Source organism: Haliotis rubra, unplaced genomic scaffold (assembly GCF_003918875.1).
Source record: "Haliotis rubra isolate DU_JTF1 unplaced genomic scaffold, ASM391887v1 Scf205, whole genome shotgun sequence".
Taxonomy (NCBI): Eukaryota; Metazoa; Mollusca; class Gastropoda; order Lepetellida; family Haliotidae; genus Haliotis; species Haliotis rubra.
The window spans coordinates 293,884-416,914 of NW_025766059.1; the positions used below are offsets into that span (position 1 = coordinate 293,884).

Sequence of the window (123,031 nt, forward strand, 5' to 3'; positions counted from 1 at the left end):
AATTTATGTAGCAATGAATTAAAACGTGATTCATTTTACAAAAGGTTTTGCTCTGTTTATGAGTCCTATGGTGTTTATGTTTTGAAACATCACAACAAAACGCACCATCCGTAAAATACCCGTATTTAACAGCATGATTTTCAATTTCGGCGTGTAGTGTCACAGAATACGCAATTCACATGCAATGCACGTGAAAGTTGGGGATCAGATAGTCTCAATGATGGGTATAAATGGTTGATCGCTGTCTGTCGATTATTCACTGTATTTGGAATATTGTTGACGAACGCAAAATGCCACGTCTAAGTGAAGCCAACCGTCATATCGCCATTGGTTTGCTTGAAGCTGGCCAGTCTCAACGTGCAGTTGCCCGACGCATGAATGTTCACCAAAGCACCATTTCACGGCTCTGGGAGAGATATCGCCGGCAGAATGCGGTAGCAGATGCCCCTCGTAGTGGGCGACCTCGAGCGACCACTGTGGCGCAGGATCGCTACATCCGGGTACATCACCTGCGTCATCGAACAGCTACGGCGACCAGTACCGCTCGACAAATACCCGGATTGAGGAGGCTTTCTGCAGAGACCGTCAGGAACAGGTTGAGAGGGGCTGGTTGACGTGCCAGAAGACCGTATTTTGGCCCTGTGCTTCGACAACAACATCGTCGACATCGAATTCAATGGTGCACCAACGTTCAGGCCTGGAACCTACCGAATTGGCGTAGAATCTGGTTCAGTGATGAATCACGATTTCTATTGGAACGACGCGATGGAAGAATGCGGGTGTACAGACGTCGACGTGAACGTTTCGCCGACGCTTGCGTTCCCTAGGTGGACAGATTCGGCCGGGGATGTGTTATGATGTGGTGGGCGATCACCTGCCGTAGGAGAAGTGATTTGGTGATGATCCAGGGCAACCTGACAGCTCAACGGTACTGTGACGAAATCCTACGCCCACACCTCCTTCCAATCATTGATCGCCAGAGGGAGTTGTTTCAACAGGACAATGCCAGGCCCCACACAGCACGTCACACTAGAGACTTCCTCCAGAACCACAACATCAATGTGCTCCCCTGGCCCTCAAGATCACCGGACTTAAACCCGATCGAACATCTGTGGGATGCCCTGGACAGACGGGTGCGACGCCGTAACCCTCAGCCCCAGACACTTCAGCAACTCGCACAGGCACTACAGGTAGAGTGGGCTGCGATTGGGCAACACGAGATTCTGAGACTTATTCGTTCGATGCCGAGGCGATGCCGTGCAGTTCTGGATGCCCACGGTGGTCACACGAGGTATTGACTTCAGCGCCACCACACGTCTCCATGTGACACTCAAACTGACTTTCCTCGAGTTGGTGCCAAAGACGGATAAGTCTGCATTCCCAGTGTGCAATTTCGCTATATTTCATTGACTCATAAAGATGTTTCAAAATAAACATAAAAATACAGTTGAAATTCCTATATGCGTTTCTTTTTTGGGAGAGTATATATTTATTCAATCATTAAGCCATACAATGTAGCAACAGAACAGAAAGTCGTGGATAAATGAATGAAGAAAATACTACAGCTATCTGTTTGAAAAGGATTCCCCGTATAAAATACCTGGTAAAAGAAAGTACACACACGTATTTCATTCAACAAAAGATACATGTCGATTCGATTTTGATGAATTTGATAGGGATTTTTAACATAAAGGTTGCTGTGTTTAGGCGAGTATTTTCAATGCTGTGTTTTGATAATGCCTGTAATGTCTTGTCAAAATACAACGTTCAAGAGTTTACCTTCTTTTGCCAAGTAGTTTATATTAAGTTCATATTCCTTATATAGAAGCTGTTGAAAATAATGTCTTTTGAAGACTTGGTGGCTATTTTCTGGAAGGAGTAAAGGCGTTGTGTTTGGGGTAAAAACAATGAGGTGAAGCCAATTTAGGTCAATAATTAATTAATCTTACTCTACTTACTGTTGGATACCAAGCTATTACGCCGATATGTAATGTGCATTTCCTGTAAGCTTGCAATGTGTTTTGAATGTAATGTAAAACTAAGGTTTTATAAACTATCAAGTCATGGGCCTTTCTGACAAAACTATAAGTTAAAAGTTGTTATCCATAAAAAGTGTTATGTATTAACATTTCTTTAGGGGGAAAATGTGATGAACACTACCACCACAACCACTTGTGACAAAGTTTTAACGCTATAAATATATAAATTGGATCTTTTCAAGTTCATTTAGTGTTCTAATGTCACACAGTCAACACTGACTCTGGACGGTGTTGGTTATTCAGATTTAAGAAGTGCTGACTCCCTCTGGCGTAGCTTTGGCTTGCCCTGTTTCTGAAGGATATGGTGGTCCAGGAGGTTAGGATGGTGGAGGTTGTGCCGTCCCTGCAAGTTGAGTGTAGTGTGTACCTGGAGCAGGCTGAGGCGGGTAGACGTACCCCGCATTGTATGCACCAGGGGTAGTGTTTGAACCTAGACAGAAATAGACACGATCAGCTGAACATGTAGTGTAGTAATCCTATCAGTTGGTTAGTAAGTCAAGGATATACGACATGTCTGTCCGACTGGCACAGTTCTGGTAACTAATAGTCTACAAGACTGCTTTGCACTGCGCATCAGAGGTTTGTTAAAACACATTCCTAGACTTTTATGGACAGATAATACTTACTTTCACACAAACTAATATTTTATTGTTCATGATCTATGGTCGCGGGTATGGTACTGACACATGTAAACAGGACAAATCGTGAAGTCGGACCTGCAGTCAGAGGACTGAAGCAAACCTGAGGAAGGCAATTCTGAAGACAAACTTCAGATCTTTGGACGAGGATGTAAGTGTGTGATGGTATTACAGTTTTCTGCTTTTCGATCTACCATTTATGGTTCTGCAGTAAAACCAATTATCAGTTACAAGCGAATATCGTGAAGATCATAACACTACCACATAGTTTTCAGTAACTTCACTAAGTGTTTAAACATTTTAAAGAAGATGTGATTTTTAATGAGTGCCCCAAATGAAATCTGTGAAACATTATAGTTATTAGATGGATGTTGTTTTTGTGGGAATTCTGTTTCTTTTCTTTAGCGATTAGTACCTGGCACTTGATTGATGGCGATGATTGCGATCTCACATGTTTAATACGTTCTTTACATTAAGACCTCAATGAGGAGGTTTCAATCGTGACGTGTAAGATATGATTAAAATAGTCGATGTCGTGAAAAAGGTATTTAATAAATATAAAAGGTCGTACTACTGCATTTGGGACCTTACGTATTGAACTCGAAGGAGATGTCATAGTAGGAGGGAAACAACTGGTTCTCGTTGTTTCCCTAATACCATGACATTTTCTCATTCAATACAAAGGGTCCCAATGCACTGTTATGACATAATCTGTATGTCTGTCTGCCTGCCTATCTATCTACCCGTGCTAAAGATGCTAACAATGAGATATGTAAATTACCAGTAGTTATTACTGCAAGTGGTTGACCGGTGGTTACAAGTTGACCTTGGTGACCTTTAGATGGTCGGCAGCAGCAGCGTACACAGCATATGACTATTCCAACAATCACGACGATCGTCAACCCAACACTGCACACGATCCCGAGAATCAGTGCAACCGTTGCAGTCTCTGCGACACTGAATCTGCAAGAAACAAGTTGGGCAATATGTGATCACCACCTACCCTTTGTCATTATCGCAGAAAACATATTAATGGAACATTGCCACCATCAGTTCCAACCATACTAGCTCACTCTACAGAATTGGTTGTTCATGTATATCAATGAATGACAGAAATAGGAATAAAAAGAATGTTCGATATTGCCTGAGTGGATGTGAGCGGTTTGGTTTGTTAACTGTGATACTAATCACCGACAAAAAGATGGAAGTTCGGTTTGAACTGGGTATGCTCACGTTAGCCAGACGTAATCAAATAATCAATTTCCCATTTCTTCAACATATGTTGTTGTTTCTTTGTTATTTTAAGGAAATGTAGACATGTAGACATGCTTGGTTTATGTTACAATAACACTTTAGTAGATTGTGATTTGAATAAATCGTTACCTAGAATCATATTCTTTGGTAAAGTTTAACTTTAAAACATGAACATATAGATGTGTTCTCCCAGTACCAATGTTCCATGTTGTGGGTAAACACATCATTTTTCGAACACATGTACCTGCACTGTTTGATAGTGATTCAGAAGCAGATGCTTATGATGTGGTTGGACTCGTGGACCATTGATAAAGATATGTAATGGTTTAGGTTTCTTCGGCTATTTTCACAACGAAATGAAATAGTCGTAGAAGCGGAGCTAGAACGTACCTGCTGCAGCAGTATTGGTTGTTGTAGTCACCGCAACATCCATAGTTGCAGTAAATACCGTGGTTGCAATATGAATAGCCATGTGCTGAAAAGATAACCATCTTTGTCAGTCTTTTGGAATGATGATATTTTGGCATGAACATAAATTATAAATGATGATATTTTGGCATGAACATGATGAGGATATTTTGGCATGAACACTGACAAAAGGGAAGGATGGTTTGCGTTACCTTGTACTCATGTGCCGGATTATGAGGCAGTACATCCAATAAGATAATGTCCTTGGATCGGTTCATGATCTGGATGTGACCTGAACATGTTCTTGTCAATGTTAGTACTCAATCGTTGTTAGTACTATACATATCTCATCAACAAGCTACCCTTGACGATCCTGGTTAGAATTCATCTTCAGCAACCCATACTTGTCGCCAGAGACGCCTGAAGGGATCGGATGATACATGTCATTGTACCCCAATTGCCCCATAATCCAGTCGATTATTTACATACCGCCGCCATACAGCTGGAATATTGCTGAATGCGGCGTTAAACAACCAACAAACATACTGAAGAAGTTGGGATATAAATAAGTTCACGGCATGATAATACAGGCCTGGGATGTTTGGGGAGTTTTGACGATGACAGAACAGTGCACATAAGGTAGGTTTAGTTTAATTCCATTTCCACCCGTTACATTTGACCTGGTGATGTTTCCAAATGGCATAATGCTTTACAAATGGTAGACGTATACTCACAAACACGAGCCAGTACAAGAATGATAAACACAACGGTTGGAGAGAGCATTCTGTTGATTCGAGTCTCCGGGAGTCAGAACTTAATGCAGATGTAGCTCCTGGATACGTATACTAGTGTACGACTGACAACTAACAACATTCAGTAAGTGTTATCTCCCTAAACTACCTTTTATGTTGTTCTCCATGTCCATTGGCTACTTTTACAATAGACGAACTGTCTGTCGTGACTACATTTCTATATAAATACTTCCTATATTGTGGCATTGCGTCAGACTCGTAACTTTTCGACCATGCTATACATCTGTGCATACACAGGCTTATGTAACACCCCTGTACAAAGCGTTCAATAGACGATAAAGCTGTTCAAAACGAGGAAAATATTCAAGAACATTTGTACAGTGTATTGAACAGTCTACCAGGTGGCGTCACAGACACACAAAAACCGAAAGACATGCGCTCATAGCTCGCTCCACATTCAACACACAACATACATGGTACACAACAACCATACGACACACACCACTGTTCTCAAAGGTGTCACAATTCTGCATAGATACGCCGCTTGGACACGTAAAACCTATAATGGTGGCTTGAATTTAGATTCATTACAATATGCATTCAGTGTCTGAATAATATATCTAGCAATTTATTGATGCATACTTTTTCCAGTTTTCTTCGTTTCAACATCCTGTGCATTGATATAATGTCTAAATATTCATAATATTTGTAATAATTCATTCATTCATTTAAACATCAAATTACACAAACACACAGAAACAAAGACACCCTGCACATTGCACACACAACCCACATTATTTCCTTACTTACACACAAACAAACAAACACACACACACACACACACACTTAACGCAGACCCTACACCGAAGAATAAACATACATTACACAACATAATTAACAGCAACATTACACATACATATCTATACGACGTTCATACCGCCGTCAGTGCAACCAATATGTAGCATAACATGTTGTAAAGGTAACAATCTTTGAAGGCTTTTGGAACGTTACACATAATGATGATAGTTTGGCATGAACACTGACAAAACGAAACGGTGGTTTGTGTTACCCGGAACTCAAGGGCTGGATAATGAAGCAGAACATCCAATAATATGATGTCTTTGGATCGGTTCATGTGATTGATAATGTCAAGATGTTCATCTAAACGTTAGTATTTAATCTCATCGACAAGCCTTCCATGAAGATCCGGGTTAGAACTGATCTTCAGCAACCCATGCTTGTCATACATAAGAGGCGACAAACTGGATCGGTGGTCAGGCTTGGGTGACACGTGTAATCCTATCCCAATTGGGTAGATCGATGCTCACGATGTTGATCACTCGATTGTCTGGTCTAGGCTCGATTATTCAAAGACCGACGCCATATAACTGGAGTGTTGCTGAGTAAGTTGGTTCAACAACCAAATAATATAACAAACACATCGCATCACTAACCAAATTAAAGAAGTTCGGCGGGGCGACACCAGACATGGGCTTCACATATCGTACCCATGTGGGGAATTAAACCCGGGTCGTGATAAGCGAACGCTTTAACCACTAGGCTACCCCCATCGCCCCTGTGATATATAGAAGTTGACGGTGTAGTGATACAGGCCTTTGACGTGTTGAGGGGTTTGACGATGACGAGAATACTGCACAAAAGGTAGGTTTAGTTTGATTTCATTCCCATCCGTTACATTTGACCCGGTGATGTTTACAAATGGCATAATGGCACACAAATGGTAGAAGAATGCCCACAAGCAACAGCCAGTACAAGAATAATAAACACAACGGTTGGAGAGAGCATCATATTGATTCGGGTCTCCGGGAGTCAGAACGTAATGCAGATATAGCTCCGGGATACAAGAGATGCTGAGTGGTATAACATTATTAAATGGTGGGAAATCATCAGGTTTAGATATGGTATTACCGGAAATGTTCAAATCATCATGTGACCTAGCTATGCCTTACGTGCAGGTTTTATTTAATAGAATATATTCCACAGGCGAATTTCCCTCCTCCTGGAGCAAAGGCATCATAGTACCTATCTACAACAATGGTCCTCGAGATGATCCTAATAACTACAGGGGTATCACTGGAAATAGTATATTCGGAAAGATATTTGCAACTATAATTAACCGCAGATTAAAAACATGGGCAGAAGATAATAACAAGATATGCGAAGAATAAGCAGGCTTTAGGCCTGGATACGCAATAACGGACAACTTGTTCACACAAACTGCTTGTATACAGAAATATTTAAGTAAACGTAGAGGTCGATTCTATGTTGCCTTTGTAGACTTTAAAAAAACGTTTGACTCTATAGATAGAAATGAACTTATGTATGTCCTCCAAAAATGTGGTCTACCTGTTACAATGTGGACTATGATCAAGTCTATGTATTCGTCTGTAACAGCATGCGTACAGTGTAACGCTGGTTTTACTGAGTGTTTTGATTGTCCTATCGGACTAAAACAGGGCTGTGTATTAAGCCCAATTCTTTTTACTCTTTTTATTAATGAGTTGGCTGCCGATATTCTTGATACTTGTCGTAGGGGAGTACAATTATAGTATTACCCTGATTTACATGAACTGTTTCTACTGATGTTTGTCGATGATGTTATTTTCATGTCTGATAGAGTTAGTGGGCTACAAGAGCAACTGAATATTCTAAATGATTACTGTTCAACATGGAAGTTAAATGCCAACCTTTCAAAAACAAAATTATTATTTTTCGAAAGGGTGGAAATCTTTTAAAAAAGTGAAAAATGGTATTATCGCAATGAAATTGTAGAATTTTGTTCCAGAATATAAGTACCTTAAAGAGCACTAATGAATGTTTTAAAATTAGTTTGGACATATGGAAAAGTCCCACTCGGAACATTTTTGAAAATGTTTGATTCAAAACTTAAACCCATCCTTCTTTACCGATGCGAAATACGGGGACATCAAAGACTAGAGGTGGTAGAGAGGGTCCAGTTTCTCTCATGTAAACATTATCTGGTACAGGCATTAACAGTCCTAATGTATGGGTCTCAGTAGAATGCGAACCATACCCATTGTTGTAGATAGTTGGGTTAAGTTATTAACTCCTGGCTAAAACTACTTCACATCCTATCCGAGTAAACTTCCGAGTAAGGCGTACGAAATGTTAGTTAATCCTGATTCAGTAGGTAGACATAATTGGGCAAGACATATCTTACTTAGTTAAGGTCTTGGTTATGCTTTGGACTATCAACTACTTTTCTCAGCATTTTCCAACCCAGATTAAAAGATATGTACTCCCAAGAATCGACAAATATAATAGCATCTAGCACCAGATATGAATGTTATGCAAGTTTTAAGATTAGCCTTGAAGAAGAGAAATATGTAATAGTTTCGACCTTGTGTACATTTGCAACCGACTTTGCTCGTGCTCGAGTTGGATGTACACGGTTAAATATTGATACCGGGAGACATAATAAAATTGCAAAGTCTGAAAGGGTATGTTTATATTGTAACTTAAAACAATCGAAGATCTGTACATTTCACCCTCATATGTCCATCCTTAAAGAACATTAGAAAGAAATACATACCAATTAAATAATATGGGCCTATGGCCTTCATACAATAAACATTTGATTGATTTAAACGTATACTTGTGTCCGTAGGGCAACTAACAACTTTCAGTGAGTGTAACCTCAAGGAAAGTCCCTTTTATCTAAATGCCTTACCTCTCACTGTACATTGGCTGGCTGTTCTGACCACATTTCGAAATTTTCTTATTGTATTGTGTCATTATGTGTAGAGACTGGTAACTCGCTCCACACTCAATACACACGGTACAAGATAACCATACAACAGGCACTACTATATCCGGGGGCACGGCTCGCCCAGGTGTCAAAGGTGTCATAGATACTTAGATTCTGTATACTTTCTTTGCACGCCTAAAATCTATAATGGTGTTTTGGATTTAGATTCAGTACAATATACATTCGGTGTGAATAATATATCTAGTAATATATTGACGCATCCTGTCTTTGCTTTTCTTCCAATATCCTGTTAATTGACATAATCCCTATATATTTATAATACTTGCAACAATTGTAAAGCAATGAACGAAACAAACATTCTTTAATCTATATTCATTCATTCATTCATTCAGACATAAATCCATCCAGACATTCAGACATCCATCAAGACATCCATCAAGACATCCATCTATCCAGACATCTAGACAACCATCCAGACATCCATCTAACCATCCAGACAGATATCAATACATCCAGACATGCATCCATCCATGCATCCAGACATCAAGAGATCCAGACATCTATCCAGACATCCAGAAATACATCCCGACACCCCGACATCCATCCACCCATCAGGACATCCAGACATCTAGACATTCATCCAGACATCAAGACATCCATCCAGACAGACATCTACCCATCGCATTACACAAAACCCACCTTACTTACACGTAAGACATCACACATTAAATGCAAACTCTACACCCTAAAATATAAATACATTCCTAAATGCAAACACTTATATACGCTACACAACTGAATACATATAACTTTGAAAAGAACAAATAAATCCACTGAACTTGAAAAAGAGCCCAAGTGAGATGGGAGGTTCAGACCAGAGGAAATCTGGACTTGCTACATTTAGGGATTGCGCATTCCAGGGAGGTTATAACGTACTCCAGGGAACACTGTTCGACGAAACTATACAGCCAACGGTAGAAGTAAATAGAACCCGTTATATACGTCAGTTCAGTACAAACGTAGTTTACATCAGATACGCTAAACATGTAGGGAATCGTATTATATAAATGTTAATCACAAGTACAACAAAGGTAAGAGTAGCAAGTCGTGATGAGTCTGTGGATTTTTGCCTTGATGAAACTGGTATGCGTGCATTGGTCAATAATTCAATTTTTGCATACACTTTGGTTAGTTTTGTAAACAACAACAATAACCAAAAAATACAAATTGTGGACGATTGACAACATTGAAAGTGTTCCAGATCAGTATCACGAGTACATAATCGATTAATCCGAGAACGAGGTTCCGCGAAATCCATCTCAAGCAGTTTGCTACATACTTTCAACAGGCTACTGGACTGTCCAGATCATTAGAAAGTGTTTCCTTTTTTTTTGGCCAAACAGTTTACATTAAGTTGATATTCCTCATAAATAAGCTGTTGAGACAACGTTTGTGGAAGACTTGGTGGCTATTTTCTGGAGCCAGTAGTGCTGTGAAGCTAATTTCAATAATCAATTAACATTAGTTTACTTCCTTTTGGACACCATGATATTACGTTAATATTTAATGTTCGTGTCCTGTAAACTTGCAATGTGTTTTAAATGCAATATCTAAAACTAACGTCTCCTTACAAATGACATACACTGGTTATATTTACCATTTATTGATTGTTACGTTTCATGAAATCCCAAAACAACCAAGCACTCGTGGAGTTGTCTGACAAAGAATATGTTAAGTATTATCCATAAATAGAGACATGGATCAACATTTATTTGGAGACAAAATGTGCTGAACACAACCACCACAACCACGTGTGACAAGGTTCTGAGGCTATAATTATAATGTATAGGGCCGTTTCAATGCTTGTTTAGTGTTCTAATGCTGGTTGCACACAGTCTACCCCACCTCCTGGGGGGGGTGTTGGTTAATCAGATTTAAGAAGTCCTGGCTCTCTCTGACGTAGCTTTGGCTTGTCCTGTTTCTGTAGGGTATGCTGGAACTGGTCCATGAGGGTAAGATGGTGGAGGTTGTGCCGTCCCTGCAGGTTGAGTGTAGTGTGTACCTGGAGCAGGCTGAGGTGGGTAGACGTACCCTGCATTGTATGCACCAGGGGTAGTGTTTGAACCTAGACAGAAATAGACACGATCAGCCGAACATGTAGTGTAGTAATGCTATCAGTTGGTTAGCAAGCAAAGGATAAACGACATGTCTGTTCCCGACTCGCACAGTTCTGACAACTAATAGCCTACAAGGCTGCTTTGACACTGTACATCAGATGTTTGTTGAAACACATTCCTAGACTTTTAGGGACAGTCAGATAATCATTTCCATCATATATTTCCATCAACCTTCTCCTCACTTTCACAAACACATATTTTATCGTTCATAACTACACTAGCAAAATCCATGGCATCCTCGATAATCTCCAGGGTATACGTTACGATCAATCTCCACTATACCCTGGATACATCCACGGCTTGGCCCGATAATTTTATTACCTCCCTTTGCAGGCTCCGCATTCTCACAGTAGCCAATCAGCTAAGCAGCCGTTACATCCGAGCTTGCCAGTGTCAACAAAGATAGCGGTCGCAGTCGCGAAGGTTTGTTCGCAGTGACACTGAGATTTTGGGGAAATAATACAGACAAATTGACAGATCTGAAACTTAAAAAAATATATGAAAGAACTCCTTCTACCTCTTTCAGGGTAGCTCTGCGTCAATTGTGTTGCCAAGTTTAAACGGTTAGATAATTTAAGAAGCGAAAGTGGTTTGTGATTGGTTCGCTCAACTTCCCAGCGTAGACACCTGATTGGATAAAAAGCCAGCTAAGGGAGGTAATAAAATCATAGGGATGCATCAAGGGTATAGTGGAGATTGATCGTAACGTATACCCTGGAGATTTTCGAGGATGAATCCATGGTTGCGAGTATGTTACTGAGACATTTAATCAGGACAAATCGGGAAGTCTAAGCATTTTAGCAAACTTGATGAAGGCAATTCTGAAAGCAGCCTGTAGATCTTTGGACGAGGATGCTAGTGTGTGTGGGTATTACCATTTTGTTTTACTGTCATTTATGATTCTGCAGCAAAACTGATTACCATTAATTTTACAACCGGAAAACATAGTGTCGTGTAAACATGCAACGCATCAAAAGTTAAAATATGCTGATAGTCCTTTATTCTGCTCGTGTCCATGCTATACTTCATTTATTAAACTTCATTTTAAACTACATTTGAAAGATAGTGTGATTTTAAAGATAGAGTCCCAAATGAAATCTTTGACACATTATGGTTATGGATGGAAGTTGTTGTTTTTTAAATTCTGTTTTGTTTTCTTGGCGTCCAGAACCTGGCACTTGATTGATGGCGAGGAATGCGATCTCACGTGTGTAATAGGTTCCTAGCGCGGAGTGATACTCGTGTCCTAGTGGCCTCAATGAGGAATTTACAATAGTGACATGTAGGGTTAGTTTAGGAGTCTGTGTCGTGAGAAAGGCATGTAATAAATATAGAACGTCATACTAATGAATAAGCACGTATGGTATGGATTTACAACTTCTTTATGTATCTTATCTACAACACGCCGTTTCTGGGCGACTGTCTTGCCCCTTCATAGTGTTGTAAATAATATAGAGGTTGTATATCAATACCATACGTTATTCTGTTAACTTCTGAGTGAGTGAGGGAGTTTAGTTTTACGCCGCACTCAGCAATATTCCAGCTATATGGTAGAGGTCTGTACATTATCGAGTCAGAACGAGACAATCCAGTGATCAACAGCATGAACATCGATCTGCGCAATTGGGAACCGATGACAATGTGTCAACGAAGCCGGCGAACCTGACCACCCGATCCCGTTAGTCGCCTCTTACGACACGCATGGGTTACTGAAGATCAATTCTAACCTGGACCTGCACGGTTAATGTTAACTTTTAAATGCCCATCAAGGATCCGTCGTACTAGTGCATCTGGACTTTATGTATTGAACTCGAAGATGTCATAGTTGGAGAGAAACAACTGGTTCTCGTTGTTTCTCTAATACCATGACATCTCATCGTTCAATACACAAGGTCCCAATGTACTGGTATGGCGCTGTCTTTCTATCTGTTTACCCATTACAAAGATGGTCATAACGATTCATGTACAGTACCAGTAGTAGGTAATACAGCAAGCAGTTGACCGGTGGTAACAACTTGACCTTGGTGACCTTGGTGACCTGTAGAAGACTTGCAGCAACGGACACAACACATGACGAATCCAACAATCACGACGATCGTCAACACAGCACTGCACACGATCCCGATAATAAGTGCAACCGTTGCAGTCGTTTCGACATTGTTTCCGCTGCAAGAAACATGTTGGGCAATATGAGAACACCACCTCGGCATTATCAGGGACCATTGCTACCTTCAGTTCCAACCATACTACCTCACTCCACAAGAATAATCCACACTAATTAGTTTTTAAGATTTTCTAGCATCCCGATTCATCGCCAAGATGAAAAAATATAAGATGCTGAGTGTCAAGGGCCAAATTTGTCATGAAATCTTAGTTGACACTGGCTTCACGCCCACTTCCGTTCCTAGACACGATTATGCATCTCAAGAGGATTGGTTCCGTGATTTTTATTGAACTATATCAGATCAAAGATATACCTGATGCTCTAGTTACACTGATGTGACTTGTTCATGTATATCAATGAATGATTGTCAAAAAGTGAAATTAAAAGAATGTTCGATTTTGCCTGAGTGGATGTGAGCAGTTTGGTTTGTCAACTGTGATAGTAGTCAACGACAAATAGATGGAAGTTTGCGTTGAATTGGGTATAGGTCACGTGAGCCCAAACGTAATCAAATAATCAATTTCCCATTTCGTCAACATACGTTGTTGTTTCTTTGTTATTTTAAGGAAACGTAGACATGCAGCCATGCTTGGTTTATGTTACAATAAGATTTTTGTAGATTGTGATTTCAATACATCTTAACATACAATAATTTTTCTCCCAGTTCTAATCAAATAGTGCACATGTGATAGGTACATTCGAACACATGCATTTCCACTGTTTGGTAGTGATTCTGACGCATGCTTATGATATGGTTGGAATAGTGGACCTTTCGTAGAGATAGGTTATGGTTTAGGAATGTTTTCTACGGTTATTTTCACATCGAAATGAAATAGTCATGGATGAGGATCTAGAACTGACCTGCTACAGCAGTATTGCTGGCTAGAGTCCCCGCAACATCCATAGCTGCACATAAAGGTCATACCGTCATTGTGGCAATATGAAACGCCATGTGCTGAAAAGACACATTCAGGTAACCTGTATGAAACGTACGTGTAACTAATACATTGGATAAGTTAACATAGCAAGGTCATTTGAGGTGGTTTTCTTAGATTTACATGCCGGGCCTGTTTGAACGTGTTGGAAATGATGTCATGTTAGATAATTGTACATAGGTTACAAAGAATACGTGCCCCACCTACCTGAGACCAGATGTCCAAACAGCAGCACACTTACTCCAACAAAACAATGTATGTTCATAATGGCTTCTTCTGGTATGCTACAACAAATATCAACAAATCCCTGATATGTTACAGCCTAATGCACCAATAGCACTATTGTAACTGTAAGCTGTGTGTGCGAGGTGGTCGTCTAACTCCACTGTGACAGGGGAAGGACGCGTGATCTTATCAACTGCACGTACAGTCAATACATACATAATTTATGATGACATGAGTAAGGGTCTGTTGGGCGCAACTACATGCATTGGGCCCAATGTTTCTCGTAAGAAAACAACGTCACTGATTGAAACATCTACTTGTTTCAAAATTCCTAAAGTTTATGATAAATGCAGACACAAACAGATTTGTTTGTTATTTACAAATAGACGACATGCCCTTCCGGCCGCATGACAGAGCAACTATACCTCCAGTCAACGTTTAAAATGCGTTGTCTGCTTGACATAAACACTTCCCGACATTTATTTGACTGGGTTTAATACTGTAGTGCGACAGTCGCATAAGGGGGACCAAGTGGTTAAGCGTTCGCTAGTCATGCCGAAGGCCCGGGTTCGATTCCCCACATGGGTACAATGTGTGAAGCCGATGTCTGTTGCCCCCCTGATTTGCTGGAATATTGCTAAAAGCGACGTAAAACCTTACTCACTCACACACCAAGTCACCTAAGGTGTAGTGCAGAGTTACGTAGAGTTTACCAAATTCCCCGTGGTAATTGATACCAGTCCTAAATATACAAAATAATACACCAACAGTCTTTCACCTATAACTTTGACATAGAGTGATGCAGTCTTCATTTTAATTGTACTAACTCTGTTCAAGACAGTAAGTGAAATAGACAAATGAAGAATTGTGAATTCTTTGAACATGTCATACATGTCGAAAGTAGACTGCTGAATAATCTTAAATAACCATACGTAAATGTCTTAAAAGTTCTGAGTGACAATCTGGCACATTACCAGTCAGTCTGAGCAGTATGCACGGTGCTTAATGAAATGAGTCACAAGTGAACGCTTCATATCGAGTATTTCAGGACGACGATTTTAGACTGCTCGAAAAGATGAACTGCGTAACACATATAATCATGAATTTCAACTTGAAATAAAACAGGAGTCACTCTCTAATTTGTTCAGCACTATATAGGGTTTTTTGATGAGAGATGGTTAATATATGTGTACGTTATTATAAACATCCTTTTGGCCCACAAGAGATATAGGTGAGTAAGGATGAATATATAACATGACATCTCCAGGAGCTTAGGATCAATGGGACTTATGAGTATGACTTATGAGGCCAAGACACCGGGTATGAATGATGTAGCTTCAACGTCAGAAGACGCTTTCCTGAGCCAAAGATAAAATGACGGAAAGGCTTTATGCAGAGTCAGTTGAGGCTAACAAGAATGGTTATTGTATTCTATATAGACAAATCATACTTTGCTTTGAACATAGGACCTAAACCCTATATCAAGGATGTCAAATGTTACAAAATCCATCAACATTTAGAAGACTTGCATCAGTTCAGTTCAAACACTATTGTAATATCTTGAACAAGATATTTACTGACAACATTTTATCAGAGATAGTGAACAGTTTTCGAACGAATGCTAAGCATCACCGGTCTGAAAGCTTGATGATAGAATAACTGAAATATTCGATAAATATACATGAGTTTCTTTCTTTTTGTCGAACAGGGCTTAAGAAAATCTATAATATTCTCTCTACGTCTTTGCCCGGCCTTCTGTTCGTTACTGTTTTTGTCGATCCATCATTCAAGATACTCTAGTCTATTCCTTGTCCTCAACTCTTTTCTCTGTATACATAAATACTTTGATGGAAGAAGTAATTGTTATTACGTCTGGAATTTCTATAGACCTTCCTCTTCTGCTTTTGCAGATATTTTTCACCTGCCAACGATAGTACAGGCATTGCCACTGATGTTTGGTACAGTTGCTATTTGAAAAGCTTTTGTAAGTAAAGAACTAATAAATCTTTCTAATTTCAGGAACACACATATTTGTGTGATGGTCATTTTGAGCTCCTAGACCCCCCAGAGATAGAAATCAACAAATATTTATCAATATAAGAGAATCTTGCTTTGTTAACATTTGGATCTATAGTTTTCAGCAAAGCAAACATATCAACAGGCATATATTTTCCGGATTACAGTAAAATGCACTGAAGCAGGTGGGATGACCTATAACCCTGTAAACAAGATTGTATGATACCCATCTTCAACCAATCTTCCCTCGTTATACCAAAGGTCCGGGTTCAGTTTTTCGCATGGGGACTCACTCATTCACTTCTCTAGCTTTGCTTCTGTTTCTGCCTACATTGCACACAAATGATTCATGGATTTTTAGGATTTTATGAAACACAAGTAATATTCTTGGGAGCACATTGATTATGCAAATAAAAATATTTAAACCCTTTCCACGACCTCATCACACCACAATTCTACAATTCCGACTGTAACATGAGGTGTTCACCTGAAGAAGAAAAACAACTACACGGGAAAGCATGGATCAAGTCCTGCCTGTATCGCCCAATATGGGGGTAACGACACATAATCAGATATTTATTTATTTGATACACTTTCCGAAGAAAGGTTGCTCATTAAGATTTTTACCTACATGTTGAAAATAGTAAAACCCTTTTCAGAGTTTACATTAAGAACAGAGCATCTCCAGTTACTGTATCAAATATTGCAAACCTTGAGTACCAGGCAACGTAACTATATCATCAGCTAAATGCCACACATATACTCATGGAAACGAATAAGGGATCACATGAAAGTACAAGTGTTCCCTTATTCTTTTCCAGGTTTCTTCACAAGGTATGTATTGCACTATGGGTGAAATTCTGGAAATAAATAAAGGAACACTTGTACTTTCACGTGTTCCCTAATTCGTTACCATGAGTATATCTTACCAATATTTACATAAAGCTGCAATTATCATAAATATATGCATAAAGTTAATGAAAAATGTAATTAAGATTACAGCTGTAGCATATATTTTGGTATATAAATACAAGAACATATTTCATGGGTTGTCACAAGTCACAGTTCATTATTACCACGGGTAATTTAAAAGTTAAACGAGACTTACCTGTAAGTTGATGTTTGACTGGGATTCTATCAGCTTATCTTAAGTAATGAAAGGATTACGTGAGATTGCTCTGCGCATGTGCGAGTCAGACAGTTAAACACTTGTGAGGGAGAATCAGAAAACCAATAAGTATTGGAAATAAGACAACCAACAAACAAACCAAATAATGATATTAATGGGTGTGCTTAGTTCTGGGAGGGCACGTAATCCCTCCATTACTTAAGATTAGCTGATAGAATCCCAGTCAAACATCAACTTACAGGTAAGTCTCGTTTAACTTTTAAATTCTATCAGCTAATCACGTAATGTTCGGTATTACGTGAGACTTTAAAGACTGATACTGACTCACAACAGATTAGAATTTATAACAACATCATAAAGGCAAGTCACAAGTTTACTGAAATGTTGGGTTATCCAGACAATAACATAATTATGTCAACGTACACAGTAAGTCATGGACTTAGAACAAAGGCTTCTCCAAGAGTCTGTAACTGACTACATATTGTGAAATACTTGAGAACTGCTTCAGCAAATCTTTTACCTTTATCAATAGGTTTATTGTAAAATCGTGCAAATGTAGTCTCTGAAGACCAATGTTCAGAATCTCTGATAGTGGCACTGATGCAGCCAGTGCTGCTGGGGGTGCTGCAGCTCTAGTACTGTGAGCTTTTAATGACAAGTCCTTGACAGGTGACAAAGTTGCCAGGAAACAGAGGACATCCTTCATAATCCATTGTATTTTGGTTTTGGTAGGTTTAACTGAAATGCTCCCTTTAAGAAACGGCAAACAGTTGGGTGGTTTCCATATGGGATGTTATCCAGTCGAATGAATGTTGAGAGAGCACATTTCGCTGTATCAATAGAGCTATAGCCCAGTTCTTGTTTCATCAAATTGAGAAGAAACTCAAGAACATGACCTATAGATGGTTCATAAAACTTAATCTGCCCTTGACAACAAAAGTTTCTCCATTTTGCGATATAGCAGGAATACTGACGTCTTGTTTTGCTGCGCCATGATCCAACAATGACTTCTGTTGGTTCACTAGAAATGCCTCTCTGTCTGTAGGATGTCCCGATAGCATAAAAGCAGTCAGTTTCAGTTTACTGAGAAAGGGATGTCTGTTTCCGTTGGAAGATGTTAGCAGGATCTGATTCACAGGTAATTTGAGGAGCCTGCAACACAAGAGGGATAACAAGTGTGAGAACCAGGCTTGTGTAGGCCACAGTGGTGCAATCAAGAGAACTCATAAATAAGATCTTTATGCCATGCCTGGTAGAATGAATTGATTGCGAAAGCCTCAGGATCTGGGCGCCAGCTTACAAATTTGTTAACTTTCTTATTCAGTCGTGATGCTAACATGTCAATAACAGGACTAATGTCAAAATGCCTAATGATAGCTGTGTAGACTTGAGCATTTAGAGACCATTCAGTTCTATCTGAAAACTTTCTTGATGCCCTGTCTGCATCTATATTGTTTACACCTGCTATATGTGAAACTGTCAGCCATATAGATTGCTCTTTACACCAGGTCCATATTTCTTTCACCAGAGTATTGCATATTTCAGATTTTGAACCACCCATAGCTTGTATATATGCCACTGCAGAAGTGTTGTCAGACAGAATATGAATGTGTGTTCCACTATAATCATGTGTCAGAGCAAATGCCTGTAAAACCAACAATATAGCTTTAGTTTCGACCACATGGTACTTTTCCTCAATATTTGACCATCTACCACCTATACGTTGATCTAGCTTAGCACCCCAGCCATTTGAGCTGGCATCTGTATGTATTTGAAGGTGGAAGGATACTTTTTTCTGATCCTACAATATTTGTAGCCCGCCATGATATTTCACTTCTACAAGTGGAATTGATTTCCATCAGAGACTTAAAACTTCCTGCATTTTTCATCAAAGCTTTAGATTTGTCAGTGTCAAGGTACCGATAATACAGAGGACCAAATGTGACTGCTGGAAAGCTTGATACCATAAGACCAAGTAATTGGCAAATAGTTCATATTGTATGGTCTTGTTTCTTAAGAAGTGATAAGCATTGTTCCTGAAAATAACATGCCTTTTCATCTGGTAGTCTGACTGGCATCTTCAGAGAGTCGATAATGAATCCAAGAAATCTGATATTTGTAGCTGGCTCAATACAGAATTTTTCTATATTAATTTGAAGCCAAGCAATGCAAACAATTTTGTCATAGCTTTGACCGAGACTGTGCCATCAGCATAATTGTCATCCTGAGTATATGTATCACCAATTTAGCCAAGACATTGAAATCCGTCTGTTCCTAATTGTGCAAAGACTGGCTTCAGCAGCTTTGTGAATATCCTTGGGGAACATGCCCCATGCACATGTACATGCACAAGTAAACTGAAATATTTCACCATTCCATCTAAACCAAAGATATTTTCTACTGGTTTCATCAACATTCACTGAGTAGTATGCATTGGTCAAGTCAACCGAAGATATTTTCTACTGGTTTCATGCACATTTCACCATTCCATCTAAACCGAAGATATTTTTTTACTGGTTTCATGCACATTTCACCATTCCATCTAAGCCGAAGATATTTTCTGCTGGTTTCACGCACATTTCACCATTCCATCTAAACCGAAGATATTTTCTACTGGTTTCATGCACATTTCACCATTCCATCTAAACCGAAGATATTTTCTGCTGGTTTCATTCTCTGAGTAGTATGCATTGGTCAAGTCAACTGAAGTCATGTACATATTTGGTTTGAGCATATTTAAGATTGACTGCAAGCTTTCTTAAAAGGATGATATTTGAACATTCAATTTTTTTTTAGAATGAGTCTGTTTTTTTCATTCTTCTTCAGTCTCACAAATATGTTTGAAATAAACTGACCTTCACATTCAATTGCCTTTTCAATTACACTACATTTTCACAATTGATCTATTTCTAGTCCAATGATTTCTACTTCATTTGGATTGAATACGATTTGTTTTGGTTCAACCACTTGAATTGGAGTAGATGAAATCTCAATTTTCAGACCTTTTACAATATTCAAGATGTATTTGTCTGAAGTCATGTCAGTCCAGTCAGTTGGATAAACACAAAGCTGTGCTGCCAGCTGTGAAATCTGCACCATCATCTAACCCATGCGTGTGGTCTGGTAACATCAACTGATACTGACCTACCTGGTCCCATGCCTGGGGTCTGGTAACATCAACTGTTACTGACCTACCTGGTCCCATGCGTGTGGTCTGGTAACATCAACTGTTACTGACCTACCTGGTCCCATGCGTGTGGTCTGGTAACATCAACTGATACTGACCTACCTGGTCCCATGCCTGTGGTCTGGTAACATCAACTGATACTGACCTACCTGGTCCCATGCCTGTGGTCTGGTAACATCAACTGATACTGACCTACCTGGTCCCATGCCTGTGGTCTGGTAACATCAACTGATACTGACCTACCTGGTCCCATGCCTGTGGTCTGGTAACATCAACTGATACTGACCTACCTGGTCCCATGCCTGGGGTCTGGTAACATCAACTGATACTGACCTACCTGGTCCCATGCCTGGGGTCTGGTAACATCAACTGATACTGACCTACCTGGTCCCATGCCTGGGGTCTGGTAACATCAACTGATACTGACCTACCTGGTCCCATGCCTGTGGTCTGGTAACATCAACTGATACTGACCTACCTGGTCCCATGCCTGTGGTCTGGTAACATCAACTGATACTGACCTACCTGGTCCCATGCCTGGGTCTGGTAACATCAACTGATACTGACCTACCTGGTCCCATGCCTGTGGTCTGGTAACATCAACTGATACTGACCTACCTGGTCCCATGCCTGGGGTCTGGTAACATCAACTGATACTGACCTACCTGGTCCCATGCCTGTGGTCTGGTAACATCAACTGATACTGACCTACCTGGTCCCATGCCTGCCTGGGTCTGGTAACATCAACTGATACTGACCTACCTGGTCCCATGCCTGTGGTCGGGTAACATCAACTGATACTGACCTACCTGGTCCCATGCCTGGGGTCTGGTAACATCAACTGATACTGACCTACCTGGTCCCATGCCTGTGGTCTGGTAACATCAACTGATACTGACCTACCTGGTCCCATGCCTGTGGTCTGGTAACATCAACTGATACTGACCTACCTGGTCCCATGCCTGTGGTCGGGTAACAACAACTGATACTGACCTACCTGGTCCCATGCCTGTGGTCTGGTAACATCAACTGATACTGACCTACCTGGTCCCATGCCTGTGGTCTGGTAACATCAACTGATACTGACCTACCTGGTCCCATGCCTGTGGTGATACTGACCTACCTGGTCCCTTGCCTGTGGTCTGGTAACAACAGCTGATACCTACCTACCTGGTCCCTTGCCTGTCGTCTGGTAACAACAACTGATACTGACCTACCTGGTCCCAGGCCTGTGGTCTGGTAACAACAGCTGATACTGACCTACCTGGTCCCTTGCCTTTGGTCTGGTAACAACAACTGATACTGACCTACCTGGTCCCATGCCTGTGGTCTGGTAACAACAGCTGATACTGACCTACCTGGTCTCTTGCATGTGGTCTGGTAACAACAACTGACACTGATCTACCTGGCCCCATGCCTGTGATCTGGTAACAACAACTGATACTGACCTACATGGTCCCATGCCTGTGGCCTGGTAACATCAACTGATACTGACCTACCTGGTCCCTTGCCTGTGGTCTGGTAACAACAACTGATGCTGACCTACCTGGTCCCTTGCCTGTGGTCTGGTAACAACAGCTGATACTGACCTACCTGGTCCCTTGCCTTTGGTCTGGTAACAACAACTCATACTGACCTACCTGGTCCCATGCCTGCGGTCTGGTAACAACAACTGATACCTACCTACCTGGTCCCTTGCCTGTCGTCTGGTAACAACAACTGATCCTGACCTCCCTGGTTCCCTGCCTGCCGTCTGGTAACAACAACTGATATTGACCTACCTGGTCCCTTGCATGTGGTCTTGTAACAACAGCTCATACTGACCTACCTGGTCTCTTGCGTGTGGTCTGGTAACAACAACTGACACTGATCTACCTGGCCCCATGCCTGTGATCTGGTAACAACAACTGATACTGACCTACCTGGTCCCATGCCTGTGGTCTGGTAACATCAACTGATACTGACCTACCTGGTCCCTTGCCTGTGGTCTGGTAACAACAACTGATACTGACCTACCTGGTCCCTTGCCTGTGGTCTGGTAACAACAGCTGATACTGACCTACCTGGTCCCTTGCCTTTGGTCTGGTAACAACAACTCATACTGACCTACCTGGTCCCATGCCTGCGGTCTGGTAACAACAACTGATACCTACGTACCTGGTCCCTTGCCTGTCGTCTGGTAACAACAACTGATCCTGACCTCCCTGGTCCCCTGCCTGCGGTCTGGTAACAACAACTGATACTGACCTACCTGGTCCCAGGCCTGCGGTCTGGTAACAACAGCTGATACTGACCTACCTGGTCCCTTGCCTGTGGTCTGGTAACAACAGCTGATACTGACCTACCTGGTCCCTTGCCTGTGGTCTGGTAACAACAACTGATACTGACCTACCTGGTCCCATGCCTGTGGTCTGGTAACATCAGCTGATACTGACCTACCTGGTCCCATGCCTGTGGTCGGGTAACATCAACTGATACTGACCTACCTGGTCCCATGCCTGGGGTCTGGTAACATCAACTGATACTGACCTACCTGGTCCCAGGCCTGTGGTCTGGTAACATCAACCGATACTGACCTACCTGGTCCCTTGCCTGTGTTGGGCCTTGCTGGGGTCTACTGCTGCTTCCCCCTCCTTTCTTTCGTGGCCCCTTTGGGTGTGCCATCTGCTGCCGCGTCATAAAAAAGACGCTCATTGGTAGCCATAGTAACCTCTAGATCTACCACGACTTCTGCCACGATAACCGTTGTGTCCATATGAATCAGGGTTGTATCTGTAACCACGTCCCTGGCCTTTTGTCCAATACGGCAGGCCACTGACATGTCTTTAAGATGTTTTGAAATGTCGTCGCCAAACAGGTAGTTTGGGGCCACATGTGCTGAAGGAATACACAGTGCTCGAAACTATTCTTTTAGATGTGGCTTCATAAGTTCCTTTCTCCTCAGAATGATTTCTCTGTTTGCATGCGACGACACAGTGAGGGCGTCACTGAGGTTATTTACGATGTTCTGATACAGTTCAGTTGACACATCACGTTTCTTGTTAACGAGTGAGTCTAAAGTATTCACTATGGAAGTAGCAGTCTTGATGATTGCAGTTTGAGTTCTCTGCATTTTGCAATCGGAAGATCTCACATCAGGGGGCAAAGAGTCCCAAAATCAATTTGTTTACCTCGGGCGTGTTGAGGTCCTTGCAGTTACCGAGTTGTTTTATCGCTTTTTATTTTGACGCAATGGAGGCATCGTACATTCTGGTAACAAGTTCTGCCAACCTCGATGGAATCTCCATCTGTGTTTTCAAGGAGCAAGTTTGTTTTGATTGCATTGAAAAGACCATCGTCAACTGACATGTCTTGTGAGGAAGAGGAAGTTGCATTCACTGGCGCATGCTCAGTGTGGTCATTCAATAACTGACTAGCAAAGTCAATCGAACCTTTATTCCTTAGTTGCGTATCGGCGCCATCAGAGTAAATTGACTCCACCTCATAGGGACGATAGTCTTCGTCATACATCTCGCAATCATAGGGCTCATCGTAAGAACTCATTGTTTCAAGTTTGTTTACGAAACCTGACATGCGTTTGCTCAACTTTTGAATTTCCGACATCATCGTGGCAAAGCCACCTGCGTAGGAATCAAGATCTTCATTCCTTGTACCGTCTTTGGAACACCCTGGCTGTTCGACAGACTTTTTATCAGTCATTTTACCACCTTTGTGGTGTCTTGAACTAGCACGTCATTTGTGTCGGCTTTATCGGACATATTGTCAGTTCTGGGGATTTTCAAATTCAATGCCACCTCGGACATGCCTATGGAAACGGTTTATGGTTTATGGTTTATATCGAATTCAATTTATGATACATGACTTTCGAACGGTCTATCCACTTATGCATATATCACAATTACCGGTATGTGAGTTTTAAATTTCAGCAACGTAATTATACATAATTAAACCAGAGACAAGAAATTATTCTTTCTCTACGAAGAGCATGTCTGACGAGATCGCTCTGAGCACTGACTCGCACATGCGCAGATCAATCTCACGTGATACCGAACAGTACGTGATTAGCTGATAGAATTTACGGTGAAACCTTGCATTACATGTGCTTCGTTCCGGGGCAGGACTGAAGTCCTCGAAACTCTCAGGAGTCAAGCTGCCAAACACCCATCCAAGGACTCTCAGCACCCAACGTTGCTAAACTTCAACTGATTTGTGACCTGAGCTCAAGGCACATGCCAACACACCACCACTTTACATTCTGATATAAGTGTTCTTTAATAATTCATGTTATGTTTCTCACCATTTACATGAGTAAATGGCCACATTGTATTCTTGTTAACAGGATACATTTATTGTGTAAAAGTAAAAATATATATCTGTGGTTGTATAGCCTTGTGTTCTTTTTCCAAAACGTATTTCCTTACTTCTAAGCAGTGGAATCCCTGCGCTAATTGAGAATAAACAATTTATTCATCACTTAATTGTCTGGTTCGTTTAGTGACCGCCGTCTCAATGTGTCAAAATGTCACTAATTGGTGAACATGTTTCACTTTGCAATTTGTGTCATGACCTGAGATGTTCACTAAATTGGTGAATATGAAAATAATTAAATGAAAGAATTAGTATATTTAATTGTTCAATGGTGATTAGTTATCATATGACACTATATAAAGGGTTGAATGACAAAATGCTTCATTGCAAAATGGCAAATGCACAGGTTGACATCGAGCTCATTCCAAACAGTCGTGATAGCAGAAGCCGTGTGTGTCATATAATAAAAAATAACCGATAACGATTACGAGCACGCCCGCGAGGTGATAAGGGGGTTGTAAGAATTTAGGCGACTATAACGATCTGTACTAGAAAACCGACGTACTTCTGCTCGCCGATGCATTCGAGATATTTAAAATCGTGGAAATAGCGACATAAACATAATACCTCGGTACTGAAACAGTAAAAAAGGCAACTTTAAATCGCTAAAACTGCATAAGAAAACGAAGAGCCTGCAACTTCGATTTTGCGCATGCGCACATGGAAGAGGAGTCTCGATCGCATGTTGACATTTTCCAGCTTGGACAAAAGTTACATTCCTCTTTAAGTATTTCTGTTATGTTATTTGGCATTTATCATCATCATATTTGTGTGCACACTTGTTTAGTTTACTTTCCATTCGTATGAAACGACTGACAGCAATTATTTCGACATATTTAATACTTTTTCTACCCGAGGCGATTCGTGGTTGCTCGGAAATTGGAAAGAACCACGGATCGTAATGCGAATGTGCACTAGAGGTCAAAGTTCGCTGATATGAAAATGTTGCAGTTTCATAGTTTTTCGTTACCGTTTTTACTGTTTCAGTAGCAAGGTATTATGTTTATGTTGCTATTTCCACGATTAATGGGCTTTTTCTGCGTTTTTCTGCACAGTGGGAACGTTTTCTTTTGTAGGCCTGCTGTTTATCGAGAAAGGTCCGCGTGGTGGAATTTCGATGGCTGCGAAGCGATACGCTAAAGCCAACAATAAATACATGGAAGGTTATGACTCGAGTAATCCAGCCTCGCTTATACTCTATCTTGACGCTAATAATCCATACGGCTGGTATGAGTCAACCTTTACCCACTGGGGTAATCAAATGGATTCCCCCGATGTAGACATCAACGGTATCACGCCAGACTCGAACAAAGGTTACATACTCGAAGTCGACCTGGAATACCCCACAGAGTAACACGAGTCACACAACAGTTATCCGCTCGCTCCCGAACGATTAATGGTTGACAAAGACTAGATGTCAGGATATCAACGAAACCTGTTAGGAAACAATAAACTGGCTAGCGCGGCAATATTCGCATCAAACTTGATGGATAAAATGAAAAACATTGTGCACTATCGTAACCTGCAGCTGTACTTGTTGTTGGGTATGAAGCTAAAGAAAATACATAGGGTACTCGAGTTGGATCAAAGTCCTTGGATGGAACCTTACATAAGAGTGAACGCGGATTTACGAAAACGGGCCACCAGTGATTTCAAACAGAATCTATTTAAGCTCATGAACAACTCGGTATTAGGTAAAACGATGGAGAATTTAAGAAAGCGCGTGAATGTGAAGTTAGATCTCACGAGCAGGATAGACTTAGCTAGCCCGGCCTTCAACAGATGTAAAATATTCAACGATGACAGTAGCGTTGCGCATGGCCAAGAGTCATCTCATATTCAACAGACCAGTGTACGTTGGTTTGCGTATTCTCGATCTCTCCAAACACTTAATGTACGACTTTTACTACAACGAACTCAAGAAGCAATACGGTAATAGATGCGAGGTGTTTTACCGACACAGATTCGTTGTTGATGCATATGGAACTTCAAACCGCGGACGTGTACGAGGGCATGACGGACAAAATAGACATGTACAATATGAGTGACTACCCAAAAGACCACGCCCTACACAGTATGATGAATGAAAAGGTACTCGGGAAAGTGAAAGACGAATGTACCGGGCCCGCGATCGTCGAGTACGTAGGATTAAGACCTAAAATGTATTCCATCAAGAAAGCCGACAGGGGCGAGATAAGAAAGGCTAAGGGTGTGAAGAAATACGTTGTGTAAGCAAATCAAACACGAACAATTCAAAGAGGCAGTGACAAGAGAAGTGACAAGCACAGGATATACGGTTTAAGGTTGAACAAAACCTTAAAATCGTTCAAGGTCAATGTCACTAGTACATGATCGATTAATTTGAGAAAGAGGTTTTTCAAAATCCAGCTCAAACAGCGCATTAGATATACCTTCAATGAATACCGATATCATCAGGCCACTGGACTATCCGGACCATTAGACTAACGCTTAGTCTCTGATTATATATAACTTTGATATTAACAAACAAGCCCATTTAAATTGAAAAGGAGCCCCAGGGAGACCAGAGATTCAGACTGATGAAATCTAGACTTGCTTCATTTGGGGCTTTAGCACTACAGAGAGGGCTCGGCAGTAGGGAAAATAATGTGGTTCAGGGACTGTGAGACAGACTATCCAGACCATTAGAATTCGTCTTTACGCGGTCCGTGCCCAGGCTCAGAGGTCAACTGATCCCATTTCACTTTGCACAAGGTGTGGTCGTGTCTGGGGACGTTGCAATGAACGTCTAGCCAATGTCAGTCTGAGACTCATTTGGCTGCAGATCAGATTTTGTGTGGCATCAATTAGGCTGAGTGAATTCAATTCCACATTATGCACGGACACGGGCACCGGACACCATACTGACGCAAGTCGTGTGAGTTGACGTTATGTCTTTCAGAGCTACAGAACTCGGGCTCACATTAAGTTTGCAGTGTTTCGGCGAGTATTTTCAGCGTTTTGTTTTGATAATGTCTGCAATGTCAAACTTTCAAAAGTTTACTTTCTTTTGCCAAGCAGTTTACATGAAGTTCATATTCCTTATAATAAACTTTTGAAAATAACATGTGTAGAAGACTTGGTGGCTATTTTCTGGGACGAGTAAAAGCAATGCTGTAAAGACAATTTATTTCAATAAGCAATCGATCTCATTCATTTTACTTGGATACCATGTTATTACGTTGATATTTAATGTTCGGTTTCTATCTTAACTTGTTCGGTTTAAATACAATCTAAAACTAACGTCTCCTTACAAATGACATACACGGGTTATATTTACCATTTATTGATAGTTACGCTTCATGAAATCCCAAAACAGCCAAGCACTCATGGGTTTGCCTGAGAAAGAATAAAATAAGTTGTTATCCCGAAAAAGTGTCATGTATTAACATTTCTTTTGGGTGAATATGTGCTGAACACTACCACCACAACCACGTGTTCTAACGCTATAAATATACATATATATGTATAGGACCTTTTCAAGTTCAAGAGGCTTATTTAGTGTTCTTATGTTAGTTATGTTGGTTATTCATAAGTGCTTGTTCCGTCTGTCGTAACTTTGGCTTGTCCTGTTTCTGTAGGATATGCTGGAACTGGTCCAGGAGGGTAAGATGGTGGAGGCTGTGCCGTCCCTGCAGGTTGAGTGTAGTGTGTACCTGGAGCAGGCTGAGGCGGGTAGACGTATCCTGCATTGTATGCACCGGAGGTAGTGTTTGAACCTAGACAGAAATAGACACGATTAGCCGAACATGTAGTGTAGTAATCAGTTGGTTAGCAAGCCAAGGACATACGACATGTCTGTGTCCGACTGGCACAGTTCTGGGTGTCCTTGTACAAAGCAACCCCCTAGCGCTAATAATGTCGTATATCTATATTAAGTTATGAGAGTTAAGGTCACCTTAGCTCTAGGATCGCTTTGTACAACGACACCCTGGTAACTAGTAGCCTACAAAGGCACTGTGCAGCAGAGGTTTGTTAAACACTTTCCTAGAATTTTATGGACAGTCAGATAATCTTTTCCTTAATCATTATCAATATTTATCATCCAAAGCAGTGTTCCACAGGAGATATTGCTTGTGTGAGATTAAACGATATCTCCTGTGAGATTTTGAACAATGCTATGGCGTCATGAACTTGATGACGTCACAATTCTATGACATCGCTGCACTGCAAGTCTAATGGCAGTACTGCATGTTCAGAGATGTGCAGTTTTCATTCAAAACTAAAGAAAATGATTTTTGATGATAAAGATAATCTCACCCTCGTGATATTCAATACATCAACACTCATTGATTAAAGTAAAAATATCCTCGGCAAGTCTCGGATATTTGTAACTTTAATCAATTCGTGTTGATATATTTGATATCAGAAGACACTTGGGTGAGATTGATGTATCCATCTACTGTCTTCTCACTTTCACACAAACACATGGTTCTGCAGTAAAACTAACTATCAGTTACAAGCGGAAATCGTGAAGATCATAACACTACAACATAATGTAGTTGAAGCATGCTGATGCTCATCCATTATACGCGTGCCCATAATATACTTTAAACTTCACTAAGTGTTTTGTTATGAGAGTGGGTTTTTTTGTAATTTGCATTATCATTGATTAGGTGATAGTTATTATGGGTCACAATGTTTAACGTTTTGAGTGTGGGTTTTGGCTCGCATCATGTATGTTCAATGGCAATAGGATTTGTAGCGGCACGTCTTTTTGATAGCGCTTCAGAGTTGCTTCCCTTGGCAACTTGTTGGCTCGTCATGCCGTGTATTCCACATGATTCCCTAACGTTTTGAGAAAATAATGATGGAGCCACTCTTTGCTAGAATGCTCGAGAACTGTGTAATAGCGATATAAAGCCTGGTTGTTGCGTTGTGCGACAGGACTTATAACATCACTGGAGTTATACACAGCTGTCTGCCATCGTCGAGTTTGCCCAACATCGTCAAGACTGACCGTGCTTGCCTATTCAACTGTTGTCACTGTAAACAACTTTCAATCAGTATATCTGTTCTCACTGTGAATGTCAAGAATCTGGGGAGTTAATATCTTATATTTGTGACCCAATATTTTAGATTAGTGATTCAACTGAATTGTACTAGAAATCTGTATTGTCATTCATGGTAGCTTGCTCATTCTTTGTTGAATATATTATTGAATATATTGGACTTATTTGTGTTCTATTTTGCTGGTTCAAAGGGGACTCTTCAGCCTTTTGTTACGACATATTATTAGCGGTAACAGTCTAAACACTTTAAAGAAGGTGTGATCTTTAATGATTGTCCCAAATGAAATATTTGAAAGATTATAGTTATTGAATGGAAGTTATTTTTTGTGGGAATTCTGTTTTGTTTCTTTCGCGATCAGAACCTAGCACTTGATTGATGGCGAGGAATGCGATCTCACACGAGTACTGTGTTCCTTGCGCGGAGAGATACGGTGACCTCAGTGGGGAACTTTCAATAGTGACGTGTAAGATTTGATTAAAACAGTCTATGTTGTGAAAAAGGTATGCAATAAATACAGAACGTCGTACTAGTGCATTAGGACCTTCCGTATTGAACTCGAAAATGTCATATAGGACAGAAACAACTGGTTCTCTTTATTTCTCTAATACCATGACATCTTCTCATGCAGTACACAAGGTCCCAATGCACTGTTATGGCGTTATATGTCTGTCTCTTTGTCTGTGTGTCTGTCTGTCTACCCGTGCTAAAGCTGCTAACAATGGTATATGTAAATTACCAGTGGTTATTACTGTAAGCGGTTGACCGGTGGTAACAACTTGACCTTGACCTTGAGATGATCGACAGCAGCAGCGTACACAGCACATGACTAATCCAACAATCACGACGATCGTCAACACAACAGTGCAGACGATCCCGAGAATCAGTGCAATTGCTGCAGTCCGTGTTTCCGCTGCAAGAAAAAAGTTGGGCAATATGTGAATACCACCTGCGTTTTGGCTTTATCGCAGAGAACATATTAATGGAGCATTGCTACCATCAGTTCCAACCATACTAGCTCACTTCACACAACCCACAATAATTAGTTCTTAAGATTTTCTAGCACCCAGATCCATCGCCGAGATGAAGAATAGAACATGCTAAGTGTCAAGAGCCAAATCTGTCATGAAATCTTAGGCCTACACCGGCTTCATGCCCACTTCCACGTTACCAGACACAATAATGTCTCTCAAGGGGATTGACTCTTGGATGGCTATTGAACATTGTGTCAATATCCGATCAAAGATATACCTGATGCTCTAGTTAAAGTTCTACTTTATCTTGATTTGTAAGTCCGAGCAGAAATTCTGATTGATAGTGTGCATAAAGAAACACTCCGAGAGGGGTGTGGGGTGGGGGAGGGGTGTGTGGTGGTGCTTCTTTTTGTGTCAATCAAGGAAATCACAATTGTGTCATGAGCAGAATCAATAAGATTGACAGAAATATAGACCGAAAGAGATCGAAGTAAATCGACCTTGAAAGTTGGAAAATGAAGTCGAAAATGTGGTATCAAGTTTTGTAGAAATACACTTAATGATCTTGCTTACAATGTTTGTCGACAACATCTTTCTCTCTTGTGTTGACGATTGTATATCTTGATCCTCTTCTATTGCAAAGTACACATTATGATCAAACGATAGCAACTTTAATAAAAGCATGCATGTCCTTTTATAGAGACTGGTTTACGAGAAAGTTAGTTTAAGTTCTTCAGTTGAGGAATCTAGCAAACGGTCACACTGATGTGGCTTGTTCATGTACATCAATGAATGATTGGAAGAAATAGGAATAAAAAGAATGTTCAAGTGGATCGGAGCGGTTTGGTTTGTCAACTGTGATGCTTATCAATGACAAATAGATGGAAAGTGTGGTTTGAATTGGTTATAGCTCACGTTAGCCAGATGTAATCAAATAATCAATTTCCCATTTCTTCAACATATGCTGTTGTTTCTTTGCTATTTTAAGGACACCTTGACATGCAGACATGCTTGGTTTCTGTTACAATAAGACTTTGGTAAATTGTGATTTAAATAAATTTTAACCTAGAATCATTTTTGGGGTAAAGTTTAACTTTAAAACATCAAGATATCAATAAGTTCTCCCAGTACCAATCAAGTAGCGCACTTGTGATGGATACACTCGCTATTTTAAGAATACATGTATCTTCACTGTTTGATAGTGATTCTGAAGTACATGTTTATGATATTGTTGGCTTCGTGGACCAACAGTAGAGATATGTTATGGTTTAGGAAAGTTTTCTTCGGCTATTTTCACATCGAAATGAAATGGTCAAGGATGAGGATCTAGAACTGACCTGCTACAGCAGTAGTCCCCGTAGCATGCACAAATAACATCCATAGCCGCACCACAAGTTCGAACCACCATTGTGCTGAAAAATATATTCAGGTAATTACGATTGGGTGAGGTGAGGTGAGGTGAAAGATATAACGTCGTCGCGGTAACCTGTATCGATTGTATCGATTGGACGTGTAACTAATACATTTAATAAGTTAACATAGTAACGTTATTTGACCTAAAAAACAAAATCGTTTTAGTGTCATTAGTGACATACTAGGCCTGTTTAAACGTGTGGGAAATGATGTCATTTTAGATAATTGTACATAGGGTACAAAGAATACGTGCCCCACCTACCTGAGACCAGATGTCAAACAGCAGCACACTTACTCCAACGAAACAATGTATGTTTATAATGTCTTCTTCTGGTATGCTACAACAAATATCAACAAATCCTTGATATGAAACAGCCTAATGCACCTATAACACTATTGTAATTGTAAGCTGTGTCTGCGAGGCGGGTGTCAGGGTGTCCACTGTGACAGGGAAAGGACGCATGATCTTATCAGCTGGCAGAAAAAAACGTTCCAGTGTGATAAACGTAGGTTGAATCAATGCATACCTATGATACCATGAGTAAGTGTATGTTGGGCGCAACTGCAGACTAGTGCAAAAGGTATTCGGCAAAATTGCCGCCGCGGTATCGGGTAAGTTTTCAGTACGTTGTGATCTCCGTTCTCGCATTGGTGATTTTCGAATAAAATATCACAAGTAGGTAAGTATACTTACTGAATATTGTATAAGGTGTCCTTTGAGTCGAATTACTGTCATCACACGTCTTGGTAGAGTTGTACAGGGACTGAATATATTCAGGTGGAATAGTTTCCCAAATTCGCTGAGTTTCCATGAAAAGTTCAACGTTCGATGTGATCAATTGAACTCGAGACTGAACCTTTCTTTTGATGTATAACCAAATATTTTCGATCACATTAATGTCAGGTGATCGAGCTGGCCAGCACATGCATCTGATTTGATTATTTTCTTTGTAGTCATTGATGACCAGCGCACGATGCACTGGGACATTGTCATCTTGGAAAATATACCCATTTGGGAAATGTCTTGCAATAACCGGCCATAATTTTTTTCTAGGATGTCTTGGTACTTGTTGGCATTCATATGACCATCTACAACCGTTAGTGTCCCCACGCCATTCCAGCAAATACAAGCCCATATCATAACCTGATATTTTCTGTTGGTTTCTGCCTCCATACGTATACACGTGTATCTTGTCCAATAACAATATTACTTTCATAAAAAAATATAACTTTTTTCCACTGTTCATTCACTGTCCACTTTCTCTTTTCACGACACCACGGAATTCGCTTTTTACGATTGATCTCTCGAACAACAACTTTCTTCTTTGAAACCTGACGTTTGAAGCCATGTGAATGAAATTGATACTGAATTGTTCGTTTGCTGATAGGAACTTGCCTGTTTTCATTGAAGTTTGAAGATAATTCACCAAGAATGTCCCGTCTATTAAGTTTCACAAGTCTCTCTAACACACGGTAATCACGATCACGGTGTTTGCCCCTCCACTTCGTGGTTTGTTCTCCGTCGAACCCTTTGTTAAAAACTTCTTTATCACATTGTTTATTGTACTACGTGGTTTCTGCAATATTCTACTGATAGAACTGATAGAACTGCCAACCTGATACAACCTTACCGAAGTATTCTTAACACCGAGCGACAATTCGGCGCTTTTTCGACCCATGTCGTCTGCATCAGGTAAACCGGAAGTATTCATAGCAGACGATAACATAACTAATCCTAATCTATCTATATGCGCGTTTGCAACCGGATGCGTAAGCTTGAAGCGGAGATATAGTCATCCAAATATCAGCGTAGATATGTCATAAAGACTGAATTTGTCAATTTGCCGAATACTTTTTACACTACTCTCTAGATGCATTGTGTTTAAAATTCGTGTCTCAGAAGTTGTGCCCAACGTTGCTCGTCATAAAACAGCATCACTGACATTTTTTCCGTTTAGAACAGTTTCCTTTGGACAGAATATTTTTATTTTGCAACCTCACGCTCCGACGTCGGGGCTTCAAATGAAATTTAGAAACTATCCGTTCTGTCTAACATTCATCTAATGTCCAAACACAGTACGTTTATCTCCTAATTATTCAAAGTGCGACAATGCGACAAATGGTCCAAATGTCGCGTGTTTGCACTGTCGCATTATAGTTAATTTAGCCACTTTTTGCTTATTTTTGTAAGGGCGACAACGCGACAATGTCCCCTCTATGAATCCATAACAGAAGGCTTACAATTTGGTTTATTAGACCAGTGCAAAGTAATACACAGTCGTGACTATCCTTAGAAATAGATTTCGGTTGGTGTGGAGGGCACATTAGCTGTGAAATTCAGTGATGAATACGCTAAGCATGTCACCCCCACCGGTTGCACCCGTCATTCACACAATTTACCTGGGGTCACTTGCACAAAGTGATCTAAGTGCTACAGTTATTGTAACTCCCATTCTCCAACATAGGCTTAAGATAGCCGTAGCGCTAAGATCGCTTTGTGCAAGAGTATTTACAGTAGTTTCATCCACATAACGCTGTGCAGTCAGATTACCTTGGATGACAAGCAGATCACTCCTGAAACGTGCGTTGATGGACCCGCCAAACCATTACACTATCACCACCAAATCGATTTCTCTGTCTGACAGATGGGCCTGCATAACGTTCCCCACGACGTCTGTAAACACGCTGTCTTCCATCCACAAATTACATCCACATTGGGCTGAAGCACAGGGCCACGGTATTGACGTCGACAGTTCAGTCCGGCCTGTCTCAGGCATCGAATGGCTGTCGATGGGTGGATCCTGCTTCCATGGCTACCAATCGTTGCTGCTGCTGTTGTTGTTGCCGTTCTGAAGCGATCTCGAAGGTGCGCCAGTCGCATCTGTCGATCTTGTCTGACCGTCGTAACCGGAAGTCGTCCTAGTCGAGGGCGGTCGGCAACGCTCCCTGTCATCTGGTGACGACTGACAAGAAGGCTAATGGTGGACTGGTTGACATTAAGGCGCCTAGCAACAACATTTTGTGAAATACTGGCTTCAAGGAGTCCCAGAGAGTGTGCACGTTGCTGCAGATTCAGTCGCGGCGTTTTAAAGACTGTGAGCTCTATATAGCTATACACGTGTATTATATGGGAAAGGCCTCACGAAGTGCACGTGCATTTTCTTTATCAGGATTGCCTTGCTGTGTTTCAACGAATGATAAAAAATGCGTTTTCACGAATGTTTCTGTTTCCGAAAGCATGAAGTGGATTTGAACTTGAACAACTGTTCCTAATCAAGTCTTGAACATTCATTTAAAATATCCAGTGCATCAATAGTACTTCTCACTTATGTTTCAAAAAATGATCTGAAAAAAAAACTTATGCGTTTTCATTGCGGTCAGTATATAAATGTTAATCACAAATAGAACAAATGTAAGCGTTGCAACTGGTGATGAGTCTGTGGGGGTTTCCCTGGAGGAAACTGGTATGCATGCATTGGTCAATAATTCAATATTTCATACACTTTGGTTAGTTTTGTATATGTTATGAGAGTGTGTTTTTTCTTGTAATTTGTAATATCACATTGATTAAGACTTAGTGGTAGTTATTATGGGTCACAATGTTTAAAGTTTTGAGTGTGGGTTTTGGTTCGCATCTCACATCATATATGTTCAGTGGCATTAGTATTTGTAACGGCACGCCCTTTTTATAGCGCTTCAGAGTTGCCTCCCTTGGGGCAATCTCTTTGTATTTGTTTTGGCTTCCTTCCATGTGTTTACGATGGCTTTCGTGAACGTTCCGAGAGAATAAATGATGGAGCCCAGCTTTGCTAGAGTGCTCGAGAACTGTGTAACAGTTATATAAAGGCCAGTTGTTGTGTTGTGCGACGGGACATGACTGGTTATGACTGGATTTATACACATTTGTCTGCCATCGTCAAGCTGACCAATATTTCAAGACTGACCGTGCTCGTCTATATTCAACTGCTGTCATTGTAAACAACCTTCAATCAGTATATCTGTGCTCACTGTGAATGTCAAGAATCTGGTGAGTTAATATCTTATATTTTCGACCCAATATTTTGGATTTGTGACTCAACTGCATTGTACTAGAAATCTGTATTGTCATTCATGGTAGCTTGCTCATTCTTTGTTGAATATATTATTGAATATTTTAGACTTGTCTGGGTTCTACTTTGCTGGTTCAAAGGGGATTCTTAAACCTTTTGTCACGGCAAATTATTAACCGTAACAAAATTTGGGGCTCGTCCCGGATAGAATTCATTTGACATTTGAGACCTATAGAGGGCTTCGGGCTTTTCTACATTTCCCACAATGCATTCCCGGCGGCCATTTTGGAAGGCTTTGTTTACGCAGCTCATTGTTGTTGATCATTCATCCAGAGATAATGCCGACTACGTGTGCTATTGTTAACTGCAAATGTCGGGGTGGGAGAGATAAAAAGAGCTTTTATCGCATTCCTAAAGTTATTTCTGGACAGGGGGAAGCAGCGGAGAAGAAGATTGAACGGCGAAGGAGAGCATGGATTGCTGCAATCAACCGATCCGATGTGACGTGTTACGAACAGCTTCGTGTTTGTTCGGATCATTTCATTTCAGGTAAGCTATATAATTAACATTTTGTAGGTACATACGAATCTAAAATCTTCACAATTCAAAGCCCCATTTCATATTGAATTGATGTGCTAGGTCTAGGTCGAGGTCGAGGGTCAGTCTTGGTAGTAGGAAGCCATGAACACTAAATGTTCATAGGGTATGCAGTATCTCATGTAAAGTTGATATTAGTACGAAAGTATTTATTATGAATTCAGTGTCTATTGTTGTTTTATCAGAAAAATAGTAACATATTTGTTATGGTTTATTTAAACTTAAGTACAAAAGAAACGCTACAAACAAAAAAATTATAAAATATGAATTACTAAAAAAAAAGTTTTAGTTTCCAGGTACAGGAACTATATCACCCGAACACATCTTAGGTGTTTACAAACAAAAATTGGAACAGAATCCTTGCTTTGTACACTTCCAAACAAAAACATGAAATGCACGTTTTTAGTCATTAAAATACAATTTTCGTTCGACTGGGGTATAAATTCGATGCAGAAGGCAAGCACAGCATCATTCCAAACTCAAAACGGCACCATAAGAATGCCGAGATTGACAGCAGCAGCAGAGAAAGAGCATTGAGAATGTTGGGAGATGGTCGCCACTCACGACCACGTCGCCAAACCCTCGGCTGTCACCCGCGTAACAGTGTCCAGACTCGTCCAGCGATATCGACAGACTGGCCAGACTACTGATAGACCCAGAACTGGCCGACCCAGGGTTACAACACCACGCGAGGACCGGTACCCGCGCACATTGCACTTATGCATAACCGTTTCCCTGACGGTGACGCGCTAATCCTCATCGGCAGCCGGCGTTGGCGTTAGGTCGTCGTGTCAGTCGACACACAGTGACCAGGGCGGCTTAGAGCTTTTGGCATCAGGGCTTACAGACCGTTCCGGGGACAGGGGGCTGACCCAGGCACATCGACAGAGACGACTGGAGTGGAGATTTTGCAACCTCCGGCGAAGTACGACGATGGCAGGAACGTCAATGGCAGCGAGTGCTCTTTAGCTGACGGATAGAGCAGATTTCTCTTGTACCGAAACGATGGCAGGGCACGGGTTTATCGTCGTACTGGAGAACGACAGGCCGCCTCGTTGCGTTCAGGAGGTCGTTCTCTATGGAATGGGAAGTGTGATGGTGTGGGGAGGCATTTGTGGAGAACAAAAGACGCCACTGGTCATCGTCAATGGCAACCTGACGGCCAGACGGTATATCGATGACATTCTTAAGCCCACAGTACTGCCATTTTATGCGCAATCGCCAACAGGGCATCCTGCTTCAGCATGACAATGCAAGACCCCATGTGGCAAGAATTACACAGAACTTCCTTCAAGCAAACAACGTTAATGTTCTTCCGTGGCCAGCATGCTCCCCTGACATGTCACCAATCGAGCACTTGTGGGACGCTCTTGATCGCCGCACCGTGTTAGGCTCCGTCAACATCCCCAACAAACCGCCAAGAACTCGCTGACACCCTCGAAGAAGAATGGCGGAACATTCCACCTGCTGACGTCAGACGACTGACGTCATCAATGCGTAGAAGGGTCTATGCATGTCTTGAGGCGCGAGGAGGCCATACTCGCTACTAGAGTTCACCATAGTCATTGCTATAGACTTTTCTTTAGCAGAAGTTTATGTGTAAAAAAATGAAAATGAAATTGCTGAAGTGTCGTTAAAAGAATCCTCTGTAACACTGGTACCATATCGTTATTTATAATTGTTGACAATCATCAAAAAACTTTTTATGTCAGTCGTCTCAATAAACTTTATTGCATGTTTCTAGTGTTTGTGGTTTCTTCACAGGGTAATTTTGAAAAGTTGGTAGCGTTTCTTTTGTACTTGAGTTTAGTATCCTGTTTCAAAGCACAATGTGGAAACAGTATAAATTGATATTGAATCATGAGTTAACTTGTCTTCTTTTACAGACAGATGAACTGTAAGTAATGACATTGTGTAATGAATAATTCATATATTTTCAGGAAAACCACATCAATATGATGAATCACATCCAGACTTGGCTCCTAGCAAGCATCTAGGCTATGAAGGGACAAAGTCACCAAGTAAAGCAGCTGTACGCCATGAAAGACTGCAAAACAGAAAGGAAGCTGCTAAGAAAACAGAAGCTGCTCTTAGTTTACTTGAACTTAGTGCATACATGGAAAATGAATCTGACAGAGATTTGGCTGAGCCCACCCCTGAGTCACCTACTGTTGAAGAGGAACCAACCGTCACAGAGAAGCTGGAGCTAGCTAATCAAGAAATAAGTGAATTAAAACAGGAAAATAAGCAGCTGAGAGAACAAAACGAGTGTTTAAAGAACATTGTACACAAAATGAAGGCCAATTCACCAGAGGACTTTGAAGATGACAATGAAAAGGTGAAGTATTATACTGGATTGCCAAGTTATGGCACTTAATCATCTTTTGGCCCCTGAAATGACAGAAAACAGAAATTCATCTCTCAGCAAATTTCAGAAGATAATCATAACCCTAATGAGACTTAGACTAAATTTGCCCGTCAAAGACTTGAGTTATCGTTTTGGTGTATCTAAATCTACATTATCCAAGGCTTTCTTAGATATTTTGAACTTAATGTATGTGGCATTACAACCTTTAGTGCGTTGGCCTGATCGTGATGAACTTAGGGAAACAATGCCGATGGTGTTTCGTAAATACTTTGGAAGGAGAGTCACCTGCATTATCGACTTCTTTGAGATTTTCACTGATCGACCATCCAACATGACTGCAAGGGCACAGACCTGGTCCAACTACAAGCACCACAACACAGCAAAGTATTTGATAGGAATTACTCCTCAGGGAAGTGTAAGCTTCATATCGGAGGGCTGGGGAGGACGAGTAAGTGACAAACATCTAACAACCAATTGCAAATATCTAGACAATCTAATGAATGGAGATTTGATACCAGCAGATCAGGGATTTGACGTCCAGGAAGTGGTTGGCGCCGAAGTGAAACTTCCATCTTTTATGAGAGGAAAGCAACAGCTGAGTGCTACAGAAGTTGAGTCAACAAGAAAAATTGCTATGTGAGGATTCATGTGGAAAGGGTCATTGGAACTGTGCGTCAGAAGTTCATGATTCTTGGAGCGACGAGTCCGATTGATTACCTCATTTCGAAAGCTGGTGACAAGTGTGCAATTCTTGATAAAATTGTGTTTGTATGCTGTGCTCTTACCAACATGTGCCCCTCTGTTGTGCCATTTGACTGACATTAACAGCTATCAACATGTGTCCTGTTGTGCCATTTCTCAAACATTAACATTCACATATTAAATTTCCTTTAACTTTTACCTTGAGTTATTATGAGTTACTATTCATTGGCTACTGGTATGTTAAGCCATTAAAAAAATGAAGAAAAAACAAAAAACCAAAACAAAACAAAAAAAAAGATAAAAAACATGTCTGCAGTTTATCCATTCTGTGTTAGGTTTAATCACAGTATTGGATAACCCAAGCTGCACTGATGAGCCCTGGGAGGGCGAAACATGTTAAATTTTCTGATTGAATCATATGATTTTAGACTACAGAAAATCTTTTTGTGAACACATTTGTGAGAGAGACAGGTATGTTTAATATTGTAACTGTTTTCCAAAATGACGACATATTTCACATATTTAGTCAATTTGATGTTGTCTATTTGTTGTTGTTGTGAGGACAAATAAATTGCCCAGAAAAAGAAACCTTTCTAAACAAAGTTTGAGTGCAATGCAAACATGTTTCGCCTTCCCAAGGCTCATCAGTGCAGCTAGGGTTTCCCAATAAAATAACTGAGAAAACTGCAGACATGTTTTGGGTTTTTGATGATTTTTGTGTCAGAACAAACACATTATATCAACAGTGATCAGTGAAGTCAGGTAGGGAATGTGGATTCCAGGTATTTTCTTTTATTTCCTTTTTATACTCCTCAAGAAGTTACGCTCCAAGCAGTCCGGACAAAACCAATCTCCCTCAGGTTCAGCTTTCAGGTTCACACATGACAAATGAAACCACTCAAAGGGCTTGTTGGGACAGTCTTCAGAGTCACAGCCAATCATAATACCGCCTTTTGCACCATCACAAACACAGAACAGTTCCAGGTTTTCCTCAGATGCGTCCAGTCCAGGTGAGGGTTTGGAGGACTTTGATACAGCTGCTGTCGTAGCCTTGGACTTGGATGTCTTCTCTTTTGTAGCTGGTTTTTGCTTGGTCGCCTTTCTATTTGTAGACTCTGGCTGTCTAAGGGGCTTCTTCTTCGTTGATTTCTTTCCCGCAGATGAGATTGTCTCCTCTTCACTTAATCTGTATAATTTACCAACAAGTTCCGGAAGAATGACTGTGGCAAAACATCTTGACGATCGATCCAGTAACTTGTTCCACACTTCGCTGTTGGGCTCAATCCGTTGAAGGAAAATGTCTTTTGGAGTCCATACAACAAAATCACAGTAGTCTACATCAGCAACATGGATATGAGTCTGAACTTGGGAATAATATGCATGGGTTTCCTTCAATTTAAGTCCTGCATTGGTATTCTCAAGACAAGATCCTTTCTGAGCTCTGACATTCTCATCTCTCATGCAATATAGACACTTCACTTCAACACATCCTCTTCCACAACAGTCACATTCAACTATGCCATCTGGAGAAGCGCCGAGGTGAGGATAGTCTTTGTTGAGAAACAGTCCACAAGGTTGGGTCTTGAAATTAACATGATTTTCCAAGGAAATACCAGTGTAGTGTCTCCTTGCAACATCTTCATGATCACAACCCCATTGCATAGCAGCATTTGTAAATCTGTGTTCATGTGGATAACAAATTTGTTTCACTAAGCTGTATGATGGTTTGTCACATGATGTCGCACAAGCAGCTTTTATCCTTGAAGATGTTATTCGTCCTGTCCAGAACCGAAACCACAAGTTACAGTCAGCTTGTTGCCTGGTAGCTGCCTCAACATTGATGGCTTCTTCCTCTGTAAAGGCAATACTGGGAAGTAGTGTACCGCAATGTTCCACTAGTTCGTCACGAGACATTCCTTCACACTTGTCATCCCTCAGTTCAGATAACACCTTGGGGTACTTGGCCTGAAGACTAGTTGGCACATAGTCTGCGCTATACTCTTTCTTCACTGCCAAACAAACTGGTTTGTCTTCCTTCAGTGTCTTGAAAAAAGTGTCATACCTTGCCTGGGAAATGTTCACTGATAGCTTCTTCGCTGAGGTCTCATCCCTAATTACTTCAGTGTGGGTGGAATCAATTTGTTTATCAAGTTGTTTTTTAAGTGTTTTTGCTGATGTAAAATCAATGTCACGTAGTGGAGCATACTGAACACTTGTCTTTGAAGCAGGTAACATCCAGTAGGCAGGTTTCTGAGTCACTGTACTGGCCTCTCATCCTGACTGTTGCCTCTACATAAAACAAAACTGATGCCACGTGAGAAAAACTCTCTCCCAATTCTGCCTTACAGTCACAGTGAGCTGGCGTTACCTTAGTTTGCTTATCCGTGATTATCCAGGGTGTCAAACTTGGGTCAGATAATTTCTGAGAATGCATGACTCTTGCCTTGATAACACGATGTCCACTGGGCTGATGCAGATAAACAGAAACGTCACGAACCCATCCACAAACAAACCGGTCATAGCTGTCAAGACTCGTGAAATTCTGAAAGTCTTTCAATGTGTAAAATGGGCTGGGTTGAAAAATCAAGCAATTCACCAAGTCCGGGTATGAAACTTCTGGGAAGCTGTCGTGATCTTTACTCCACTCAGACGTGTCGATCTGGTAAGGATCTTCACCACCAATTACACATATTTTCTCCTTGTAACGGGTAAAAGCCTTCTTGTCTAATGACTCGGAATACTTCTTCATGCTACAAAATCAGGTGAACAGTTATTTTCCACTGAATACTTCGGAAATATCACGTCTGTACTGGTAAGCGCTATAATGTGAGAATGACTCTGCAATGAAGCCTTCCAAAATGGCCGACCGTAAGGCCTTGTGGGATACTGTTGCTATTTTTAGTAAAAATGACGAAGCCCTCTATTGTGAAATTAATTTCAAATTTCTGCAATTTTGCAATTTTGTGAAACCAGCAAAATGGTGTTTGAACTTTAGAAGTTTCTTGAATCCCCTATGCCAGAGACTGACTGACTGAGTTTAGTTTTACGCCGCTTTTAGCAATATTCCAGCAACATCACGGCGGGGGACACCAGAAATGGGGCCTTCGGTGTGACGAGCCAACGCTTTTAACCACTAGGCTACCCCACCGCCCCCTATGCCAGAGACAGTTGGGGATTTGCTCATATCAGATTTATTGCAAACTCTTCACATTTCAAACTTGAGGCCAAACCTGCTATGAGGAAATTTCAGATTTTGAAAATTTTGTTGAATCACTGTATTGATGAGGAGTTTTTGAACATGAAGTTTTGGAAATGGTGAAAGAAGAAAATTCAGAAAATTTGGAGATGAAAAAACTTGAAATTCAAATGCAAATTCAGAAAGAAGGAATAGATTATAGAAAAGGAAAAGAAGAATGGGGATTCTTAAACCTTTTGTCATGGCAAATTTTTAACCGTAACATATGCAACAGAGACCAAAACACCAAATTGTCGACGATTGATAACACTGAAAGCGTTCCGGGCGACTCGCGACAGCTGAGAAGAACCAGGCGCTAGGAAGACTTGAAGCTGGCCACACTGCACAAGCCGTTGCCAATCACTTCCAGCAGTCTAAGTAAGCTTAGGCTCAGTATTATTTGGTACACTGCTATACTGAGTCTTACAAAACCTAGTAGAAGGTCGCGTCAGCTAACCTTTTGGGAGCTATGACCGTCAATCAAACCTAGTCTGCTGACACTGATCTATCAACAAAAATGAAAATCGCTGACACTGATCTATCAACAAATGAAAATCCGCAGAAAACACAGATATTTGACCTGCAGTATTTTCGCTTATTGGTTTATAATGACATGGTTACAGATTTGCTTATATTTTCGCAAGATGACATCCTTGAATATTGACAAAAACGCTATTTACAGCGACTGTTTACTCATTACGTGTATCAGTCGGAAGCGATCGTGCGGAAAAATAGCATTCGGAATCGTTCGAGTTTTTGAGGTAAAGGTTCAAACGGTATGTGCGAATGTTACTTTCGCGATTTGGTAAACTGATTGGTCAGTCCAAAGGTTAGCTGGCGCGACCTTCTACTAGGTTTTGTTAGACTCAGTATAGCAGTGTAACGAATAATACTGAGCCTAAGTTTACTTAGGCTGTCACTTCCAGGTCAGCGTTCGGACCATCTACAGGCTGCAACACCGTTTCCGGGCCACCAACACCACGAAAGATCGCCCCCGTACTGGCAGACCAAGAGTGACCACAAGACGACAAGACTTCAACTTCTTTATTTCTCCTACAACCATCCAGCGGTGGTACAAGAGTACAAAAAGCATCGGATTACTTTTAAAAATGACGAGATGGGGCACAGTTAGCATTTAAAGTGTGATAGTATACTATTAATAAACATCGATAGCATTTTCAGTTCTGCTGTTTTCTCTGTACACATTAGTTGTTTGAATGTAACCAGATTTTTCCAGTTAAGGTATTGCGAAGGAATATACTTTCGTCTACTATCATTAAAGTAACTACATCTCAGTAAATAATGAAGTTCATCAGCTATTGCGGGGAGTTGTATAACTTACATGTTCTATTTTCTCTGGTTATGCCCTCCCAGCTGCCGGTCTCGATGGGTAGAAGGTGGTTAGTTGTTCTGAATTTCAGCATGGGGATATAAACATTGGCTTGAAGAAAAAAGTAACGTTCAAATATTAAAGAGTCTTTTATAGTCCTATAATAAAGAGCCTTGGGGCTATTATTCATTAAAGACCACCAGCTCTGAGTAAATTGGTCTTTTAAAACTAGTTCTACCTTTAAGGCCAGCCAATCAGTGTTAACACATTCTGGATTTCTGAAAATATTACTAAGACCTAAATGATTTAACGTACATTCAATAAAATTTAACCATTTATCTTGATAGCCATAGTGCTGTTTGTGTAGTGTAACGAAGTTGTGTAAAGTGTGAGATAATTTAAAGTTTGATATTTTAGGTACAGCAAGAGTGTGCCAATATTTAATCAATCGCTTTACAATCTTAATGTTGTGCGACAGCATGTACTGCGTATCAACTGCAGATGGCAGAATAAGAATATGGCGACGACGTGGCCAGCGTCACTCAAACCAATGTGTTATGGAAAGAGACTCATGGGGAGGTGCAACCATCTTGGTATGGGGTGGAATAGGCTTGAACCAGAGAGTGGGTCCTGTGGTGTTCCAGAACCTTGGTCCAGGGAGAGGAGGCGGCATCACAGCGGTGCGCTACATCGACCAAGCTCTCAGACCCCACGCCATACCACATTTAGCACGTCACCGGAACAACATTTTCTAGCATGATAGCGCCCGGGCCCATACTGCCAGAGCTACACGGAACTTCCTACAACAGAACGGTGTCAACATTATGCAGAAGCCAGCCCTTAGACCTGATTTAAACCCAATGGAACATCTTCGGGATGAAATTCAGAGGAGACTGAATAATGTCATGCCAAGGCCGAACACAGCCGATTTATTGCGCCAGGCCTTCCTCAGAGTGTGGTTCCAGGTGCCAATGGCCTTCGTCAATCGAATCAATGAAGTCAAGGGTCTGAATGTACTGCAAACGTTCACGTAATGTCTTGAAATTGTTATTCATTGATGTGTCAAGATATTGTACACAAAAAATGTTTTTGATCCGCTTGTTATGCCCATTTCTGTAATGATTTGATTACAGTGCCTATCTAATTTTGAATTCGTACTGACGTGTTGTTTTGCTGCTGAGTATATATGTATAGGACCGTTACAAGGCTTGTTTAAGGTTCTAATGCTGCTTGCACACAGTCTACCCCGCCTCTGGGGGTGTTGGTTAAGTCCTGGCTCCCTCTGGCGTAGCTTTGGCTTGTCCTGTTTCTGTAGGGTATGCTGGAACTGGTCCAGGAGGGTAAGATGGTGGAGGTTGTGCCGTCCCTGCAGGTTGAGTGTAGTGTGTACCTGGAGCAGGCTGAGGCGCGTAGACGTATCCGGCAGCGTATGCCCCGGGGGTAGTGTTTGGACCTAGATAGAAATAGACACGATCAGCTGAACATGTAGTGTAGTAATCCTATCAGTTGGTTAGCAAGCCAAGGATATACGACATGTCTGTTCCCGACTGGCACAGTTCTGGTAACAAATAGTCGACAAAGGCTGCTTTGCACTGGTTTGTTAAAACACATTCCTAGAATTTTATGGACAGTCAGATGATCATTTCCATTATCATTATGAATATATTTCCATCTACTGTCTTCTCACTTTCACACAAACACATATTTTATCGTTCGTGATCACACTTAAGTCTAGTAGAATCCATCGTTGACAGTATGGTACTGAGACATGTAACCAGGAAAAATCGGGGAGTCTTAGCTTTTTAGCAAACTTGATGAAGGCAATTCTGAAAGCAGCCTGCAGATGCAGTGTGTTGGGGTATTACAATCTACTGTTTTACTATCGTTTATGATTCTGCAGCAAAACTAATTACCAATTACAACCGGATAACATAATGTAGTCTTAACATGCCACGAATCAAATGTTCAAATACGCTGATGGTCAGTTACTATGCACCTGTCCATAATATACTTTAAACTTCATTTTATACTACATTTGAAAGACGGTGTAATCTTTAATCAGTGTCCCAAATGAAATCTTTGAAACATTATGGTTATTGAATGGATGTTGTATTGTGGGAATTCTGCTTTGTTTCTTTCTCTATCAGAAGCTGCCACTTGATTGATGGCAAGGAATGCAAAATCACGCATACATGTGTGTAATACGTTCCTTGCGCTGAGTAATACTCATGTCACAGCGGCCTCAATGAGTAAGTTTCAATAGTGACGTGTAGGGTTAGAGTACGAGTCGTCTGAATGTTATGTAATAAATACAGAACATCACACTAGTGACATACACTGTAACAACGTATGGATTTACAACTTCTTTATGTATTTTATCTACAACACGCCGTTTCTGGGCTACGTCTTGCCCCTTCATTGTGTTGTAAATAATAGAGAGGTTGTAAATCAATACCATACATTGTTCTGTTAACTTCTGAGTGAGTGAGGGAGGGAGTTTAGGTTTACGCTGCACTCAGCAATATTCCAGCTATATGGTAGCGGTCTGTAAATAATCGAGTCTGGACGAGGCAATCCAGTGATCAACAGCATGAGCATCGATCTGCGCAATTGGGAACCGATGACATGTGTCAACCAAGCAAGCGAGCCTGACCACCCGATCCCGTTAGTCGCCTCTTACGACAAGCATGGGTTACTGAAGATCAATTCTAACCCGGACCTTCACGGGTAATGTTAACTTTTCAAATGCCCATCAAGTATCTGTCATACTCGATATTGAACTCGAAGATGTCATAGTAGGAGAGAAACAACTGGTTCTCGTTGTTTCTCTAATACCATGACATTCATTCAATACACAAGGTCCCAATGTCCCGGTATGGTCCCGGTATTTACCCATTACAAAGATGATTATAGTGATATATGTACAGTACCATTTGTAGGTAATACAGCAAGCAGATGACCGGTGGTAACAAGTTGACCTTGGTGACCTTTAGATGCTCGGCAGCAGCAGCGTACACAACACATGACTAATCCAACAATCACGACGACCGTCAACACAGCACTGCAGACGATCCCGATAATTAGTGCAACCGTCGCAGTCGTTTCGGCATTGTTTCCGCTGCAAGAAACATGTTGGGCAATATGTAAAACCGCCTTGCCATTATCGCAGAGAACATACTAAGGGAGCATTGCTACCATCAGTTCCAACCATGCTACCTCATTCTACAAAACAACACACAATAATTAGTTTTTAAGATTTTCTAGCATCCCGATTCATCGCCAAGATAAAAAATATAAGATGCTGAGTGCCAACAACCACATTTGTCATGAAATCTTAGGTTGACACCGACTTCATGCCCATTTCCGTTCCTACGATTATGCATCTCAAGAAGACTGGTATACCTGATGCTCTTGTAACACTGGTACTGATGTGGCTTGTTCACGTATATCATTGAATGATTGACAGAAATAATGCCATCGCTTGGATTGGTGACTAGGGAACTAGCTCATAATTTAGCCGAACGTTGACAAAGACGAAGTAAAGCTTGAGTTCAAACTTCTTTAGTTGGTTCCACAACACATGACAAACAAGTATACATGAATGAGGTGAACGAATTCCAGCTCAACCCCAGGACGTTTCCTACGAGCGGCATCATCCTGTTCGCGGTCGTCCCTACACAGACAGTCGGTGAGGTGAGGTGAAATTAGGTTTAACGTCGTACTTGAGAATATTTCGCTCATATGACGACGTGCATGCGTGTGTACGTGTATGTGCGGCTGCTTGTACTAGCCCAGACTGAAGCCGGTTTTATAGTGCTAGCCCACTGAGATACAATGCGGCAGTGAAGCATGAATACCCCACTCAGACGCATTATACTGACTCCGAGCCGACCAGTCCTTGTTGAACCCATTAATGCCGAGCGCCAGGCGGGGACCACAGACAGTCGGAATACCAGACTCCTTGACAATATGGATGTGAGGGAATGTGAAATGTGAAACTGTGTTTGTTCAGTAAAGGGGCCACCGGCCCATTATACACGTACATGTACATACAACATGATGTATAAGATGTGATGAAGCGCCGTAACATATCACATTGCATCAATTCAGTTGAAAAAATGTAAACGTTTCTTAAAAGCTAGAAATACATATTTAGCTAAATTATTAATAAGAGGAGCATTATAAGACGACAACAATTGAAAAAAATTATGGAGAGATTGAGAAGAGTAACAATATTTAGGGAGCATGTCTTGACGAAGATGATTATAAACATTACATTCTAAGCAAAAGTGATATTCATACTCAATAATGGGTACAGTACAAAAAGGGCATAATCTTTCGCTCGGTGCTAGGCCGATCTTTGGTCCTTAACTCGATTAGGAGTTGATGATTAGCGCATCGGAGCTTACAGACTGCATACAGTAAACTGGTACAGTAATCAGCAATAAATAATCCTCACATTTAATTTCACTTTTAAAAAATTTATATAACCGAAGTTTGGAATAACTTGATATGCTTTCAAAGAAACACTGGTTATCAATAGCAACACACCTTTCCTTTAAACTTGAAATGAAACTGTTAATACAGCCTACATCTTGATTCACCCATACATAGCCGAATCCGTAACTAAACAATAATTTTTTAGCATCTAATGCCCAACACTTCGTTCCAGCTTCTGCCAAACTATATTGAAACTGATAAGCTTTGTTTAAAATAACATTTTCTTCTTGGAACAACAACCTTACCCAGTATTTAATAATCTTAACGTACTGATGAACACGAAGAGAATACCTACCAAGTTCACCACGAGCTACGAAATTAGGTGTTGTTCTACCCAACTGTAAAACGTCTTTACAATAGTTATCATTAACCCGCGCAACGTCACTTGATGGATGAAACCCCCAGATTCCTGTGCCATACAGAAGAATAGGTAGAATTATAAAATCGACAATCCTGTGAGGGAAATTAAGATATATATGAAAGTTAGAGCGGATAATTCTTAGAACTTTTAAGGCCTTTTCGTCTTTTGGTAAATTGTGGAAAGGACCTTCTGAGAGATGTACTATGAACCTGAACTTGAAAAATGTACCCCGAGATATTTATAACTACTAACAACCTCTAACCGTTCACCATGAAAGAGAAACTTATCATATTCTCTAAGCTTACCAGCCTTCCTAAATACCATTACGTTAGTTTCTATATTTACCTTGAACTGCCATTTATCACAATAATTACTTATCGAGCCTTTTTGTAATCCTATAACTGTACTGTCCACAACAGCCATGTCGTCAGCAAACAATAACATAAATATCTGCAAAACTCTATACTCCTCTGATCATCATCACCAAAAAAGTCAATAATTTACATACTGAGAAAATAGGAAGGGTAACAACTGACAGCCCTGTCGAACGCCATACACACACTCAAAGAAATCAGTAAAGCCTTCATATAGTGAAACTCAAGACTTTACATTAAAATACATAATCTTTAATCAATCGAAAAACTCTACCCTTAATATTAGCCTGGCACAACTTCAATAGAAGACCATCCCTAAAGACTGAATCAAATGCCGCCTTTAGGTCTATAAATGCACAATATACTCTACCCTTATGAAGTGTTAAATATTTAGAGATGACAGTGCCCAACACAAAAATATTGTCAGTAGTTTGGAAGCCTTTCCTAAAACCCGCCTGCTCTGGAATAAGATTTCATAACCTGCCCATATAACCAATCTATTACAGATAACTTTTGAAAAGATTTTACCGGATACCTCCAGTAAAGTAATAGGTCTATGGTTGGAGGGTAAGTGCTTATCGACCTTTTTGTGGATAGGTATAATAACGCTTTTAGACCAAGCCTTGGGGTAAATACCTGTAACCAAAATGGAAGTTTGGGAGCATTTTTGAAGAATTCGATTGGTAAACCACTATAACTTGGCGCCTTACCACATGCCATGTCGGCAATTGCATTACTGATTTCTCCACAAGAGATGTCACGATCAACAAGAGATGTCACGATCAACAAGAGATGTCACGATCAAGGAAGTCTACAAAAAGGGTATCATCAATTGATTGAACAAAGACTATTACAGAGAGATAAAAAACGTTCTCTTCCTGGGAAACATTAGGTCCATTGAATAATTTTTTAAGTTTTCAGTCCAAGCACTATTAGTATTTTTATTGGATATAGGGTCTGTTCTTTTTCTCACAATAGACCAGAAGTATTATTATCATTTAGAGTAAGGGAATTCAGCAGAGATTGCGTAACAGAGTCAAACACCGCAGTGTGCTTGGTTGCGCAGAGCTGCTTGTACTCAATCAATCTTTATTTACTCTAAGTTACCACCATGAGTAGTTACACAGAATAAACATAATATTTACAACAAGATGGCAAATAATTTCTTCAGAAAATGTGATAAATTCGTAATGATCTTAATATTCCCATTACACATTAGTTTCTTACAATTTACTAAAGATGGACATTGGTAATAATACTCATTAATCAAACTTTTACGTTGAGTTGATAAAGCAGTAAAATCAAATAGATAGTGGAATTCATCACCGATAAGTTACACTTAGTACATAATCTATCTTGACGAGTAATGTTATAATATCGTCCCTTTTCTACTGGTAAATTGTGGTTGCTTGTTCTAAAATATAATATTGGTTTATAAACGTTTTCATTCAATAAAAGATATTGCTCATTACATGCATGTGGAATCCTTAATGATAGAACAATAAAAACCTTTAGATGAATTGTTAACATCACTTCGCCATGACTGTAAAAATTGATATTTTAACATGTCACAAACTGTTGCAATTATCCATTTTTGCAGTAATTCTGAGGAATATCGAAAATGAGTGGTAGACTACATGTTACAAATATAGTTTTGACGTACTTCAACCAAGGATATGATATACTCTTGTTTATATATATAATTAAGCAGAAGTGGCGCAATTTTATTGTTTGGTTGGGGACATAATAATTTAGACCAATATGAGATCACACGTTTAGCCACTTCTTAGCGCAGTGGGGATCTGCCGAATTCACCGTAAACCATAAAATTTGGTGTAGACATCTTTAAACCTGCTGCCAATTTTAAGAACTTCAAATGAACACGCTCGATAATAATAATGTTTTCAAACCCCAAAATTTTGCAACCATAAAAGCAGAATCGGAAGTACAAGAAATGAGACAACCCAAAGGTAGATTTAAGTTTCTCGCACGCTTTAATAAGGACATTGAAGCTTGTTACCCATATCGGCCAATAGCCATTATCATCCTATGAAATGTAATTCCAAGGTATTTTAAAGTATCTACAATATCAAGCGGTTCCTGTTTATAAAAAAAAAAATAGTTTATTTTTGGTTTGCAGGCCCAGATCCAAAAATAAGAATTTTAGTCTTTTCATGGTTAACTTCCAGTTTCCATAAATCACAGTAACGTGAAAACCAATTAAGTTGGGTTTTTGTAGTTCGTAACTACTATCCGCTAGTAGTACCGTGTCATCAGCATACTATAAAACTAATGGTTTAATGTACATATTTACAACATCATTATCTAACTCGAGACTCAAACCATCACACTGACTAGTAAGGTAATCTTCAAGATCATTCAAATACAATGAAAACAATATAGGCGAGAGATTTTCGCCTTGGCGTACCCTGAAAGACACGGAAAGAAATTGGATTGTATACGATTCACCGCTACACAAGATTTGATATCGCAATACATATTTTGAATAATTTCCCATTGACACCATGACGTAGTAACTTTATCCAAAGACCGGTTCGCCACACTTTGTCAAACGCCTTGGAAAAATCGACAAAGGCACAGAACAGCTTTTTATGTCGATTTTTCAGAGAATTGATAAGATTTTGTATAACGAACACATTGTCCGTTGTTGAAAAGCCTTTTCGAAAGCCCGACTGTGTATGAGAAATTATATGAAACATTTCGCAAAAACTTGTTAGGCGTTCATTAATAATCGAGGTAAATAATTTGCCAAAGCAGCTGAGAACAGAAATCGGCCGGTATGAATTTGGGTCAGAAACTTTTCCCTTTTTCTTGTTTACTGGTTTAATCACACCTGTGAGCCATGCCTCGGGAAAAATTCCAGAATTTAATATCAAATTTATGAAATCTGTGTAAACTGTTAATAACCAAGGCGACACTGCAGTAAGACGTTCATTTCTTACTAGGTCTAATCCGGGAGCTTTATATGATTCTTTGATCGTTTTAATACCAACATGACTTCATTTTCTGATATCTCGTCATTTAATATATCTCGTCAGTCTGGAGTATTTTCAACTTCAAAATCGTCTCCATTTCCCATCACTTCAGTTTCATTTATCAGTTTAAACTGATCGTATAAAACTTCAAGTGAGATATTTTCCGGAGCAGCTTGTCCTTCAGTCTCATCAGTCGATTCTCTGTCTCTCTGTAGACACGTTTTCTTGTGGGTGGGGCTGCTCCAAATTTAAGTTGAACAATCTTTGCCTTGTCTGCAGTGTCAATCTTCCTAATGACTTCAGTGAATCTGAAGATATTTGGATGGCGATGGGGCTAGGTCTGGTTGAGTCTGCTGTGAATCCCACCAAGTTGTTGGTGCGGGGTCCGACTGTTGATAGTATTCCTTTGCGTGTGGACTTCACACACTTCCAGTGTATGCAAGTGTGTCGGACAACATTCTTGTTGTAGACATACCCGTCTAACAAGACTTGTGAGGTTCCTTTCTGCGAGGTTACAAACTCTACTTTTCTTATGCCAGCCATTTTGCATATTCCTACTACAGGTTGACATTGGTTATATACTACAGTTTTAATCTCTAATAAAGTGAGAAGACTCAATTTGTAATATCAACTACATTTTTGACTGAATTTTAAGTGTTTATTATCTAATTAATATTTATTAAATGTTTAAAATTATAACTGTTGCATGTCTCCACTGAATTGGCGATCTTGCATTATGTTGTTACTGCATTCACATACAACTCTTTCGTCTTACCAGGGATACTCTACAACAGAGTCTCCTTGATCTTACTTAGTAAGTAATAAGTTGTGACTGAACCTGTTTATTGGATATTTACACAGCGCACATATCCACCCAACTAATACATGCTAAAGGCGCTGGTATTGTTTCCCTCAATCATTGGATGTCAATCTCAACTGCCTAGGGAACATAGAACTCTTGCTGCCACAAGGCACACCGAGTTATTGCTGCTTCCCTATCCTTACGAGGTGCCCATTCACAGCTGGGTGGTCATATACCTCTACGCCCAACTACTCCCTCTATAATCCCACCCCTAGGCTGTTCCATGATATCCATAGGTACGTGCATAATTCTGCCTTGACCTTTTGTAGAAGTTTTGGCATGTAGAAGTTTTGGCAGATAACCATGGTAGGCGCGGAGCCGACACTGGGCTACGAGTTGCGCCGACTTACATTCACTGGCATACCAGTTGCCTCCCTTTGTCAAGTCATGTCACCTACACTTAACTTGCTTGAAGTGAAGCGCTTGCACAGTTTAATAGGTTGGCATGAAGAGAGTCATGTGCATTGTTAACTTCGTTTTTGTTTAATAATTCTTTGAAGTTGTCTATGAGCTGATCTGTTATAGAGTCCCACCTATCCATAAATAAGGACTGGTTTTCAGCATTCCATCTGTATCTATCTAACAATTAAAATTTTGTTCAAAGTTTTCGCTGCAATCAAAATTATTCAGAGATAGAGAGAATACAATTGGGAAGTGTGATGATTCGACTTGATCGCACACTGAAAAATCACAGAAAATTTTGAATGTTTTTTCTGGGCAGATCACATAATCGACGACACTCATTGGCTACACAAGTAATTTTACCCACATGTTTGTCGCTGAAAAGACGACCATTGCAAATCCGGAAACCAGTTCTTTTACAGAAATCTAGCAGTGCACGACCTCTACTATTAACACCAGCATCCTGGGAACTGCGAGCTGGTATAGTATCATCATTTATATAATGAACATCATCCACAGCAATGTAGCGAGCATCGTCATTTTCAATGTAGTCTGGTAAGGTCCCCGTTCTGGCTTTAAAGTCACCCTTTAAGATAACTGACAATATGGGTATGCTTCTCTAAATGATAAAATGTCTGTTTCTATAACGTCTAAAAGGTTTTCATGAGAGTCACTTGAGCCACTAGGGGAGTAGTAAACAATGCCTAATATTAGTAGCAAGTTGCTGGTGATGATTTCTAATTTTAACCATAAAACGTTCACCGAGATACTTTTCAAAACTGTTGCTACTGTTGATATATTTTGTTTTATCAATGCTACAATTCCACCCAAATTCCGAATTTGCTCCAGGCTTAGCTGTGAGCACATAGAGTATACAGTTTTTGACAACAATGGACAGGCGACGACTCAGCAATGGACAGATAGAGAAACAATAGCACTTCCTTGACCAGTTGATGTGATGGCAGGCACGACCAAGGGGGATGACCAATTAACGCAATAAATGTCACATACAATAATCAATGACAGTGACAGAGTGGTACAGGGTGGCTGACAAGACGATGTACACTGCGGTAGTGATAAGGATGAAGATTGCAGATTGAATAATTACAATTAAGTCACACATTTCTTGGCTACCTAGTTTTTGGTCTTAAGAAATATTTGGACTATGGCTGTCCTGTATTAGACACTATGACAATAGGAATAAAAAGAATGTTCGATTTCGGCTGAGTGGATGTGAGCAGTTTGGTTTGTCAACTGTGATACTAATCAACGACAAATAGATGGAAGTTTCGTTTGAATTGGGTATAGCTCACGTTAGCCAAACGTAAATAAATAAGCAATTTCCCATTTCTTCAACATATGTTCTTGTTTCTTTGTTATTTTAAGGACACGTAGACATGCAGGCATGATTGGTATATGTTACAATAAGCCTTTGGTAGATTGTGATTTGAATAAATCTTTACCTAAAATAATTTTTGGGGTAAAGTTTAACTCTCCCAGTACCAATCAAATCGTGCACACGTGATGGGTACACTCATCATTTTTCAAACACATGTATCTTCACTGTTGGATAGTGATTCAGAATCACATGCTTATGATATGGTTGGAATCATGGACCTTTCGTAGAGATAGGTTATGGTTTAGGAACGTTTTCTTCGGCTATTTTCACATCGAAATGAAATAGTCATGGATGAGGATCTAGAACTGACCTGCTACAGCAGTATTGATGGCTGGAGTCCCCGCAACATCCATAGCTGCACATAAAGGTCGTACCATTACTGTTGCAATGTGAACCGTCATGTGCTGAAAAGACATATTCAGGTAACCTGGCTTTTCAGGTACGTGTAACTAATACATTTAATACAATTAACTTATTAACGTAATTTGAGCTCAAAAACGATATCGTTTTCTTGAATTTACGTATACATGCCAGGCCTGTTTAAATGTGTTGGAATGATGTCATGTTAGATAATTGTACATAGGTTACAAAGAATACGTGTCACACCTACCTGAGACCAGATGTCGAAACAGCAGCACACTTACTCCAACAAAACAATGTATGTTCATAATGGCTTCTTCTGGTATGCTACAACAAATATCAACAAATCCTTGATATGTTACAGCCTGATGCACTAATAACACTATTGTAACTGTAAGCTGTGTGTGTGAGGTGGTCGTCTAACTCCACTGTGACAGGGAAAGGACGCGTGATCTTATCAGCTAGCGTTCAGTCAATACATACATAATTTATGATGACATAAGTAAGTGTCTGTTGGGCACAACTACATTCATTGGGCCCAATGTCTCTCGTAAGAAAACAATGTCACTGATTGAAACATTTACTTGTTTCAAAATTTCCAAAGTTTATTATAAATGCAGACACAAACAGATTTTATAATTTTAAAAGAAATTTCTGAAGTATTTGTTTGTTATTTACAAATAGACAACATGCCCTTCCGGACGCATAACAGAGCAACTATACTGTACTATATACAGTCAACGTTTAAAATGCGTTGTCTGCATGACATAAACACTTATCTCCTTAGCAGTTTAGGTCCTAAGGTGTTCCACAAATATTTATATTTTGTCTTGTCTTCCCAACATTTATTTGACTTGGCCCAGTGGTTTAAGCTTTCGCTCGTCGTGCCGAAGGCCTGGGTTCGATTCCTCACATGGGTACAATGTGTGAAGCCCATGTCTGGTGTCCCCCTGATTTTGCTGGAATATAGCTAAAAGCGTAAAACCATACTCACTCACACACCCAGTCGCCTAAGGTGCACTGCTGTGTTGCGTTTCTTTGGTTTGTGGAGTCTACTAAAGCCCCATGTGGTAACTGCTACCAATCCTGAATAAACAAAATAATGCACCAACAAATCTCTTAATTACTACCTTTAACTTTGGCATAGAGTAATACAGTCCTGTTTGTTCATATTAATTACGTGAAGCCCATTTCTGGTGTCCCCCGCTGTGATGGTGGAATATTGCTAAAAGCGGCGTAAAACCAAACTCAGTCAGTCAGTCGTATTAATTACACTAACTCTGTTCAAGACAGTAAATGAAAATATATAATAGACAAACGAAGAAGTATGATGAATTCTTTGAACATCGAGAGCTGGTTAGTGGACTGTTACTAATCTAAAGTGACCATCCGTAAATGTCTTAAACAATCTGAAGGACAATCTGACAGCGCATTGCCAGACAGTCTGAGCAGTGTCTACAGTGATTAATGAAAATGAGCCACAAGTGAACGCTTCATCTTAAAAAGAGTATTTTAGGACAACGAAAAGATGTTGATGAACTGCATAACATATATAAACGTGAGTTTCAACTTGAAATAAGACAAGAGTCACTCTCTAATTTGTTCAGCACCACAGTGTACAGGTTTTTCATTTGAGATGGGTAATATATGTATAAGTATTGATAAGCAGCCTTATAGAGCCCATTGAGGTGAGCAGTGTTTACGGGATATATCGCTTTTAAATTAAAAAAAAAGTACATAAGCATAGTGTAAAAGTAAAAAATACAATATCTGTGGTTGTATAGCCTTCTGTTGTATTTCCAAAACGTATTTCTTTACTTCTAAGCAGTGGTGTCGCTGCTCTGCTACACAGCAGTACTAATTCAGAATAAACAACCAGGTTCTGATTTCTTCATCACTTGATTGTCTGGTTCGTTCACAGGCCGCCATCTCAAGGCAGCAGTAATGCTGTGTGGAGTCACGCTGTAAATACACATGAGGTAAATTGCGTGAATGACGGGTGCAACCGGTAGGGGTGACATGCAAACCCTTTTCACGAACACCGATTTTCAGTGGTCCATTCGCATGATTTTCACAGCTAATGTGACCTCCACATCAAACGAAATATATTTCTAAGGATAGTCACGACTGGGTATTGCTTTGTACCAGTTTATATATTGTCTTAAACCTGCTTGTTCTTCCACATTATGTTGAGTCAACCTGCCCAAATTGTAAGCCTTCTGTTATGGATAGTTTTCAAGGTAAAAATGTTAAAATATAAACGAAATCATTTAAAATCTAAACGAATATCCATAACTGATGTCATCATCGTTATATAGGACTGAATAAAGTGCACGTAATGTCATTTTTATTAAAAAAATTAGTTGTACATATTTTTAAATGTTACATGTTACATATCACATGTAATCAATAGGATACTAGTAGATTGACAACTGTATGCTTTTAACACTTTTAGAGAATATTTATATAAAGATGCTAATATCAGAGTCTATACAGCTATGGAAATACATGTATATTGGTCTACAGTCTTTGCTTACATTCCACGTTAAATTTGGACTTATCCGAAGCAAGTAATTATTAATATATTACGAGGCAAATAAAGTGTGTAGCGATGACAAATATTTTGTAAATCTATCACATGAACAGGTTGTAAAAACAATACATTTTATGGCATGATTGTATTGGCAGCAGATTCTAAAAATGTTCTTTTGATCAGGAACTATTCCATACTTTCGTTGTGAAAATTTGTCTGTTTAAATAGAAGCAAAATTATATTCAAAGGATCATTTCGATTTTCCTTTAATCAAAATACAATGTAGTATGATTGGTGGAGTGAGTTTAATCCTTATTCCAGCATCAGACATGAGCCACTCTTCAATTTTCTTTCAAAATCTATTTATCAAATTACAATCCCCAGGTGAAGAAGGTGAAGAATGGTTTCATTTGAAATATTACAATAGCTGTACAGTGATGAGTCACTGACTTTTATTTTATGTAAATAATAATTTGTGCCTAAAATATTGTTAATAATTTTCATTTGGAACCATCTTAATTCCGTACTCTGTGTTCATCTAAATGGTATAATGTTATACATTCTCCAATCTGATTCATCAATGTTAGATTCAAGTATGGTTTCCCATTTTAAATTTGAGGCTGATTTCTTGGCTATTAACGGAAGAAGAGTGATACAAAACAACTTGCTACCCTTATCAGAGTCTAACAGTTTATTAATGTAGTAAGGCACTATAGGCAATTCTAATGATAAGTGATCTGAGATTAGGGTAGCAAAATTACAATTTTTTTGTAGGTGTTTCACACAGCTGAGCAAGATAAGAAGTTGGCATTGCACTGAAATTTAGCTACAAATTCCTTAAAATCAAAATATTTTCCATCATTATCCAGTAGGTCTTTAACCGACCTTACTCCTTTCTTGTACCAATCTGAGTAAAAAGGTGTTTCATCACCAATAATTAGTTTGTTGTTGAACCACAAAGGAAATGTCAGAAATTCCTGTACACATGGTGATAGCTGCAACAAGGTTTCAATGTAATCTGCCCAAGCCATAAGTACATCGCTCCAAAAAGGATTATTCATGTTGTCAGCATATTCTCTTATTTGACTTGGGCCAATTTCAAAGAAACTTACTGGTAACGGGGGTAGATTTACAAACAAAAGATTTTGGAGGTTTGAGTCTTTTGTCAAGAATCTTTTCACCCAAGACAGTTTTTGTGACTGGATTGTTTTAAAGATATGTGGTACTTTAATTCCTCCATCTTTATGTGTACAGTACATTTTCTCTCTTTATTTTGTCAGTCTTTCCACCCCAAATAAATTGAAAACAGTTCCGTTGTAGTTCGCCGAAAATGTTCTGAGTTGGATTAGGTAACATTGAGAAGAGATGGTACAATTTAGGCAAGACAAGTGATTTCAGTATTGTATTTCTTCCCAATGCAGTTAATGTCCGGAATGACCAGATTTTCATTAAATTTAACATGTTTTGTAGTTTATCATTATATTTTTTTCCTACCATCACATCCAAATCTACATCAAAGTCTATTCCAAGCAACTTAAAACTCTCTACCCATTCAAGATTCCATTTGTTACATAGTTTATGTTTTGATCTCTTTTTAGATCCAATCCATATAATTTTGCTTTTTTCAAATAAGTCCTGAAAACCTAGCAAGAAAGTTAGTTCATATATTGCTGTATATAAAGATTTTTCAGTTCCATCCAGAATAATAGTTGTGTCATCAGCAAATTGTGAGAGCATATATTCAATATTTCCAATTCTTACACCCTTAATATTTTTTGTTATTTCTCAGCATAATGGCAAGGATTTCTACACACAGTAAGAAAATGTATGGTGATAATGGGTCGCCTTGTCGACAGCCACGTGATATTGGAAAGAAGAGAGTAGCAAATCCATTCACAAGGATACAAGATTTTATATCTTTGTAGAGTAGTTTTATCCATTTGTATATTACTGGGCCAAAATTGAAAAAACTTAGTACTTTATCAATATATTTCCAGTCAACTGAATCAGAGGCTTTTTCAAAGTCTACTTGAAGAAGCAAGCCTGGAATTTGATAGTTTTCAGTGTAATGCATGATGTCATAGATAAGCTGGCCGGCTTCGCCAATATAACGACCTGCCATAAATCCTTTTTGATCTTCATTGATCAAGTGTGGCAAGACAGATTTTATTCTTTGAGCAATAACAGCTGAAGCTAACTTATAGGAAACATTAAAGAGTGAGATTGGTCTCCAATTTTAAATAAATTGTTTCGGTCTATTTCCCTTAGGGATACAAGTTATAAGTCCTTGTTATTTCGAAAGGTATCTTGGATTTATGTGAAGCTTTTTATTCAGGAAGTCTCTTGATTCCAAATTTAAAAAAATATTTTGTAGGTTTTTCTCCTTCTTCAACCCATCATGCTTTAGCTCTTATGAGGATACCTTTAGTTTTTTCTTTATTTATATCATCAAGTTGTTGGTTGATTGTTTTTTTTAATCCTAGGTCTGTAGTCTCATCCATTTTTTCTTGAACAGAGTCTATTTCTGATAGCAAGTCCTTCTCTAGAGTTTCTCTCTCTTTTTCCTTAATGAATTTTGTATGGTTCCCCCCCACCCCACCCCACCCCGTTTTTCCAAAAGAAGCGTTTCCCAAAGAAGGCTGTCATTAATTGTATAATCATCCTGGTTATTTGAATATAGTAATCTATATTCTTTGTCACTTAAGAGGCTGTTATTGAATTTCCAAAATCCTTTTCCCCTAGTTAATTCTGTTATTAGTGTTAACTTAAATACCATTTCTACAGGTGAATGATCTGATTTGAAAGCTGCGGTGATGTAACATGATTGTACTGATGCAATTAGATAATGAGATATTAGAAAAAAGCCAAGTCTGGACTGTTTAATTGGAGTTTTTTTGTCTCCATGTAAATCTTGTTTTATACAGATTAGCTTCAAGCCAAGGATCCTTTAAATCAAGAGTATCTATAATCTTTAATACTGTTTTTTTGCCCCTGGGTTATTAATGTGCTTGTAATTATAGGTATCCATTTGTTGATCTTGTACTAAATTCCAATCGCCATTTAGGATTGTGTAAGGGTTATCAAACTCCAAAATGATATTGTAACATATGTTATATTTGGGATTACACTTTCTTAGTAAAGTACAAATTCTAGTACTTTTGTTTGGTTGAGCCCCATCCGGGATTCGAACTCACACCCTCAGAGTCAGGCACCTAATCGCCAGGACACAAAGTCAGCCGCCTAACCCGCTCAGCTACCGCGACTTCCACAAAAATGGAAGTCAGGCAATTGGCAGTCTAGACTGTGGACTTTGTGTACCCCTCTGATAAGTGTTAATTGGCGTGACTCCCACGGCCGAAAGCTATGATTACACACTGCCATCCTGGCGATTAGGTGCCTGACTCTGAGGGTGTGAGTTCAAATCCCGGATGGGGCTCAACTAAAAAAAAAAAAAAAAAAAAAGTACTAGAATTTGTACTTTACTAAGAAAGTGTAATCCCAAATATAACATGTTACATTTGATCACTTTCTTAATGGCAGTGTGTAATCAAAATGACATTGTTTATTTTCTTAAAGAAATCTGGATTGTCCCCATTTGGTCCATAGAATGTCAACAGAGTAATCAGAGGCCCAGATAAGCTGCGTATCCGGGTAAAATAGCGCATGGAATTACACATTGAAAAATAATTGTTGCGTACCAATTAGGCATTTAAAATGTTAGATACGCAGAAAGTTTAAAACAAATGCGTACGGAATATATTTATTAAAATCGCTTGAGTAATGTAAAAGACATCGATTGCTATCAAGTTGTACTGTTAGTATAGGACAAGTGTTGTACTGTCAGCATAGGATGAGTGATTTTTAATGAAATCATTTCCATTATATTTAAGTTGGTTTTGATTAACCGCCTCGTTTTCCATTGACTGCTAGTTTACAGTAACATCGGTAAAAATGTGTGAATTTAAATGGCTTCCGTATTTTACCCCATTCCATGTGCATACAACTTCTGCTTACCACGTTCATGAGGGTCCGTATAACCTTAGTGTTTATTATATATATTTTACATAAAAACTGTAATAAAAATTACACAATGCTAGGTTATATTTCTTTGGGTTAAATAATAGTACTCTGTATTATATTTTACTGATGACTGCGTCAGAATTTGTCCCGTTATATTATTGTGCATGTTTGAACTTGATCGCCAGGAAACGTGCACAGCTGATTGCTATTTCCGGCTTAGATACACATGGTAATCTTAATCCCTGCAAATAATACAATGCCCAGCAAAAACAACTTAGAACTTAAAAGGTAAATAAGCTTGTCTAGTGATGTTTAATTGCAAATTTGACATCTCTACTGACAAAGTCGTCTTCTGTCGTTTGTTCACGCTAAGTGATACGATGTTGTTTTCTTACCCCTGGAGAAAAGTTTGACGAAAGCGTAACCCATGGATAAGACAACCGACCCCCTTCTACAGACTGCTTTTTTTGGTCCTCAATATTCGGCTTATAGACGGTAATATACGGTAGGTATGACATAAGGCAGAACATACCTGCTTAGTAAACTTACTCAATGGCACATACTTAGGTGAGTAAACAGACTGAAATACGCACATATTTGAAAGCAGTGGGTAACAGAAAAAGAAATACCCACTCAACATTCATAATACCCACTCCAAAAAAAATACAGTGAGTACAGTACTCACATGAGCTTAATCTTATCTGGAGCTCTGGAGTAACTTTCTTTTCCATTAATAAGTATATCTAAACCCAAGAAATTTCCACTATCATCAGATCTAGAATTTAGTATATCTACATCAATGGTGTCAGAAAACAGGATAGCAACATCCCGGGCATTACTTCTAAAGGAGCTGAAATAACATTTATTGGAACCCCATTCTAATTTCTGACTCATTTTCTGTTCAATATCTTTGGTATCCTGTAAACAACATATTGATGGGTTCCTATTCCTAAGATGTCTGAAAATTTGTCTTCTCTTAAATGAGTCATTGAGGCCTCTACAATTTGCAGTTATTATTTTTAACGTTTCAGCCATAATGATCTAAGTTATAATGAAACTCAATCGTTGAAAGTACGAGTAGAACATGAAGTATCGGTATATACAGAACTGTAACCTAAATTCCTGGATAACCTTGACTCGTGGATAGCGGAAATTATCATGCTAGCTCATAAATTGTCTCGACTGACGTCACAAAGCGGTATTTTTGATGTACACACAGTGCCACGCCTCACTGACCAAAAAGTTCCGAAATTTACATGCAAGTACATTTTAAATATAATTGTCCAGCATTGAGATAAATAGACCCAGATCACCAATACCACCATTAACAAGTTGTGTGTTTACAAAATGTCAAGTAAAAAAAGATACCGTTAGCTGCAACATTCTCACTTCTCGTTGTCTGCTTTCCTTGGTGTCAATACTTACTGCAGTGGGATGTCGTACACAGTGGTATATAAAGTAACTGACTACGTAATCCACGAAACAAGGCGACGTCACATTTTGTGGGCACAGGAATGGGTGATGATTGCAAATGGCTTCCGTAAACAAACGTTTCATTCACGAGTGGAATATTAGGCATTTCCAATTTGCTGAATCAATGAATAAAATAATCAGTGCGTATACAAAATAAAATCATGCATCTAAAATATGAATTTCGCCGTACTTCCCTTATATCCACGAATCAAGGTTACGCGAGTGTAATAATAACAGTCAAGTGCACAAAGCAACTAAGAAAGACATGTGTGTCTCGGTGTTTTCACCATACACCAAAAATGAGGAAAAGGGCAAAGCAACATAATATAGACCTTGACGAACATAGGTCTTGCTTGTCTGGCAGTGATAACTACCATACTGGCGTCAACTCCGAGTTGGTCTCAGAGAAGAGAATGAGATCACATTCTCCCAAAAAGGATAAAACATAAGAAACGCAGGGTAGACGAGTATAACGAAGAATAAATGCCTGATAATAGATATATGTTGTTGTTGTTAATTCTCACCTTCATAACCATATTTACTTGTGACTTCCATAAATCGGCCAGTTGTACTGTAAATAACAGGGGAGGTTACTCCAACTCCTTGACCCTCTGGCTAACCGCTAGTGATATTTTTTCTAAATTGATGTATTTCACGTTATATAAATTAGTGTACATTTCTTATGCGTGAAATATTTTACGATGATGCAATTATGTTTCTAGGTGTATATATAATGATATAAATAAATGTTCAATAATGTGTCGACAGCTCCAGTGTAGAGCAGGCAATGTATTTCTCGCAAAGGTGGGTCACATATTTAACAGTCTACACGGTATACATAAATGTTCAATAATGTGTCAACAGTTCCAAACTTGAGCAGGGAGTATGTATCACGCAAAGGTGCGTCACATATTGAACAGCCTAACGGTATAGCGGTATACATTTTACGGTATACATACATTTTCAATAATGCGTCGACAGCTCTAACATAGAGCAGGGAGTATATATAGCGCAAAGGTGGGTCACATATGTAACAGTCTACACGGTGTATACAAATGTTCAGCAATGTGTCTACAGCTCAAACCTAAAGCGGACAATATATATCACGCAAAAGTGGGTCACATATTTTGCAGTCCACATGATGTAAATAAATGTTCAGTAATGTGTCGACAGCTCCAACATAGAGCAGACAACATATATCACGCATCCGTCGGACGTAGTATTTGTGCCAGTTTGTAAGTCAGTTCAGATGTTAGTCTAGGTAGACCTTGATTGTAGAGATAAATGGTAGTTGTGAGATAGGTAGACCTTGATTGTAGAGATAAATGGTAGTTGTGAGATAGGTAGACCTTGGTTGTAGAGATAAATGGTAGTTGTGAGATAGGTAGACCTTGATTGTAGAGATAAATGGTAGTTGTGAGATAGGTAGACCTTGGTTGTAGAGATAAATGGTAGTTGTGAGATAGGTAGACCTTGGTTGTAGAGATAAATGGTAGTTGTGAGATAGGTAGACCTTGGTTGTAGAGATAAATGGTAGTTGTGAGATAGGTAGACCTTGATTGTAGAGATAAATGGTAGTTGTGAGATATGGGTAGACCTTGGATTGTAGAGATAAATAGGTAGTTGTGAGATAAAGGTGTGATTGTAGAGATAAATGGTAGTTGTGAGATAGGTAGACCTTGATTGTAGAGATAAATGGTAGTTGTGAGATAGGTAGACCTTGGTTGTAGAGATAAATGGTAGTTGTGAGATAGGTAGACCTTGGTTGTAGAGATAAATGGTAGTTGTGAGATAGGTAGACCTTGGTTGTAGAGATAAATGGTAGTTGTGAGATAGGTAGACCTTGGTTGTAGAGATAAATGGTAGTTGTGAGATAGGTAGACCTTGATTGTAGAGATAAATGGTAGTTGTGAGATAGGTAGACCTTGATTGTAGAGATAAATGGTAGTTGTGAGATAGGTAGACCTTGGTTGTAGAGATAAATGGTATTAAAGTTCTTGCGGAGTTCATATGCCTTATTTGCAAGCTTGCCGCTGAAGTTTTTCAGGACAACAGGTAGGTCGCTTCGGATTGTTATTTTCCGTTCGCGAAGAGTAGAAGTGTTTTTATAGACAGCATTCATCACTCACTGTCCATCAAACATGCTGACGAATTTTACCACAATCGGTTTCGGCATTTGTGAGGTTCTAGGATTAGTACTCTGCCTTGGCAGACGATGCACATTCACCAACTGCTTCTTGTCAACACCCGATAAGCCGATAGGAGACCTCTATTCATATCCTCACGCAGATTTAGTGAATTCCTTGCGGAGGTTGATCGTTTTCAGAACTGTTTACATTTATAGCGTCCGAGTTATAATCTACTGTGCGAACAATTTCATCAGTTTTGACTTTTAAATTGTTCACTTCACATTTAATAGAGTCGAGTTTGTCGGTTAGCTCGTTTGTTGGTTGGTTCAGCGAGTCTGTCATAAATTGTTTTAACTCACATGCGAGGGTCGCCATATTCACTTCAATCACCTGGCCTTGAGTCGATTCACTCTCGATTCAGCGGTTTCGCTCCTAGTTTGTAAAAATTCGGCGTACTTTGACTTTTGAGGAGAAAACAGACTACTTTGGTTGACTTTCGATTTGCTATTTTTCTTCTCACCCGCAAGTAATGTCATTGTTGAGTGATTAAGCTGCGACTCGATGTTGAAGGCTCCACAATGACCATACCTCCCTCTATTAGACTTGTTTCTATCAGAGATCGGTGCTCGTTTCGAAAATACGGTACTCTAGTCTCCAGTATTTGACAGACAGACAGACAGATATTTTATTAAAGTCTCACCTCGTATTTACAATATAAAACAATTGATAAGTCATTAAAACAAACTATCCTTTACGAGCCACCCATTGGGGGTTACGACAGACTATATGTACAATGTAAAATACGGCTTAATTAATACAAGGTATTAAGAAGCAATATTTGTTAAATACACACTACACATTCCAAAAGAAAAACTACCCATCATAATATAAAATACTTTGCCGTTTTTCCAATAAAAGTTTGCAGGTTTCGGCCTCGGACATGATAAAACTAAACTTGTCACTATCACTCAAACATTTAAAATCATAACATATTTCTTCACATTTGACTAAAAGACTGTTTGTAACATCAAAATAAAATGGACATTGGAATAAAACATGTCATTCATCCTCAACGCACTCGTTACAATTAAAACACACACGTTGGTTCAGGGGCACGTAGGTGTATCGCCCGTCTCAACACGTAGCGGGGCGACTCCACAGCGGAACATGGGTAGCTCTCGGCGATACGACCAAGAGAGAGGCTACTCTGTAGATACGGCTCAACTCCGTAGGACTGTTTAAGGTTTCAACTTGTTCTTGCCATCTCCCCACCCCATATCACCAGCTACAGCATTGTTCGGCGTATACTTCCTCACGCCCACAAAGTACCTCATAGCTCGGTTGTGAACAGCATTTATGGCTGGGATATGATACGTTCCCCATATTGCAGCACCGTAGTCTATACTAGCCCTTACCTAGTCGTAAAGCTTTGTAAAAGTCCTGTGCTGCATGCCTCCAAGGATTTTACACTTTGATATGAGGAGTCCTAGTGCCCCGCTGGCTACGCCTGCCACCGCATTGCCCATCCAGGTGTAGTTCATATGCTCTGTCAAGAGCAGGCAGAGGTAGTGGTAGTTTTCTACTATCTCTAGGGTCTTGTTTCCACACTGAAAAATCACAACTGTTCTTTCTACTCCGGCTTCTAAAATGTATGACCTTTGTCTTCTCTGGGTTGACACACATCTTGTTTACTTGGCACCACTGACTGAGTCCCTCTAGAAGTATATTCAAGTCAGCTTCGGTCTCGGCAAGCAGAATGTTATCGTCGGCGTAGGCAAGGACGCTTATGCTCTTGTCATCAACTGGTATGCCGATGTCAAAGGCGTTGAGGGTTGATATCAGGTCGCTGATGTACAGGTTAAATTGTAAGGGTGAAAGCAGACATCCTTGACGTAGACCACTGTTGACCCGAAACCACGGCGTCCTTGACCCGTTTATCCGCACACATGACTTTACATTATGGTAAAGCGATACGATGGCATTGAATATTTTCCCTTCAATACCAATATTCTGCGACCTTTCTATAAAATACCTATATCTATACAATCGTACGCTTTCCGAAAGTCCACGAAAGCTGCGAAAGTCTGTTTGCCCATACTTTTCCTGGTCTCTATAATTGACGTCACAGCTGATGCATGTTCTATGGTTGATCTTCCTCTTCTAAAGCCGTTCTGCTCATCACCTAGTATATCACAGTTCTCCACATGTTCAGCGAGTGAGTGAGTTAATATTTAACGTCACATCGGCAATATTGCAGCCATATCGTGACGAAAACAAGCCATACAAGAAAAAGTAGAAACATTTTGAAGATTAAAACCTGTCGACGATGGACAGTAAAAAGACTAGAAAATCACAGGTATAAATATAAAACTAGCCACATGTTCAGAAAGCCTGTTGTTTAGTGTTGCTAGTGTTATTCCTCTGTATGACAACGGGTTGCGAGGATCATCTGTATTCGACTTTGGTATGGGGTTAATAATTCCCTTCGACCATCCAGTTGGAACTTTCCCATTTCTAAAACACAGATTAAAAGAATTGTGTAGAAACATGAGGGCTTCTTCATTCTTTAGCACTTCCACTGGTATGCCATCACACCCTGGAAACTTACCTTTCTTGGGTTGGAGTAGAGCATGACGTATCTCCTGAAGTGTTGTTGCGTCATTAAGGAGGGCGACGTCACTGTGGCGACTGTTTTCCTCTCCATCGATGTTATTGTTAAGAAGGGTGGAGAATGCTGTAGCCCATGTGTCCAAAACAACAGTCTTATCTCTTGATATCGATCCATCTTCAGTAACCACCTCCATAGGAATCTGTTTTCTTCTTGCACTTCCAACACCAACCTTGCCGATCTTCTTCCAAAACTCACTTGATCCTGATTCACATATATCTTCTAAATCTTGCAGGGTCATTTCATATCAAAGGTCGTTGTCATGTCTAACCATGTCCGGAAATGAGGTACATGTACTCAGCGAAATGCACGCTCAACGCTCGCGGTACTGTTACTGAACACGCCTCCCGAACCGATTCAAGGAAACCAGTCTGACCTTTGCTAAATTCCAAGAAAAGCTAATGAGTGCTTCTAAAATGGAATGGATTTTCAGTTTCTGCAATTTGAAATTATGCTCTGAACTAGTACAAGTGTTCTGTATTATGTGTAAATTGTTTTGAATTGAAAGTGTATCAGTTTCTTAACACTTCGGATCAGTAAAAGCACAGCGTGTGTTTGAATTAGAGATTTATAGCATTTCTGCATTAACTATGAAGTAAAGCAGGACAATTATTTTGGATTACCCACATGGTAGCGTGGCTCCTTATTTGCTACAGCTTTGTTCATTGGTCATTTGGGAATTGCCAAAATACAAAGAGATTAAGTATAATTGGGTGACAGTTCATTTTGAATAATCCAAGTGTATATTATAGAGAGAAATATCACTTGCGAGACAAATTCAGGCACAATAAAAAATCTTCACTATGTTAGATGCTTGATGAGCATTTCGAAGCTGGAAGGTAACATAACAACGTATGGTATGGTTTACAACTTCTATGTTATTTACAACACGACGTTTCTGGGCCATTTCATGCCCCTTCATTATGTCAATGAAAGAAAATGATTAACAAGCAAAATATATAGTACGTAAGGGGCACGTAAGGGCCAAAAAATAGCCCAGAAACGCCATGTTGTAAATAATACAGAAATTGTAAATCCATACGATACCTTATGTTCACTACATTACATGAAAAGTCACCGGTCTGATTTGAAATATCCAGGAGCTCCACCTCTACTTGTGCAATATTTAGACACAGCTATAAAATGTACAACGAGCCTTACCCTGACCCAGCCAGTATTGAAAGTTCCAGTTGCATTTTCTTGGGTGTTCAAGGGGAGATCACTCTTGCCTCTCATCTCACATTCAGTCTCAAGTGTCAGTCCTGATTTATTCTTTAAAGTAATAAGAGTTCTGTCGTGTTGTGTATATTATTTTACAGAAAAACTGTATTCTCTGTGAACCTTTAGAGTGTTTTATCTCCTTCAATCTCTGATTCCCGAAATATAGAATGAATGAAAACTCTCAAGGAACATATTTTATTTTATGAAATAACAGCAAACAAGAAAACTGAAAAAAAACTTAACAATATGTACTGAACGTCGTGCACCACTGATGACACTAAGGGTAGTCCTTACAGTTAGTGGTTCCACATCAGGGCGTGACGTACTGAAAAACCGGTCGTACACCAGTTACAGTTTACATTTACACTGGGAAAAGATGGTCTCCTTGCATGATGCCTTCATCCTCTCTGTCCTGATCACAGTGTGTGAGTAGCATAGTTACATACCATATACATGTACCGTATATCAATATTGATCAGATGAAGATGTGTTGAAGTGTTACCGTGCTACATTAAAAAAATCAAGCAATCCGGACTTTTTTATGTTTGACGTACTTGATAATATTTCGCTCATATGACGACATGCATGCGTGTGTATGTGTATGTGCGGCTGCTTGTACTAGCCCAGACTAAAGCTGGTTTTGTAGTGCTAGCCCACTGAGATACATTATACTTACTCCGAGCCGACCAGTCCTTGTTGTACACACACACAGAGAGAGAGAGAGAGAGAGAGAGAGAGAGAGAGAGAGAGAGAGAGAGAGAGAGAGAGAGAGAGAGAGAGAGAGAGAGAGAGAGAGAGAGAGAGAGAGAGAGGTCTATATGACCTTTTCAAGTTCACTAGACTTATTTAGTGTTCTAATGTTGGTTGCACACAGTCTACCCCGCCTCGGGAGGGTGTTGGTTAATCGGAGTTAAGAAGTCGGGGCTCCCTCAGACGTAGCTTTGGCTTGTCCTGTTTCTGTAGGGTATGCTGGAACTGGTCCAGGAGGGTAAGATGGTGGAGGCTGTGCCGTCCCTGCAGGTTGAGTGTAGTGTGTACCTGGAGCAGGCTGAGGCGGGTAGACGTATCCTGCAGCGTATGCACCAGTGGTAGTGTTTGAACCTAGACAGAAATAGACACGATCAGCTGAACATGTAGTGTAGTAATGCTATCAGTTGGTTAGCAAGCCAAGGATATACGACATGCCTGTGTCCGACTGGCACAGTTCTGGTTACTAATAGTCTACAAGGCTGCTTTGCACTGCGCATCAGAGGTTTGTTGAAACACATTCCTAGACCTTTATGGACAGTCAGATAATCATTTCAATTATCATTACCAATGTATATCCATCTACTTACTTCTTACTTTCACACAAACACATATTTTATCGTTCATAATTACACTAGTAATGGTTGCGAGTATGTTGCTGAGACATGTATTTAGGACAAATCGGGAAGTCGAGCCTACAGTCTTAGCATTTTTGCAAACTTGATGAAGACAATTCTGAAAGCAAACTTCAGATCTTTGGACGAGGATGATAGCGGGTGTAGGTATTTCGATGTGTTACATAACTGGTTTTTTTATTTCTGTTTTACTATCATTTAGGGTTCTGCAGTAAAACTAATTATCATGTACAACCGGATAACATCATGTAGTTTAAACATGCGACGAAACAAATGTTCAAACATGTTGATGCATTTATGATGAACGTGACCTATATATACGATTAGGTAACTGACTCTGAGAGTGTGGAATGTCTTTGAATGCAGACTTGATCTCGTCACTATATGGCTGGAATAATGCCGATGTATCGTAAAGCCAAACTCAACTGAGAGTGTGGGTTCGAATCCCGGATGGACTCAACCTAACAAAAGTACTAGAATCTGTGTTTTACTGGGCAAGTGTAGTCCCAAATATATCATAGGCTACATTTGACCACTTTCTAAATGGTGTATTCGTAGTTAGAGTTGTATCTCTGCATCAGACAAGTACAAGTGCAGTACAAGTATTTCCCATTTGACACTGAAAGAATATAAAATAAGAATGGTCCCGCAACAATGCCAGTTGCAACGGGCGACTTTGGTAAAATTAAGAAAGAACAGTTTGTTCATTGAGCTCGCACGTTTGAACCATTACATGCATAACTGAATGTGAATTTAAAAAACGGTTGTGCATATATTGGTAAATGAATATATTATGGAGAAATATATGTTGTTAGAATGAGATGAGTAACTTTGTAAGCATTTGCATTTTTTTAGTTTTACGCTGCTTTTAGCAATATTCCAGCAATATCACGACGGGGGACACCAGAAATGGGCTTCACACATTGTACCCATGTGGGGAATCGAACCCGGGTCCTCGGCGTGACGAGCGAACGCTTTAACCACTAGGCTACCCCACCGCCCCAAGTTTGTAAGCAATCAACTTTATTCCCATAAGAACCACCTTCAAGAGCACATTTGACGTGTTGGTTATTTAACACAAACATAAAAATGTATAAAACACGACAATAATATGACTGTAAACATGCAGAAGTATACCTAACTGGAGGTACTGAAATTTATTATGCTAATTCCAGTGAGATTTCCATATTTCACGACTGACTGATCTTGAACTTGACTTTGAACTTCACTAAGTTTCAAAACATTTGAAAGACCATGTGATCTTTAATCATTGTCCTAAATGAAATCTTTGAAACATTATGGTTGTTGAATTGACATTGTTTTTGTGGGTATTCTGCTTTGTTTCTTTAGCGATCAGAACCTGGCACTTGATTGATGTCGAGGTATGCAACTTCACGCATACGTGTGTAATACGTTCCTTGTGCGGAGTGATACCGTGACCTCAATGAGGACGTTTCAATAGTGACGTGTAAGATTAGATTAAAACAGTTTATGTCGTTAAAAAGTATGTAATAAATATAGAACGTCGTGCGAGTGCATTTGGACCTTACGTATTTAACTCGATGATGTCGTAGTAGGAGGGAAACAACTGGTTCTCGTTGTTTCTCTAATACCATGACATTTTCTCATTCAATACACAGGGTCCAAATGCACTGTTATGGCGTTATCTGTCTGTCTACCCGTTCTAAAGGTGGTAATAATGGTATATGTACAGTACCAGTAGTAGCTATTACAGCCATCGGTTGACCGGTTGCAATAACTTGACCTTGGTGACCTTTAGATGATCGGCAGCAGCAGCGTACACAGCATATGACTAATCCAACAATCACGACGATCGTCAACACAGCACTGCACACGATCCCGATAATTAGTGCAACCGTTGCAGTTGTTTCGGCATTGTTTCCGCTGCAAGAAACATGTTGGGCAATATGTGAACACCACCTACCTTTTGGCTTTATCGTAGAAAACATATTAATGGAGCATTGCTACCATTAAATAAAACAACGATACTAGCTCACTCCACAAAATAATCCACAATAATTAGTTTTAAAGATTTTCTGGCATCCAGATTCATCGCCATGATGAAGACTACAACATGCTAAGTGTCAAGGACCAAATCTGTCATGAAATCTTAGGTTGACACCGCTTCATGCCCATTTCCACCTTTCCAGACACGATTATGCCTCTCAAGGGTATTGACTCTTGGATGGCTACTGAACAATATCCGATCAAATATATAACTGATGCTCCAGTTAAACTTCCAGACCAAAGTACCTTGTCTTGACTTGCCAGAAATTCTGATTCATAGTATGTATGGAGAAACACCGAGAGAGGGAGGAGAAAAGCAGTAAAGCTTGTACAATTGTATAATGAGCAGAATCAATTAATAGGATTGACCGAAATAACCCCCCACAGAGAGTAAATCACAAGTAAATCGACCTTGAAAGTTGCAAGATCGAGTCAAACATGTGGTTCGGTGTCAAGATTTATAGAAATACACCTAACGTTCCTCCTAGGCTGTTTGTCGACAACATCTTTCTCCCTTCCAATATTTGGTGTTAACGATTCTATGTCTTGATCCTCTGCAGTTGCAAAGTACACATTATGACCAAACGATAAAAACTTTAATGCAAGCATGCATTTTATTTTATAGAGACTGGTCTACGAGAAGGTTGGTTGAAGTTCTTCAGCTGAGGAATGCAGCAAACGGCTACACTGATGTGGCTTGTTCACGTGTATCAATGAATGATTGACAGAGATAGGAATAAAAAGAATGTTCAGTTATGCCTGGTTATGTTTGGTTTGTCATCTGTGGTGCTAATGAACGACAAATAGATGGAAGTTTGGTTTGAACAGGGTATAGCTAACGTAAACCAGACGAAATCAAATAACCAATTTCACATTTTTATAGCATATGTTCTTGTTTCTTTGTTAGTTTAATGAAAAGTAGACATGTAGACAAGACTTTGGTAGATTTAATTAAATCTTTACCAAGAATCATTTTTGTGTCAAATTTAACTTTTAAACATTAACATGTAGATGTGTTCTCCCAGTACCAATGAAATAGTGCACACGTGATGGGTACACTCGTCATTTTTCAAACACATGTATCTTCACTGTTGGATAGTGATTCAGAATCACATGCTTATGATATGGTTGGAATCGTGGACCATTCGTAGAGATATGTTACGGTTTGGGAAAGTAACATCTCTAACTGAAGTGAGCAGCGGAAATGTTTTCTGTATACAAGCTAACGACCTCAGTGACATGGTAGTCAGTAACCTCACTGACATTCTTCAAAGCACTGCTGTGTTGTGTGGTTTGGGAAGGAGACCTAAATGTGATAACTCTCATAACTCTACTGTATGGTACGACAGAGAATGTGAAATCCTGCAATCATAGAAATTCAGATTATTAGAAAATTTTAGACTAACTGGAAGTAAAGAGTAATGTTCATGCAAGAAATAATTACAGATACATATGCAGATAGAAGAAGAGAAAATACGAAGAGTTCCAAATTCACTATTAATAGACAGTTCCAGGGAAAGCAAATTATTTGGGCAAAACCTAAATAGATGACAAGCAACAGGTAACACAGTGAATATAACAGAACTAGAAGAAGCTGACCATTGCACTAGACATCCACTGTGAATGTGTGTGTGATGATGACAGGATAAAACAGAACTAGAAGAAGCTGACCATGGCACTAGACATCCACTGTGACTGTGTGTGTGATAATGACAGGATAAAACAGAACTAGAAGAAGCTGACCATGGCACTAGACATCCACTGTGACTGTGTGTGTGATAATGACATCATGTATCTACTGAATAGAGACGTGATGCTCCAAGAAGTTGAAGCAGCCATAAAAGGCATGACATCGGGTAAAGCAGCTGATCCGGACGATATTAAAGCAGAGATGGTGAAATCATGTGCTGATCTTTTAAGTCCACATGTAGTCATTGTATATAATATCATCCTAACCAAAGGAGAATATCCTACTGAATGGGCTAAGGGATTAATCGTACCACTCCACAAGAAAGGCGCCATTAACTTAGTCAACAACTATAGAGGTATCTCACTCATGGACATTTTCGGAAAGATATTTTGTTCCATTCTAAACAACCGTCAACAAACATTTGCAGCACTTAATGACTAGAGTCCTAAAGCTAAAGCAGGATTTAGGAACAACTACAACACAACTGATGATATTTTTACTACGCTACAATGTTTCATACAGAAATACCAATCAAGGCGAGCGGGACGATTTTATTGTTTATTTGTTGACTTTGATTCAATAAATAGAAAACTTATCTTCATTCACTATTAAAGAATGATATCCATGGACGAACTCTTACTGTGCTAAGGAATATGTACTCCTAAAACCACGTGTGCTGTCCGAATAACCAACACCCCAATCTTAGAATACTTTGACTGTCTTAGCGGAGTTAGACAAGGATGTGTCTTGAGCCCCATTTTGCCCATGATGTTTATATCAGAATTGCATTAATGCAAGAAAACGCGGAAATTAGAGGAATATTTGTTGGATCTGAATTTTTAGAATTATTACTTTTGCTTTGAGATGGTGATTTATGTATTTTCGATTACTCTGTTTTTGGACTGCAAGGAAACATTGACATTCTAAACGACTACTGTACAACGTTGGGATTACAGGTTAGCATGGATAAAACAGAGATACTGGTCTTTCGAAACCGAGTTTTACGTCACTATGAAAAATGGTTTCTTCAAGGAGCACAGTTAAAAACTTTTTGTTTTGTTTAAGGATATTTCTAAACGATATCATATTTACTTGCAAATTCTTAGGCAAAAATCTACCCCGAAGGTCTTTATAATAAGCTGGACATTTTAACAAAAAGTGATATTCATCTTCTAAATCTACTTTACATGCAGGACAATTTCTTTGAGATACATCAATATTCTGCCACCTTCCTACGTTATTTTTTAAACGTAAGACACCAGCTCTGAATTTGACCAATACTTTACGGAATTAATATTCCAAATTTGAAGACAGATACCCCTTAGGCTCAAGAAGACTCTTATATTCTGCATATCACGTATAACGTGAACTGTTTTCAAGAGTAGATGTCCAATTGTGGTAAAACATATTGATCAAGCGTTCTTTAAAATCAAGCGTTCATTAATCTACAAGTATCCAAATATTCCAGTTAATATTCTTTTTAAGCTCTTTGATACCAAAGTGAAGCCAATTCTACTTTATGGTGCAGAAGTGTGGGGTATTCAAGAGCGACAGTTGATAAACAAATTTCATACAACTTTCTGTAAATATTGCTCTTGGCCTTTGTAAACATGTTTCTAGCAATGTTATGTTATCAGATTGTGGTAGATATTGTACAAGTGTTGATTATTATGTTAAATGTGAATGTTACGCGTGTAAATGATTTTATATGTCTGAAGACAGGTATCCTAAACAATGTTATATTTTGATGAATTATCTCGACTCATTTGGTAGATATACTTCGGCATCATACGTACAAAGTTTGTTAAATACCAACGGGTTTGGATTTGTGTGGTTTAGTCATGGTGTTTGCAATATTGATAATTTTATATCCATGTTCAAACAGAGGCTTACTGATGTAAAGGGGCAAAGCATATTGATAAGAATTAATTAATCATCGCATTTAGTATATTAAAAAAACCATTAAGTCTTTATTAAATGTAGAGTTTTATGTTACAATTGTACATTTTAAAGAATATAGACGATATTTACGTTTCTTTAGACTTTATCACCTACCCCGTCTTTATAATGTAAGACGTACAGAAGATTATTATGCCCCAACAATATGTAACATGTGTAACAATTACATCCCAGAGGATGAATTACATTTTCTTTTTGTCTGTGATGCATATGTAATTTTACGAAGTTTATATTTACCCAATTTTGATCAATGTCAAGATATCATTAAATTTAAAAAAAATAATGCAATGTAATTATACCAGTATTCTTTTAAAAACTGTGCATTATTAAGTATGCCCTCGTGATCAAATCAAAAGTGTGTAAATAATGTATAACTTCTACATTGCTTTGTCAAGAATAAAATTTGTATCCTACGATTGTACATGGGCCGATGGCCTACTTACAGAAATACACACAGTCGTGGATGAGGATCCAGAACTTACCTGCTGCAACAGTATTGGTTGCTCAAGTCCCCGCAACATTCATAGCCGCAGTAAAAGGTCATACCACCGTTGTTGCAATATGAACCGCCATGTGCTGAAAAGGTAAAACCATCTTTGTCAGTCTTTGTTAGAATGATGATATTTTGGCATGAACATAACGATGATGTTTTGGCATGAATATAATCACGATTTTTGGCATGAACATAATGATGATATATTTTGGCATGAACATAATGAGGTGAGGTGAGGTGAAATTGGGTTTAACGTCGTGCTTGAGAATATTTCGCTCATATGACGACGTGCATGCGTGTGTATATTTATGTGCGGCCGCTTGTACTAGCCCATACTTAAGCTGGTTTTATAGTGCTAGCCGCAGTGAAGCATGAATACCCCACTCAGACACATTGTACTGACTCCGAACCGACCAGTCCTTGTTGTACCCGTTAATGCCGAGCGCCAGGCAGAGACCAACAAGTACCATATTTTAACGTCTTTTGGTATGACGCAGTCTGGGATCGAACCCGCGACCTTCCGCTCTCCGGGCGGACGATCTAACCACTACACCACGGCGGCGGTTGAACATAACGATGATATTTTGGAAAGAACACTGACAAAACGAATCGATGGTTTATGGTACCCTGAACTCATGTGTTGGATTATGAGGCAGTACTTCCAGTAAGATAATGTCCTTGGATCGGTTCAAGATGTTCTTCTCAATGTTAGTACTATAGATAACATTTCATCCACAAGCAACCCGTGAAGCAACCCGTGAAGATCCGGATTAGAATTCATCTTCAGCAACCCATGCTTGTGGCCAGGCTCGCTGATTTGGTCGACACATGTCATCGTATCCCAATTGCTCATATCAATGCTCATGCTGTTGATCACAGCTAGGTCCACATTCGATTATTTTCATACCGCCGCCATACAAGTGGAGTATTGCTGAATGCGGCATTAAACAACCAATAAACACATCTCGTGCACATGCATACATGCTGAAGAAGTTATGACAAAACAAGTTAATGGTATGAAATATGCAGGGCTTGGATCGCCCCTGTGGAATTTAAAAGTAGACGGTATAGTGATAAGGCCTTGGGTGTGTTGAGGTGTTTGACGATGACGAGAACACTGCATAAAATGTTGTAGGTTTTGTTTGCCTCCATTTCCACCCGTTACATTTGACCTGGTGATGTTTACAAATGGCATAATGGTTTACAAATGGTAGATGAATACTCACAAACAATAGCCAGTACAAGAATAATAAACACAGCGGTTAGAGAGAACATCCTGTCGATTCGAGTACCACCGAGATACGTATGCTGTCGTGACTACATTTCTATATAAATACTTCCTGTGTTGTGTCATTGTGTTTAGAAACTCTCGTTACTCTTCCAACATAATTTATCTCTGTGTACACATAAGCTAATATAACACCCCTGTACAAAGTGTTCAATGAGGAAATAATTCAATGACATTTGTTTGTACAGTGTATAGAACATTCTACCAGACCTCGTCGCATACACACAAAAACCGATACACGTGAGCTCATAGCTCGCTCCACAATCAATACACACCATACGGTACACAATAACCAGACCACACATCACCGTACAAGGCCCGACTGGCCCAGTTGTCAAAGGTGTCATAATTCTGCATACAAGGTGTTTTGAATTTAGATTCAGTGCAATATACATTCAGTGTGTGAATAATATATCTAGCAAGTTATTGATGTATTCTGTATCTAATTTTCTTAGTTTCAACACCTTGTGAATTGATATAATGTCTAAATATTTATGATATTTTAAATAATTAAGGAAAGAAACATCCATTCATTCATTTAGACATCAAGTTACACACACATCCTACTGCACACACAACGCATCTTACACACACGAACTGATTATATGTAACATACTTAACGCTGACTCTACACCACAGAATAAACATACATTACACACCGACCTTACACACACGCTTACACACACACACACACACACACAAAAGACACAAAACACGACACGCACACTACATGCTGACCCTACACTAAAGAATACATATGCATGACACTAGACATTCCACACAACTATCGCACACACATACACATGGAACACGCCACACAGGCTACACACAGTCTCTGTGTCCCACAATAGACGGTCCCAATAGACATATGTGACACTACACACCAACAAGAGTTGAGTTGATGAAAAGTTGGGTTTTACGTCACATCAATATTATTCCAGCCAAAGAATTACCGGAAAGCAAGCGATGAGAACGAGATCAACGCTGAATTCATGCACAATGAACATACCAAATGAGTTTTATTTTGAAAACATATATATTCATTACATTGTTATTCATGAAAAAACAGATAATAAATGGCGTAGCAGATTCATATCTGCAGTTGCAAAAAGATATAATTCAAAAGCAGGCAATTTGTTATTCACATTACAGACCGAGACAGACTCCTTCCAATCGTCACTGGGATACTCAGTATACGCATTATGTCTTATCACATGAATGAAACATTTTGACAAATTCTGGCAGTACTATAGAGCGTACTGTTAATACCAAAACGTCAAACATTTGTCATCTTAGCCTATCGTCAATGAGGACAGTGACGGTATAACATTTGTTTACATACTCCACTACGTTTTGTAATGTGTTCCCAATCTAGATCATACAACCATAGTAGTTTGTTTGTTTGTTTGTCGTTTAACGCCGCCTCCAGCAATATTCCAGTTTGTATATGGTGGTCCAGCTATATGGTAGTGGTCCGTAAATAATCGAGTCTGGACCAGACAATCCAGTGATGAACACAATGAACATCGGCAAACGCATCTTGGATACGACATGTGATTGCGTTTTCTGACAAGGTTTGCTGAAGACAAATTCTAACCAGAATCTTCACGGGTCACAACCATAACTAGAAACGGGTGTCTTTTACCAGTTGGGAATGTCAGAGTATCCCCGACTAGTTTTGAAGGGTAAATATCATGACAATTTGAGCTTTGTTTTTGTCTGAGGGAACATACATCCCAATATTTTTAATCAAGCAATCAATTGTTTGTCATGTAACGTTGTAACAGTAATACACTGAAATAATGCAGTGAACAATAGATACAAAGCGTTAAGTTTTATTCATTCCGAAAACATAGAAAAAACAACACACACACACACACACACACACACACACACACACACACACACACACACACGCACACACGCACTTCTAACATATAGTTCCTTTATGACTTTGATATGCTGGAGGTGGCTGACGAGTTACTGTATCTCTTGATATGTGATGGATAATTGAGTAAGTTATCATTGGGGACACCATTAGTTCCCTTTACGTACGTATCTGATATGTCATCCGTGTATACATGTGAAGGCATGTTTGAAACAATAAAATCCTCAGATACCTTTGAAGCCACATTCGGGAAAACTGAAGCTACCGCTGAAACGTTCGTAGAAATACAAGCCCGCAATGAAGCCCTTTCATAGTAAATGTACTTCTTGACTATAAAATCAGTAAATCAGTAAAATGATGGTCAATCATAAAATTGATAACCACAAACGGAACAGAATGCAGAGTGTGCGTTATCACAATACAATGGCTCGTATAGATACATGTAAATGTTTAAGGCAAATGTAGTATTATAACAGCTTTAATGTCACAAATTCCCGGATCTATTGTACGTGTGCTGTGCATTGTACTACTTTTGTCTATATCATCTGCCGTATTAGATCTAAAAACATGCTATGGTTTGGAACCGCATGGACACCACGCATGTTGTCCTTACAGAAATTCAAAAATCCTCATTGATGACTACATTCATTCTTGGACGTCAAAACATATAAACGATATTATGAATAATTGAAGAAAGAATGAAATTATATGACACAAGATATAAGTTTAAGCCCCTGTGCAAGTGATCACATTTTTACATGCAGGTATTAGTATGAAATACGTAAACAGTATAAAAAAGCAAACAGGTATATCATTTGAAATGCTTAAGCTACCAACAACATATATTGTTTATCCCCACTGCAGCCAAAACGTTATACATCCAAGTTCATGGTGAATTGTCTTTCGTATTCATTTAATATCAACGCTGAGGAATTATCAGTCTTGGTTATTTACGGGAAAAGATTCTATTGAGGGTAAAAGGAAATATAGTTGTGAACATTGTGGGAATGCATCGCTGAACATTATTGATGACACCTGGTGTTTCACAGTCATACTGGGTAGTATGCACAATCACATATAACAGCATTGGTGTCACCGCTTCCCATTACAGATGCATGTGGTTTGGTGTGGTGAGTTAAGAGTGGTCCTGAACCGAATTGTCTCTAAAACTGCAGGCTGGTGTACACGTGCTCGTCACCGTCGTTTGTTTTGGTGCGTTCAGAGATGTTTCCCATTTGAGGAGCAGTAGATCCAGCGGGTGATGGTCGATGGGCGGCTTGTCCTTGCAATGATGGGTGGGCTGGTCCTGGTGGGTGGGCTGGTTCTAGTCCTGGGGGCTGGTCTGGTCCTGGTGGATGTGCTGGTGATTGCATTGGTGGATAGGCTTGTCCCTGCATTGGTGGATGTGCTGGTCCTGGTCCTGGTGGATGGCCTGGCCCTGGTTCTGGGGGTGGCCTGGTCCTATTGGTGGAGAGTAGGGTGGTGGAGGTTGTGCCATTGCAACTGGTGGTTGGATGAATGTTCCAGGAGGAGACTGAATCGTGTGGACATATCCAGCATTATATGCACCACTGACCGAATTCGGACCTGGACAAAGACAAAAGGACGTTCTAAGGTTATGCAAGGTTCGACTTTTAGATTGGTCATCATACATCTGTTCGTTGGACTGTTAAGAGAGAAACATGTTAGTGGTCATGATGTACAATATCTGGCCTTTACACTTTCAGTTGCCAAAGCGTCACACAATAACGCTGGTTGGAATCACCTTTTGCGCTTTTGTTGAACACTGTACATATCAATATTCAAGTAATTATGAATGTTATTAGTACCTGCAGATATAACAGTAAGTTGTTGCCCGCTCGTCACTACTTGACCTCGATGACCTGGGGATGACTTGCAGCAACAGACGCAGCACACGATTATTCCTACAACTAGGGCGATGAGGAGAGCGACGCCAACGACGATGCCGATAATCACACCAACGCTTGAAGAAGAACTCGAGCTGCCGCTATAAACGTTGGGAGAAAACAATGTTATGTAGACAATTTCATGTTATCTGGTACACCTTGATTCTTATTTTACATAATTATTTTGCTGTTATTGGTTTAAAACTAATGTTACAAGTATCTTTGACTTGTTCAATCCACTACCAATGCATTACAGAGCTCAAAGATTCGTGATTGACATTTGTCAGACACGTAAGTATTCCTGAAGATTACCTGAAACAAAGTTGAAGAAAAATATAATCTTTGTAAGTTTGGTGCAAATAAAATTAATTATGACAGATTGTGGAATGATAATATCAATATGTAAATCCAAATAAACAGTTAATAGCCTTTGTAACCTTTATACAGTTAGAAATAGATTGAAACACAGAAACATGTGAGTTCATGGATATAATTTCTTTAATTCTTCAATTTGAACAAATTATATCTGTACCAAGGATCTTCAGTGTGTGTGTGTGTGTGTGTGTGTGTGTGTGTGTGTGTGTGTGTGTGTGTGTGTGTGTAAAATATGTAGCATACACATGCTCATACTCAATAAGAAGAATGTAAACATGTTGAGGTTTCCTGTGTGTAACGTTTCAAAGCTAGTTTATCAAGCTTTAGGAATGAGAAGCTGACACTGTTGGGAACGCTTCAGTGCGCAGTCAGTTTTACAGAAGTTATATCTATCACAGTCTACGTCGTCTTTCTCTACATCGCTGAAGAAAAGCTGAGGTCAAAGGCCTTCTAATGTTTGAATAATACAAATATGCTCACAAAATACGAAAGCGGTGGAAATTTCCATTCATATGATTTTTTCATAATTTATATCTGGTTTTCCCAAAGCCCAACCACATGAACGTATTATTTGACAACGTACTAAAATCTGTTGTGGCATTTTTAGGATAAAACTCAAAATATTACTGCATTTAAAAATGATAACTCAGATTACTGTTTGGTTCTGTGAATCTGCAAAATATGACTGCAATGCACTCGGCTTCCTGATACTCACCAGCAATATCTGTAACTGCTAGTTCCACAGCATGAGTATACACATGTCAAGCTCTTTGTTTGAAAACCGTCATACTCGTAACAATATTCATAGCCAGACGCTGGAAAACACAGACATTGGGAGACGTTAGATATGCTGTAAACATATGCGTTCACACATATAAGGTCCACTGTGTTGAATGCATCAATGAATGGGTTATGTTATTGCTGAACGCCATGCAAATTGCCGAAAATATTGTAGAATGAAAATTGGAGGCATTGGATAGTATTTACATATGTAGTGAAAGCATGTCGACATTTTGTTAAAAACATTCAGTTATTCAAATGTACTGTGACATATATATTGTGCTTGCAAACAATAATAATGTTGTATAGTTTCATAGTGTTATTGGTGTAATACTGCTATCAGATGTTTGTGAAGCGTATGCAATTATGTATAAGAGAACAATAGAACTTGACGTAGAACACACGCTTGGTGTACCCACTCTACCGTGCTAAGTACATTTCTTGTAAAATCTCATTTTTCCTTCTACAGTATGGTATGCGTTGGACAATGTCATCGTTAATGAAAAAAATCTATCGCAATTATGCATCTGTATACATGATTAAATGCTTCAGAGAGAAATCGCGAAACGTGTGACTTTTATGAAGTATTAGAACGCAAATGACAACAAACATTCTAGGCAAGAACCTTTATGTTTGTAAAACATCATATTGTTTGGACGTACTGCTGATTCACTTCTGTTTAACGGACGGACGAGTAATCTCTCTGGACCATTGATTCTGCGCATAAAGCTGTGATGATCTTGACGTAAGTTCAATACAGAACAAACTTTATGGATAACAACTTCTAAAGTTTGTTCTATAGTATACATCCCAACTTCTAAAATGCCACTCAAAGAAGTTTGACGTAAGTTGTTTGTGTATCATCTAGTGACACTGCCTCTTGAACGCGCGGAGGGTCTCCTGCCTGTAACTATGTTGGAAACTGGGCACAGTCTCATAGTCTCTGAGCAATTCGTTGTTTTCACATTGATTTTCGACTCGCTGTTAGCATGCGTAGAGCGTGTAATAATATCCACTGGTCAACTTCCGCTTTGGTCGTATTACTGATAATGTAAACAAACTCTAAATAAAAGCTGTCTGAAGATTATTTACGTGTGACAACTGTTCATAGTTGAATACATACATCCACTTGCCCATGCTTTTCAATAATTGATGTCCTGTTTTGGTGGCAACTGCATCAGAGATGTGGTTTTTTAGTTGTGAGAAGGGGATGTGTAGGAAGGACGGTGGACGGGTGGTGGTGAGATGTGAGCTTGTTAACAAACGTTAAGCTATTTATTTAGCTAATCCCGGCCCCTTCCATTCATAAATGAATTGAGATCAGTTAAATTCGACGGGTTTTGATTTTGCTTTCTTTAGAGTGTGTTTATACTAAGGTTATCGGAAGTTGTGGATATATTTTACACGCTCTGCGCATGCAAAATTAATGTGAAACCAACGAATGGGACAGCACCAAAAACCCCAAAATATGACACATAACCAGTGAGCCTGCAACTTTTGATTTTGTGTAGCTTAATGACGATTTGTCGTGAGCAGTCGCGAGGGTCTGCTTTCAGATCAATCGATCTGCAGTTGTGTTATTTACTATTTTTTTATTGTTATTTTGTTAGGTCAACGAACAACGTTTTGTCCTGTCAACAAAATTTCACGAGGGAGCGTTCCCATTAGTACCTGGCGCGACTACTGTTATGACTGATCTACCCCTCCTGCACACACTGGATATATATGTCTACGGATAATGTCTTGTGGAATAATCTTCCATTCGTCCTGCAAAGTATTAGCCATTTGTGCAAGTGCTTGGGACTTATTCTGCCTTTGACGCTCACGTTAGTCGAGTTCATCCCACTGGGACACGATCTTGAAATCTTGTAAGCTATGGTAAGACACTGACTTTTCAATTATGAAGTAAGCGAACAGTGACAAAATGTGTTGTGTGAGTCGCTATATGGCTGAAATAATGACGATGCGACATTACATTTAAACTCACTCACCCTTTCCTCAGCCCAGAAACGTACAGTGCTCCATCGCATTCGCAGATGCAAACACCTCAATACAAGGACAGATTCCGGTGTTCTGGGTCTAATTCCAACCTCTCGCAGAGGTTTCCTAATTGTTTGCTCCGATATCCTCCTCGAACCTGACACGTGCCCTGCAGTCTTGGTCGCAGTGGCATGTCGATGACGTAGACGTAAGGTCCGGTTGATGTTTTCTTGTGTAGGAGTTTTGACTCTTGGTCTACCAGTTCCCGACGCTCTGGGGTCGTCATCTTGAGCTTTAGTTGACTATGCTGACCAGTTGGCGCAAAGAACTGCCCAAAGGATTTCTAGGCAGGGGACGCCAAGAAGATCTTCCCGGCCGTGGGCCTGCCATAAATGAGATATGGTACACTGGCTTACGTTGAAATGATGTGCAGACTGGTACTATCCAGCTTCAAAGCGTCCTCTGGCGATGTTACGATTGGCAGCGTTCAGTTTCTTCACTTTTCCCACTTCCAGTAAGTCGACAAACATTTGACAAAATGTAGACAGACATTATACTGCACTTGATTCACGTACACTCTGCATTTATATTTTCCATGACATTTCCGTGCATTCTTATTCAAATTGCTGTATAAAGCCACACACGTTTCAGACGGTTGACTTTACGCAATACAATAAGAGTGGCACTATTTGTATTCATATCTTCCTTAAGTGGCATTTTAGAAGTTGGAAGTCATCTATGGATGACAACTTCTTTATTTCTTGAGCACGACGTTTCAAGTATGAAAACGATACAAGAACCTGTATCAAAACGTCGTGCTCTAGAATTAAAGAAGGTGCCATCCCCACATGTTCACAATGTGTGAAGCCCATTTCTTGTGCCCCCCTCAGTGATATTGCTGGAATATTGCTAAAGGCGGCGTAAAACCAAACTCACTCACTCACTCACTCAAACAACATCAAAGAATACACGGCACGGTACATTGCAGCTGTAACACTAATATTCAGTATTTACATGTTTGATATTTAAGTCAAACACAGTATAGGTTTTCTGTTTGACACTGGCTTCATATTCAGCTTAATCCTGACCAAGATTGTACACATAGAAACGTTATAATTGAGCAGTATTAATGCTGGGCCATACCGTCGTTGAACGAACGTGACAACACCCAACACGGCAAATAAGGAAAACTGTGACAGATTTATTTGCATCAACAAATCACAATAGAAGTGCCTAAGTAATCAATTATAATATTGTTTATTGGCCCAGGTGGACAAACATACATTTAAAAGGTATATCAGGTGTAGGAAACTACCTGGATGCACTGTCGAGAGTCGATGTATATAACACGTTAATAACAATTAAATACATGATATTTAGCGGAGATGTTGTTCATAAGACTTCATATAGCACCCTGTACCTGTATATATTAATCAATGTTCAAGCTGCAAAGTTATACCGCAATGACATTTTCAATGTTATACACAGAAAGATTCACAATAACTGGTTCCACTTCATTACTGCTATTCCATTATAATGCAAAAGCGTAATAACTGTATATATATATCAATTATGGGTAGTAATTCACAACATATTGTTATCAACGGTAACTGACTACGCTAATTAGGATGTCTCTCCAATGGTGTTTGTATACTAAGTAGATATATCTACTACTGTATACAAAGACACGCAAATCTGAGAAAACAATCACTTCTTAAATGAGAGATAAATGGAAGCTAGTTGTGATGTTTTCCAAATCTAAAATTCCCAATAGTTCTTTGTTGAGTTGGTTTACAAATCAGTCGGGCGATGGGGAATACGTGGTGCTGAAGGTGTTCCTGAGAGGCAAATAGAAGTTGTTTTTTTATTCAGGGGCAAGGAAAAGCCCTGAAACGTTGTGTATACAATACAAAGAAGTTAACATGCATACTATTTTGTCTTAAACGTGGTGCTGAAGTTGTGATACTCCTTAAACCTGCATGTACTTATAGTAGAGTTATAGACTCATCCCAACAACATACGTTCAACATACCAGCTGTATAATACTTTTTTCTCATATAGAGCTCCTCTTTGTGTTTCTCTCAAGGTCTGCTTTAGATGTCTGTTCATACATTATGAACGTGCAAATAATGCATATATACTCAGTTGAAATGGGTTCTGTACAGTTTTCTGTCAATAATTGATTCTGGACCAGACAATCCAGTGATTGACATGTACATATTCATCAACTAAGTCAGCAGCCTCATCACCCAATCCAGTTAGTCGCAACAGGCGTGGCTTTCTGAAAACCAGTTCAAACGCCGATCTTTCAAAGGGAGAGTGCAACAGGTTATACTACATACAGCCGCATACCATCACTGTTATATAGGCTGGTAAACATCTGTGTAAACAGCCAGGTGCATCAGGCGTGACAGCGGCGTAGTTGACAACATGTCTGGCCTGATCATTCGCAGTGAATGGCCAACGTTACTGGAAACATCTGACTGAAGTGTCAGTGTCAGTGTTAGAAAGATATGATACGAGTGAGTGAGTGAGTGAGTGAGTGAGAGTGATTTCTGTTATATAGCTGCTATCCTAGTGTGGACAGTATATACATTATATCACAGCATACTAAATTAACGTAGGTGAAGATACTGCTTGATGCAGAGTGATCGGTTTGGTGAAAGCGTGGTATGGTATTATTAAGTGAGAGATCTAGAGTTACTTTGGCTTTACGCCGCTTTCAGAAATAGTCCAGCAATATCAGAAATGGGCTTCACACATTGTACCCATGTGGGGATTCTAACCCAGGTCTTCGGTGTGACGAGCAAATGCTTTAACCACAAGGACCACCATCACCCATGTGGTCGTATTGTGAACCCATCATGGGTTCTTGGATGAGAACTCACTATAAGCAAACGATGACACCACAAGGGGGGCACAACTCTGTCAACCATGTAACCAGTTAATTGAAATATCTGAATTCTTGAATTTGCAATTTGCAATTTGCAATGAAGTAATATACTTACAACTGTATTAGACACAGTGAAACGCGGAAAGCCCGGCGAAACATGCACTACTATCACCGGCGGTCTCTTGTTTCAATCACATGTTTAATCTTTAAGCCCGTACTGGTATGTGAGCTTTAGTGAGTTTTTACGCCGTTTTCAGCAATAATCCAGCTATATCACGACGTGTGACACCAGCAATGGGCTTCACACATCGTATCCATGTGGGGAACGCTTTTACTACCAGGCTACCCCACCGCCACCCGTACTGGAAGGTTACATCATTGATATGTGACAATACCAAAGTTTGGGTAGTAAGGCCCGACGAGCATCATATGTGTCCAGGATACATGATTGAGAACTACATAGTAATACACACCTGCCCCCCTCATACAGTACACGGCGGGTAGCCAGGACAACGTGACATGCAATATTTGATCTTCTTCTTTCTAAACTAGTGTCTATGACAGAGATCACAGTGACAGTATGTACTTACGACGCAGTTTGGAGTCACTTTGTGTAAGTAGACACTGTACACGTAATTACTATTATGACCAGTTGGTTACAAATAGTGTTAATACTTACAAATAGAAGCTAGGCAGAGAAGAATCCACCCAGTTTTCAGAGACATCATCTTGCTGCAGATCGACAACATTCCGCTACACGGAACAGTGCTTCTGACTTGAAAGCTCGTGTTACTGTTTTTGTAAGGAGACAGTGGAGCACGACTTGAGCGTGTTACTGTTTTTGTAAGGAGGCAGTGGAGCACGACTTCAGTCTTCAGTCTAAATATACCACCCTAAACGCATGGCTGTCACAATACTGAACCAATAACACGTTTATACATCCTCCTTCCTTGGCTAACATTCAGTGCTTAGTCATCTCCCTTGCAGCGTGAGTGTCAGTTTTCCCTATTTTATACAAGGTAGAATGTGAATCGTGACCATCCTCATCTGAAGGGGCAGTGAATAATCGGGATGCTCGGTTAGCTCTGTCGCTTAAGAGTTGCCTCCCCTGCCTCCCTGTACCGGAGACTTTTTCCAAAGACGTTAAAATATAGTACTTGTTGGTCCCTGCCTGGCACATACCGGTGAGGTGAGGTGAAATTGGGTTTAACGTCGCTTGAGAATATTTCGCTCATATGACGACGCATGCATGCGTGTGCATGTGCGGCTGCTTGTACTAGCCCAGACTTAAGCTGGTTTTATAGTGCTAGCCCACTGAGATACCATGCCGCAGTGAAGCATGAATACCCCACTCAGACGCATTATACTGACTCCGAGCCGACCAGTCCTTGTAGTACCCATTAATACCGAGCGCCAGGCAGGGACCAACAAGTACCATATTTTAACGTCTTTTGGTATGAAGCGGTCGGGGAACGAACCCGCGACCTTCCGCTCTCCGGGCGGACGCTCTAACCACTACACCACGGAGGCGGTCCTTTCTGCATCAGACTAAGTTGTGACAATGTTGACCATCATGTTTGTGGTCAGTTTACGAGACTCATTTTCAACTGAATACATTTCTCTCGTGACGACTGTAGAACAAACGAACAAAGATTTAAAAGATACTTTACTTTGTACATTTTATACATTCCGGGAACACAATCGTTGCCAGCAATTGATTGCTTAAAGATTAAATGGCATCAACAAGAACATGGCATATTTCATATGCAAATACAAATGGATGAGTACACAGGAACGGAACAATCCTTCACAATGAGTGTTGTAACAATATAACATATAATATTACAAAGATCGAAGTAAGTTGTCTGAAAAACTACATTCAGAGGGCACGGTAGGGAGGCCGAGTGGTTAAAAGCGTTCACTCGTCAAACAAAAGACCCGGGTCCCCACAATACAATATGTGAAGCCCATTTGTGGTGCCCCCCGCCGTGATATTGCTAAAATATCCTGCTCCAAAACACACTCACTCTCACTCTCACTCTCTCTCACTCACTCACATCGATGACCACTTCCAGCTTGTCCGAGACCATGCACAGAGGCCTAAACTTGGAGAATGATGTTTCTGTTAAATAAATTTAGATGTATGGTACAAGGTAAAAATGGCTTCTTTCCTTTTATTTCCAGATTTACTATCGTTTTCACTAACAAAACCTTGAGTCAATTTGTCCAATTTTGTACCGTAATTTATCTAGACAATGGTGGTGATCACTGACGCAGGGCCGTTTCAGATTCATCCATATTCAGAAAAGAAGATCTGTCACACTACACAATCATTAAAGCCTTAAGAGTATTTACATCAATGTAGAAACCTAATTCAGAGGGCAGCATAAAATGTTTAAACAAGGTCGTTGTCCTTGTAAAAAGAATGAACAATCTGTTCATATGAATATCTATTCCTCGGTACAAAACCTACATATACATATACCTATCACTATGTATTGAACTCTAAATTGTTGATAGTCATCATGGCAGCCTATGATGATAGATATGCTTGTGGAGATGGTGTAATATTATTTGATGCTGTATTCACAAGAGGATGCAAAACAAAGATGAAGGTAAAGTAATAAATGGATGATACAGAACGGTCATGGTGTTGATGAACATGTAATTCCTCCTTCGGAGATGTGTAGACAACATATATTTGCGAGCTAGCTGTACATACTTTCAGACAAACAATATAAAAGTGGTAAAATATAAACCCAGGAATTATACATATGACACACATGATGTCAGGAATAATATATACTAAACGCCAAAAGAAACGCTACCCTCCTTCCTTAATGACGGAGGTACCTATCTTCAGCTGGCCTGTCTGTCTACGGTGACCCCAGTCTGTCTGAAGCCCTAAATAAGTCTTATAACCGTGATACGGTGGCATCCGAGGGCGTTGGCAACAGCATTGTATGTCGACCCCATCTGCACCATCCCAATGGTTCTTTCTCTCCCTTCAGCTGTTAATCGTGGCATATTTCTCGTACTTGTGTATCAGATCATGTATTCTAGGCTCTCTTTACACCCTATAGAATCATTCCACAAGTAAAATGGATGTAAATACTGCTTGAATATTGCTGCGTTTGGCGATTGATATTGCTATGTGTAAACAGAAAATGGAAAAGTGTTACTTTGCAAGCCAAAATATTAACAAAGATAATTTTAGATGTTCCTAAACATGTTTTCACTATATCAAAGACACGTTTTACTTGTTTTAACTAATGTAAATCAGCAGAAAATGTTTTAAAAGACTGAAATCAAACGAATGATTATTTTACAATTTTACAGACTCTATAACAGTTGTTTCTTGTTATAGTAGTTGAAAAATGGTGACTTTAAATGGTTTATCATTGTCCCAAAGCAGAATTTTATTTCAACCTTTCTTGTGTACATCAAAATCATTATTATTGGTTTATTTCGGCACAGACGATTATAGGACAATTTAACTCTTCTGAAAAAGATCCATTTCACCTAAATATGAATGCATTTGAGAATTGTTCTTTTCGTGATTTGCATAAAGCTGTGCTATTAAGCTTTCTTGTAAACTAAAACCTTCTAACATATCTTTGTTAGTTTTTCAGTAATTCATAAAGGTAGGAGGATAACGTTTCTTTTGGCGTCTAGTGTGTATTTGATACACATGATGCCTGCACCGTGTGCCTTTGTAAGTGATTTTGTTGAAAAAAATATTTTGTTTTAACTTCATTAAAACAATTAAATATGGCAAATATGATGCATTCTATAATGGTCTGTGTGTTTCATTTTACAGGATTTTACTGCGTTGTACATGTTTATAACGATATATATATATTTTTAAAGTTGATACACTTACTGACATGGTATATTGACATGCTAAGATTGACGAAATATTGCATACTACTACTTACCTTCTACTTATCTGAAGCAAAACATGTAGTGACTGAAGTGGGTTAACGTTTTATGTCATACTGGCAATTTTTCTGTCATGACAAACCAAAGCCTGTAACTCACCATAACACTTGTTACGGTGACGTTTATATGTGAGAAAAAAACGTATTTATCATATATCCGTAACTGTGGTAGACCTTGTTGCAGAAGACGTGGAAGGGGGTCTATGTGTGGATGAATGGGACTGATGAGGAGGGGTGGGGAGACGTTTCATCTCTACTGGAGGCAGGTAATACGGGTCTGGTGCCGGCGGGGATCGGTAACCTTTATCTGGATAGGTATCCTCGTCTGAAACTAAGCACGTTAGACAGGCGTTATTACATTTATAAAGTCTTTGAATAGCATTTAGAAATGATGCACAATAGAAAGAGAGTTTTGTGGATGGAAAATTATTTATTATGAGGAACAACGTTTCTGAGTTTCCTTACTCCTTCATCAGGTGGACCGCCTCCGTGGTGTAGTGGTTAGAGCGTCCGCCCGGAGAGCGGAAGGTCGCGGGTTCGATCCCCGACCGCGTCATACCAAAAAGACGTTAAAATATGGTACTTGTTGGTCCCTGCCTGGCGCTCGGCATTAATGGGTACAACAAAGACTGGTCGGCTCGGAGTCAGTATAATGTGTCTGAGTGGGGTATTCATGCTTCACTGCGGCATGGTATCTCAGTGGGCTAGCACTATAAAACCAGCTTAAGTCTGGGCTAGTACAAGCAGGCAGCCGTACATACACATACACACTCATGCACGTCGTCATATGAGTGAAATAAACCCAATTTCACCTCACCTCACCTCACCTCACCTCACCTCACCTCACCTCACCTTCATCAGGTGAATGAATGGTATGAGACAGAAAGCATATATATGTACATGTAAAAGCAACAAAAGTAATAAGACAACAAAGATGCAGGCTAAACAATGGAAGCCAACAGTTAACTGGCGTTGATGTGTGATTGGTGATTGTATTTTTTTTTATATATTTACATAGACCATGTACAACAGCTTACGTTGACGTTGAGGTCTTTGACGTTACGAGTGTGTTGACGTTGAGGTCTTTGACGTTACTAGTGTGTTGACGTTGAAGCCGGTGTTCATTAGCAAACTAGAGTTTATCACAGGGTCAAGCTGTTATAATGTTATTTGGTATGTGGTTGGGTAAGGTGAGGTGAGGTGAAATTGGGTTTAACGTCGTGCTTGAGAATATTTCGCTCATATGACGTCGTGCATGCGTGTGTATGTGTATGTGCGGCTGCTTGTACTAGCCCAGACTGAAGTTGGTTCTATAGTGCTAGCCCACTGAGATACCATGCCGCAGTGAAGCACGAATACACATTATACTGACTCCGAGCCGACCAGTCCTTGTTTTACCCATTAACGCCGAGCGCTAGGCAGGGACCAACAAGTACCATATTTTAACGACTTTTGGTATGACGCGGTCGGGGATCGAACCCGCGACCTTCCGCCCCCGGGCGGATGGTTTGGTAAGATTGTAGGTCAAATGCAACAGATAATCATATATTTCTTGCTGTAACAATGACTGTCGGGTTGAATTAATATCTGAAGTCAAGATTCCAGGTCAGTGTAGGTACGGTGCCTGAGCATCGGTTGTCTGGCATCGGCGGCAAGTGTGACCAGAGTGACGGCTTTGGACTACCATCATAATATCAACCATCCGGTCATCTAGTCAAAACGCTTATTTACAGACAGCCGTTAAATACCAGGAATACCTGGCTGAGACTTCAAGAAAATAACGTGATAAATACCTGTTGAGTGATCGTCTTCGTGGCTGTGTGTCGACACTTTTTCATTTTGTCTCCGTGCTTTACGACGTCGGAAGAGACAAAATAAGACCACACCCACGATCACAGCAATCACGGCCAAAATCCCCACCACGAGTCCAACAATAAGTCCAGTATCTGCCGTTCTGAAAAGAAGACCAAGACATTATCAGTGACATATTGGCAGCTTTATAATACTCACTAATCCGTTTCATTGTCACCCTAGGAGCTTCATCTTATGTTGTGTTGCCAAATACATGTATTGTCTGAACAGCATATAATGGTGTACTCACAGGCCCTCGTGTCTTTGCGAGGATTAAAGATTTTTTTTTAAATATATAAATATTTGAGACTAAATCTAAAATATATACAAGCTGCTAAAAGTCATAGAAAAACGTTTGCACTAAAAAAGAAAATTAAAAAATATATGTCTATACACAATTTAACTGCTATACAGCAACCATTGCCTTCTAGATAGAACAAGGAATAAGGTTTTGGCAACACTACTAACAACTTCATTATTTGACATTAAAAAACAATATTTCTGTTCTTCGGTAAGATTGAAACATTCACCATAGATAGTACAAATATTGTCTGTCAGTCTGTCTGTCTGATAACGTGTCAAAGATTGATAACGTGTCAAGGACGGATAACGTGTCAAATGTCATCCCGCCGCAATGTAGCAGTGAGCTTAAATGTTTTTAGAAGGAATTCAGATTTGGAATATGATATATTTCTTGTCAAGAATGGCAATCAACTTAAAATATAAGCTCAAAAAGGATCTATTCATGTTATAAGATGTATCTTAATCCCGAACTTTACTTACACGGTAACGTGTATGACAGAAGATATTTAGCTAAGCTAAGAGTGAGTGAGTTTGGTTTTACGCCGCTTTTGGCAATATTCCAGCAATATCACAGCGGGGGACACCAGAAATGAGCTTCACACATTGTACCCATGCGGGGAATCGAACCTGGGTCTTCGGCGTGACGAGCGAACGCATTAACCACTGGGCTACCCCACCGCCCCAGCTAAGCTAAGAAATGGGGTGGGAAAAAAGTATTACTGCTTTAACAGGCAGCCCTCGCTCAAAGAAATGTCATGCTGACATTCTCTATAAAATGTTTTTTTCAAGTTTCACAGCTTGGGTCTGACCCATTTGTTTCTTGCAGTAACCTATGTGGTATCGATATAATGGTGAAACATGACATACAGACTGAGTTGTGTTTTCTGCCGCTTTTGGCGGTATAGCAGTAATAAACATCAACTGTATAGACCAACCCCCAAAATGAAAATGACAAACATGAAGCACTCGGTCATTCATTATATTGTATACGCTCCTCGCGCATCCAAGACACAGGTACACCTTGTTCTCATGCGCCTTATCAAGTTCATAAAGACCTTGCATCGTATTCTATTCCTCTACACGCACACGTCAAATCGCATGAAAATTGCTTAACTACATACATTTCAGAGCTGTTTAAAAAGCAAAGCGACCTGTCGACAGATGTCCGTTGCTATTTTTAGTGATGAAACGCTAATGTCAATACATTTAGCCATATTTTCCTGACAATATTACTTTTTGCCTTATGTCTATTTCTTACATTTTATAGTGTATCGTCAATATTAATGCAGAAAAATCGTGTATCGTATCGTCACATGAAAACTCAAGATACACCGGTGAGCCGATGTTGTTTCACACCTAAGGGACGCAACTCTACATTGGCTTTGTCACCGGTTGACAGCCACCATAAACAAACGTTGTGTGACTAATCAAAATATATGAATGGCGTCTCGCCAGTGAAGTACGAGTATAAACCAGTGTGTACTAACCCTGGTTCGCTGCAGCAGTAGGAGGATGTAATACCACAACAATTGAATTCGCAGTATCTCTTCGCTGGTTGTCCCATCGGACGCTTTTGTGTAACACATTTCCTGCGCGTATGCTGTAGAGTAAGAATCGGATGATAAATACATGTTTAAAATTTAGAAATTGGCGAATCAACAGAAAATTAGACAAAGGGCAGTAGAACATAACTGCGTGTAGTGTTATTGAGTGAGGGATTAACATAAAATAATAAATAACGACTATTCCAAGCAGGGAATACCGGCTACAGAATCGCTCCCAAAAACGATGAACGTTTACGCATGAATGATTAGTGTGATCAAGGTCGAAATCCACATCTATGTTCTGAACATACACCTGAACACGTTAGAATGTAGATGTACTTACATATAGCGATTAAAGGAACAATGACACATCCACCCTTATAGGAACTCATCGTGACACCGTTCAACATGGCCGTTGTTGACCTAATTAGGTGTGCAGGTGTGTATATCGTGCAGGGCACCCGGCTTGCCTGTGTTGTGGAACACACAGAGCGTGACGCCCTAGTTCAGGCGTAGACATATGTAAAGCAGTCCTCTACACACGACAGGGTCTGGACAGTTGACTGTGCAAGCTATACATTCAAGGTGCAGGAGCGTATCAGGGAGTGCTGTGCTGTCGGTTTCACATTTGGAAAAATAATGGTATACGCGAGTCAACTGGTAGCCGAGAGCCGTGATTGGGTTCAGCAGTCAAGACATGGCCCTACATCAATGTCGAACTGAGTTATGGTATAGAGTTACTGGTCTATTTTCGGACGAGGTATTTACTTAGTTCGGAGTGTTACACTGGGACGTTGTCGCTGGATTGTTCGGGTAGCCATTACCTGGCAAACAACGATAAATCAGACAACTGTATTTGGTCGATAGACAAAGATGTGTTTGAAAACTGCAGTCCTGTTTCCTAGTACAGGCAGGCTGACGAGTCTAGTTTTTTTCCGCGTATTGGATACTTACAACTAGCCTCTGAAATATAATTGTTTTGACAGAAAAACATTTTAATTTGTCTTAATTTAATACAATGAATGTGAGTCCAAAGGCTGTGCTGTGTTTCAGAGCTGCACCTGGTTACCAGGCCTCCTAACTGGTACTGACTTACAAGGGCTGTATTGGATACATATCTTTCAGGGTCTGTATGACAGATCTCTTGCATAAGATGAAGATTTTTAAAAATCCCCAAACCAGCACATGAAAACGAAGAAAAATCAAACATATATATGTACTTATAAAACCCACCAAACTCTCCATGCAGGTACACTATGACCAAGGTAGGGAACTACATATGATCCCATGACAAGCTGGTATTCTAAGAATAATGTCTGTTCATCCGTCGAATGTGAGCTTGGCACCTAAACGTGGGGCTTTGTCAACAAATAATATGATTTAACATTCATATGTGAGTTTTATTTGAAACTACGTGTGTACAAATATAGTTCAATAGACGCCATGCATATCATGCTGCTAAGGACTCACAGAGTAGCGAGCCAATGGATCATGAACAGATATTATGAATTGACGCAACAATAATTATCAGGATTAGGGAATGATCAACATATGACTTTGTGCGTGTATTATGTTAAATCATAGTCAGTTAGTTCCTGACAGATATGACGTCTAAATAACTTGTAGATCACATAATATTTGAAATGAAAGATCAGCAGATGAGTGAAGAGGTGTATGTGTGTTTGAGTGGATGAAAGAGAATTAGTGAGTAAGTGGGTGATTAAGTGAGTGAAGTGATGAATGAGTTGGTGAATGAGTGAGTGGATGAATGACTCAAGAAGATTGATGATTTATAGACACTTTGAACAGTATTTCAGCTGTATCAGTCTGGGGTAGTAGGGCCGCCTCGCGGTGCCACAGGTCATGGTGTGTGTGTGTGTGTGTGTGTGTGTGTGTGTGTGTGTGTGTGTGTGTGTGTGTGTGTGTGTGTGTGTGTGTGTGTGTGTGGGTGTGTGTGGGTGGGTGGGTGTGTGTGTGTGTGTGTGTGTGGGTGTGGGTGTGTGTGTGGGTGTGTGTGGGTGTGGGTGTGTGTGTGTGGGTGGGTGTGTGTGTGTGGGTGGGTGTGTGGGTGTGTGGGTGTGCAGTGATGACAGATACACGCAACATCATCAAGAAAATCCTGAAATTCGAATCCACGATCAGTGGGACCTCACCATTAACCACGGGACCACCCGTATCCCCACAATGATGTACAGTTTATTGATTTAAAGTCTTCCCTCTCACATAGCATGACAGTAATACGTTGTTCGGAACAGTTAACTGCATCACAACAGATACTATAAACACATGGATGTGTTCTGCTTTCAGGCAGTACACAGAGAATCTGTCTGTGGAGGGCACGTTCTTGGTGCTGGTTGACACGATGACTCTGCCGTCGGTGGGTAGGCTGTTCCAGCCATTACTTCAGCGTATGATGGGGGTGGCTGTGCCATTCCTGGGTAGTAAGCAGGAGGCTGGTCAGGGTAGGCGTGGCTTCTGTTGAGTGCAGGTGGAGGCGGCAGCGAGCCTAGGTGAAGACAACACAGAAGAAGGACTTATATTGACAGCCATTACATGTGTTATATTGATGTTTTAAGCCACACAGCGATATTACAGCAATGTGACGACGGACTGTAAATTGTCAGGTCTAGACATCCGATATTGCAAGCTCTAAATATCCGTATGCATAGTCATTATTTAAACATGACATTGTCAATGAAACATATTTATAAGAATTACACTCGTTACAACTTCGAAGATCCCTTCAGAAAGTTTAGATGTGGCATGAATAAACTGAATGTACCAACCTATAGAAGATCCAGACATGATGATGTCAGTATTGCCATGTGTGCTCAACAGTGTTGAGGATGAGTACCATGTACTATTACTATGCCCTGTTTATTCTGATTTACGCAGCAGATATATACCCGAACTTTATTATGTAAACCCCAACATACAGAAGTTTGTAAATCTACTTATAATTAATAACCAAAATGCAAATGTTAGCTATATTTGTTAACAAACTACATAAGGTTTTATGATGCTTATACCAATGTATTTTTCATGCCAGTGCTCCAAAGAAAATTATGTAAAAAATATCATTGTACTTTTGGCCTCATGGCCACTCTACGAAATACATCTGTCTGTCTGTCTGTCGAAACTTCGCTCAAATTACATCGGAGCACTCGTGGTCCCTGCTTATCAAATCTGTCCAGGAGAAAACATTCCGTTTATCAGGTAACATATATCTTATATGTTTCTATAAAGAGGATTCTACCTGTGGATATGACGGAAGGTCTGAGGGAGGGGTTGTTTTCATTGTGACGTTGTTTTCTTGACCGGAGACAATAGCAGCAGCGGATAAGTACCATCAAGGTGATCAGCCCAACAGCAGCGACCCAGCTGTACGACGTCGACGTGATGCTACTGCCGCCGTCGCTGTAGCAGTCGACTTCTTGTCAATTATTGGTATATATTGTGCATAGTTGTAAGTATGTATGTGTGTGTGTGCTTGGGTACGTGTGTCTGCGTAGACTTGAGCATAAACATATATGTCAGTGTAAGGATACCTCATGTAAAACATGATGCAGTATTTGACATCTGTCATGTACAACATGATGCAGTATATTGACATATCTCATGTACAACATGACGCAGTATATGGACATCTGTCATGTACAACATGATGCAGTATATGGACATCTGTCATGTACAACATGCTGCAGTATCTGACACCTGTCATGTACAACATGCTGCAGTATATGGACATCTGTCATGTACAACATGATGCAGTATATGGACATCTGTCATGTACAACATGATGCAGTATATGGACATCTGTCATGTACAACATGCTGTAGTATATGACATCTGTCATGTACAACATGCTGCAGTATATGGACATCTGTCATGTACAACATGCTGCAGTATATGGACATCTGTCATGTACAACATGCTGCAGTATATTGACATCTGTCAGTACAACATGCTGCAGTATATGGACATCTGTCATATACAACATGATGCAGTATATGGACATCTGTCATGTACAACATGATGCAGTATATGGACATCTGTCATGTACAACGTGCTGCAGTGTATGGACATCTGTCATGTACAACATGCTGCAGTATATGGACATCTGTCATGTACAACGTGCTGTAGTATTTGACACCTGTCATGTACAACATGCTGCAGTATATTGACATCTGTCATGTACAACATGATGCAGTATATGGACATCTGTCATGTACAACATGATGCAGTATCATGTACAAACACCTGTCATATACAACATACTGCAGTATATGGACATCTGTCATGTACAACATGCTGCAGTATATGGACATCTGTCATGTACAACATGCTGCAGTATATGACATCTGTCATGTACAACATGATGCAGTATCATGTACAAACATCTGTCATGTACAACATACTGCAGTATATGGACATCTGTCATGTACAACATGCTGCAGTATATGGACATCTGTCATGTACAACATGCTGCAGTATATGACATCTGTCATGTACAACATGATGCAGTATATGGACATCTGTCATGTACAACATGATGCAGTATATGGACATCTATCATGTACAACGTGCTGTAGTATTTGACATATGTCATGTACAACATGATGCAGTATATGGACATCTGTCATGTACAACATGATGCAGTATCATGTACAAACACCTGTCATGTACAACATACTGCAGTATATGGACATCTGTCATGTACAACATGCTGCAGTATATGGACATCTGTCATGTACAACATGCTGCAGTATATGACATCTGTCATGTACAACATGATGCAGTATCATGTACAAACATCTGTCATGTACAACATACTGCAGTATATGGACATCTGTCATGTACAACATGCTGCAGTATATGGACATCTGTCATGTACAACATGCTGCAGTATATGACATCTGTCATGTACAACATGCTGCAGTATATGGACATCTGTCACGTACAACATGCTGCAGTATCATGTACAAACATCTGTCATGTACAACATGCTGCAATATATGGACATCTGTCATGTACAACATGCTGCAGTATATGGACATCTGTCATGTACAACATGTCATGCAGTATGCAGTATATGGACATCTGTCATGTACAACATGATGCAGTATCATGTACAAACACCTGTCATGTACATGTACAACATGCTGCAGTATATGGACATCTGTCATGTACAACATGCTGCAGTATATGGACATCTGTCATGTACAACATGCTGCAGTATATGGACATCTGTCATGTACAACATGCTGCAGTATATGGACATCTGTCATGTACAACATGCTGCAGTATATGGATATGGTACAACATCTGTCATGTACAACATGATGTACTGGCATGCATGCAGTGACGACATCATGTCACAACATACTGCTGTATATGGACATCTGTCATGTACAACATGATGCAGTATATGGACATACGTCTTGTACAACATCCTGCAGTATTTTGACATCTGTAAGTACAAACACCTGTCATGTACAACATACTGCAGTATATGGACATCTGTCATGTACAACATGCTGCAGTATATGGACATCTGTCATGTACAACATGCTGCAGTATATGACATCTGTCATGTACAACTTGCTGCAGTATCATGTACAAACATCTGTCATGTACAACATACTGCAGTATATGGACATCAGTCATGTACAACATGCTGCAGTATATGGACATCTGTCATGTACAACATGCTGCAGTATATGACATCTGTCATGTACAACATGATGCAGTATATGGACATCTGTCATGTACAACATGCATGCATGCTGCAGTATATGGACATCTGGACATGCTATCATGTACAACGTGGTACATTTGACATCTGTCATGTACAACATGCTGCAGTATATGGACATCTGTCATGTACAACATGCTGCAGTATATGACATCTGTCATGTACAACATGATGCAGTATCATGTACAAACACCTGTCATGTACAACATACTGCAGTATATGGACATCTGTCATGTACAACATGCTGCAGTATATGGACATCTGTCATGTACAACATGCTGCAGTATATGACATCTGTCACGTACAACATGCTGCAGTATCATGTACAAACATCTGTCATGTACAACATACTGCAGTATATGGACATCAGTCATGTACAACATGCTGCAGTATATGACATCTGTCATGTACAACATGATGCAGTATATGGACATCTGTCATGTACAACATGCTGCAGTATATGGACATCTGTCATGTACAACATGATGCAGTATCATCTGTGTACAAACACCTGTCATGTACAACATACTGCAGTATATAGACATCTGTCATGTACAACATGCTGCAGTATATGGACATCTGTCATGTACAACATGCTGCAGTATATGACATCTGTCATGTACAACATGATGCAGTATCATGTACAAACATCTGTCATGTACAACATACTGCAGTATATGGACATCTGTCATGTACAACATGCTGCAGTATATGGACATCTGTCATGTACAACATGCTGCAGTATATGACATCTATCATGTACAACGTGCTGTAGTATTTGACATCTGTCATGTACAACATGCTGCAGTATATGGACATCTGTCATGTACAACATGCTGCAGTATATGACATCTGTCATGTACAACATGATGCAGTATCATGTACAAACATCTGTCATGTACAACATACTGCAGTATATGGACATCTGTCATGTACAACATGCTGCAGTATATGGACATCTGTCATGTACAACATGCTGCAGTATATGGACATCTGTCATGTGTACAGCATGCTGCAGTATATGGACATCTGTCACGTACAACATGCTGCAGTATCATGTACAAACATCTGTCATGTACAACATGCTGCAATATATGGACATCTGTCATGTACAACATGCTGCAGTATATGGACATCTGTCATGTACTACATGCTGCAGTATATGTATATGACATCTGTCATGTACAACGTGCTGTAGTATTTGACATCATGTACAACATGTCATGTACAACATGCTGCAGTATATGGACATCTGTCATGTACAACATGCTGCAGTATATGGACATCTGTCATGTACAACATGCTGCAGTATATGACATCTGTCATGTACAACGTGATGCAGTGTATAGACATCTGTCATGTACAACATGCTGCAGTATATGACATCTGTCATGTACAACATGCTGCAGTATATGGACATCTGTCATGTACAACATGCTGCAGTATATGGACATCTGTCACGTACAACATGCTGCAGTATCATGTACAAACATCTGTCATGTACAACATGCTGCAGTATATGGACATCTGTCATGTACAACATGCTGCAGTATATGGACATCTGTCATGTACAACATGCTGCAGTATATGACATCTATCATGTACAACGTGCTGTAGTATTTGACATCTGTCATGTACAACATGCTGCAGTATATGGACATCTGTCATGTACAACATGCTGCAGTATATGGACATCTGTCATGTACAACATGCTGCAGTATATGACATCTGTCATGTACAACGTGCTGCAGTATGTATGGACATCTGTCATGTACAACATGCTGCAGTATATGACATCTGTCATGTACAACGTGCTGCAGTATATGGACATCTGTCATGTACAAACATGCTGCAGTATATGGACATCTGTCATGTACAACATGATGCAGTATATGACGTATATGGACATCATGTACAACATACTGCAGTATATGGACATCTGTCATGTACAACATGCTGCAGTATATGGACATCTGTCATGTACAACATGCTGCAGTATATGACATCTGTCATGTACAACATGCTGCAGTATATGGACATCTGTCATGTACAACATGCTGCAGTATATGGACATATGTCATGTACAACATGATGCAGTATCATGTACAAACACCTGTCATGTACAACATACTGCAGTATATAGACATCTGTCATGTACAACATGCTGCAGTATATGGACATCTGTCATGTACAACATGCTGCAGTATATGACATCTGTCACGTACAACATGTTGCAGTATCATGTACAAACATCTGTCATGTACAACATGATGCAGTATATGGACATCTGTCATGTACAACATGCTGCAGTATATGGACATCTGTCATGTACAACATGCTGCAGTATATGACATCTATCATGTACAACGTGCTGTAGTATTTGACATCTGTCATGTACAACATGCTGCAGTATATGGACATCTGTCATGTACAACATGCTGCAGTATATTGACATCTGTCAGTACAACATGCTGCAGTATATGGACATCTGTCATATACAACATGATGCAGTATATGGACATCTGTCATGTACAACATGATGCAGTATATGGACATCTGTCATGTACAACGTGCTGCAGTGTATGGACATCTGTCATGTACAACATGCTGCAGTATATGGACATCTGTCATGTACAACGTGCTGTAGTATTTGACACCTGTCATGTACAACATGCTGCAGTATATTGACATCTGTCATGTACAACATGATGCAGTATATGGACATCTGTCATGTACAAACACCTGTCATGTACAACATGATGCAGTAGTGTACAAACACCTGTCATGTACAACATACTGCAGTATATGGACATCTGTCATGTACAACATGCTGCAGTATATGGACATCTGTCATGTACAACATGCTGCAGTATATGACATCTGTCATGTACAACATGATGCAGTATCATGTACAAACATCTGTCATGTACAACATACTGCAGTATATGGACATCTGTCATGTACAACATGCTGCAGTATATGGACATCTGTCATGTACAACATGCTGCAGTATATGACATCTGTCATGTACAACATGATGCAGTATATGGACATCTGTCATGTACAACATGATGCAGTATATGGACATCTATCATGTACAACGTGCTGTAGTATTTGACATATGTCATGTACAACATGATGCAGTATATGGACATCTGTCATGTACAACATGATGCAGTATCATGTACAAACACCTGTCATGTACAACATACTGCAGTATATGGACATCTGTCATGTACAACATGCTGCAGTATATGGACACATGTCATGTACAACATGCAGTATATGACATCTGTCATGTACAACATGATGCAGTATCATGTACAAACATCTGTCATGTACAACATACTGCAGTATATGGACATCTGTCATGTACAACATGCTGCAGTATATGGACATCTGTCATGTACAACATGCTGCAGTATATGACATCTGTCATGTACAACATGCTGCAGTATATGGACATCTGTCACGTACAACATGCTGCAGTATCATGTACAAACATCTGTCATGTACAACATGCTGCAATATATGGACATCTGTCATGTACAACATGCTGCAGTATATGGACATCTGTCATGTACTACATGCTGCAGTATATGACATCTGTCATGTACAACGTGCTGTAGTATTTGACATCTGTCATGTACAACATGCTGCAGTATATGGACATCTGTCATGTACAACATGCTGCAGTATATGGACATCTGTCAGTACAACATGCTGCAGTATATGGACATCTGTCATGTACAACGTGCTGCAGTGTATAGACATCTGTCATGTACAACATGCTGCAGTATATGACATCTGTCATGTACAACATGCTGCAGTATATGGACATCTGTCATGTACAACATGATGCAGGATATGGATATCTGTCATGTACAACATGATGCAGTATATGACGTCTATCATGTACAACATACTGCTGTATATGGACATCTGTCATGTACAACATGATGCAGTATATGGACACGTCATGTACAACATGCTGCAGTATATTGACATCTGTTAAGTACAAACACCTGTCATGTACAACATACTGCAGTATATGGACATCTGTCATGTACAACATGCTGCAGTATATGGACATCTGTCATGTACAACATACTGCAGTATATGGACATCTGTCATGTACAACATGCTGCAGTATATGGACATCTGTCATGTACAACATGATGCAGTATATGACATCTGTCATGTACAACATGATGCAGTATATGGACATCTGTCATGTACAACATGCTGCAGTATATGACATCTGTCATGTACAACATGATGCAGTATATGGACATCTGTCATGTACAACATGCTGCTGTATATGACATCTGTCATGTACAACATGATGCAGTATATGGACATCTGTCATGTAAAACGTGCTGCAGTATATGGACATCTGTCATGTACAACATGCTGCAGTATATGAACAAGGTTATAGTTGGGATTACACCCGTCACCCGCGTGTATAAAAAGAACGTACTTGATAGCACATGAAGACCTACCTTCCATTTCCACAGCAGTGTCTGTTGTCGATGGTACCACAGCATATGTCGGGGCAGTACAAGGCCTTGTAGCCCCAACGATAACACAACTTAGAGGCATACGCTACACAACAGAGGCACATATGATTATTGTTAGGATGCGGTGACCAGACACCTCTCACAATGAGCACAATGTTGATTCGAGGATTTCAGCTGGTATACATTTTTGTCTAACGAACTGTCGTGTTTGAAGATTTAAGTGAATCTAAAATGAACGGTTGTAGGCACGAGTCGCAGGCTCAAAGTTAAATCGTCAAAGATAGGGGGTTTATATCCATAACAAAACATGCATTAATTCCAATGTTATAATAGGTCGTGTACAGCTTAAAACAAATGACGTCACTGTATTGTAACCGCATTCCGCGAAATTAAACGACTGTATGACGTCATCGTTGGAATAATTAAAGAAATTGATACATTCGAACGCACATTTATGTACGGATTTCTTTATCTATTATCACTGAAGGATATGTCATCCATTAAATTGTAAAAGTATTTCAAGGGGATAAATTCGTTAAACTACTCTTCTTTTAACAAGTTCTCCAAGCACAAAACAGTGTACACTAACTACCTGCGTGTGTGTGTGTGCGTGCGTGCGTGCGTGTGCGTGCGCGCGTGCGTGCGTGCGTGCGTGCGTGCGTGCGTGCGTGCGTGCGTGCGTGCGTGCGTGTGTGTGTGTGTGTGTGTTTCCTGGATCCGCCTATGTGTTCACAGTACAAAGGGATATAGTACTAAGAAAGGTAAGACTTTATAGATGACAACTTCTTTATTATATTATGATGAGACGTTTCGGTATAGGTACTTATACCGTTATACCATTGTCAAGTACTGTATACTTACAGACAGTGATCCAAGGTACAGCAATCCATGGACCTTTCAGCAGTAACATCTCGACACTGATTCGCCAATATATGGGTTGTTCTGTCCTTGAAGGGCATTAGATCGTGACGGGGTATCTACAAAATAGCCTTGTCAATGCACACCAGCAAAGTCCTGATCTATGACACTGCACAAGACTATCTAAGATTCCTCTGTTTCTTCTACGTTATGAAGGCACTTTATGCATGACGATCATGCACTCATGCCTTTAGTGTGATGGTAGTACGAAATATTGGCAGAAAGAAACGGGCAACTGTTTTGAATGATTTTTTTTCTGTATATATCTGAAGAGCTCGGATTTCGTTACTGTGCACATAACACTCTCGGGTATGGCTCGGTGACTACTGTGCAGGCAGGGTAATTTAGGCGTCTGAGCACAGAGGGGTCTACACAATATCTGCATGCACACCCGACATCTATACCAAGACACAGCCAGTAAACCTCATGTCACGGCGACTTGGAAACAATGGACGCTGGGTCAGACAAACCGGTGGCTGACAGCATCAGCAGCCTTCAGTGAAGCATAGTCACACATTGTTACCAAACGATCCTCATTTAGGTCGTCTCATGCTGGGCCTCTTCTAAGCCAGAATACATGGCATGGCATTTGGAATACCTCCCATTTACAGTCTGCTTCCTTATATTACAGCGACCTGTTGTGTAACTGTTTAACTGTGGAGTGCTATAGATGTAAGGATTCACCGGTCGTACAAGCATTCCCTGGTCGTATTCTCTGATAGTGTAAGGATTCCCTAGTCGTGTAAGGATTGCCCCGGTCGTGTAAGGATTCCCCGATCGTGTAAGGATTCCCCTGGTCGTGTAAGGATTCCCGATCGTGTAAGGATTCCCCTGGTCGTGTAAGGATTCCCCGATCGTGTAAGAATTCCCCCGGTCGTGTAAGGATGCCCCGGCTGTTTAAGGATACCATGGGCGTGTAAGGATTCCCCCTGTCGTGTAAGGATGGCATGGTCTTGTAAGAATTCCCCGGTCTTGAAAGGATTCCTCCGTGGTGTAAGGATTCCCCGGCTGTGTAAGGATACCATGGTCGTGTAAGGATTCCCCCGTCGTGTAAGGATGGCATGGTCTTGTAAGGATTCCCCGGTCTTGAAAGGATTCCTGGTTGTATACGGATATTCTGGTCATGTTTAAAAGTGTGGACGCAAACCTCTAAACAGTGCATAACGTTTGAGTGTTAAAATCACTCAATACTTTTTGTCATATACGTGGAGTGAGTGACTTTCGTTTTACGCCGCTTGTAGCAATATTCCAGCAATATCACAGCGGGGGACACCTGAAATGAACTTCACACATTGTACCCATGTGGGGAATCGAACCCGGGTCTTCGGCGTGACAAGCGAGCGCTTTGCCCCACCGACCTCATACACGTGGATCTCAACTAGACGGCCTTTATCTAATAAGCACCATGGCCGAAATAACCAACCCTTTTGTCAGTTTCATGCGCCCATGACCCAGCTAGGACTTGCTGGTGTGGAATACGGCCATTTGTTTGTTTTTGCTGCAGGTACACATTGCTTGGGTCTGTACCAAATGGGTGTATGTTTTTTATGCCTCTCTTTAGTTAAGCTGTCACGTCGTCAAAATGTATACTGTTCAACGCAAACAACGTATCTAAATCACTCCCATTATCACATTCAACACCAAAATATCAACTTTCGAAGGTGTCTTCATTGTCGATGCACAATCCGCCCAGTAGAATCGTATCCATGTAATTCACAGACACACAAAAAAATGGTAGTTTTATATATGTTTTAATCATTTACAACGTAATTATCGTTATGATGATATGGACATTATATTTAAAAAATTGATGAATCGTGTAAAGGAATCGGAAAATAAAGCCACGTGTCGCAAGAATTTTTTCCTGCGTATCAAGGCAAAAACGAAAGTTGAAAACGTTTGCTTTCGCTCTATTTACAGTTTCACAATTCAATGAATGAAAACAGACAGACGTGTCACCATAAAAAAACAAAGCAGGAATTATAATTTCAAATATATTTCATAGAAAAATAAAGTCCTTCATATGTCAAAATAAACTCTCAAGAACAGTCTAAGACTCTAATGACAATGATAAGAGCTTTGATTATTGTGCTCTTAAACTATTACAGTATGATAAATATACACATGAACTTTGAGTTCTATAAACATCACAAAATAATGCACACAAATAGGATCACAGATGGGTGATTTTGTGCTTAAATTTCCGTCATGTTTCTGGTTAGAGTCCGTTCTATGATGCTGACACATGCCATGCATCATAATGCATCTCCCATCCTCACATGCATCTCATGTGGTTGTCATGCATACTTTAGAAAGACATATAGAAAAATGTTTTATCATTCAATATACATATTTACATTCATGAATGATATGTTCACTTGACAATGAATGTGTTTCCACACAACACACATCAGTCAATATTCTTGCATATTTCACTATACATATTTTCATTTAAACATATAGTTGCATAAACTCACACGATCACTGGGTCAAACATGAATATGTAACGAAAGTAATAGAATTACTTCAAGCTGGTTCCGTTCCTTATCATCATTAGCCTTATATAATCTTATACAACTATATAAACGTGTTGGATTTTAAACTGTTTGAGAGCCTTCTAGAAGTTGTATGTAATGGGAATGACAAGTCTTTATGGATGATCAACTTCTTTGTTGTAAAATAGCGACGTTTCGGTACAGATACTTATACCGTTTTTGCTTGAAAACGGTATAAGTATCTATACTGAAACGTCGCTATTTTACAATACACAAGTAGATCATCCATAAACGTGTCATTCCTATGTGGTTAATTTTGACAAGGGAATATGAACGTGTGTTGAAGTTCCCATTCGGAATGCTGCCTTGGCCACTACGATGTTTACATTTCGGATATTAATTCCTGATTTGGTGGTTCCAGTGTGACGTATCAATTTATCGCTAATATATATATATATATATATAGCCTCCTCTAATAAGAAATCTAAGAAATACGAATGTGGTATATGCAACGCTGGTAAAATGACCGGGTTAGTATATGCTTGAAAAACAAATTTTAAAAAACTAATTTAGGGGTTATGTGCATTTTAACCCATTATACAAACTATATAGATCTTACATATCTGAATAAATGCTAACTAGTTAAACATGCAAACCCTGCAAAAACAGGCAATACCGTCTTTACTGTTCTTCCATGTCACTAATTCGATACATCTCCAAGTTTCATGGTTTAAGGTAGTGTCACATCCCACTCATTGAATATGTTTCAGAAGTTATACGTGACGTGACTTCCGAATTATTCACCTCTTGTCTATTATATGATATTGTTTGTATGAATTGATTCGTGAACACAACATATCTGTTCGTAATCTTCATGTGGAAATATGGTGATGTTGGATTACATATCAGTCGTACAGATAATAGTCAGATATTAGTCTTTCCGATTAAACACCGGTATTTGAATACAGCTTCGGTTCCATATATGTGCATATGTATACATATGAAATGTTGAAATACTATCATATCATATCAAAACATATCACTGTCAATCAGGAAGTTGAACGTTTAGCCCTCGTCAGTTGAAACAGAATACCCGTATGCAGCACACGTTGCTTAATATAGCTGCTTACAGTCACCTAACAGCCAATCATCCGACGGATTGTAACCACGGGATCAAAACTTAGGGATGATGTTTATACCATTTCGGATTTTATTTAAAAAACGCACTTTGCACTTTTTGGCATTACTGTCTGTAAAATCCCTTATCGACCATTTCCTTTTTCATTTTATCGGAGTATAGATCACGAATAGCTATATTCGTTATGAATCATCGTCACATTTCGTGTTTGTAGTTCACCTTAGGGGGACTATTCAGTTTTTAAGGCGAGTGAAATACTTTTTTTTATCACTTTATTTCTTTTTGATGGGTACATAATTGTTGCATTTGTGGTACATAAATATACAAAGTATGAACACGAGTGGTAGATAATCCGTAGGCTAGAAGAATACATTGTTATTGTAATTTATGTGAAGAGGTTATGGCAAGATGACCAAAAGGTGAAGAATTTACCATAGTTGCAGTGCGAAAAGGCAGTACATTTGTCAATTTCATACAGGTTGTGTAGGTAATTCTTTAATCCAACAAACTGCGGATGCGAATTAAAACATCTCTTTGCATATATATAGTATTTTGTTGCGATGATAATCAGGTTTAATACATCATTTCGTTTTTCTTTATATCCAAAGATGATATGTTTTGCATCCAGAATTAATCTTGTGCCTGTATCTTGTTCAATCCAGGCTTTCAGTTGTTGCCACAACGTTTTCACATGTACACACTCACAAAATATGTGGATAATTGATTCGATTGTAACATTACAAAATGTACAAGAAGCAGATTGTGTCAGTTTATAGTTAAATAAATCTTTGTTTGTTGTAATGATTCTTTGGACAATTTTATATTGAAGCCATCTGAATTGTGTATTACAAGTTGTTCTGAAAGGTACATAGTTAAAAACTTTCCAGAGTTGTTCTGATATATCTACGTTGATATCCCTTTCCCATTTAAGTTGGCTGTTTAGCTTTTCTTTTAATGTATGTTTCCTTAACAAGACAGAGTAGAAAATCTTGCATCCTTTACGTTCTTTGTAAAGAATACGTATATTATTAGGAATAAATGGCTCCTCTACTTTACACAGAGTTAGTTTTTCGAAAGTAAGTATGATTTGATGGAGTTGATGATAATAGCACTAATGTTCTGCGCAGTCATGAGAGTTTTTGAGCCTGTATTGTTTCAAGAATTAAAGGTACATTTAGCGTCGTCATTGTCTTATCAACTTGTTTTAGTTTGTCTTTATAATTTCTTTCAACCATTCAGCCTGGTTGTGTTGAAACTGAATTCCGAGTAAAGTAAAGGGTCTTTGGGACCAATCTAGTTTGAAGGTCTTACAGTATTGAATGCTTGAGTATTGCATAGAATCAATCCATATTAATTTAGTTTTTTCTATGTTTATTTTAAGGCCAGAAAATTCAGCATATTTATTAAGTATACCCAAGGTTGCTTGAAAGCATTTTTCCATTCCATCGTTGTGTCGTCTGCAAATTGCGTTAATAAATATTCGATCTCAGGAAATTTTATACCCTTTACATTTTTATTTTCCCTCAACATTTGTGCCAAAATATCTGTGCAGATAAGGAAAAGATATGGTGAAAGTGGGTCGCCTTGTCTACATCCTCTCGAAATATTAAACATTCTCTGGAAAAACCATTTACTAGAACACTTGACTTTATATCATTGTAAAAAGTCTTAATCCAATGTGTAATAGAGGGTCCAAAATTAAAAAATCTAGACAATTCTCAATAAATTTCCATTCAACAGAGTCAAAAGCTTTTTCAAAGTCGATTAGTATAAGTAAACCTGGTATATTCATTTGTTCGGTGGAATACTTAGTGTATGTTTCGTTAAACAATGTTTTCTGTACCAAAACACACACGTACGCTTGATAATCCCTGCATGAAATATGTTTCTGTCGTCGAAACACCAGTTCTTATCTCCCGCTAAAATTATCTAAATATTGCAAGTTTCCTTGGAATGCCCACATTAATATATACCTTCATATATAAATATATTGTCATCCGGTCAGTGATTTGTCAGTCGGACTGCAACAACAGTCAATATAAAACTCGCTATCAAAGGGGCGCTACTCTAACCCTAGTTTAGGAGACGTTACTTTTGTTAGAGTCCGCCTGCCCTGTCATAATGTAAGGAAGCACAGAGTGAGATGTGCACACAGCGGCAAAATGAAGCAAGGTATAACAATACGGTACACTGCGGCCAGAGTCAACTATTTTAACTTGGGTAAAAAGTCGTAAATACGTAACGGCAGATGAGGAGCCCGATTGTTTGCGTAAACAGGACTAACTATTTAGATGTCGTAAAAGCCCATGCTTACAATACTTGTCACACAAACATATAATAGACAAGGAAACTGATCCTGTTTGGCTTGTGTCCTCAATAAATTATTTCGTTGTGCATAATCCCGAAGTTGCCCAAACTTCTTTAAGCAGCTTTGTTCCTGAAAGGCACTGCTTTTCAGCAGCTCAGGCTATTGTTTTGATAATGCGATTATTTCTGACTTGATCACCGACTGACAAGGGCGACGCCCTAGTAGTCCCTACTTGACCTTTCAAATTTGAATTTACCTGCATATGACCCAGCAGATGCCATATTTATCCGTTGGCTATACCCTGCCGAGACATCTACCCATGATATAATTACGTCATTTATGATGTTTGTTTTACAATGATGTGTGATGATGTTTATTTTTGATACAATACGGACTGTGGAATATGCAGAAAACGACATCTGTGAGATTGTGAGTGAGTAAGGTTTTACGCCGCTTTTAGCAATAGTCCATCAACATCACAGCGGGGAACATAAGAAATGGGCTCAACACCTTGTACCCATGTTGGGAATCGAACCAGGGTCTTCCACGTGACGAACGAACACTTTAACCACAACTCTACCCTATCAGTTATAGGGTAGACTGATGGGAAACTTAACGTCTTACGTATTTTATTTTCTTAATCGAGATCCAAAGAAGTTTAATATATTTACACATGTTATCTATTGAAAAATCGTTTTTGCGAATGTCAAAAGTTTTTTTAAATCAACCCAACGGCAGACTTTGCAATAGTGGGAGAGTATGATTTTACACTTCTTTATAACAACACCAGATATCAGCTTTACGCATCGTATCCCTAAAGGGATTCGAACCCGGTTATTCAGCGTGACGATCGATCGCCTTAATCACCAGGCCACCCCGCTCCCTGGACATTACTATGCGTCTCACAATGTACCATAACGATGTATATCGTCTTAAGTTAGGAAGATATTCAATGTTACGATTGTGTTTGATACCACGTAGCATACACACACACACACACACACACACACACACACACACACACACACACACACACACACACACACACACACACACACACACACACACACACACACACACACACACGCACACACGCACACACTCACACACACACACACACACATATGCATTATACACTCGAAGTAAATATTGATACGTCTACAAAGAGGCCACATTACTTGTTGATACGACAGCAAGCTGATTGGTGGTCATTAAGCGGCCATGCTGTGCCTGTCTCCTTCTACAGCAGCAGATGCATGTCACAATGATGGCAATGAGGCCCACGGTCCCGAACCCGCTTCCTGTGTATATTCCGGTATACGAGTACCTGCAATGGAGATTGAACATTCTGTGTGTCACGAGAACATACATAATACGTACGTGTCTCTCCCCGATTATTTACATGCTGGCGAGATGTCACTGGTTAACGACTTAGTGCGGAGAAAAAACCTAACGACGATGATAATGATAAAATATTATTAAATAATAGTATACGATATAATAGCAACAATATTTTTTACGGTAATAGATTATTAATAGGAATAATTTACAAAGTAAATTTGTAGATTGTCCGTATCCAAATGATAGAAATATAAAACACGCCATGTATATGTTTGACTCCTGCCACTTTCTATCTTAAATTTGTCATACATTTAAAGCAAACTGCCATTGACGGTTGCAGACTCCGTACGACTGTAGTGTATCAGCTTCTCATATCACCACACAACATCGTCTTGTTTCACACATTTTTAATTTCCCCAAGAGAAACAGTAGAGGTACATAGCTGGTTTGAATATGGCCGCCGAATGACGTCACATAGCACTCGGTTACAAGTATACTCATGCCAATAATGGTTGTCACCCCCCTCCCCACCCTAACCCCAACCCCCTCTCCGATAAAAAAAATTGAAGGGGGTGACAACCATTATTGGCATGAGTATATTTATATTCTGTAAGAATTTATCTCTAACCCAGACCGTGCACGTGAATAACATGAATAACCTCAATCCAAAGGTTAACATATCAATACATTACAACGATACCGAGTTGCACACGCACGTACGCATGCACGTACACACACGCACGTACACACACACACACACAAATACTAAACACAAAAATAACACATATACCAAAAAACATGCAAACCACACACATACGCACTCAAACTCATACTAATACACATATACATACACACACAAACGGCACACAGAGACACTTACACACTCACACACTCACACAAGCACCCACCCATACACACACAAATGCACACACACGTGTGACCTACCGTGTACAGCAGTATCGGCTGTAGCTTGTCCCGCAACACGAGTCGGAGCAGTAGAGTTGTCTAACGCTGCTACCGTAACTTCTCTTGTAACAGACCTCGTAAGCACATGCTGAATAAAGAAATGTTGATTGTTACCGATGATCATACATAAGGATGGAGCATGATGCTAAGGAAATACACGTCAAAATGTCAAGCATTTTACATGTTATAACCAATATTTGATTTATATATCATTTTTATTAGATATATCGTTAAAACGTATATATTTATATTTCCTTCTTTATGCAAACGTGCACTGGACTATATAACATGCCCGTCGTGATAAAACTATTATTGCTAAAAGCGGCGTAAAACTAAACTCACTCACTACATAACATGATAATTGCCGTGGCGTGTGAGGTTAAGCATGTGTTTCTCACTGCGTAACGAATACTGTGGACAAGAGCTCGACCTTCCACTCCAGTTGATGATTATGCAATGTCGTGATGTATACGATTAACTGAACGCCACCTCCATGTGAGTAGCTGGGGTCACGCACGTATTGTGAGTGAGTGAGTGTGTGTGTGTGTGTGTGTGTGTGTGTGTGTGTGTGAATAACCACAACAATAACATAATAACAGAGATTTGCTTCTACAGTTAAAGTCCTTCCAAACATATCCTCACAAATTTGATTTATGATTATTTATTTGCCTATTGAGTAGCAACAGACAAATACGATCACCATTGTTTCTTCGATCTCATAATAGTCAACACGCAATTATCCTACTTTGATATATAAATTACTTTGGGTTTTTAAATAATTTCTTTATTTTTGTTGCATTTGTACATAGTTGCACATGTATATAAATTGTCTATATCAACAAAGGGTGACAAGATGACCAGAATTTAGTAAATTGGTGATTAATAAGATGTCCGTACATTTTTTGCTGTGTATTTCGTGAAGTAATAAAAGCATGTGAGTTCTTTCTGAATCATTTAAAAAATGTATTGGTTTTTCATGTGTTCTATTTTTTAAAATAAATTGTTTGCATACAATTATTAAAAGATTTATTGGCCCAAAATTTGGTAGCAGAGAGCAAAGAAGTATATCTTTCTTGTTAAGTTTAATGGATAAATCGGCTTCCTGGTTGACCCATTTTTCAAATTGTGTCCAGATGGAACTCAAATGGTTGCAATACCAAAACAGATGATATAAATTAACTTAAAAATATTAAAAATGCGATGTTCATAACATTTACAGTCCTACATATACTGTGCATCCAACCCACCCCGCCCCACCACATCCCCATCGTGGGGCATTGGTCTGCCCACGGTCGGGAGAGGGCTAGTCGCGTCACACGAGCTGCTAAAGAACTGGCCTGTCAATGTAAGGTATACCTGTAGGCTAGCGCTATAGAACCAAAATATGTCTGAACTGGAACGAAAAGACAAACACACATATGTAAGACGTAATCGTGAAGGCGTCATAATCCACCGCACGGCATACGAGCAATGACTTTACGGTATGAATTATATTCTCCTTCAGGTCCTGCAACGCACGAACAAAACAGATGACATAATACATTACTAAAATACTTCTGACCGCGATATTAATTCAAACCTGTTCTGGTTTCTTTACTTACGGAGTACATGTGTACATTCCCTCAAACGTATTTTTCTTGATTATTTGAGGCAACTTTGTCAACTCTGTGACATTTAATTTTGTAATCAACACGATGGGATTCAAAATAAAATTAGATCCTCAATTTCCTTCCGTAAGAGGAAAAGTGAATCGGATGGCAATCAGTCAATGTCTTTTGGTAGATTGTGTGTCTTCGTTAACCGAGTGAACGTTCCTCATGACATCAATCACTGGATTGTCTTGTCTAGATTCTCAGTGAAACGTTAAACAAACAAAACATGGGTGGAGAATGAAAGCGTGACCTTGTCAACTTCCTGCTATGCGTCAGATCTCATGAAAGTGGCAATGACAATACCTCAGTCGGTCAAAAACACAATAGTTTGTACAACTGAAGTATAAGTAACTGGACATGTCGGTGTCAGCTTTCTAACTTCCTTCTGTCATTGTATGTGAATGAGCGTGGTTCTACGCCAGTCTTAACGATAATTAAGGTATATCACGATGGGTGACACAAAAAATAGGCTTCACACATTGCACTCATGTGAGAAAAACGAACCCGGATCTTCCTCGTGACGAGCTGATACTTGAATATGATGTTTGAACAAGTTTCAAATAGTTTCAGGTTTTAGCATTAGGGACCGTTCAAAATTTAATTTGATTTTAATGGGGGTCCACCCATTCTGTTCTGGGGTGGTAGGGGAACATAAATTTTGTACACACACATGTACTAGGGGTCAGCAATTTTGTACATATAAATGTTTAAAAATTATGCTTACAAATTATGGGACGATGGGGGGTCATGACAAGCAGGATGGGTCATTTACTTTGTACATAAATTTAGGGGTGGGATGGGGTGATGTATTCACATTGCACATTGCTTCTCCATAAAAATCAGTATCACCCTCACTAGCCACGAATTATGAACGGTCCGTTAGGACTAGAAATATGGTCTGGGTCACGGGCAGATATGTACTGTATGTACAAGAAATATTGTTTGGTGTCAGCTTGGGGCAGTGTTGCTTACATTCAGTGAACAGCCACCTGTCTTCGAGTTTCCAGTCCAGTTACATGATCACAAATGGGGACATGAAGGTACAAGGACCAGCACACGAATCAATGTATCTAGATTCCCTACAGCATTACAGTTGTGTCTATATACTATGTATACTCACAGGCTGTGATTAATGGTAGAATAATCCACAAAGTCTTCAGCGAAATCATTCTGAGCAGTGGCAAAATGTCGACAATTCACCCTTAGGTTGAGTAGATCCCGGATGTAGAGGTATAACCGACCCGCTAACCTGTGACCTATGACCGGGTGAGAACACAGTGGAGCATAACGCCCCTATACAGACACAATGCGGACGATATTCATCCCAGTTCGTCGCTGATATTTCGAAATCCCTTCCGTCCTCAACGCATGAGAGGTTCTAAGTAAACAGCGGGCCTCGCGTGCGTCACTCCTTCATGGACATGACAGTGCACAATATTCGACAACCTATATAATCCTTGAGGCATGATCTTCTGGCCCGACATACATACCGTCTATATAACGTTCTGTGTAAATAAACTAGTCACGCGTCTACCCACACTCAAAGTGTTGTTAACCAATGAATAATATCACAGAATATGGCTTACAAGGACGTTCGGAAAGAGCGGTTAGTGAGGTGTCACGTCACTGCTGGCAGAGTTGCATCAGTTATGTGGAATGACACGGGTCTCAGCCGTGATGAGGAAAGTTGATTCACTATTCTCATTCAAGGGTAATAGCCTGTTCCTGATGCTAATATTAGTCAATTTGTATTGCACAAAGCGCAGCCAGGGTATAAAAATTCAGTCGAATGCTTGATCGGACATTTAGGACTTGAGTGAAGTTCTAAAGTTGGAAAGTCTGGAGAAGTACGTAGTTTAAGGGGCAGACAGGTCCACTGAATTCAGGACATTTTGATACGTACTAGTAATTAGGAGAAATAATTTGACGAGAATTCCCAAAACACAGAACCTGCATGGCTCAAACACAGCTTTAGGACGGTATGCAATGATGAAGGGGTCGTTGTCGGTAGGGGTAGTACAGATGTGTACCCTGGCCATAATCGGAATACAGAAACGTACCCCAGGACGATTCCATTCCCACTGTGTCGTTTTCTTGATCGGAACCATCACACTGTTGTATTAGATACATTTAATTGCATAATGTAAGTAACGAGAGTACACAGTAACGGATATTTCGCGAAGCATAACACCACCGGAATCAGTTGAACGGGAACATGTTCGGATTTGGGTTGCGGAATATGGACTTGTCCGCCTTTTAGGGTACCGGGTACGTTTCTGTATTTTTACTTTGTTTAGGGTACATTTCTATATACAGAAACGAACCTGCGGTATGTATGTAGTACCTTTGCCGACAACGACCTCTTCGGCGTCTGTAACAGACATTCAGAGAGTACAGTTAGTGGGTATCACGTTGATTCTGGCTCTATTGCATTAGCTATTGTGCGTTGACACGGATCTCAGCCATGATGGGGAAAGTGTGGCCATGAGCCTGTTATTAACACGTATACCGAGGAAATAATGAGACGCCTATTTCTCAAGTATTGTGTGACTAGATTTTCTGGTCTTGATCTCTTGATTGCTATGTTAACAGGCCGCCACCGCATGGACATGAGCACTGTTGTGCCTCTACCTGCAACAACGCTAGTCTTTTTATGCACATTGTGAGTGTTAGTTGCTACCGGTTGGGCAAAACATGTTTACCCCTTTCGCAAACACCCGGTGTCATGAATGATCTTCAGTGATTCATTCATTTGATTTTGTCCCGTGAAGATCCAGGTTAGAACTGATCTTCAGTAACCCATGCTTGTCGTAAGGCGACTAACTTGATAGGGTGGTCAGGCTCGCTGACTTGGTTGACACATGTCATCGTGTCCCAATTGCGTAGATTTGATGCTCATGCTGATGATCACTGGGTTGCCTTTAACCCTTAATGGAATCTATTTCGGCGAATAATGGCGACTAGGGATCCTATGGCGCAGACATTCTGTACTTAGCAGTATTCCCCAATATGACCATTTCCCGTAAATTAGTAATCGAGCCAAACCCGGAATCGTTTGGGAGCTATTTTTCTGTGAATACTTCTTCATTTATATCTACACAGTCCAGGGTTATTTTCAAACCATGCATTATTTAATGATATAATTAACTTAATGAATCTGTTTATGCAGTTATGGAGCCGTGAAGATCCGGGTTAGAATTGATCTTCAGTAACCCATGCTTGTCGTATCCCTAACGGGATCGGGTGGTCACGCTCGCTGACTTGAGACATGTTATCGTATCCCAATTGCGTAGATCGATGCTCATTATGTTGATCACTGGATTGTCTGGTCCAGGCTCGATTATTTACAGACCGTCACCATATAGCTGGAATGTTGCTGAGTGCGGCATAAAACTAAACTCACTCACTCACTTACTTATATAGTTATAAATAAGAGAAGCAAGTGCATCCTTCGGAGGTTGTGACGTAGTACGCATGTTGTGTGCATATAGACGGAGACGACGTGCGACAATTGGACCTGCACAGACTCGATCAGACGTGCTTATTTATAACCTATCAGGAATGTTCCACGAAACCTGCGACATTGGGGATACTTCGTGGTAAGTAGCTGTGCCACGAGATAGTGCACACCTTTATATTGGCGCTGCGACAGTGAAACTGAACATGGGTACAATGTGTGAAGCCCATTTCTGGTGTCCCCCGCCTTGATGTTGCTGGAATATTGCTAAAAGCGCCGTAAAACCAAACTCAGTCAGACAGTAAGTCCTTGTTGACAGATTGTCAATTTTACCGTAACTCGGCGCTGCCGTTGGCCGATTTTGCTGGTACAACTAGTATTGTAATTCAGTGAGCCTACGCTCATTCTCCGGTATTGCGTATGAAAACAGGCAACCCGACTTCGACAGCCACGGACCTTTGCCGGCTTTGGAAATGTCATGTTGAATTTAATTAGTGTCTGACTATTTATTGACTACTCTTGTACTCTTTGTGCTATATTTTTAATGCGAAGGTGCTTTGCACTTTCTTTGACAATTCTTGCTTGTTGGTAATTTGTAAATTTGGTCTCTGACCAAGTTGGCAAAACAAAAGTGCTCTGTAATTTTGTCATTTGAAAGTTTGTAATTTGTAATTTGGCCTCTGACTAGTTTTGAAACAATAGTGCTCTGCATTATTATTTCAGACATCTGTATCAGATAGATTATTAGTTTTAAATTGTTATCTGAATTCAAATACACTCATGTAGTCTTTCACTATATTGTCCTGAATAGTGCTCTGCATTATTCCTTCTGTCTCCTTTGACATACTAATACCAATTCCTACATATCAAGGTACCTATTGAGGTGCTCGGCACTTGGTATTTTGTACATATAGTCTCTGACTATATTTTGTTGTTGAAGTGCTACGCACTGTGACAACTAGGGAAAAGTTTCCAGTTTATTACTCTTTGGGGAGTACTTTGCACTTGAATAATTTCCATGTAACATCCTTTGGTGTTCCGCACTGTAGGATAGTGACATAGTCTCTGACTATATTTTTAAGGAGTGCTTTGCACTTCTTGGTTTCAATTGTCATTTTGTAGCGCTCAGCTGCTCTGCATTTGATCAACCCTAACACGGTCTTTCACTATATTTAATTGGTGCTTTACGCCAACTTTATCTGATTATTGTGCCTATTTGCCTCTGAACGTTTTCCCTCCAAACTGCGAATACAATTACGGAGATGCTGGTTTTGTCAACTATGCCACTTATGAGGAACTTGTGGGGGTCGAAGAAATAGACGCCCGCTTTGCAGGTGAATTCATCCAACTTTGAATGAAGCGTGGAGATTTGAGCTACATTGACTTTAAATACAATCTTCACGGAATTCCGGAGGTAGCCCTCAACAACTTAGATAACTCACCTTATGCCATAACTAATACAATGGTAAAACAGGAAACGCGTACGTTTGGACAGTCTCCACGTCATGTGGCCAACTGTTTTCATCTGAAGATAAAGGCAACACAATGGCAGACTTCATAGACTGCACTTTAGGTTCAGAGGGGCGTACAACTTCCACAATGGATCTAGGGACCAGTGACTGGCCTAGGGACTATTACATTGATGACAGCATCGATTATGTAGTCAAGTGGAGCGAAGTCGACATGCAATATACAGTGGCCCGCATCCCTGCTGGAGACGAGGTAGCTGACGTTTCTCTACCGTCCGTCCTCAACCAACAATGGTGGGACAGAGGCCCCAAGGAACAAACCAGTGCTTATCTTATATGCGACAGGTGCAAGGGGAAGAAACTTCAATCTCTTTGTGGGCTACACACCATTCAATGTGGAAGAGATGAGAAACTTCCTCTGCTCATCCCGTAAATCTAAGGAAACAGGGAGACAAGCAGCAATACAGGAAGTAAAGTATTTTTTACACCCAGTTCAACAGCCCATACCCATGGCCGAATAGAATCAACCATTACGGGAGGTGGTCATTAATAAAACAAGGAAAGATGCCAGCTATTGATTGCCGGTTAGGATAGAGTATGTGGAAGTGGCTGCAGTAGTGATTCCGGTGCGACTGCGACCATCATATCGGAAAAAAGTCTACAACACCTTACA

The 123,031-nt window shown here is 39.8% G+C and overlaps 8 protein-coding genes and 3 long non-coding RNA genes across 12 annotated transcripts; 2 read left to right on the forward strand and 9 right to left on the reverse strand.

The window, feature by feature from the left end:
- Window positions 1-10,486: 10,486 nt before the first annotated feature.
- On the reverse strand, window positions 10,487-32,900 carry LOC124276030 (protein shisa-4-like). 2 transcript variants are annotated; one of them, XM_046711672.1, is made up of 4 exons: window positions 32,721-32,900; window positions 14,045-14,138; window positions 12,992-13,185; window positions 10,487-10,967 (listed from the first exon to the last, which is right to left on the reverse strand). In XM_046711672.1, exons 2-4 carry the CDS (start codon window positions 14,104-14,106, stop codon window positions 10,777-10,779), a joined length of 447 nt encoding a protein of 148 aa, XP_046567628.1. In that variant the 5' UTR covers window positions 14,107-14,138; window positions 32,721-32,900; the 3' UTR covers window positions 10,487-10,776. The 2 variants fall into 2 exon arrangements, with proteins under 2 accessions (XP_046567628.1, XP_046567627.1); XM_046711671.1 differs by lacking the exon at window positions 32,721-32,900 and adding an exon at window positions 14,326-14,650.
- LOC124276031 lies at window positions 28,427-32,465 on the reverse strand. The gene is made up of 3 exons (XM_046711674.1): window positions 32,383-32,465; window positions 30,811-30,984; window positions 28,427-28,780 (listed from the first exon to the last, which is right to left on the reverse strand). Exons 1-3 carry the CDS (start codon window positions 32,420-32,422, stop codon window positions 28,587-28,589), a joined length of 408 nt encoding a protein of 135 aa, XP_046567630.1. The 5' UTR covers window positions 32,423-32,465; the 3' UTR covers window positions 28,427-28,586.
- An 8,066-nt stretch (window positions 32,901-40,966) lies between the features above and the next one.
- On the reverse strand, window positions 40,967-42,923 carry LOC124276041. The gene is made up of 3 exons (XM_046711683.1): window positions 42,771-42,923; window positions 41,980-42,217; window positions 40,967-41,508 (listed from the first exon to the last, which is right to left on the reverse strand). The coding sequence occupies exons 1-3, from the start codon at window positions 42,921-42,923 to the stop codon at window positions 40,967-40,969; spliced, it is 933 nt and encodes a 310-aa protein (XP_046567639.1).
- Window positions 42,924-45,907: 2,984 nt separating this feature from the next.
- LOC124276050 (protein shisa-5-like) lies at window positions 45,908-64,613 on the reverse strand. The gene is made up of 6 exons (XM_046711694.1): window positions 64,544-64,613; window positions 56,988-57,079; window positions 56,244-56,320; window positions 55,944-56,037; window positions 47,670-47,857; window positions 45,908-46,192 (listed from the first exon to the last, which is right to left on the reverse strand). The coding sequence occupies exons 3-6, from the start codon at window positions 56,299-56,301 to the stop codon at window positions 46,005-46,007; spliced, it is 528 nt and encodes a 175-aa protein (XP_046567650.1). The 5' UTR covers window positions 56,302-56,320; window positions 56,988-57,079; window positions 64,544-64,613; the 3' UTR covers window positions 45,908-46,004.
- A 6,194-nt stretch (window positions 64,614-70,807) lies between these two features.
- On the reverse strand, window positions 70,808-78,877 carry LOC124276032 (protein shisa-5-like). The gene is made up of 4 exons (XM_046711675.1): window positions 78,816-78,877; window positions 77,579-77,672; window positions 73,137-73,324; window positions 70,808-71,138 (listed from the first exon to the last, which is right to left on the reverse strand). The coding sequence occupies exons 1-4, from the start codon at window positions 78,862-78,864 to the stop codon at window positions 70,948-70,950; spliced, it is 522 nt and encodes a 173-aa protein (XP_046567631.1). The 5' UTR covers window positions 78,865-78,877; the 3' UTR covers window positions 70,808-70,947.
- Window positions 78,878-81,227: 2,350 nt separating this feature from the next.
- On the reverse strand, window positions 81,228-89,486 carry LOC124276051 (protein shisa-5-like). The gene is made up of 4 exons (XM_046711695.1): window positions 89,380-89,486; window positions 83,763-83,862; window positions 82,595-82,773; window positions 81,228-82,352 (listed from the first exon to the last, which is right to left on the reverse strand). The coding sequence occupies exons 1-4, from the start codon at window positions 89,447-89,449 to the stop codon at window positions 82,090-82,092; spliced, it is 612 nt and encodes a 203-aa protein (XP_046567651.1). The 5' UTR covers window positions 89,450-89,486; the 3' UTR covers window positions 81,228-82,089.
- Window positions 86,852-92,127, forward strand: LOC124276053. Its single transcript, XR_006898398.1, has 3 exons — window positions 86,852-87,752; window positions 89,322-89,326; window positions 92,116-92,127. It is a non-coding gene; the product is annotated as an uncharacterized LOC124276053 (long non-coding RNA).
- On the forward strand, window positions 89,401-89,758 carry LOC124276052. Its single transcript, XR_006898397.1, has 2 exons — window positions 89,401-89,511; window positions 89,552-89,758. It is a non-coding gene; the product is annotated as an uncharacterized LOC124276052 (long non-coding RNA).
- Window positions 92,128-92,283: 156 nt separating the features above from the next.
- On the reverse strand, window positions 92,284-96,841 carry LOC124276055. The gene is made up of 4 exons (XR_006898399.1): window positions 96,683-96,841; window positions 96,283-96,395; window positions 94,435-94,595; window positions 92,284-92,972 (listed from the first exon to the last, which is right to left on the reverse strand). It is a non-coding gene; the product is annotated as an uncharacterized LOC124276055 (long non-coding RNA).
- Window positions 96,842-98,343: 1,502 nt separating this feature from the next.
- LOC124276054 (protein shisa-5-like) lies at window positions 98,344-107,922 on the reverse strand. The gene is made up of 4 exons (XM_046711696.1): window positions 107,476-107,922; window positions 106,597-106,699; window positions 99,596-99,756; window positions 98,344-98,845 (listed from the first exon to the last, which is right to left on the reverse strand). Exons 1-4 carry the CDS (start codon window positions 107,522-107,524, stop codon window positions 98,643-98,645), a joined length of 516 nt encoding a protein of 171 aa, XP_046567652.1. The 5' UTR covers window positions 107,525-107,922; the 3' UTR covers window positions 98,344-98,642.
- Window positions 107,923-114,616: 6,694 nt separating this feature from the next.
- On the reverse strand, window positions 114,617-119,063 carry LOC124276056. The gene is made up of 3 exons (XM_046711697.1): window positions 118,553-119,063; window positions 115,760-115,868; window positions 114,617-114,800 (listed from the first exon to the last, which is right to left on the reverse strand). Exons 1-3 carry the CDS (start codon window positions 118,599-118,601, stop codon window positions 114,632-114,634), a joined length of 327 nt encoding a protein of 108 aa, XP_046567653.1. The 5' UTR covers window positions 118,602-119,063; the 3' UTR covers window positions 114,617-114,631.
- Between the last annotated feature and the right edge of the window lie 3,968 nt (window positions 119,064-123,031).

Excerpts from the sequence above, each read along its gene's own strand:
- LOC124276030 (XM_046711671.1), bottom strand. The coding sequence starts at position 14,383 with ATGAACATACATTGTTTTGTTGGAGTAAGTGTGCTGCTGTTTGGACAT. Across the intron at positions 13,186-14,044 it reads CAGCAATACTGCTGTAGCAG|CGGAAACAATGTCGAAACGA; the intron begins GTCAGTTCTAGA and ends TGTTTCTTGCAG. Across the intron at positions 10,968-12,991 it reads TGCTGTATTACCTACTACTG|GTTCAAACACTACCCCTGGT; the intron begins GTACTGTACATG and ends ATTTCTGTCTAG.
- LOC124276031 (XM_046711674.1), bottom strand. The coding sequence starts at position 32,422 with ATGTTATTTGTGCATGCTACGGGGACTACTGCTGTAGCAG. Across the intron at positions 30,985-32,382 it reads GGGGACTACTGCTGTAGCAG|CGGAAACACGGACTGCAGCA; the intron begins GTCAGTTCTAGA and ends TTTTTCTTGCAG. Across the intron at positions 28,781-30,810 it reads GCTTACAGTAATAACCACTG|GTTCAAACACTACCTCCGGT; the intron begins GTAATTTACATA and ends ATTTCTGTCTAG.
- LOC124276041 (XM_046711683.1), bottom strand. The coding sequence starts at position 42,923 with ATGAAGAAGTATTCCGAGTCATTAGACAAGAAGGCTTTTACCCGTTAC. Across the intron at positions 42,218-42,770 it reads AAGTTTCATACCCGGACTTG|ACACTGAAGGAAGACAAACC; the intron begins GTGAATTGCTTG and ends ACTTTTTTCAAG. Across the intron at positions 41,509-41,979 it reads TACCAGGCAACAAGCTGACT|ACTACTGTGATTTTGTTGTA; the intron begins GTAACTTGTGGT and ends TTGCTGATGTAG.
- LOC124276050 (XM_046711694.1), bottom strand. The coding sequence starts at position 56,301 with ATGAACATACATTGTTTTGTTGGAGTAAGTGTGCTGCTGTTTCGACAT. Across the intron at positions 47,858-55,943 it reads CATCAATACTGCTGTAGCAG|CGGAAACAATGCCGAAACGA; the intron begins GTCAGTTCTAGA and ends TGTTTCTTGCAG. Across the intron at positions 46,193-47,669 it reads TGCTGTATTACCTACAAATG|GTCCAAACACTACCCCCGGG; the intron begins GTACTGTACATA and ends ATTTCTATCTAG.
- LOC124276032 (XM_046711675.1), bottom strand. The coding sequence starts at position 78,864 with ATGTTCTCTCTAACCGCTGTGTTTATTATTCTTGTACTGGCTATTGTT. Across the intron at positions 77,673-78,815 it reads TCTTGTACTGGCTATTGTTT|CACATGGCGGTTCATATTGC; the intron begins GTGAGTATTCAT and ends TTACCTTTTCAG. Across the intron at positions 71,139-73,136 it reads GGCTGTAATAGCTACTACTG|GTTCAAACACTACCACTGGT; the intron begins GTACTGTACATA and ends ATTTCTGTCTAG.
- LOC124276051 (XM_046711695.1), bottom strand. The coding sequence starts at position 89,449 with ATGTTGTCGATCTGCAGCAAGATGATGTCTCTGAAAACTGGGTGGATT. Across the intron at positions 82,774-83,762 it reads AGCAGTTACAGATATTGCTG|CGGCAGCTCGAGTTCTTCTT; the intron begins GTGAGTATCAGG and ends CAACGTTTATAG. Across the intron at positions 82,353-82,594 it reads ACTTACTGTTATATCTGCAG|GTCCGAATTCGGTCAGTGGT; the intron begins GTACTAATAACA and ends GTCTTTGTCCAG.
- LOC124276054 (XM_046711696.1), bottom strand. The coding sequence starts at position 107,524 with ATGTTACTGCTGAAAGGTCCATGGATTGCTGTACCTTGGATCACTGTC. Across the intron at positions 106,700-107,475 it reads TGTACCTTGGATCACTGTCT|CGTATGCCTCTAAGTTGTGT; the intron begins GTAAGTATACAG and ends TCTGTTGTGTAG. Across the intron at positions 99,757-106,596 it reads CACTGCTGTGGAAATGGAAG|CGACGGCGGCAGTAGCATCA; the intron begins GTAGGTCTTCAT and ends CGACTGCTACAG.
- LOC124276056 (XM_046711697.1), bottom strand. The coding sequence starts at position 118,601 with ATGATTTCGCTGAAGACTTTGTGGATTATTCTACCATTAATCACAGCC. Across the intron at positions 115,869-118,552 it reads TCTACCATTAATCACAGCCT|CATGTGCTTACGAGGTCTGT; the intron begins GTGAGTATACAT and ends TTCTTTATTCAG. Across the intron at positions 114,801-115,759 it reads AGCCGATACTGCTGTACACG|GTACTCGTATACCGGAATAT; the intron begins GTAGGTCACACG and ends TCTCCATTGCAG.